The following is a 144,179-nucleotide window of genomic DNA, read 5'->3' as shown; positions in this document are numbered from 1 at the left end:
AAAAAGAAGAAAAATAAAAGAATTAAATTTTGATTTTATTTTAATCTTAGTCAGAAATTAATTATGTGGAAAAAAAATAATCCACATAAGCTCCAACTCATCACTCCGGTGGCCGAAAAAAATTGAGGGGACGAAATTGCAAAAATTGAAAAGATTATGATTTAATTCGCCACACTTCAAAAATCGCGTTAAAATTGCAAATTCAAAATTATTCGTGATTTTATTTGCAAAAACCTCAAATTTTAAATTAGAAGCTTAAAACATCTCATATATTATATTTTAATATAGTGGGAGTAGATATTATATGTGTGTGCGCGCGCACTTATTTATTATTGCTGACTAATGACTAACTATGTTTTAATGCATCGACACATCAAATTCTATGGAGATCCTTCTCCAACTACACTATACTCTACATTTTGCAGTAAATGAACAAACAGTACCCCGGTGTGAAGGGTACTGTTCATCCCGTTAATCTATTTATTTATTTATTTTGCTCCTTTTTTTTGGTTTTATTTCTTTTTCTTTCATTTGTTATTACTTATCATTGTTTTAATTGTATAATTTATTTTTCCACTTTAAAATATTTTTATGATATTAATTTGTTTAAATCATTATTTATATTGAGTTTCAATTATTGATATAATTTAAATAGATTCTAAATAAATGTTTAGTTTCATTGTATTATCATTTATCCTTGGTAATAACATAAATGACAAAATTATAAAAGACATCAAGTAAAATAATAAAGGGGTATTGACCTGTAAATACTCGAACATTTTTCATTTTCTGGTTTTGCACCCCAACTTTAAAATCTGCCTATAAATACCTGAACTTTGTATTCTTTCTTATTTTGCACTCGACGAATTTTTACCCTTAAATCGCTGCCGACATGACAGTCGGATTGACATCCCAAATCATACAATTACATGTACATTATGCACTTCAAACTTTCCTCTCAATTCGGTTGTCATGTTAGCAATGATTTGAGGTTAAAAATTCGTCGCGTGCAAAATAAAAAAGAATATATAGTTCAAGTATTTATAGGCCAATACCCCAATAATAAATTGCAACAACATAAAATAACAACAATGTTCGTGATGCATTGGTTGATTATTTGTGAGAGGAATATTCAAATTTTAAAAACTAGTTCTTGTTGTTATGTACTCCCTCCGTCCCTCAAGTAACTTCCTATATTTTCTTTTCGGACGTCCTCGAAATAACTTTCTATCCATTTTGGGAAATTACTCCACCACAAATAATACTTTATTTATTCTTAGTTTTTAACCTTTCACCATTCTCAATACTAATTATAACATATTTTCACTACTTTCAATACTAAGTACATTTTTTTCTCCACTACCAATATACTTAGCATTTTTTTCTAAAAAATCGTATCGTCTCATACTAGGAAGTTATTTGGGGGACGGTGGAAGTAATTTATATTTTAGAAAGTACTATTGTGTAATGCTGATTTTTATGATTTTGAAATAAATTGATGTGCAATAATTTAAATATAGTTTTTGACAAAATAAATTATTTTAAAAATATTTATTGTATATTATATTTTAATAAAATAAGATTTAGCATAAATATAAATAAATATATATATATATATAATATAGATAAAAATATTAATTTAATGATAATAATAATTATAAATAAAAATAAAATGTTTTTTTATAAAATTAATTATTAGAAAACAATATAAAAAAAATTCACTATATTTCACTATACAGTAGAGTGAAGTTCAGTCTAATATAGATTGAACCATCATCGGGGTTTGGGGTTGCTCTAAGTGCTTGTAGGTAGGGGAAATGGCTTCAATAAATAAACTATACTCCTATGTAAGTTTAATTAACTGTTTGTGTATATTTCTAAATATATAAATTAATAAAGTAGCCCACTCTCGAACTAGCTGCTGATGTAGCATATAATTGCTTGGATTTTGTTATGTAAGTTTAATTAACTGTTTGTGTATATTTCTAAATATAGAAATTAAAAAAGTAGCCCACTCTCGAACTAGCTGCTGATGTAGCATATATAATTGCTTGGATTTTGTTCCGTGTGTTTGATTTAAGTGATAAAGCATAATTAATAAAATAATTTAATTAAAATAATTTAACTTCTCAATCTTATCTATTTTTTCTTTCGAATCAAATTACCCCTAAATTCATATTATTTCAATAAAAATTAATTTGAAGGATATAATTAAAAATTAGAAAAACAAATGTAGAATTACAAATTAAATTGTTGGAAAGTAGAAAACGTAGTGGCAGTTGGAAGTTGCTATTTTTTGTGGAAAATTGTTTTAAATTTCTTCTATCACAAAAAAAAAGATATTAGCGCATCACATTTTATTCTTTTTAAATAAAATATGTAATATATATCTTAAATGAAGATTGTGAAAATCCTTATTTTAATACTATAGTATATGTAAAAACTAAATTTTATATAAAAAATTATGAGTATTTAAAGTTTCAGCAAATCAAATAATTTAGATTTTTAGTTAACTAGTATGCCCATCCGTGCGATGCACGGCGAACATCGAAATTTATCGATATATATATATATATATATATATATATATATATATATATATATATAAACAATTACTAAATATATTTCAAAAATAAAATAAAATAAAATAATCAACATCAATTAATCCAATAAATCAAATTTGAAAACATTAAATTTTCAACTTTATATAAAGTGTAATGATAATTATAGTTATTAAACAATTGAAAATTATTTGATAAAATTATCATTAATTATTATTATTATTATTATTATTATTATTATTATTATTATTAAAACTATTTTACGGTTATTATACATCAAATTAAAGCTAATTTTATGGTCTTTAATTTGATATGCATATTAAATATTTTATTATTACTCATATTAGTAATTTTCAGAAAGAAAGAAAGGAAAATGTATAAGATAAAAGAAAAGAATAACAAAAGTTTGAATTGGAAACTAACAAACTGCCATTATGTAGTCAAAGTAAGTGGATATATATTTTAATAATTGAAATTTAAAAAATAACTATAATTTTAAAATATGGCGGGAAAAAATAGCCGTTAAACTGCTCTTTTATATAATATATAGATTCATTCTCCAACTCAAAAGAATAAAATAAGAATAGGAATGTATAATTTTAACATTGATATTTTTCAAATTATGCATTTCTACTACTATTAAATTAAATTAATAGGAAAATATATCATTGTTATAAAATGATACTACCTTTGTCTCACAAAAACATGAATATTTATGAGTGACACAAGTTTTAAGAAATGTATATAAAAATGTATTGTGGGTGAAAACGGGTTCCCGTTTTATAAAAGTAGAGATAAAAAGTAAATGGATTATGGTGGGGTAAAGTACAAAAATAGAAATGTTCATGTATTTGTGAGATGATTTAAAATGACAAAAAATTTATGTTTTTGTGAGACTGAGAAAGTATTTTATACTCCCTCTCTGTCCCATTAGACTTGTCTCATTTCTTTCGGGCACAGTTATTAAAGAAAGTATAATTAGTGTAGTAAAGGTGTGTAAAGGTGTGAAGTCATATTGTTTGTAGTGTAAAATAATTATCAACTATAGAAACAAGACAAGATCAATGAAACAACCCAAAAAAGAAAATATGACAAGATCAATTAAATGGAATATTTTATTACTTATTTAAGAAGAAATATATAAACCTATCACATTGTAAATCAATGTTTGCGAAAAGAAATTCAAGATAATAATAATGAATTTGTTTTTGTTGAATTAAGTTAAACATTTATTTAACCAATTAACTTTTCAAAATATGTTGGTTTGTAATTATTTGCCAAACAATTAACTTTTCAAAATATTGGAAGTTGGTGAACCCCCAATATTATGTTTTTTTTTTAATTTGAAATACATATTGGAACATAAAATAAGAAAATTCCAATATAATATTTCCTCTCCTAAATGAGTAGTCGTATTTTATTTTCGGTGTGTTCTCCAAATGAGTGCAGTGTTGTTTCTAGAAGTTGAATGGCAGGACGTAGGGCTGTCGATCGATTCGGGTTCGGTTACCCGTACCTGAAATTTCGGTTACCTAAACCCAAAATTACCATATTTCACTAACCGTTATCGAATCGTTTTAGGAGTTCGGTTACCCAATAACCGTTTCGTTTACCCGATTCGATTATTTGGGTATCCAAAATATCCATTTTAAAAAATAAATTCAAATTTGTAAAAGTCTTTCTCAAAGACTCCTCCGCCAAGAAGCAGCAAACGCTAGTCCTCCAAATACGTTACTTGGTTTACAAGATGGAGGACATCATCAATGCCTATGTAACAAATACTGCAACCAACAAGTCCAAGAGCTTCTTCAGCAGAGTGGTTTTGGCTAAGCCGCCGGTCAACCTCCTCAGCGTTAACCAAAGATTCCAGTCACTCCACAGCCAAATCGAAACTTTCAGGGATGCCTATTCCAGCACCTCTTTTGTTCAACGCCCCAAACAGGTCCTTCATTTTTTCTATTTTGTTCCCTCATTTCTCTTATACTCTGCGGCTCACGGAAGCGGCGGATGGCGTCGGGATTTGGGAACACCGGAAGAGCCGAAGAGGGAATGGGTGAACAGTGAACTGACGGGAAGAGACGAGATAGAGGCTAGGGTTCCTCCTAATTTTTAATTTCTACCAATTAATGAATTAATAAATTAAAATGTATATAATATATATATTAAATAATTTTCAGTTATTTCGGTTAACCCGTTTCGGTTATTGGGTTAACCGATACCCGAAATTTTTCTAAAAATGATACCCGAAACCGAATCGATAACCAAAAAATTTGGTTATTGGATACTCAAACCTAAAAATTTCGGTTCGATTAACAGATTATCCAAAACCCGATAACCAATTAGATAGCCCTAGTAGGACGTAACCAATTAACCGTGTATAAATCCCAGTGCGAAAACTCCCCACCAAAATCTTTACATTCTCAATTTGAGGAAACACAATAGCATTGCAGGAAATTTACCTATTTTTCCAACCTAAGCTGCAAGAAACCTCCTCAACTCTGTTTCCCCATTTTCTCCTGCTACTGCATATTTTATCATCTCCCAATCTTTTCCACACACACTCAAACTAACATCACATAGAATCATTTCTCACACCACACATATACTCATCAATTGCCACATAAATAGAAGAATCAAGAAAAATGAAGAACAAAGATATGTATATTTATTCACGCATCATCTCGTATTGATTCAATAATTAACTGAAATAAAAGAAGCTATCTATGTACTGTGTGTGTGGAGGTGACCGGCTAGCTTGGTGAGGAAGATGAAGGCAGGCGAGGCCCTTTTTAAGCGGGGTCGTTCCCGATGGGAATGAGAGATTTGAGGGAGGCGGGGGAAGAGAGAGGTACGGCCGTCTGCCGGCGGGAAATCGAGAAAATGAGGGGAGATTTTCTGGCTTCTCTTTTGGATTCGGTTTTGGGAGAGAAAGAATAGGTTGTGTTGGGTATCTTCGCCTAGCCGGAGGTTACACCACTTGGTTCTCGGCCGTCCTACCGCCTTCACTCGACACGCAAGTGCTAATGTCCTCTTCTCGACTATCTTCCTTCTTCTTCTCCACATAGTACCTGCAAATCACAAAGAAAAACAGCAAGTAAAAGAGAAACAGATTTGAACTTAAAGAAGAAAGAAAAGAAAGTATTCAGAGGAATCGAGGTGGGAAAAATGTGTCCTCGGAACACTTTAGCTCAGATTTTTCCCACAATAGGCTCGGCTCTTCCGGCAGCTCAATGATCACGGCTCAGGGAACAGGGAGAACTAATCGGCACACAAATCTCGTATGCACAACCACCAAGATCAGGAATCTGATGGTTAGGATTCCGGCGGCTCACACACTCACAGCTTATCACCAAAGCAGGAATCCGATGGTCAGGAATCCGGTGATAACGCTACCAACAGGAGGAAGCCCTTACTCTCAAACACCGAGTCAGTTTCACAAAGAACACAGAAGGGATTACCAGAGCCTTCTTCAAGTATTTGAATGGTAGAACTTCCTACTGAAGATAAGCATTTTGGCCGGATCAAATAGAGGGAAAGGGAAGTTAATATCATCGGGAAGGAGGAGGAAGCTTTAATGGTGGAGAACGAGGAATTAGGGCGGTGGAAGGGCGGTGGAACGGGAAAGGCAAAAGGTTTAGGTTTCAGAGCAGCGCTGGGGAGTGAAGATGAGAGGGCTAAGTGAGTTGGGGGTATATCAGATGGGAAGTGGGCTGGGGTTTGAAAATGGGTCGGGGATCCTGAAGATGGGCCAGACCAGAGGAGAGTTAATGAGAATTGGGCCAACATTCCACAGGTTGTGAAGGGGATAGAGGCGGGGATGACGTTGATGGTGGTGGCGCCTTCGCCGGAGGCCGGTGGCGGCGTCACAGAGGGTGAGAAGGGAGAAGCGAAACAGAGGTATGTGAGAGAGGAGAGAGAGAGAGAGAGAGAGAGAGAGAGAGAGAGAGATGTTTATTTCTAAATTTTCTTTAAGGTTGAAGTTTGACCTTGCAGTTAGGCTTTAATTAAAGATGTTGGGCCCTATCTATTTAGAGGGTGTTTGGCTAAGCTTATTTTAAAGAGCTTATAAGCTCTTGGAGCTTATAAGATGTTTCAAGAGCTTATAAAATTTAATTTTTAAGAGTTTATAAGTTGTCAAAGTATTTGGATAATTGAGCTTATAAGCTAGAGAGAGAATTTTTTGTTAGAGAGAGAAAATCGAAAAAAAATGAACTTGAATGATATATAATAAAAATAATAAATTATACTCCCTCCGTCCGCAATATCGTTTCCACATTTGCCATTTCGGTCCGTCCGCGATATCGTTTCCACTTCCATTTATAGAAGTAGGGTCCACAAACTTCCACTCACAACAATTGTGGGACTCAAACTCCACTCACTACATATCCACTACTATCCATCACTTTTCTTAAAACCCGTGTCGTCCACAATGTGGAAACGATATCGCGGACGGAGGGAGTAGTTGAAAAATATTTGTAAAATGATTGCTGCATATGAGATTATAAAAAAATAAGTTGGGGTAGAGGAACTTATTTTTTAGGGAGCTTATAAGCTCTTGAAACTTATTTTTGGAGCTTATAAGCTGTTTGGGAACTTATTTTGCCAAACACTTTGGAGGAGCTTATAAGCTCCTCAAAACAGCTTATCCAAACACCCTCTTAATTTTTGTTTAGGCCGCTTATATTGTGAAGTGGGCTTCATTTTATTTTTATGGGTAATTTTATTCATAGCCCCATTTTTTCTCTCTATAGCCCTTTAATTTCAAAATTAATAAAAATATTACTTCCTCCGTTTCACCAATCTTGATACATTTTCAAATAAGGTACTCCATCCATCCACGATATCGTTTCCACATTGTGGACGGCGCGGGTTTTAAGAAAAGTGGTGAATAGTAGTGGATATTGTAGTAAGTGGAGTTTGGGTCCCACTATTTTTGTGAGTGGAAGTTTGTGGACCATAGTTCTATAAATGGAAGTGGAAACGATATTGCGGACGAACCGAAATAGTAAATGTGGAAACGATATCGCGGATGGAGAGAGTAGTAATTAGTTCAAAATAAGGGGTCTTAATTACATTCTCTCTCCTACTTTATCACTTTTATATTTTATTACCTACACACTTAAAACACTAATCTACAACTCTTTAATTCTCGTGCCGAAACCACACGTGTCAAGATTCGTGGGACGAATGGAGTATTAGATATACTATACTACCCTTCTTGAACCCTAAATAACAGAGGATTAATTTTCAGTTCAAAGCCCCCATGAATGTACGGGAAAAAACAATCGAAAATACATTACAATGTTCTAAATTCCCAAAAGTTCAACTCAAAATAATCCTCTCATTGCAATTTTTGAGAATTTTGTTTGCATTCAATAAGATTGACAATATTCAATCGAAAGAATTCAAAAAAAAAAATTAGTACTATCTTCAGGGCATAATTTACAGTTGAGGAGTTTTTCATCTTTTATAGTATTCATTAATTTTCTTCTTTCTCATCCTAGAATATAATAGTACTATGAAACTTGATGGATTTATGGAGTATCATACTCCCTCCGTCCACCAAAAATGGGGCACAATTACTATATCGGGCGTCCGCAAAGAGTGTACCACTTTCCTTTTAAGGAAATGGTCTCACCATCCCCTTTAATCTTTAACCTTACAAATACTCTTTATTTACAAAAAAACTCACTCCAAATTCAATCTCAACCACATATCTCATAGAGTGGTGGGACCTTTTCTCCACTACATCAAAATCATCACAAATTTTATTAAATCATGTGCCCAACTAAAGTGCCCCACTTTTGGCGGACGGAGGGAGTATATATATTATGCCACAATTCTTTCCTCATTAAATTTTGCTTTCATTTTTTCCACCCTATTTTTACTTCTCATTCCTCATTTACGTTTTTCTCAATTATTATCAAAATCAGTCAAAAAATCAATTAAATGTGATGGAAAAGGTGGTTGAAGGAGAATTGACAATTAGTCCTAAAATTACTTTTTTTTATCTGATTGGATTGTTTTTTTTTTTTTTTTAAGATAGTAAATGAGAAACAAAATCCACAGAAAATGGATGGATTCGTTTGTTTTGTTTTGTTTTATCTGATCTGCATTCTCATGGCAGTTGAAGCTTTTATCTGATCTGCATTCTTATGCCAGAATTGTATTGTGTGGCTGTTGAAGCTTTTTTTTATCTGCATCCGCATAAAATGGATGGATTGTTTTGTTTTATCTAATCCGCATTCTCATGGCTGTTGAAGCTTTTTTTTTCCCCTAGCTGTTGAAGCTATTATTTGTTAACTTTTCGATTTGAGGCTACAGGGATAAAACAATAATTAACAATAATTTTAATATTTTTTAAATAAAAGGGGGGTTATAATAATATAATGAGTAAAATGGGAGCTATGTATAGAATCATCCTTTTTTTTATTTGTTAACTAAATTAATAATTGGGGTAAAATTTATCTTAGCTATTGATTATATTCTCGATTATGCATTGCATATGTTTAAAACAAGAACAAGAGTTTATAAAATTTTATTACGTGGCAAGAAAAAGATTTTGATAATTTGATTTTCAAATCAAGTATTTTCAAAAGGTAAAAGTTGAGTAGGGTATTGTTGATGACCTAAATATATAATTATCAAGATTTATGTTGAGTTTTGAAAAACTCGATTGTTGCAAATCTAGTTAGAAAATGATAACAAGGCAGAGGGCAGCAAACGCATAGGACGATGGCGAAGTTTTTAACAAGGCATGAACATCTAAATAATAACGTCAAATAAAGAGTTTTTTAGAGACAAATTGCTTGTATCACGCAACTCAAATAATACACGAAGATATGTTCAAGTGATTATATGGCGGACTTATTCATAAAGATATTAACAATATCAAGATATAAAAAGTTAGTACAATATCGGAATGTGTCGACTCTTAGATCAACAATGATTATGTTTAAGGGAAGTAATTGTACTCTTTTTCCTTAGATCAACAATGATTATGTTTAAGGGAAGTAATTGTACTCTTTTTCCATTGATCAAGTTTTTGTCCCATTGGATTTTCTTGACAATGTTTTAACGAGACAACATATTTTTAGCTATGGTCATTCAAGGGAGAGTGTTGTAAATATATATATATATATATATATATATATATATATATATGTGTGTGTGTGTGTATTGATGACCGTGTGAACCCTAAACCTCAGTATTGTATTATTATAAATAAAGATTTTTATCTTCATAATAATATGTTCTCCAGATTTATTTTCTCTACATTATTCTCTCTCCTTCTCCTCTTATTTGAAGTTTATAACACTCCTCAAATTCACATGAAGCAATTCAGCAAGTTGCGTTAAACAAAGTCAGAAAATATTTGTAGATACAATTAATATGAAATTGATAATTTAAGATATGATTAATTAAAAAATTAATTTAAAATATAATTAATAATATAAAAATATCACTACAAGAAAACATGGCTCTAACGACCGAAATTTCAGTCGTTATTTTCCTGAAGATGGTCGTTAATCGTTAACGACCGTTTTCGATGATCGTTGTTTGCATCGTCGTTTCGGGGCCCAACGACCATTTTTTCGATCGTTAACTTTAACGACCGAAATTTTATTTTTACTAACGAGCCCTTAAACGCTCGTTTATGGGCTCGCTTGATAGAAGCCCTTACAGGGCTTTCAAACTCTTGTTTTAAGCTCTTGAAAAGAGCTATACCAGGACTACTCCTAGTCCCCGGACCAGTAACTGATAAAACATAAATTAGCATATAGTAATAAAAACGTGTCCAAATGGAGTTAATATATCATTCATACTAAATGATGATTTGAATACATCTTTATTGGCACAGCAATAAATTAAGGGAGACGGCGGAAAGTAGTGAGCAGCAAACAATGGTTAAGCAAGAAGCATTTGAATGTGGTGATCCTGCTGAAAGTAGGGCATATCCGACTCTTCCAAATACACCCACGCCTCTATCCCATCATTCTCCCTCGTGTTCATCAATATCATCAAATCTTCAAGAGGAACATCCGCCAAGCTCACCCACACCGCCTTCCCAATCCCAAAATCCAACTCATAATCCCCAAATTTCGACCAATCCGTCACGTAAATCACCTTATAATCCCCCCTTAATCCCTTCTCAGCTATCTCCGCATAGCTATCCACCAAAACTCGCCTCCCAAACTCCCTCTCGCTCAAAATCCTCGCGCAATCTTCCACCCCTCGCACCGTCGCCTCCCGCATTTTCCTCACCAGCTTCGGGAAATCGCGCTCCGCAATCCCCCTCTCGCCCGCCGCGATCTCCACGTGCGACATCGAAACCCACGTGCCGCACGCGTGCTTTGCCACGGGTGGGACCGTCCTCTCGCGCACGTTTATCGCGTGCGTGATCAGGGCCGCTCTTGCAGGCCCACCCTCGTGCTCACGCTTGTCAGTGTCAGCACGGAGGAGGGCCTGCGTAAGAGCGGTCGACACCGCCACCACCCTGGACGGCGTTTTACCACCGTCTAGGTCTGCATGGGCCCGCAGCCTGGAGATCGCATTCTTGTCGAATACAATCCTCCGGCCAACGATCCTCCGCTCTCCCACCCCGAATTCAAGAGGGTCGGCGCTCTCCGAAGGGAAGAGCGCCGGCGAGCTGAAGTCGGGGCGCATTGTTAGCTGGCCGCCCGTGGCAGCATTCGCCCAGGCTGCCAGGAATATGTTGAGGGAACAGGCGTCGAAGATCCGGTGCGAGGCGCAGACGGCGAGGGCGACGCCGCCGCAGAGGAAGGTGTTGATTTGAACAGCCAGCATGGGGTCGGCGGGGCCGTCGGCGGCGGCGATGGCGACGGGGAGGAGGGCGTTGAGGCGCGAGGTGGGGAATGCGCGGTCGGAGAGGAGGTGGTGGAGGTGGGAGTGGACAAGGGCGTGGGAGAAATGGGCGCCGGCGTCGTTGCAGTCGACGGCGTGGAGGTGTTTGAGGTAGCGGCCGGCGAGGGGGTAGAATGCGGGGAGGATTTGAGCGAGTGAGGGCTCGAGGTTGAGAGTGGGGGAATGGGGAGGGTAGTAGAGGATGCGGATGACATGGATGGGAGGATTGAGGTCGTCGATCATGGAGATTTTGTAGAGGCGGAGGTGGGAGGGGGTTGCTGTTGCCGGTTTCACTAAATTTCGGCTCTTCACCTCTACTTTCATTCTTGCTTTATTTTTATGATTATGAAACCGTGAAAGACTTCAGATGTGGATATTGAGCTCCACGAGTATGATTGCATATATATACATGTGTGCGTGTATCTTCTCAAACAATTAATGCTTTCATATATAATCAGCTATACTTATTAATCATATTATTTGCATTATCTATTGTATATGTAGGTTTAGGATAATTAGGTGAAAATGATTTTTTTTAAAGTGAGAACTAACAACATATATACATATATATAAAATTCATGAATTTTATATTTTGTTCATGTATTTTATGTATTTGTGCATGTGTTCTTAACTCTCATCAAATGAATGATTCCCACTGAATTATATCCAATCTATTATACGCATATAATTATAAGGTAGATTCATATAAAAGCTATAGTTTCATGAATTAACTTATAAAGTGTGCTTTATTAAGAGGTATATAATGTGCTTATTTGTACAATATACAATGTTCATATTTATACATAGATACATTGTTATATTTTATTTAATTTTTTTAAAGATAAACAAATATTTTAAAAGATTGTGTAATGATTTGCTCAAAAAAAAAAAGATTGTGTAACAGTGAATTCGAACATGAAATCTTTCGTCTCAAGTATTAGTCACTCTACAATTAGGCAAGTGTACGCGCACATAATATTGTTTATTATTTTAGAAAACCGGTTTATATAGTAATATTATTGAATAAAATATTTTTTTGATACAATAAACTATTGAAATGCTATGTATCAACTTAATAATAATTAAAAAATTTATATTATTGAAAAAAAGCTTAAATATATCTTATGATATTATTTGGTATTTTTTCTAAAATTTATACCATAAGATTTCGTGGCTAGCGCGTCCTGATCTAAAAAAGAGAGATTTTGGTAGATGGATATCTGCAGCAAGCTAGATTGCACGGGTGCGAGGGGGCGGGGGCGGGAGCGATACGATTCGGGTACGGGGATACGGATTTTCAAAAATTATAGGGTGCGATTCGTGAAGGATACGTCTGTTATATATATATATATATATATATATATATATATATATATATATAGGGTAGGGATTCATAGAGAATTAGCATATATTATAGAATAGAGAATAAATCTTGATCGTGTGATTAACTGGATCTAGCGGTTCCAATTAATTCACATCACCAATATTTTAATCGAATAACATTACTAAAAAACCATTAAAAAATACTCACCGAAAATCACGCACATCTAACATGACTTTGACCGATCAAAAAAAAAAAAAAAAAAAAAAAAAAAAAAAAAAAAAAAAAAAAAAAAAAAAAAAAAAAAAAAAAAAACACATCACCGAAAACCATTAAAAAATGCTCACCAATATATTAAAAAATGCTCACTAAAAAACCAATATGTAAATCTGGAAAGATCCGAAGGAAACCGAAAATCACGCACCCACGCCTTCAAGCACAGATCTCAGATCTCTGTTCTCTCTCTCTCTCTTCACGCACCCACGCCTTCAAGCAAGTCGTCCAAATGCTCACCGGCTCCACTGACGCCGCCGCCGCCGCCCGCCCCGAACCCTTCAGAAGCCCGATTCCGCCTCCCTCTCTCTCTCCCACGCGTTTTTGACAGCAGACGGCCAAGAAGGGCCGCCGCTGCTACTGCTCTTCGGCCCCGCTCAGCGGCGCCTGGCCTTCGGCCCCGCCGCCCTGCTCAACCGTCTCGGATCATGCCGCCTCGCCTCCTGCCAGCCAACAACTCCCGATTCGCGAAACCGATTCGCGAATCCGATTTTTTTTTTTTTGATTTTTGGGGGGATTCGCCAGGTGGCGAATCCCGTGCGAATCCCACGCGAATCGCGCCCGCACCCGCCCCCCGCGCGAATCGGATACTGCACGGGGTTGATTTCCGGCGAATCCGTGCATTATAGGCAGCAAGACTTGACAAAATAGTGAAAAAAATATAGCAACCCACCAATTAAGGAACGATTGAAATGTAAGTCCGTATTGCAAGTTAGGCTAATTAAGTAAAATATTTTGGCAGTTTGGTTTTAATAAAATTAGCGTGGGATTTAGATAAGGTGCCGTCGGTGAATGGATTAGGACTGAACATAAAAGACAGTGAAGTCGTCAGCTGCAAGAAAAAATGGCTTTTAACGATCAAATTTATTGATCGTTAATTAAGGCCGTTATCTATCATTAGCAATCAAAATAATAATAATAATAATAATAATAATAATAATAATAATAATTATTATTATTATTATTATTAGGGTTAATGCCGTGAAAAACCATGAACTTTGGTGCGATTTTCAAACTTTCCATTAACTAATTTTTTTTATCAAATTTTCAATGAACTTAAATACTCGAACAATTTTTCCACGATTTTTACCTCCGGTGATGCTCCGGGCTGACATGGCAATTACAAGCTGATGTAGCGCTGACATAACGTCAACTATAACTATAAATTGACACATGGAGACGGAGCTCTGCCCACGGAGACGGAAAACCTTCTTTCCGGCGAGCTCGACCACTAACACACACACACACACAGAGATAAAGTTTTGGGCTCAAAACGACGTCGTTTTACCCCACCCAAACGACGTCGTTTTGATTCACCGCCGGTGACGCCATGTCACTTTTCAGGTCTCTTAAAAATGCCATGTCAACACTCAATTTGGGGATTTTTGAAAATCATGGAAAAATTGTTCAACCCTTTAAGTTCATGAAAAATTTGATAAAAAAAATAGTTCATGAAAAGTTTGGAAATCGCACCAAAGTTCATGGTTTTTCACGGCATTAACCCTTATTATTATTAAATTTTCAATTGTTGTTATTATTATTATTTATTTTATTTCATTTTGATTTTTTTAACAGTCAAGAATTCATTCGTTTTTTTTTTTTTTTTTTTTTTGAGGAATTGAAAATTCATTCGTTAATAATATTACTCCTTTTGTTCCATTAATGATGATTCATTAAAGATGACTCATTTCCAAAAACTGCAATATTTAACTCTTGTAAAGTCATGGACAGACCGGAAAGAAGTGAGCCATGCTTAGTCGGACGAAGAGAATATTGTTTTTTTATTTTTCTTATTATTCTCAGTCGTCAATATTAATTTTTTGTTTTAAACAAAATGGTTCTTAATTTTGATAGTTAATACTCACCCCCATGAAGCAAGACCAAGTTTCCTTTTTGGTCAGTCCCACGAAGCAAGATCAGTTTCTAAAAGTAGCAAAAAATTTACTCTTTATTCACTTTTTCACTTTTTCACCTACCATACTTAATAAACAAAATATCAATTTCTTAATTCCCGTGCCGAAAAGAACTTGGTCTTGCTTCATGAGACGGAGGGAGTATTAATTTTTTATAATTTTAAAATTGGTCGTTAATTCAATGGTTAATATATTTTTTTAATTCGATCATTTATTCAGTCGCTAATATTTATTTTTATTTTTTTTTTCAAAATTAGGTCATTAATTCGATCGTTAATATTTATTTTTAACTTTTTTAAAAAATTACCGATTATTTTCTCATTTTTTGAAAAACAAATAACGATAATATTAATTTTCTTTTAAGTTTTTTATTATTTTAAAATATATCGTCGTTATTATCGTTAGTTCCCCATCAGCACCAGCAATCTTTCCGAAAATCATCTAAACAAGTTTTGATATCCTTCGTGAACATGTACATTCAAGAGGTATATATATGACTGCATATTGAAGGGGAGTTTAAATGAATTGATAGGTGTTAGTTATATCAATAACATGCATTTCTTTATTGGTGATTATTAGGTAAGAAACTCCAAAGTTAATTGTGTTTATTGACTTTTAGCGGTTATATGATGGGAAAGACTCATGGGATTGGTGACTCACTAGGGAGTGATATTGAGGACTAATATTTATCACAAATCGCGTTAGAAAGATTCGTGGGACAAGCTGAGCTGGGTTGCTACAAGTGAATTTTTTTTTCTTAACTATCAAAATTTTAAGTTGTTAAAAAGAAAAATTGGTGAAATTATACTATCAAATTTGTATTTATAATGATCGATTTTTCAATCGTTAAAACAATTAATGAACGATCATCCAAATAATGATCCTTCAAATGGATCGCTAATTAATTCAGTTATTAATCATTTTAATGACCAAATTTTCATTTTTAATGTGTTAATGCCGTTTTTTCTAGTAGTTTGTTGATAATGCATGGTAGGAAATGTATACTTTGATATATTCGGCTGCATGATGTAACAATTCAAATTAAAATATAAATGTGATTTATGAATAGGTAATTTACCTTAAAATGTAAAAGTATATATGTATATACCTTAGAACCTGACTAATCAAATTGTGGGGCAAAATAAGTATATTAAATAAAAAATGATGAATTTAGATGACCAAAACTTATAAAATTCGTTGGACTACAAATTAATGTGACCATGGCATATATATTCAAAGATTCAGATAATCATAAACTAAAACTAACACGATAAAACCACATGTATTTTGCCTTTTCATATCATACCTACGGCTGAATAAATCTGGAAATTAAGTATTCAACACAAATGGAAAAGGTGTTGATTGTGGCAGTTTCACGTGTGCCCATTAATACGCAGTTACGAATTAATGTTTGTTCCCTAATTTGGATTACCATGAAATCAAATCATGTTTAGATTTGGTGAAATAAAAATGTAACATGATCAGATCATAATTACCGATGCATGCACATTGATTGCGTTACTGTACCAGCGATAGCTTATGTTAATGCTATGAAACACGAACTAACACATGATTCTGTATACGTGTGTTGGTCGAGCGGTAAGCGATTAATGTCTAAAACCAAAGGTTTTGAATTCGAATCCCCTATGATGCGGTTTTTAAATTTTTTTATTTAATACTGTTAATTTATCGAAAAAAAATTAACACAGTTCATGAAAAGGGACTAATTTGGATTGTATTTCATACATAATTAAGTTGAGCTTAATGCAATCGTCCCATGTGAGAGGATGCACTTTCGTCAACTTCATCTTTCTTATATATACTATGTCGCCCTCCAATTTTATTTCACGACTAAAATAATTGTATCATCTTATATAAATATGATGGATAGAACATAATGAAAAATAATTCAGGATGATTGTCATTTAAAACGTGAAATTTACTCAATCTATTTGATTCGACTTTTAAATACATACTCAATCTCTCAATTTTTGTTGTCATTCAACTTTTTCAACCACCCAGACTTTCAAATTTTCGCCATTTGAGCCGATAGTTTGAAGGTTTTTGGTCATCGAAAAATTTGGGCAAGTTTTAACTGCAATATACATATATATAAATAACAAATTTGAATCAAACTTAATAATGTAACCGGAAAATTTTCGTAAATTTATACTATATTAATTATTAAAAGGTCAAGATTTCAATTTGAAATTAATTTCAAAATTAAATGACAATTTAGTAGTTATAATAAAATTAGAATTTTATTTGTAAACTATTTTTTTCTCTTTTTCTTAATCTTCTTCTTCTTTTTTTCTTTCTAAAATTATGAAATTCGACTAGTTATAAAATATTTAATATGTATATCAAATTAAAAATCATGATAATAGCTCAAATTTGATACTCCCTCCGTCCACGAAAGAACTTCCTATTTTTCTATTTCGGGACGTCCACGAAAGAACTTCCTACTTTTTCCTATTTTGGGACAATACCCCACCACTTAAAAAATACTCCCCTTTTAAGACAATTCCCACCACTCAAATAACATTAATTAAAACAACACAATAAATTATTAATACTTTTTCACAATTCCCAATACACTTTACAACTTTTTCTCCACTCTCAATACACTATACAACATTTTATTAAAACCCGTGTCACTCCCTCCTAGGAAGTTCTTTCATGGACGGAGGGAGTATATTTTATGTAAATATTTGATTTAAAATGTAAAATTATACTCCTTCCGTCCCCCAAATAACTACCTAGTAGGGGACGACACGAGTTTTAAGAAAAAATTGTTAAGTGTTTTGGTAGTGGAGAAAAAGTGTATCTAATATTGAAAATGGTAGCATTGGGAATGATGAAAGATTGAAAAGTAAAAATAAATAAAGTATTATTAGTGGTGGTATCATGTCCATTTTGGGATAGGAAATTATTTGGGAACATCCCAAAAAGAAAATATAGGAAGTTATTTGGGGGACGGAGGGAGTAGTATTTATTTAAGGATTAAAATTTTAAAACAAAATCTCTCTACTCTCTCATCTTTTTTGAATGAATCTATTTTTCATTTTTTTGGGAGGAAAAACGAGACCTTATATTAAATCGCGATGAACAATATCTAAAAGCTAAGTTGGGAAGCCAGATTTCTAGATCATTACATCATCAATACTAGCAGCGAGGTTCACTAAACTATGAGCGACACCATTTGCCTCTCGACGAACACTATTTTTCAATTCTTTTTATTTTTATTTTTATTTTTTAACCTTTTCTTTTTACCTTTTCATAATGTTAATTTTTATTATTGTGAATTCTTCTTTATTTCTTTTATTCTTTTAATATTCAGTTCAAAAATATTTAGTTAAAATTAAATTTTTATTATATTTATAAATATGTTAATTGAGTGGGTATCAATTTTATATAAATATAAAAACATAATAACTTTTCTAGTGCATTGCATCAGGTGTAACAAGAGGCAAAGTTTGGTGCATTCGGATACATGATGCATCTATCAAATTAAATACTACTAAATTGATTAATAAATCTTAATTGAGGATGATTAATTTCTAATTAAAAATTAATGAACCTTAACTGGAATTGATTCATCGTGCATCTAGATGTATACAATTTTTTCTATAATACAATTTACTATAACAAAAGATTTTGTTGATAGAGTCGCAAAGATCGTCGAGGCGAAGTTGAAATCCAAACTCGGAAAAAATTCTAGAAGCCCCAAACTGGCAAACTCTCCTTGGAAGTTATTTTTGTTATAAATTTATTATAAGAAAGTTTTATCACATTTTCGTTAGTTTTATCTGATGTTTTAAAGGAGAAAAACATAGGAAAAGAATATTATTACGTCACTATATATCTCATTAGTCATAATAATATTATAATGAATTTGAGTGAAAAAAAAAAACAGAATAATCATCCGAATTTTTATCTCATTCTGCCTAAGAAATTATCACCATATAAAAAGTAAAAAATAATAAAAATATATATTTTTCACCTTTTTCCATCCCGGCGGATCGGGCCAAGTATTCTTACTTGGACTTCACAATTTAGTTTTAAATTTAGCCTAACCAAATTTAACAGCTCTACTCATATTCGGGTTCTATTTAATTTATTTTTTTAAAAGAGAAAGGAGATCAGCGTCGCACTGCCACTTCCAACTCCACCATAAACAGACGCAAAAAAGTTCAAAAGCTTCAATACCATGCTCCTCCATAAAATAGCGACATATCTATTTAATTTGTTAATACATCTATTTTTACCAATTTTGTTTACGATAAAGCTACTGGTATCCCTCGTCTCCAACTCAAGACCAAAAAACATAGTCCTATATAAATATAGGAAAACATGAAACACCAACTCATAAAACCATATTCTAATACGGAAAATATTTTCGTATAAATATAGGAAAAATTATAAATAATAAATAACTTTACATATTGCCTATTAATATTTCATCTGTGTTGACAAACAAACACCTCATACGAAATGTATCAAAATTATTCCACAAGTATACCATATATGAGGAAGCTTATTGCTGCCAAGACTTGAAACTAATCCATTTTATTATCATCCAACTATTAGAAAATCGAACCTGCATATCTGTATATGTACTGCAACAGCTATGAAAAATTTAACAACGCTGGGAGTGTTTTCAACAGGAGAGATTTGGCACAACAGGATGCAAATGGAGATGCTCTTAAAAGTCCCACCTCTTCTTGACACGGAACATCAGAGCCGTTGATTTGATATTGTCTTGAGGAACTTGGACCATGATCTGCACCTTCATCTTCATGGGGGCCGTCTTGGCTTTGCCGTCTTCATCTCCAACCTAAATCATACGTCATCAAACACGACATTCAGTTTGTCGAGCTCAAACAATTTACAGAGATGTAAGATGAAGAATCCTACAATGAAACTCGCAATGACTTTTTGAAGGTGATCACAAATCACATTTTTACAAGTTTCCAATCCAAAAACTTCATTATTTAGTCTGGTTTATGTTTCTTTTCTTCGAAGCAATATGGATTTCTGTGAGTCGTAAGCATGATAAATACTGGTGAACTCTAAGTGAACATATAAACGAGAAACTTACCCAGAGTGACGCCCAACCATGGCGTACCTCAGCATCATAACCAGCTTTTAATTTGTAGTCGTTCCCGACTTTGTGTTTATACACTGCACTCCAATGGTTTGTGTCGAATTTGTACAAGTAGCTGGCATAAAATCAATAAAAATATGACCACACTAGCAACCCATAATTCAGTGTTTCAAAATATAACAGAGTTTTTAGAGTTTGTGTCACAGGGTGCATATCTTTTGATTAGAAACAAATACTATATAGAATCCAGGCACCACGGAAAACGCTTCGAGTATTATTAGAAATTTGTATGTGTTCAGAAAACAAAGGCAGCGGGAGGAGGTGTCACCTCAACTTGTCTGAAGGACTAAATCTCCGCTTAAATGCACAAGCCAACGCGTTTGAAGGTAGAGATAAGCTTGGAATGAACGTCATTTCCCCATCCTGACCACAGAATGTAAAACAGTTAGCGAGAAAAACTGTTGTTTAACGAGCAGGATATATTATAGTTTTCAGTGAAATTCAAAATGATTAAATTCTCAAAATAAGTGTTGTCATTCAGTTCATATGCTGTAGATTTATTGACAAAGTGGATAAGGAAAATGAGAATAAAACAATTCCAAGAGAAATAACCTTGTATGCATATCGTAAATCCAGATTTTCATCACTGAATCGGGCTGTATAAATTCCACCCAGAATATGACTTTTAATGATACCATTCACTGATATAGCTCTCTTCTGTTCCTCTATCTCCTCATCTTTCTCTTCAAGTGAAATTTCACCAAGAGGAAATTTCAAAGTTGCTCTCGGCTGCTTTTCCAACAATAGAACAAATCAGTATAACAAGTTTTTATGCTAAGTGAGTATAGGATAAAGAAAGGCTAAATCATTGGCAGTCGAGACAGCATAATTCTAAAGACTATAAAATATCTCTACAGCAGGGAGAACTATAATTAACCCACCGAATGTAAAGTACAGCACCAACTTTTAAGCCCTAGGTCTGAAGTTAATAAGAAAAGCCTAAGGTATTATGTACAATTTCATGCATACAATATCTTCAAGTTTCCAGTTGTCCAAAATGAATACTTCAAGAATCGACCTAAAAAGACATATATAAGTAGCAGTGCAAAAACATTCTAACCATGCCTATAGATGGAACGGCAGATGACAATTCAAATTTGTATGCCGGTCCTGCAAGATCTGCAACCATCGCAACTTCTCCTTGCCGGGCCTAAAATTAACACAGAAGCACTATAAGAAACAGAGCACGAGATAACATATAAGATTTATTGCCCATAAACTGAGTAGAAGGCAAATAGATTCTTGTTGATTCCTCAAAATAGTGCCCTTAAACCTAATCACATGGTATTTACATGTCCTTTAGCTATTGTTCTTAAAAAATGACCCGGTTCGACCCATTCCTCAAATGAATTTTAAGAGGGACAGCGACGCCTATATTTGTGGAGCAAACTCCGATGCCCCCATATGTTGCAATTTTTGCTTTAGCCAATCAGAGGAATAACCAGAACAAGGGTATCGAGCTTCTTGATAGCATTATTGATTAGAAATGAATTTTCAAGAATTTGACTCCATACCAAGGGTTCATTTGCACGTTCCAAAGATAACTCAAAAGTGCAATAAAATGCTTGGAAAGTTGGTTTATAACCTTCTTGATATAACCACACCAAAAAAATGCCCAAGAAATCCTAATTAATTCCATGTAAATGAAAGTAAATTAACCTCTTCAAGTGTATGACATACTGAACAAACCATACTATCACATATTCACAGTAACACATATAAACAAATTACACTTTAAATTCTTGTAAGCAGTGATAAGAAAACCATAAACACATAATACCAAACACCCAAGATTAAAATATGTAATAAATGAAATCAAACCTTGAATTCGTGCGCGGCCCTGAATTGCAAGCCTGGTGCGATTTCGAAGTTTGCTTTGAGCAACGCATCGCTCTCTTCGACGTCGTATTGCAGCGACAAGAATTTTGAATTCAAGAATATTTGCGGCTCCAACACCTCCCCGTTGCTGCCATTTTGAAAAGTGAGCTTGAGTTTGGCCAGATTGTCCAATAATTTGCACGAGATTTTGTTGAAGAAAACGGAGCTCTCGCTGTCGAATTCGGATGTTACTCGCAACTTTGGCCGACCCATTTTGAAGAAACCGCCGAAACTGACCACTCCCGGGGCCTCCACGCCGCCGTCTGCAGCTGGCGGCGGCGGTGGCGGTGGAGGTGGAGGAGGTATGGACGGCGGTCCGGGCTTTGGTTCGACCATTGGTGTTGGATATTTTTTGAGCTTTTTCTTTAGTGTTTTTTGTTTTGTTTTTCCTCTCACTGATTTTAAGTGGAATTAATGTGCGGGCTGGTTTCTAAAAATGACTAATATCCATTCCTGAAAATTAAAGTTTATTAAATATAGAATAATTATCCCTATCCTAAAATCAGAGTCAGGGGATTTTTTAGGACATTAACTTAGATTGATTTGAAAATTAGGACAATAACTTTCGGACTTGTAAAAATAGGACACTAATTATTTTTTTAGAGTAAAATAGGACACTAATTAATAAGCGTCGTAAAAATAGGACATTTCTCAGCCGATAATTGGCTAAAAAATGTCATGCGGATGCAACACTTATTAATTAGTGTCCTATTTTACTCTTAAAAAAAATTAGTGTCCTATTTTTACAAGTTCGAAAGTTATTGTCCTAATTTCCAAATCAATCTAAGTTACTGTCCTAAAAAACCCTCGAACTCCCTAAAATCAATTAGTATTAATTACTGTAATTAGTACGCGCAGAAAAAAATAACCGCCGCGGATAAAAAATATGATAGGCTCGATACCATGTTAGATTTAACCCAAAGCTATAATATGGAGAAGAGATGCGAAGGAAAACTGATTTCATTCATTGTGCATCATACAATATATATAAGCGTGAGATACAAAAGTAGTAGATAAACCAACTAACAACTTTTCCTAACCTCACTTTACACGTCAGCTTTCTGTTTTAACTAAGTGCTAACTAATGCTAACTGTTGTTATTTCTAATAGGGAAAATGTGCAGATTGACTCCCGAAGTAGTTTTTTTTTGGGGTTATTGCCATAAAATACACATAGTTTGCTAATTTTCTGATTTATAACATGACTTTAAAATTTGGCCAAAAAATACATCAATTTTAAATTCAATCTTAATTTTAACATAATTTGAATTTATGAAAAATAAAGATCTATGTGGCATATTATTTTTTATTTTAAATCTAGATGGCATATTAATATTTGTTTTAAATCTATGTGGCAAATCCACACACACAAACACACAGTGACACTCACACACCACATACACACAAACACACACTGACTCACACACACCACACACACACAAACACGAACACACACCACATACACACACAAACACGAACCCACATACTCACAGACACGCCACCCGCCCCCTCTCTCTCGGCGCTCCTGCCGCCGCCGGTTCGACGGTGATGCCGTCGCCGGAGCGGCGTCTCATCCCTTCGTTCTATCTCTTCTCCCTCATCTCTCGTTCTCTCTCTCCTCCCTCATTTGGAAATATGTTGAAGCTTAAAAAAATTACATCGACCCTGATTTGGAGAGCTCCTTTATCGCCGAAAAATAGAGCAACAGCGAGGCGGGTTATCGGTGAGAAAGAAGGCTCCGATTTGGGGTGGCCAATTTTGGGATAGAGGTGGTGGTGATTTGGGGATCTAAGGGTTTCAGGCGGTGGCTCTAATTCGATTTGGGGATAGAGCTAATCTTCGCCGGAGTTCGCGGAGAGGGAGCTAACGTTTTCAGGCGGCGGTCGGCGACTACTCTTGTTTGTGGAGGGTGCGGCGCCGCCACTGTTTGTATGTGGATGTTTTGAATTCAAGGGAAACGAATGGAGAGCTGAGAGACGAGAGATGAGGGAGGAGAGAGAGAGAACGAAGGGAGAGACGGAGACGTTGTTCCGGCGACGGCACTGTCGTTGAGCCAGCGGCGGCAGGAGCGCCGAGAGAGAGGGGGTGGGCGACGTGTCTGTGAGTTTGTGTGTTGTGTGTGTTTGGTCACTTGGTGTGTGTTCGTGTTTGCGTGTGTGTGGTGTGTGTTTGTGTTTGTGTGTGTGTGGGTGTGAGGTGTGTGGTGTAGTCATGCCACATAGATTTAAAATAAAAAATAATATGTCACATAGATTTTTATTTTTCATAAATTCAAGTTATGTTAGAATTAAGATTAAATTTAAAATTGATGTATTTTCTAGCTAAATTTTAAAGTCATGTTATAAATCAGAAAATTGACAAACTATGTGTATTTTATGGCAATAACCCCTTTTTTTTTATCAGAAAAGGAAATATAATATAAAACTCCCCATGGGGTACCAGTGGTACCAAAGGGGCAATGAGAACGTGATTACAAATGAAAAGGAAATAAGTCAAACAAAAACAAGGCTTAAAGCACAAGCCATGCAGACACTATCAGACCAGCAAAAGAGAGCTCAAGCCAAGATTTTTGACTCTGTAACCCAAGTTCTAAAGTCGATGAAAAATTCGGCAGATTAAAAGCCAAGATCCACCCCCACACTCGTGATTTAATCTCTGCCGTCAACTTTTCTTTATTCCATGATTAAATTTATTCCATGATTAAATTTGCAGTTATTCCTCCCATTCCAAAGTGACCAAATAGTACACATCCATATTGCGGTTAGAAGAGCAGAGTCAGTTTTTTTACCAAGATTTGAAAAGGCGAGAAAATTCTCTTTGACCTTTGCGGGCAGAGCTGATTCAAAGCCTAGCCACTGCAGAAGGTTCCACCAAATTTCATCATATTTCTGGTACTTGAAAAAGAGATGTTCCATCGTCTCAGACTGTTCCTTGCAAAGCACACAATCAGTTTCCGGAATTGGGACTGATCAGGTTTTCGCATGTAGCAAGCCTTCCTTTCAACACTCTCCAAGCAGTTGTTTTTGCCTTAAAAGGCACCGGAGCTTTCCACATATCGAGAAGGTCTAAGCCATCGGCACCATGAGAAGTGGATGAAGTTGTCTCTCTAATCTTACTGTACGCCGACTTGACCGTGAACACACCATTAGTCGTCGCCATCCACCTCCAGCCATCTATGAAGCATGGGGACGGCAGTTTGCTGGACGTACGCGTCCCGGGGACGATACGCGAAAAATATGCGTAAAATACGTCCCCGGGGACGTATTTTTAAATCCCATTTTTTTAATTAATTTTTAAATAAAAAATATGGCGAAAATACGTTGACCATACGGTCAGATACGTATTTATCTCAAAAAATACGTTTTAGTCATAATTTAAAACTTCTAACTTGTTAAACCCTAATTCACGCCTCCCCCACTCACCATTTACGTTCTCCTCTCTGACCCACCCTGTGCCACCCCGCCGTCGCCGTCGCGCCGCCCTGCGCCCCGCCGCTGTCGCCGTCGCACCGCCCTGTGCGCTTGGAGCAGTTCGGCCACCTTAACAACTAAAGGTATTGCTCTAATCTCTTTTATTTGGCTTGGGCAGTGGGTATGTATGAAGATTGGCTTAAATTGGCTTTGGGTTTTGTTGGATTGAAGTTTAATTTCGAATTGGCAGTGGGTTTATTTGAATTGAAGTTTGGGCAGTTGGTTTATTGAGTTGGGCAGTGGGTTTATTGAATTGGCAGTGGGTATTTCTTAGTATTTTGTTGAATTGGGCAGTGGGTTTATTGAATTGGGCAGTTGATTTATTTGAATTGAAGTTTGATTTATGTTTTTTATTTGAATTGGCAGCCATGAATACTACAAATTCTAGTTCTACATCTTCTTCTACCACATCCCCTGTTATTGGTGATTTTCGAAAATCATTGTGGAGATATGTTAAACGACATGGTAACATAGGAGGTGGTGGCGGTGGAGTTTATTGGGAATGCAATTTTTGTGGAGTAAGGAAGAAGACAACATATACTCGAGTTATGTATCATTTGATGAAGATACGTAATAAAGGGATAGCTATTTGCCCGAAAGTAACTGAAGCAGATTTGATGGAAATGCAGAAGTTAATAGATGAAGAAGTGAGAATGTTGACTACTAGTGCTCCTAAATCAGTTCCGCTGCCGCCTACGCAGCCCCTAGCTCACTCAAATGAGCTCTATACAAGTTACATGACGAAGAAAAGAAAGGGGAGTGAAGGGAGCTCATCGACTCTTGAGAAGGCATTCAATGTCCAAGGTAAGAGGACGTTGGATGCTATGATTGCAAGATTGTTCTATTCTTCGGGTTTGCCATTTCATTTGGCAAGAAACTCTTACTACAGGAGCAGCTACACTTATGCAACAACCAACAATTTGGCTGGTTATGTGCCACCTGGGTACAATACTTTGAGGACGCATTTACTTGAGCAGGAGAGAGCAAATGTTGAGCGTCTGTTGGAGCCGATCAAGACAACATGGGCTGAGAAAGGGATAAGTATTGTGAGTGATGGATGGAGTGATTCACAAAGAAGGCCACTGATCAATTTCATGGCTGTCACTGAGAGTGGGCCTATGTTTTTGAAGGCCGTGGATTTTTCTGGGGAGGTTAAAGATAAATTCTTTATCTTTAACCTCATGAAGGAGGTGATTGAAGATGTTGGACCTCAAAATGTGGTTCAAGAATGCGAAAAATTGTCAAGCAGCTGGGCTCCTTGTTGAAGGAACATATCCTAAGATTGTGTGGACACCATGTGTTGTGCATACGCTCAACTTGGCACTTCAGAACATATGCGCCGCAAAGAACGTTTAAAACAATCAAGAGACATATGGATTGTGTTCTTGGATATCTGATGTTTCTTCAGATGCTAACATGATCAAGAACTTCATCATGAATCATGGAATGCGCTTGGTAATGTTCAACAAATTTGTTCCTTTGAAGTTGCTTTCGATTGCTGCAACTCGATTTGCTTCAGTTATTGTGATGTTGAAGCGTCTCAAGCTTATCAAGAGATGTTTACTTGAGTTGGTAATTAGTGAGCAATGGGAAGCATATCGAGAGGATGATGTTGAGAAGGCGAGCAATGTTAAAATGAAAGTATTAGATGACACTTGGTGGGATAAGGTTGACTATATACTTTCATTTACGGCTCCTTTGTATGAGATGCTTCGTGCTTGTGACACAGACAAGCCATGTCTTCACTTAGTCTATGACATGTGGGATACTATGATTGAGAAGGTAAAGCAGGCGATCTACAAGCATGAAAGACTTCAACCAGAGCAGACAAGCAACTTCTATGATGTTGTTCATACGATCTTAGTTAGTCGTTGGAACAAAAACAACACACCCCTTCATTGTTTGGCTCATTCCCTCAATCCGAGGTAACAATTTACATTAAATATCTAACTTAATTACTATTACTCTATTAGACTATCCATTTATTAATTCTATTCTTTGAATTTTAGATATTATAGCCACGAATGGCTTTCAGAGGACTCCTCCCGAGTTGCACCACATAGGGATCCAGAAGTTGCCAAGGAAAGAATCAACTGTTTGAAGAAATACTTTCCTCTCATGTCTGAGAGAAGAGTTGTAGCACAGGAGTTTGCTAACTTCTCTAGCATGGCTGGTGATTTTTCTGACTCTGATTCGATTGCACAATGTTATGATATGGATCTCAAGAGTTGGTGGGTTACATATGGCACAAGTGCACCTGCACTTCAATGTTTAGCATTGAAGTTACTTGTGCAACCCTCATCCTCATCATGTGCTTAGAGGAATTGGAGCACATACTCGTTCATCCACTCTTTGAGAAAAAAGATTTGGTGTTCGTTCATAGCAACCTTCGTTTGCTATCTAGAAGAACACCTGATTACTTAAGAGGTGAAACAAAGATGTGGGATATAGGAGGAGATAAATTTGGCACATTTGCGGATGTTGGGGAGCTAGAGTTTGCTGAATTATCTCTGGATGAGCCAGAATTGGAGAGAGTTGTCTTCAATGATGATGAAGATTTGAGGGAAGAGGAAGAGGAGGAGGAGGATAAAGACGCTGATGAGTGATCTGGGCTACTAACATTTTTTTGTGTTTCATGAAGTATTATCTGTTAAGAAGACTGTTTTATTTCATTATTTGCTATTTGGAACTTTGTTATGATGAATTAGTAGTGTTTTACTTATATTCTTGGTGAATTATGAATTTATAATATACATAAAATATATTTTAAATAAAAAAACTAAAACGTATTTTTGACGTATCGTATCTTGATTTTTGGAAAAATGACGTATTTACGTCCCCATACCGTATCGTATCCGTATTACGTATCCGTCCCCATGCTTCTTAGCCAGCCATCTTCTTTTCCTGCTATAAGTTCAACGTTGGAAAGAGTAGATAAAAGGTTAAGATAACATTCAAGCTCTCTCCCCCTCAAATCTCTGTTCCAGCGCCGAACTTCCATTCCCAAACGCCATCAACCCAATCACCCATACTCTTGATTGAGCCCCCTTGATTCTTACAAACTCTGAAAAGCCTTGGAAAAAGATCTCTCAGACTTTTCACTCCAACCCAAATCTGGTTCCAGAAAGAAAAAAAAAGCCCCCTCTCCAATCTGCGGTTTCAGATTGTCCCTCAACCACACCCCCTTCTCCCCCCAGCTCAAATTCAAAACATTCTTCCACCACCCCGGTCTCAACACCATGTTCCCGTCTAATCTGAAACCATCATCATCCCAGCCCAGTTCCCCCTTACACGCCCTAACTACCCGCGCCCACAAAGAGTTTCCCTCCGAGAGAAATCGCCAAATCCATTTGGCCATAAGGGCCTTGTTGAAACATTCAAGGTCCTTCAAACCGAGACCCCCGAGTTTAAGATCGGAGCATAATTCCTCCCACTTAACCCAATGAATTTTCCTCTCCCCTTGCCCCCCCTCCCAAAGAAAGTTACACATGATCGCACGAATCTGGGAAATCACAGATTTATTGATAATAGAGAACGACAGTTGGTAAATCGAAATAGAAGTTAAAACTGAGCGAAGTAATGTTTTCCTCCCGGCAAAGGAAATCTTCCTGTTATTCCACTTTCCAATCCTCCTCTTGACTTTCTCCACAAGATATTTTCACTCCACCGCACGAGACAAGCTTTTCCCGATCTTGATGCCAAGGTATTTTATCAGCAACTCCCCTATTTGGCACTTGAGAGTTTTTGCCAAATCTCTACACACCGACTCTGCAATTCCAACACCCACTATGCTACTTTTGTCGAAAATAACGGACAGATCCGAAAGAAGTTCAACCAACTTAAGAATACATTTAATTGCCCAAGCATTTTCTCTCTTCTCGTTGACCACAAACATAGTGTCGTCAGCATATTGCAAATGTGAAATCCTAACCTCATCTCTACCGATAGAGGCTGGCTCAAGGCCTCCTTTATGAATAGCTCTTTCCACAAGAAGATTAAGGCCTTCCGCCACAATGAGGAACAAGAAAGGTGAAAAGTGGATCGCCTTGTCTAAGTCCTCTCTCTAAACTGAACTCGCCCGAGGGGCTTCCGCTGACCAGGACGTTAGCGAAAGCCGAACTAAGACACCCTTAAATCCAACTTCTCCATTTGAAGCTAAAATTCACATGTTCGAGCATGTTATCCAAAAAAAACCCAGTCAACTGTATCATATGCTCTTGCAAAATCGACTTTAAACAGAGCCAAGCCTTTTTTCCTCTTTTTGGTTTCTTCAATGATCTCATTGAGCACGATGACTCCATCAAGAATGTATCTGCCTCCAACAAAAGCGCTCTGGCAATCGGCAATAATGAAGTGCATAACCTGTTTCAATCTCGAGGCAAGAACTTTGGAGATCACCTTATACAGGCAATTAATAAGGGAAATTGGCCGGAAGTCTTTCAAATCAACGGCGCCTTCTTTCTTCGGAATCAGGGCAATAAAGGAAGGGTTACTGCCTTTTGCGAGTTTCCCGTGGGAATGAAAATCTCTCAAAACCTCCAAGAGATCATCTTTAATGATCGCCCAACATTTTTTGAAGAAATTAAAATTGAATCCATCTGGCCCAGGGCTTTTGATAACGCTCATTTTTCCATGGTTTTTAGTGTTCGTATAATGTCATTTTTATAAGGAATTGAGTGTTGGATGATTGTTTTGTGCTTTTATTGCTTTATCTTGTAAACTATGTTACTTGCTCGAACTTTGATGGATTTTACAGGATTTTCGAGATGGAATTTGGAAATATTGTCAGAAATAGAAGTTGTATTTCGTCTCAAGTAGGGGTGAGCAAAAAATCCGAAACCGAATAACCGAACCGATCCAAACCGAAATTTTAAAATATGGTTTGGTTTTTTCGGTTTTTCGGTTCGGTTCGGTTCGGATTTTTTAAAACCGAACAAAACCGAAAAACCGAATTATATTTATAATATATATAAATATATATATATATATATGTATATATATATAATATTTTAATTATAATTTTATAAATTCTAGCTTCTAATATTTTTTTTATTTTATAGTTTTTTTTGGAATTTTCGGTTTTTTTTCGAAAATTTCGGTTTTTTCGGTTTTTTTTCAAAAATTTCGGTTTTCTTCGGATTAATTCGGTTTTTCGGTTCGGTTCGGTTTTAATTATAAAAATTTCGGTTAATTCGGTTCGGTTAATTCGGTTCGGTTCGGTTTTTTTTTTAAAACCGAACTAAAATATGGTTTGGTTTGGTTTTAGCAAAAACCGAACCATATAACCGAATGCTCACCCCTAGTCTCAAGAGGAGTTCGTGAGCGCAAACAGATCGTAAATTGGAGTTTGGAAGAAAAAGTTATGGCCAAAACAAGAAAGTCGCGCACAACAGTGAATAATGTTGACGGAAATTTCCGAATTTTCGGGTTTTTTATATTTTCTCAGTATTTTCGAGTTCTACACTGTATTTATCTCCTGTGCCTATATATAGGTCCTTTCCCTGACCTATTAGACACATCTTTTCACATCTCTTTACCTCTTTTCTCCATCTTTTCAGTTTTAGACTTAGACTTTTATTGTTTTCATAGATTAGCTTTATTTTCCTACAAGATTCAAGCTGTCATTCAACATTCTTCCGGGTTTTATCTATTTTATTTATTTCAATTGCTTTATTTTATTTATGCTTTTGTTTTATTTTGCTATGCCTGGCTAGTTCTTTTATCTGAACCTAGAGTTTGTACAAAGTTGTTTTAATATGTGTGTTTGATTTATTGATATCAATTTGTCTTCCAACTTGTGATTCATGATTCTTGGTGCCTGTTTTCTTGTGAATTACCTGATCAATAATTTACATGTCTAGCTGTTCAGTTTGAGTCTTGAATGCGATAATTGTTCAGCCGATTCAGGAATGCATGATATAGTGTTAGCCTTGAGTCTTGAATGCGATAGGTGAAGCTATAGGAAACTATTCTTTGTGTGCTATTTGGAGTTAATTTATTCCTTGGAGTCTTGAATGTGAAAAGGGGTAAATTAATCTACGTTCATAGGTGTTCGTTAGAGAAGCTTGTGAATAATATAGTGATCTTTCATCAGGGTTGGATTAAATTGGTAATTGAATTAATAGATTGAATGCATGTGTTTGAGTAACGATAGTACATCCCTAGGGTCAGAGTTTGTTTTATTATTTGAGTTGTTATCCTTTTTTTTTTTTTGCTTTGTTTTGATTTTAGTTTTGTTCTTCGTTTTCGTGGGAGTTTGCCTTAATACTACTAGAGTTTACTCGGGATTACTTAGAGTGATTCGTTATAATAGTCCAGGTGGATACGATACTCGACTTGCTATTTCTGTGCTACGATTACACTGTTTAGTTGCAGTTATTGTTGTTAAGAAATTAGCGATCAGCTTTTCCCTCTTTCACAGTTCCACACAGCTGTTCTTATCTCATCTTCAGTGAACGGTGACTCAAGCCAAACTTTCCAGTTCTCCGGTAGTTTTTTATGGACAAAATCTGCTGGGAGAAAAGGCCGCACTCGGTTTCTACCTCGAAATTGGGCTTCAAAGTGGGCTTTCACCACTTTCTTGACTTCTTGTGGATCATCAACCCAGCTATCCCTAACTGTAAGACCTGCCAACTCATTTTTGAGTCTTCTTCCATTAATGACTTTATGGAAGAAGCCGCTATTGACGTCCCCATCCTGAAGCCAGTGGAGTCTTGATTTTTGGGACAGAAGGCTTTCTCTGTTCTTCATGTGGATAAACAGCTTAGCAGAAGCTTCATTCCTCTTGATGATCTCATCTTCCTCCAATCCCAACGTGTCATCCAAAGCATCCCACTTATAAATGTCATCCTTAAGATTTGCAATGTTCTCCTATATTGACCCGAATGATGTTCTGTTCCAGACCTTGAGGTCATTTTTCAATCTTTTCAATTTTTCTTTAAAAACATAGCAACTCCAACCAACAATATCACTTCTTTGCCAAGAATCTTTGACCACCGTCTCGAACTCTGGATGACTAATCCAAGCATTGATGAAGCGAGTAGCCCCTATAGCGTATAACCCCTCTTACTCACTGTGTGTGCAACTAAACCCCTGAACTCCGAGAAAATGATGTAAATTCCCCCCTCTGACCTAACGCCGTTAAGTGTCCGTTAACGTTTGGGTTTAATTGCACCCTCTACTTCAGGGGTGGATCTGCACCTTATTTTTATTTATTTTTTTATAATTTCAGCAACCCATCTCCGGCATCAACTTAACCGCCCGCCGTACTCATCGGCTCCAACTTACACTTTGTCAGCTCGCACGCGCTCAATCTCTTGATCGTCGACTGCTTACCGCCGACATGCAGCAGCATCACCAACTCCAGATGTGGACCTGGATCGAATCTTGCTTGGTCCAAATCCATATCCGTATTTTTTTACTTAGGTCAGGATCCGGTCCAAATCCACTAGGTCCAAAAAAACGAGATTCATGTTCAGATCCATTAGATTCACAGGGTCTCGAGTCCTGACCCAGATCCATTCTTTTTTCTCTTTTAAAATAAATTTACAAATATTAAATTAACCAAAAATAAAATCATATTATCTAGAGTTTTAATAATTATTCAAAAATAAATAAATAAAATTTAAATATATATGATATAGATAAATATATACACAATTAATATCATAAAATAAGCCTAAAAGGTTAAGGTGTTGGAGGAGATGCTGTTGTGCGGGGCGGTGAAGAAGCTGGTGGCGTTGCTGCATGTAAGCGGTGGGCAGTCGACAACCAAGAGATTGGGCGCGTGCGAGCTGACAAGGTGCAAGTCAGAATCGATGAGTACGGGGGCGGTTAAGTTGATGCCGGAGGTGGGTTGCTGAAATTATAAAAATAAAAATAAATAAATAAATAAAATAAAAAAAAATTAAGGTGCAGATCCACCCCTGAAGTAGAGGGTGCAATTAAACCCAAACGTTAACGGACACTTAACGGCGTTAGGTCAGAGGGGGGAATTTGCACCATTTTCTCAGAGTTCAGGGGGTTTAGTTGCACACACAGTGAGTAAGAGGAGTTATACGCTATATGGGCTACTACTTTTGGGGCCAATCTGCACCTTTTCCCTTTCTAATATAACCCCAAAGAACTGCCAAAAGAAAAACTTTAGCCTTTTTCAAATGGTAGTTTATCAAGCAGTAGTTGAAACGTGATATTAAAATTAAATGATATATTTAAATAAATAAATAAAAATATTAAACTTAATCAAAATATAAGCAAATATTAAATATATTTTATAAATAATTCGCATCAATTATTCAAGAAAAACCAAAATATGAAAATATAAATTTTTTTATTTTGTATAAAGTTTAATGATAATTATAGTTATCAAATTATTAAAAATTATTTGATGATAAAAATTAGCATTATATATTATTATTATTATGGAGTATTACCTATCATAGTAAATAAATAAATATTTTCATACACCAACATTAATTAAAAGTCATATTTAAAAATATATTTGGAATATATATATATATATGTGTGTGTGTGTAACTAATTATTCATTTATAAAGTATTATTAAAATTAATACAATAAAAAATATTTTTAAAAATGACTTATAAAAGAATCAATGTATTTTTTTCACCTTTATTACATTCTAAACTATTATAAGTAAAAAACACGTAAAACACAAAACATGATATCTACTTTTTTTTCCCTTTAAAAACACAATATATATATATATATATATATATATATATATATATATATATAGTAGAAAAAACAAGTAAACATGTCATTAAGGAGAAAAAAATATTAAAGAAAGTAGAAAGGAAAGAGAAAAGAAATATTTTAAAACTTTAAATTATCATAACTTATTCGTTCTAAATTTAGTTTTGATTATTTATATACCCAAAATTATTTTTTGTCATAATCTTTAATTTAAGATGTACATTGACTATTTTTTCACAATTTCAATAAGTAAATGGTAAAATTACATTATTTTGGGAGATGGAATAAAATTAATATAAAGAAGAAAACAAGGAAAAAAAAATTTGGTATGTTCAACATTAATAGGAGGATATAAAATAAAGGGTTTTAGAATTTTAATAAAGAGAAATAAATAAAATATATTAATTTTTTTATATAAATTATTCATTTTTGATGATTTGTATATCATGTTAAAGATCTTATTAAAATTTAACTTTAAGTTGTATATTAAATATTTTTTTATGAATCAAATTTAACGATATTTGAAAAAATAATCAATATAAAAAAAAGAAGAAAAGAATTGAGAGAAAATTGGTAGAGAGGGAGGGAGAGGGAGGAGAGGGAGGGGAGAAATAATAAAAAGAATTGGTGATAAAAGAGAGATTAGAAAAAAAAAAAAAATTGGAGGGGGAAAATATTATATAGATTTGAATATAACGGATCCTAAGAAATTTCATGTCTTAGCAGAAATAAATTCATCTTGTCAGTGTTCTTAAAAAGTTTTACAATTTTCCATTCAAATAAATGGAGGTAATTTTTCTTGAATATTACTCCATGCAAAGATGACTCAAGATGAAAAAGTGAAAATCAATTCTTCGTTGGCCTATCAGCAAGTGATTAATGAATAATATTTGAGGTCTTGAGTTCTAGTTATTTATTTATTTGTATAATTTATTTAAAAAAAATGTGTAATAAAGATTTTATTTTTAGATGTAATATTATAATTAACAAAAAATTACCGAGCAAAAAATAGTTTAGAATGTTTAAAAAAAAAATAGAATTTACATATTTGATCGTGGTATGCTTGGGCCCTATTACAGGGGCAGCCTTTTAGTTGGGCCACATCTCACTCCTCTCGCGCCCAAAGTTTACAAGCCCAAGTCATAAGCCCTATATCCTTTTTTGGTGATTCTATTAATCGCTCATGGTTTATTTACTCGTTATAACCACATATTTAAAATAATTACAAATTTAATGTTTTATCTGATAACCCATAACCCCAAATAAAATGTGTAAATAAATTGTTCATTCTATATGTTCTAATTGTTCGTTCATAATCCCCTACTTTGAATCCCAAACCAAGTTTGATAAAAAAATAAGCGGGTCTAAAAATTAATGGCCCAACTCGACATCATATCGGACTTGTTCGAATTGCCAGTGTATTGGTTTGGGATTCTATTGGATTTTTTTGAAAAAGTCAATGGATTTAATAAATTCATAGACTCTATGTAGAGTTTGACTGACTTTTTTTTATTGATTTTCATGGATTTTCAATGACTTGGTAGAGACTCTATTGAAAGCTAGAAAAGTAAAAATAAAAAATAAAAATTGTGAGTTAGAACAAATTTAGAAAAAATAACTTTTATAAAATTTAGAGCTAATAATGATCATTCAGTAAATTAATTAGATTATTGAATATACATCGCTTGGAAAAGAAATTGAAGAAGTCAGCCGATTTTTTTTAAAATATAATTTAACTAGGGGAGGGGGGGCAATTGCCCCACCATTCTATAGTGTAGCTCCGTCTGCGTGAAAAAATCCACAGAAATCTTGTGTGATGAGGTGAGATTTTTCTCTTTGTATTTTTTAAGGAGAATTCATCAAAATTCATAGAGTTTTAAAATCCACAAACTTTTGAATACTTAAGGATTTTTTAAGACTTTAAAATCCATGTTGAATGCCTCTAGATTTTTATACCCCAAAATTTTTAAAGTCCAAAAAAATCTTACAGACTCTACAACCAATACACCCTGGTTTAGCAACACATTTTTCATATTCAGATTTATAGGAGTATTGAGTAGGATTTGAACATGTGATATGTGATGTCAGAAAATCCAGTCTAATACTACACAATAATGTCAACTTTTGTTTTAATTTCAGAGTTTTAAAAACGTCAACTGTTCGTGGATGCATCATAAATTGGGGCACGTCTATGCCATTAATTCCAGTTTGGCTGGGTCAATTATGACATATTTTCTTGAAATCAAATTATGAATTGTGAACATAATAAATAGTTTTCATACTTAATTTACTGCTTTCATCGTGAATTTTTTTTTTCTATCTAAATCAAACTTTTTCCCAACTCTAGAAAACTAGCTTAAGTCAATAGAGTTTAGTTTGGTATTCCGTGTATCAACCTTGATTAATAAAATGGAAAACTTAGGTGACGTTGCGGAAAGCAAGGAGCGACTATTGTTTATTCTGTGATAAAATTGGTTCATGTTGGGGTATAAGTCCAATTTGGATTTCGGAATTAGTTTGAAGCTCACCGAAATTCTTTGCTCGTGGCCGTGGATGACGCGGAAAATATGTTTATTCTACAGAATTCAAATATGTTACTCCATATATGACAGCGTTGAGTTGGGGATGTAGAATTCCTTCTCGATCATCAAGTAGGCCAAGAAATATTGAATGATAATTTGGGCCCACGTGTTTTTTTTAAGGGAAAGCGGTAAAGTTTAAACCATAAACATTATTGTTCACATACAGACATTTACACCCCTTGAATATCCCATTGAAAACCTGTACGGAAGTTTTTGAAAAAATCAAATAACCTCTCATGTTTAAAGCAAAAGAGGAAAATATCGTTAAACTACAAAGTTTGCGATAGTCTTAAATATTAGGGCACTATCATCAATTGCACAAGTGATTTTGATACTTAATATATATTCAATTTCATAATATATATATATATATATATATATATATATATATATATATATATATCGAGAGAGAGAAATCAAGTGATAACTATATAATTATTAAATTAATAAAATTTACGAATAAATCAATGTAACATATAAATAGTCATTCTTGTTAATTTGTTATAGTTGATGTATTTGTGGATTTTATTAATTTATCCATTATTCTCATTTATTACGAAAGATTGCATGTTTATTGTATCGTAACTCTATATATATGAATGAAAATATCTCCTAAAAAACACTCTAGCTCATGAAATAATATGGAAACTCGCATTTGCTAATAATAGTTCGTAAAGTTGTAAGCCATCTATGAATAGTAAATCACATTAGAAAAGACAAATTTATTAGACGGCTCAATTTGTAAGTCATTAAGATGATTCATACATGATATATTTTGACCATATAAGTACCTCACATCCGACTAATAGATAGGTCATCCTCAAGGACAATATGCTTTTTTGTTCATTATTAAAATTTGACAAATCACTTCATTTTGACCAAAATTCACATCATATGTTACACAATCATGTTACTTTCTAATAATTTATAAGAATTGGTCAAAATCGCAAATCCCGCATAAGATTTGAATGTAATAGCAAATTAGAGAATTCAAAATGTGTGGGATTGGAGTAGAATGGAAGCTAGGCACCGATCCAAAATGTCAGTCATAGAATGCTTTATATATACATATGGCTGAGCGTTTAAATGAGATTTCGATCTTAAATTGATTTGTGGGTGTTGACTTCATGTATTTTATGTTTGATATTTATTTAGATGACAAATTTTTTTACCAGGATTCGAATCCTGGATGAAGCGAAAATTTTAACATTTTTATAATATAGTTATTCAACAGTATATATATACTGTCTTATTCAACACTATATATATATATATATATATATATAGGGAGAGGTTCAAATAAGAACCACTAATAAAATAAGAACGGAGAACCATTTTAAGCCATTCGATCATCAAGATCTACGGTGAATGCATCATCTTGGTGGATGGATGCAGGTGCTGGGTTCGAATCCTGAAGGGAACAAAAAAATTATTTTTTTCGGATGCATTAAATTTAATAGCGGATGCATTAATTTGTATAGCAGATGCAGTAATTTTATTGGTTCTTATGCTCTCATGATAATTGTGGTTCTCACTATAACCGCACCCTATATATATATATATATATATATATAAATCGGAATATATTTTTCGTATATTAAAAAAATATATTTTTTAAAATATTTTTTAGATTTTTCGGAAAAACATGTATTTCATGCATAAAGTTTTCACACAAAAATGAATAACATAACACACACAAATGTATTAAATTGTACAAAAAAATGCATGTCATTTTTTAAAAATCTGGTATTTTCATCATCTCACCCCCACCCCCCATAAACAGGCATGTTTCACATACATATAATGTCAAACAAAAATGCATAAAATTTCAAATAAAAATACATTAAATTGTACAAAAAATACATTTCACCCCTAAACCCCTCGAGAATGCCAGAATTTGTATAAAATGAAATGCATTTTTGTGTGAAACATTATATATTTTTGTGTGAAAAGTTATGCATTTTTGTAAAAAAAAATAAAAAAAAATAATTTTTTGTCTTGGGATGGGGGGGGGAGGGGGGAAATACCAAATTTGTAAAACTGAAATGCATTTTTCTGTTTTAAGTTATGCATTTTTGTGTAAAATTATATGCATGTAAAACATGTCTGCTTTTGGAGGGTGGGGGTGGTGTGGGTGGGGATTGGAGGGGGGGTGTGGGGTAGGGTGGGTCAGTGGTGAAAATTTCAGATTTTTGGAAAAGTGCAATACATTTTTTGTACTCCCTCCGTCCTCTAATTCAAGGATTACTTGTCTTTTTGGTTCGTCCACCAATTCAAAACCTATCTATTTTTAGTAAGTATTTATTCATATTTTAATCAAAAAAAGTACAATTTCTACACTCTTGTGGGTCCCTTTCTCCACTCAACTAATAAAAATACATTTTTTCTTAAAATTCGTGTTTCCTCTCCTAGGCCTTTGATTTTTTTTAATATCCGAAAATAATTTTTTGATTTTACCCCTGTGCAGATTTTGCTTGGAAAGTTTTCAAAGCTCCTTGGCACGTGTTACAATCTTGATGTGCCATGTATCCAGAATACGTGGTGAAGATTGAATATTGCGTACTACTATCTAAGGATATGGAACCCAACCTTTATATATATATATATATGGGATATTTGCCGTAAAATATACGAACTTTCAGCAAATTCTGATTTTTTCCATAACCTTTAAAATTTGAAAAAAAATACAACATCTTTCGATTTTTTCTGATTTTTCCCATGAGTATGAAATACCCCAAATAAAAGTTAATTTAGGACTTTTGACTTAGATTTTTTGATACCTAAGCATGACGGATAATAAATGTGGCATAATAAAGTCGATGCATCAGCTTAGGTATCAACAAATCTAAGCCAAAAGTTCTAAAATCAACTTTTATTTGGGAGTATTTCATACCTATGGGAAAAATCAGAAGAAATCGAAAGGTGGTGTATTTTTTTTCAAATGTTAAAGGTTATGGGAAAAACTAAAATTTGCTGAAAGTTCATGTATTTTACGGCAAATATTCCTATATATATATTTGTAATCTTGAATTTCTGATTATCATGTTAAAAAAGAATTGCGACTTCAAACTGAACTTCGTCGGCTGTGGCTGCTAACGCCATTTAACGCCATTTTCAAACGGAAATTAAATCAGAAAGCGAAAAAGTTGCCTTTTTTGTCCTGATTAGGAAAACTTCATGATGAATCGAGCGAAAATTTAAATCAAGAAAATTCTACTATTTCTCATTTTTGTTTCCACAAATGAAAAATTTAATGGGAACACCTCCATCATATTCGACAAGGGAAAATTAAGCAATTAATTAATGATGCGTGGAACATTCAACCTAGCCACCACCCAATAATGACAATCTATACTATATTAAAAGTAACAGGAGTCCCTAAGAGGACATCAAGCGGTGCGATCTCTTGTGTGTGAACAATGAGGTCTCGGATTCAAACCCCACTGCTCCCCCTCCCCAACTCCCCCAAGTAAAAAAAAAAAGTAACAGGGAGTTCTCAATTTTAAATTGATTTCAAATCAATTTCAAAATTAAATGACAAATTTGTAATTATAATAAAATTAAAGATTTATTTATAAGTTATATATCTTTTTTTTCCTTTAACTTTTCATTTTTCTATTTTATTTCTTTTCTAAAATTGTGAAATTCGACTAATTATAAAATATTTGATATGCATATCAAATTAAAGATCATGACAAGAGCTTTAATTTGATATATGTTATGTAAATATTAGATTTAAAAGATAAAAATTATAGTATTTATTTAAAGATTAAAACTTAAGAAAATTCTCTCTCCTCTCTCTTCTTTTTTTTGAATAAATCTATTTTTTTCAGTTATCTTTTAATTTATATTGTTTTCTTTTTTCAAAATATCAATTTTTATTAATGTGAATTATTCTTTATTTTTTTTATTAAAATAAAATATTTATCTTAAATTAAAGTATTTTTTAATTATATTTATAATTTTTTATGTAATAATCAAATTAATATCAATTTTATATATAATAAAATATAAAAATATTTTTCGTGCGTTGCACGAGTGCAAATGCTAGTATTATAGTAATAAATATAATAATTCTTATTATTATTTTGAGGGTCTAGGTTTCTTTATGAAGTAAATATTTTTTTGGCAAAAAATCGTACAAAAATTAAATTGCTCTGCTATTATTGACGTTTGTTTCACTCACATGGCAACCAGCCAATCCCGTGAACATTGTTTGTTGTTAATTGATTTTAAAGAAAATCCATGTTAATGTATTGGCAATCCAACGAATATATATATTAGAAATAATACCAATTATTTGTTTAGTTCCAATAATTAATTAGATGTATAGCAAGAAAGAATCTTAGTCATTGTCATCTGACATTTTTTTTTCTTATTGTGAGCCTATCTATGTTTGTTAGGAGCTGTAAATAAAATAGGAAAAACCCATATTTTAATCCTTAAGTTGGGAAGAGTTGTTAGCATTTGTTCCATTGAACCTTTCCAAACTATTTTTTGCTTCTTAAAGATCTCTTAACAAACTCCTAGCTAGTGTGTAAAAGTCACTCTCCATTAGATTACCCCCAAATTAAAGCTGACTTGACAACTAAAAAAGTTAATGTGTCACTATCCACCGATGTATTGAACGACAATATTTTCTTTAAAATAAAACACTATCGTTTTATCTTAATTTAAAGTGTTTAATTAGTTCTAATTAGGGTTCTTATACCCTTAGTTGTAATTAGGGCAACCACCATGTCGCCGCCCAACAGTCGGAGCTCTGCCGAGATATCGCTGCCCAGCGGCCTGACTTCCAAGCCGCTGTTGCACACGGCAGGCGCCGCCCATCTCCTAGATTGCACTGAAGCTTGGGGCGGAGATATAATCACATACCTAGAAACGTCAAGGGCAAAGCCCTTGTCCCTTTTCTGGAATAGGCCCTCGACCGTCAAATTGTGGAGTAAAATCGATAGATTCTCGATCCAATTAGTCGAATCTGCGTCATACAGCAGTGGCGGCACATGGAAGGTCGCAAGGATAATCGAGCTAATAGAGGGCAACGAGAGGAGAACCACCTCAAGGAACAGAGATCTTGATACGACGCCGCTCTTAGCGTTGCGGAAAATGGCATTGGAATTGAGCCCTAATTTGAACTCAGTTAGCTTGTCATTATCAACATATTGTCGTCGCTCTTATCGTTGTGGGCACAACCCAATTTGTCCGTCTTTTTCAATAGTAGTTGTCTCAATTTTGCAAATCATTAAGGAAATTTATATAGAGAAAAAAAGGATGTGAAGGATTGGGAGTTTTAGCGATTGCGGAATCTAGCGGCAGTGTGCTTTCCACCCACGAGAGCTACACGACTGCTTCGGCTTCTACAGCGGAGGAGCATCAATTGCCAAAAACTCAAACAATAATCACACACACACACACACACACAGATGAAGAAGAAAGAGTTGTACGAGGACACATGGGAGGAACTAGATGAGAAATGAGGGAGAAACGGCGTCGTTTAATTAGGTCGAAGCAAAACGACTTCGTTTGGGTACATGTCATTTAAAAATAATTTCTGTTTATTCATATTTCTACGTTGTTTTTAAGTTTTAGGGCACATTAGAAATTAAATTGACATGTGGATATATTAGTTCACTTGAATTATTCGTCGAATGCAAAAATAGCTTTTAATAACATAGTTGAGGTATATTGAGACATAAAATTTAAAATAAATACAAAATACGAAAATGGTCTTAGTTGGTTTATTTAATGACATTTAAGCCATTATATATAGAGGCGCGCTCCAGTGAGACTCCCTATTTTTCGTGTAACATAAGGACAATGAATAAGACATATAATACTAATGAACAAGACGTACATCTAACGAACAAGATGTATATACTGATGAAAAACAAAATTTAAAAAATTGGTAATGAATAAGACATATATACTTATGAACAAGGCAGTATATACTGATGAACAAAGCAGTATATACTGATGAATAACAAAATTTAAAATATTCTGATTCCTCAAGGATTCGAACCATGCGAAAAAAAAAAATCACCCTCCAGATACAATATCAACCATATGATTGATGAAATAAATGCACCAGATCGTGCCCTAGATCTCATTAAAATTAGGGGGTCTTATTGGAGCGCCCCCCCTATATATATATAGGAGGAAGTTATACTAAGAATGCTATCTTTCGTGAGAAATGAGAATGATTGAATAAGCTACCATATAGTGTTACATAAGCTGCTTGTAATGACTGAATAACGAAATTCAATTAATTAGATAGAATTTTCGTTCCCTCTAGGATTCGAACCCAGGTAAAACTGTTATTCAGTCATTACAAACAACTTATGCAACACTTTATATTGACTTATTCAATCATCTTCGTTTCTCACGAAAGATAGCATTCTTAGTATAACTCATCCCTATATATATATTGGAAAAAGAAAAACAAGTATATAAGGGTGAGACTATATGACTTACCAGTGGCATTCAATGATGGTAATTAGATTAGTAGAAAGTCAAAGATGATAGCTTTGGTTTAGAGTGTCAAAGACGATAGCTTAGTGTAAATGTTTCTACCTCTATGGATCTTCGAAATCTTTGATCATAGTAACAATTATTTTTTAGAGGCTATTAACATTTAAAAATTATTTTAATATATAACTAACTATATCTTGACTTTAAACTGAGCTTTCTCAACAGTTGATGGCTAACAATTTTATTTGATAATATCGACATGCCAGTGGGATGATTTCGACTTCAATATTATAAAAATGTATTCGAATGCTTTTTTAAGAGCCGTTTACTTTAAAGAGTTAATTTAAATAAATAAAAATAGTATAATTAATTTATTATTATTAAAATAAACTAAAATTTTGAGATGTTTTACTGCTTTTGATAATTTTTACTACTCCCTCCGTCCCGCGAATCTTGAGTCAATTATTTTCAGCACGGGAATTAAGAAAATAATATTTAGTGTGTTAAGTGCAGTAGATGAAAAAGTGAAAAAGTGAATAAAGGAGAATTTTTTTGCTATATAAGGAATGACTCAAGAGTCAAGATTCGTGGGACGACCAAAAAAGGAAAATGACTCAAGATTTGTGGGATGGAGGGAGTATTTGAGTTCATTTTACTTTATTTGTACCTCATTGAAAGAATAAAATTAAAATATTCTATTAATAAAACTAAAAATACTTATCTTAATTATCAGTCGTATAAAATAAACCACCTCTTTAATCTTAGCACGCACCTCCGTGAACTCTTATTACATCAAGTCAACGCAATTTGTGACGATGGCCTATGCCTTTAAATGCGAAATCGTCTACATGATAATTAAAGTCAATAAATTTTCAGATTAAAATAAAAATTATAAGTAAAATCGGTCTGTAAATATATTCTCTATTTATTTATCTTCAAAACTATATTTCGAACAACCTTTTATCTATATAAAATATGTTCTTTGGATTCAATATGTTCTCGATTGATTGATTCTATAACGATACTATTTCCCAACGATTTAGAGGCTTTTATAGCTGACTATTTAAAAATTGTAACCTCAAACGAAATCTATATATCTATATAAAAGATGAGTTTAACGTAAATTTTTTCCCATCAAAATTTCTCTCTTCTCACTTTTTTATTTATTTATTTTGATTCTCTTTTAAAAATCATCAATTTTGATTCATAAAAAAATATTTAATATGAATATTAAATTAAAGATGATGACAAAATCTTTAATTTGATGAATAAATTATAAAAAGTAAATTCAAAATAAATAAGTTATTATCTTTTAAAGTCACATTTTTTTTCTCACCCCTCTCTCATCTCTCCTATCTTCTTTCTTTAAATGCCACAGTTCTTCATTTTTTTTCTATTTAATATTTAATTCATTTCTATTTTTATTTTATTTTATTTTTTGTTAGAAATTATTTTTAATATTTTCTATTTATATTTTTCTATTATTACAGTTTAATGTAACTAAAAAGATTAAACTTATATTTGTTTATTTTTATCAATTATAAATAATTAATTGATAGTTCAAAAATTGAAAATTCAAATGTTTTCTGTTTCATGTGTTTATTGAGATTATGTCGTTCATAACTTCGATTTTTTATTGAGATTTATATTTACATTTACTTATATTAAATATATATTTTCTTTATTTAAAATATCATTCAATTTCAACATTGGTCGTGCATCGCACAAGTGAACATACTAGTTCACATGTAAATTGGAATTATGTATCCCGCAGAGAACACATTTGAATCTCGCCAAAATGCCTTTACTATTTGAAAGAATTTTGCTTTAAAAGTTTGATATTTATAGTATCTACATCAATTATTATTAAACTGCGATTTTATTAAAAAAAGGAAAAGAAAAAACCTAGAAAACCCTTGAAAGCACAAGAAAAGCAGACTAAGGGCCGAGCCTCATTAAAACCTTTTTGCAGAAAACCCAATGGAAAAAACCGTAAAAAGGAAAAAGAGTACCCGTCTAAAAGACAAAAGTAGAAAAGGGGGAAAGCGGAAGGGAAAGTTTCCAGAACTCCGGCCTAACCATCGTCCCCAAACAAACCCGGCTCTCCACCCACGAGAACAAAGCAAAGGCCAAAGGCCGGTTAGACGTCGTCGCCTAAAAGCCAACAAAAAACAGACACAAAACAAGAAGACCAAGAAACACGGCCGGTTAGACGCCGTTGCCGTGAAACCAACCAAAAAACCCACACAACAAAGCGGAGCTACACGGCCGGTTAGATGCCGTCGCCGTGAGCTCACAAGAAGGCAGCGCCTTACCGAAAAGATAGACCAAAACGACCGGTTATATGCCGTCGCCGTGATCTCACAAGGAAGAAGAATCGCACCAAACCTAAAAGAGCAACACGGCCGGTTATATGCCGTCGCCGTGAACTCACGAGAAGGCAGCGCGTTACCCAACAAGGAATAGCCATACGGCCGGTTATATGCCGTCGCCGCTGGCTTACAAGAAGGTAACGCACCACCATCCCAAAGGACTCCAGTTCTGCGAAGAAGGGAGACATAATCTCCATTGCAGCACTGAACGAGAGCAACAGCGCAGCAGTCCAGCAGACCGCAAAATAAAAATACCTACATCAATAGTATATAGGGGTGGACTAAAATAAAAATATCTTTTAAAATATAAAATATAAATAATTTTTAGCCATTAGATCATCGAGATCTACGGTTGATTCATCACCTTGTTTAATGAATTATGGTCCCGAATTCGAATCTCATAGATACCAAAAAATTTATTTTTTGCAATTCATACGTGTTCTACATAGAAACATACCCCATTTTAGGTAATTCGTATTTGATAAGGTAAAAAATGTTTATACCGACCTTTCCTATATTATGTTATACATATATATATATATATATATATAGAGAGAGAGAGAGAGAAGGGTTCAACGGAGAAATTAAATATTGTGGAGAATAGAGAATTCGTAAAATAAAAACGAACAGATTTATAATTTTAATGAACAGATCAATGTACCCCATGAACAACAATTTGCCAAGGGTTCGAATCCTGCTAGTGGCGAGTTTTTCTTTATTTTTACTAAATACGACTGTTCATTCCTTATGTTGATCTGTTCGTAAAATGAATAGATTTGTTCATAATGAATAAAAAGATAATTCTCTATTCAATTCAATCATATATATATATATATATAGGAATTGGTTCAATTGAGATTTCTAAATATTTTGAGATAAATGAACATATAAGTACATTTTGATGAACTTGTCAATTAATTTTTATGAACGCACATTGGTCTGGGGTTCAATCCCTGCAAGTGGCGTGTTTTTTTTAATAAATAAAATAGATTCATATGTTCATTAGTTATATTGGATACGTTCAAAGAATTTATTGATATGTTCATTTATCTCAAAATATTTAAAATCTCAATAGAAGCTAATCCTATATATATATGGTCAAGTTCAATAGATAATTATTATATATTTCTTTCTGAACAAATCTATACATTTTACGAACAGAAGTATTTAGTAAAAATAGTGAAAATCTCGCCCCCATCAGGGATTCGAACCCAGGTCAAAATGCTTGTTCATACGGTACATTGTTTTGTTCGTGAAAATTGTAGATCTATTCATTTTTATTTTCACGAATTCTCAATTCCCTAAGTATTTAGCATTCTCTGTTGAACCCTTCTATATATATGTGTATTAATTAACTTATTAAAATAAAATAGAAATGATATACATGAAAGTAGAAAGACTAATTAATGCGTTTCCGTTGCAATAAAAAATTATAGTGGTGGAAATTAAATGTTAAATATTGGAAATATAGTCGATGGTCTTTGTCTTCGTGATCCACACGGCTGAAAATCCTATATAGTACTATTAATTATTGAGTATTTCCTTTATAAGCGACAGGAACTGTATATTATAGTAGAATATTTATATACATTATTACGGAGTAATACAGAAATATTGTGATAGATACTTCATGTGAACACCTTTCATGATAAATATTGTTTCATATACTATTTATTTTGATTTTAATTTCTCATAAATTTGTACTGAGATAATTAAGTCTATAAATTAAATAAAAACCAAGGCTCAATTTGTTTATTTTCCCTTCAACTTTATAATTATTAATAAAAAATAACAAATTAAATTTTATTTTAATGTAATTTATAAAATATGCATTCATATAATAATTTATGAGGTATTTAGAATCAAAATAATAAAACAAGAAAGACAACAGTAATATGGGCTAAATGAATTACTACATAAAATCAATAATTTTAATAACAATTTATGAGGTATTAAAATTAAAATAAATATATAAAATAAAAAAATAACAATAACATGAGTTAAATATGAGTGGTACTCACATAAAGCATGTAGCATAAATTTCCTCATATTATAATTATATATAATTATATTATTATTATCATTATAACAATTCTATGTCTTCATTATATATATTGGAACATAGGACGATAGAGGAAGACCACACACACACACACGCATAGAGAGAGAGAGAGAGAGAGAGAGAGAGAGAGAGAGAGAGAGAGAGAGAGATGAGTGGGGAAAGAAATGGCCACGTGGAGGAATCGACGATCATGATTCCTAAAGTGAAGTTCACAAAGCTCTTCATCAATGGAGAGTTCGTTGATTCAGTATCAGGTATTCTTAGTTTCCCCCCCCCCCCCCCCCCCTTCCATATCGCATTCTGTGTTAGAAATTAATATCACATCAAAATCCATCATTATTCAACAAAAAATAAAAAATAGGATTATCAATTTCCTTTCGAGACCCAAAATATATTGGACAGATGATTCTGTGTTGTAGACGGATACTGCTATTGTTTTTGTTAATCACACATAATTAAATTATACGGTGTTGGAGAATTATATATGGGTGTAAAATTGAAATGAGTTGAGTTAGTTTCGAACTTTTCGCAATTTCTATGTTAAAATATCAAGAGCTTGAGTTTATGGATCTCAATTCAAACTCCAGATTATAATTTATAATTTTTGTTTGGCTCAATTCAAGTACATATCCTTAGCTGTTTGGATTCTTCCCTTCTATATGCATGAAATAAAAGCATAATGTTAGGCTGAAAAATATAATACTTTCATCACTCATTTTTTTTTCTTTTGAACGGAATCATCACTCATTTTTAGTATGTAAATTTTGACTGTGATTAATTTCATAACTCGGAAAGGTGAAATATTTTTGCCTATTAACACTTTAGAGGCATTTGCAGTGAAAAAGGGCATTTTTACAAGTGTTTATAAGAAAAGGGCATTTTTGCAAATGCCTCAAATATAAATGCATGCTGCGAGTGTCGTAAAATATCAGTCTTACTCGAAACTAGATTTATATCTAAAACATTTGAGTTATTATATTTATTATTTATAAAACATTTGAGTTTCAGTATTTTCATTTTTTTGAATCGAGTCATGAGTATTGTACCTTTAAGTTGTAAAAAAAAAAAAAAAGCCTTAAAATCACAAGGATTTAGAGATGGATATTTTCTTAAATAAACCCCACCATCCAAAAGGTAACATAAAAACTAAAGTGACATTATATTTTATGGGCGAAGACCACTAGATGACTATGAACGAGACAAAAACATAATTGTCATGAAAAATATAACCAAAAAAGGGTATTAATTGTATGCTCGACAAAAATACAATTTTTTTTTTTTTTTCAGAACAGAGAGAAATACAAAATTAGTTTAAATAAAAGAGGTCAAACAACTATAGACTTTACCGGGCAGCTAGAGGCAGCCGGCCTCCCTTGTAAGGCATCTCATATATTACCAATAAATTAAAAGAAAGAAAAGTCAATGGGTATATCTACAAATATTTATTTCAATTTCGATTGCGAAGACGTGGACGTATGTAGGTCTTTCCCCAACAAGATAAAATTATGACGAACAACTTGCGGTGAAGTCGTCGCCATGTATAAAAGTCAAATTAATTTGTGATGGACATCACATCATATTAGATGCTATTCAAAAATTTGGGCCGAGTTGCACATATTACAAAAGCATGATCTTTGATATATTGCAAAAATAAATTTCGATTTTTGTATGCGAGTTGTAAATACGGTACAAGCCTGTATTTTTACGTTGGAAATTTTGACGTGGAAAACATGAATTAAAATGGATAGTTTAATTTATTTTATAAATTACGTAGACGACGTATTTTTTACTTGAACATCAAAACAATGTTTTGATTCGTGGAGATATATTTTCCGAAAATTGGCACCAAAAAATGGAATATATATTTACGGGCATAAAAAAGACTTCATTTTGATGCTCATATATACTAGTACTTAATTTATAAAATAAATTAGAATACCCACTTCGGGTTCAAGTCTTCCACGTCAAAATTTTCAATTTGAAAATGTAGGTTCGGCCATATTTGGAACTTAATTTAAATGACAGGTCATACAATATAATTAGGTAATTGTTATAGTTATATTAATATGACGCAAGAATTATATATATTATTTGGTGGAAACGAAAATAGGGAAAACTTTTGAGACAATTGATCCAAGAAGCGAAGAAGTGATTGGTAAGGTTGCGGAAGGCGATAAGGAAGATGTGGACTTGGCGGTCAAGGCTGCCCGTGAGGCGTTCGATCACGGCCCATGGCCCAGACTGCCCGGATCTGTAAGCACTATTCTTTTCTATCTATTTATTTAAATAAATTATTTTATGGTAAATGAATAAATCCAAGTCAAACCACGCGACTTAAGTTTCTTTTGTCATTCATTAGAGTAAAAATTATTAATATGGCCCTGCTGTAATCAATGTTTTTATATGTTTCCGTTGTTTTTTTTTTTTTTTTTGATTTGGGGGAGTTGGGGAGGGAGAGCAGTGGGGTTTGAACCCGGGACCTCACTGTTCACACACAGGAGGTCGCACCGCTTGATGTCCCCTTGGGGACATATGTTTCCGTTGTTCTTAATCATTTAAAGGCATGTATAGATATTATGACATTTAATATGGTAGTTATAATAATGTTTAGGATACCTATATATGTGAATATAGTTTTTTTTTTTTTTAAGGGGTATGTGAATATAGTTATTTATACGAGTAGTGCTATTTGGATAAAATTTGGCCGGACAAAAAAAAATATTAAATACTTCAAAAATCGATTTATTTAAAAAAATTGGTTCAAATTTAAAAAGAATTTAGCTACATATATTGTTTTCTCCATATTGTAAAATTTTTGTAATTTTTTAACAATTTTTTTAATTATTATTACTTTTTGTACTTTAAAAATTAAAAAAATTAAAAAGGTTATTAAAAATTATTAAAAAAATACAACGTGGAGAAAACAATAATACTAATTAAATTCTTGTTTATCTGGAACCAAAAATTTTAACTAAATTTATTTTTTAAAATATTTAACCATATTTTATCCAAATAGTATTATTGTATTTATACATGGATCTTTAGTTACGGATACAGGATTTTGAATGATGAGGCCCAACATTTGTTGTCTAATTATAACTACTGTGATTTTGAAATTATAAGATATTATAAAAATATATGCACATAAAAATTCAGAATAATATCAAAATATAAATATTTGGTAGCAAATGTAGCTAGTAGTACTTTTTTTGAGTCAGGGGGTTTTTTAGGACAGTAACTTAGGTCAATTTCAAAATTAGGACAATAAATTTCGGGCTTGTAAAAGTAGGACACTAATTATTAAGTATTGCACCCGCAGGACAATTCTGGGCCCATTATTAAATTTCGGGCTTAATCTAATGATGTGTTAATTTTCAAATTCCATGTCATTAAAAATAAGAGTGAATTTGCCACATAATCAACCCACCCCCCAACTTACGTGAAATTCTTTCCCCATTCTATAATTTACGTGAACTTGCCACACAAAGGAGCCGGTTCTTCCCAGGAGCCAGCCATCATGCGCACCATTTCAATTAGTGTAGACTTTGCACATACACTTCAAATTAATTAATATAAATAATTTCAGCAATAACTTTTTTTAGATGTTTACTTCAAGAGACTTAATTAGAAAATAGTACATCCATTTATTATAACAAATTAATTTCTGACATTATTTTGACTTTATTTTTTTTCTGTCTCAGAAATATAATAATTTATTCATTTGATGAAAAAAAACCTATTATTTATTTATTTATTTATTGTATGGTTTTGTGTTTGGTTTGCAATATATATATATATATATATATGCCAGCATGTGTTTTGTTCTATGGTACTTTTTATGGATGTATTGGTATTTTGTGGTGAAACAGACGTATGCTTGAAGCTGAAACAAATGCCTCAGAATGTGTTGTTATTTAATAATATCTGCTAATAACATCATTTCTTCTAAATTCAGACGCATGGTACTTCATAAGGATCAGTTCTTCTAACTTCAAGCTGAAGAAGAGAAAAAGTCTTCTTCTTCTACAGCTAATAACATGATCAGTTCTTCTCATCTGACCACCACCCCCACTTCTGCACCATAATTCACCTGTTGCAGTAATTCATATAAAACAAAATCATCCAAATTTTCCTCCTAAATTCTACAACACCACAGAAAGACTACAAAAACAGAATTGCAAACTCACATAATTCCAAATTATCCAAAAAAACTGCAATCCACAAAATGAATTGACTTGTTTATCTTACTATGCTCTTTCACAATCAAGAAGGCATACTATTAAAAAAATATTCTTGTCACTAGCCACCACCCATTAACAAAGGATGTCCAGGAACTATATGTCATCAGCCATCATCCATCAACAAAAACAAAAACAAGTCATCACCCATCAACAAAAAAAATGTCAGTAAATTTTAGAAACAACAGCCCAACAACTACTCATCAGCAACCAATGCATCTTTTATTTCTTCTTTGTTTGCAACTCAGCCAAACTCCCAAATTTCTTCCCACTTTGCAAAATTAGTTGACCTTGATTCTGAAATTTGCCTTGGTAGAGCTGCTGCAATTTGGTCTCATATATGAAATAAGTAAAATCCAATACAGAAATTTAAGGTTTGAAATACTTACTGTACATGGGAGGAGGTTGATGCAAATATCTCTTCTCTCTTACTTTCACCATTGTCGCACCAATGAGAAATTTGGGGGGTTCAAGCTTTAGTTGCAGAGAATGTCTTCAAACCCTTCACTATCTTGGAGAAACAATTTCACGTAAGTTATGGAATGGGGAAGTTGATGAATCATGGGTGGGTTGATTATGTGGCAAATTCACTATTATTTTTAATGACATGGAATTTGAGAATTAACACATCATTAGATTAAGCCCGAAATTTGATATGGGCCCAGAATTGTCCTGCGGGTGCAATACTTAATAATTAGTGTCCTACTTTTACAAGCCCGAAATTTATTGTCCTAATTTTGAAATTGACCTAAGTTACTGTCCTAAAAAACCCTCTGACTCACTTTTTTTAAAGGAGCTAGTAATACGTATAGTCAACTAGCTAAGACATAATATAGTTAAAGTGATGTGTTAATGAAGTAAAGTCAGAACAGTTTAGGTTATGTAACACGCTCAATTCGTGAGCTAATGTTTAAAAAAAGACCCATTTTTACAAAGATATTTAAAAACTAGTTTGAATATATAAATTGTCCATAATAAAAATTTACTAAAAACTACTTACTTCTCCCTCACTGCTGCCATTCTCATCACGAGAATACATACGATTGCATGATCGTTCATGCATTTGTGTCTTGGTGTAGTGAAGAATAAGACTGACTATATTTTATATGCTTTTATAAGAGTGGGTATGATAGTAACAAATTAGGTATATCCTCTTTTAATCGTGATAAATTAATTCTTATGTCTAATAATGATGAATCATTTGTCTTCCTCTAAAGAAAACATTAATTGAATATTGATGTTATTCGCAGGAAAGGCGGAAAATAATGCTGAAATTCGCAGACCTAATCGAGCAAAATCTAGAAGAACTAGCTGCCTTAGACGCAATGGATGCAGCAAACTTGTACCTTTTGGGAAAGATCGTGATGATCAACAACGGAATCGAACTGTTCCGCTACTACGCCGGCGCAGCCGACAAAATTCACGGCGAAACCTTAAAAATGTCGAAGCAGCTGCACGGCTACACGCTGCTCGAGCCGATCGGCGTGGTCGGTCACATAATACCGTGGAATTTCCCGACTCAGATGTTCTCCATGAAAGTCGCGCCGGCGCTCGCCGCCGGCTGCACAATGGTTGTCAAGCCGGCTGAACAAACTCCCCTTTCCGCTCTCTTTTATGCTCATTTGGCCAAACTGGTAATCAACTAAGCCTCTGAACCTTCAAGTCTTTGAACACAAATTGCACCCCAACCCACGTTGCCAAAAATATTTGTGATAAACAAATGAATAAAATAAAATTATGCATGTCTAAAATATTTTGTTTGTTTTTCATTGCTACATACCACGGGTATAAAATAACATCTAATATTTTGTTTTAAACAGGCCGGTGTACCCGATGGAGTCCTCAATGTAGTGACGGGGTATGGATCTACGGTTGGTGCTGCAATCAGCTCCCATATGGACATTGACATGGTAAATATCAGTTTTGTCCCAATTTTTGAGTTTTTTTTTTTTTTTTTCAACAATTAATTTAGGCATTAAAACAATATTGTATTACTGAAAAAAGAAACAGTGGGACATAAAGTGATGTATACATATGTTGGCGGTGCAGGTGAGTTTCACGGGGTCGACGGTGACGGGTCACCGGATAATGCAGGCGGCAGCGACAAGCAACTTGAAGCAAGTTTGCCTAGAATTGGGAGGCAAGTCTCCGTTCATCGTCTTCGACGATGTCGACGTTGATAAGACTGCTCCACTTGCTCTCAATGCTTGTCTCTACAACCAGGCAATACTTTTTATTTTTTTCATCCATTTTTCTTTCTAGCTAGCAATATATACTTTTCCATTATTCAATTTGTGCTCCCAAAAACAATTGCAGGGCCAAATATGTGTGGCTGGGACTCGTGTGTTCGTTCAAGAAGGGATCTATGATAAATTCGTAGGTAGATTGTTGGAGCAGCTCAAAACATGGGTTGTTGGTGACCCTTTTGATCCCAATGTTAATCAGGGCCCACAAGTATGGTTTGCAACTTCCCATAAATTTATATTAACGTAACTCTCAAAATTGATCGAGCAACTAATATTCGATGTGTTTATAATTATAGGTTGATAAAAAACAGTACGAAAAAGTTCTATCATACATTGAGGTTGGCAAGAAGGAAGGGGCCACCTTGTTGACCGGCGGAAAGCCTCTCGATCGGAAGGGATACTTCATCGAGCCCACTATATTCACTGATGTCACGGTAAACATTTAAAACGTGTCACAAACAATTTAATTAGTTTATTCTAATCACTCAAACAAAACACAATATTATGTGCTTTTGGTTTGTTTGGCAGGATGATATGACCATTGCCAAGGACGAAATTTTTGGACCAGTTATGTCAATCATGAAATTCAAGTAAGTGCAGTTTCAGCATATAATTAATTAGAAAACTAGTATTTTATGTAAAAATTTGTGCATAAGTATATAGTATGATAAAACAAACACGTGCAGGAGTATGGAAGAGGTTATAAAGAGGGCGAACAACACAAAGTATGGATTGGCAGCAGGGATCATGACCAACAACCTTAACACTGCAAACACGGTTTCGAGATCGATCAGAGCTGGTACAATTTGGATAAATTGTTATTTTGCTTTTGACAATGATGCACCAGTGGGAGGTTATAAAATGAGTGGATTTGGCAAGGATATGGGAATCAACGCCCTTCACAAGTATCTTCATGTCAAGTCGATTGCCACTCCCATATATAATTCTCCATGGCTCTGAATATTTCATTGCATTTCATCTTTTTTGGGGATTTGGTTTTGGGACATTTATAACACTCATCTCCTATGTTGATTGTTACATTTGTTTCTGTCATCTTGGTGATACCTATATGTATTATATGGTGCTGTGATTGTATGGGGAATAAAATTGCATGTTTAAAGTTTTTTGTTTTTCACATGGCAATTATTTTGCGACTTTCTTGAATGGGACTGTGGAGGGAGTGATGATGGCCTAAATAAAAACTCATTTTAAAATATAAATTATGAATTTATTTTAGTCCTTAGATTATGAAGATATATGATAGATTCATCACTTTGTTAAATGAATTTGTGGTTTTGGATTAGAATTTCATGAGGAGAGATGTTTTTTCTTTCAAATTCATCAACATTTTTCACATCAAATTTATCATGCATGTTACACATAGAATTCTTCACGGTTTCCTGGATTTGAACCTGAGTCTCATGTTATATACATCTATGGATTTCATTAGTTTAATTGTTGAATTTCATGTATTTGTTCATGTCTAATTTTCACTAGATCCCCATCCACCCGCTAAGACTTTTGGTATAAAACTTTAATCATTTTATCACTAAATATCAATACAACACATAGAAAAAAAAAAAAAGGAAAAAAGAATTAACTTTATATGTGAGTACCAATATGTCATATATATATATTGCATCTTTATGATAACAAATAAAGGCACAATTTTATCATTTCATCCTCTGCCTTTTCTCTTAGTGGGGAATAAACAAAGAAAACTATACAGGTAAGAGAGTGCTTCTCTAGCTACCATGTGGCGGCGCTCATAGGGTAGCAACCAAGAACTCGAACATAAATCGCCAGTTTCTGTGAATGTAATTAAAGCGTCAATCTCAAAATACAAGGTCATTAGTAGATATGGCACTCTAATAAATGTATATACATATGGATTAATCAACTCTAATTATAAATTATGAATAAAAACAATTGGAGTAATCCTAACTAATAGTTCAGAGTTAAACTCAAACGCAAAAAATCAAAATCACAATTTTTTTCATAAATTATAAAAATAATTGATAGTGTCAGACGGATCGAGTGGAACACCAAAATAAAATAGATGCTCCCAAGTGCGGAAACTTACTCCTGGACAAGAACTTTTTAACCTATGCAATTAAGTTAATCAAAATATATCATATACTCCCTCCGTCCACGAAAGAACTTCCTAGGAGGGAGTGGCACGCGTTTTAAGAGAAATATTATTGAGTGCATTAAAAGTGGAGAAAAAGTTGTAGAGTGTATTGGGAGTGGTGAAAAAGTATTATAATTAATATTGGGAGTTGTGAAAAAGTGAAAGTATGAGTTATTATAAGTGGTGGGGTATAGTCCAAAAATAGGTAGGAAGTTCTTTTGTGGACAACCCAAAAAGGAAAGATAGGAAGTTCTTTCGTGGACGGAGGGAGTATATTCTCATAATCCATGAATTCTCATGTATTGTTGTTTCTTTCGACAGCATCCATATAGTGAATCTTTTTTAGAGTTCAATTTTCATTGTTCCACATTCCCCAACTAAAAGAGAACAAGTGTTGATTTCAAAAAAATACTACTCCCTCAGCTGTCCCTTAAAAGTTTGCCCCAAAGGGAATGACACAGGTTTTAATAAAAACTGATAAAAGGTTGTTTGATGGTAGGGTCATGTGCAAAACTAGTGTTTCAAGTGTTACAATTGTAAAGTTGATGATAAGGTCATGTACAAAAATAGAAAATAAGAAGGTTGATGCAAACTTTTTAGGGACACCCTAAAAAGAAAATTGGATCAAACTTTTTGGGGACGGAGTGAGTAGTATGTACTTTTCCTAGAATGACTATTTAAATTACCACAGACCTGGAGACGCTCTAGAGCATATTGAGCTCTGGGCTCGATGACAGAGGCTTCAAAGTCGATGAAATACACATACTTAAAATTCCTGCATTTGACAATTAAATAGTATAAGGAAGCTAAAATAAAACTCCAAAGAATTTGAACTAAAAATTATATGAATGTATATAGAATTTAATTGAAAATGTAAACGATAGATAAAATGAACTCACATGTTGCTTCCATGTTTAAATCCATTCACAGCGTTAGGTGGAAGCTTTTGCAGTGGTCTGCTCTCAATCTATAATAAATTTAAATCAAAATGGGAAAATAAATTATAGGAGATCGACTTACAAACTTACAACCCGAAAGTACCCTAAAATCGCATTGCGGTGTATATTTATAACTCAATACGCTTTCATTTTTTTTGGGTGTAATTTAAAAGAAAAAAGAAAAAAAAAATGCTTTGACATAATTACAATTTTAAATTTCAAATTTTGGACACTATGGCAAATAATTAGACAACTTAAACATTTCGCTAATGCCACAACCTTTCGATTTTGTAATAAATTTGCCACTTCTAATTTCTTCCACGAGTTTGAGGCTGAGTTTCAACTTTCAAGGGGGGAAAAATAATACTTAATCATGTATCTTAATCTTATCATGAAAAGTAAAAGACCTCTAAGAATATAATAAAAATGTAAAATACACTCATTAAAATTTGTGGGTAAGTGTTGTAGTTTTCAAGTAAAGAATGTAAAATTGGAAATGGATTAATACGCTATAAAGGGAAATTACAATCAATTTAACTTAACCAAAAATAGATCTTACCTTGGAGATATGAATCCCAGTCTGAGCAAACACAGATAAGGCCTTGTGTAGTTCATCTGGAATGAAGGAAATGCTTGTCTAAAATAAAAGTGCAACAATAGAAAGTTATTCATATAATCATAAATAGTACGTATGGTACTGAAAAATATATTTTTAATTAGGAATAATGTGAGAATATATATTCTTGACATTTTAGTTCATCTTTTGAAGTTACGACTTTAATTACTATATGATTTAGTTCAGTTATCCTTTCATTATCTTGTAATTGAGTAATGAACTTTTATTTCAACTAATTGGATCATTGACCTTTTTATGTTGTGATTAGAATTCTTGATACAATTGGGTAATATATAGAATTGATAACTTTTATCATATTCTAATTTGGTCTCTTTGTGGATAGTAGGGGTGAGCAAAATATCCGAAATTCGAATATCCGATCCGAACCAAACCGAAATTTAAAATTTGGTTCGGATTTTTCGGATTTTCGGATCGGATCGGATTGAATTTTAAGCAAATTTCGGATTTTCGGATCGGATCGGATTGACACCTTAAAAATCCGAAAAAATCCGAAATCCGAATTATATTTATAATATAATTAATATTATAATATTATAAATAAATATATATAATTATTAGTTTTTAAATAGTTAAATATTTCTAAATTCTAACCTTATACTCTCATTTTGGTTGATTATAATTAATGGCTTGTTAATTATGACCTTAATTTGATTGTAATTATCTAATATGTTAGGTTGACATCTATTTCGGATTTTTTCGGTTTTCGGATTTTTTTTTTGACATTTCGAAATTTTTTTTCACATTTCGGGTTTTTCGGTTCGGATCGGATTTTATCCGAAATTTTTCGGATTTTTGGATTCGGATTTTCGGATAATACGGTTCGGATCGGATTGAATTTTAGAAAATTTTCGGATTTTCGGATCGGATCGGATCAGGCAAAAATCCGATCCGAAATCCGAATGCTCACCCCTAGTGGATAGTCATTTGTGTAAATAATAATATCAATAAAATTTTAATGATATACGTGCATGGTGCAATTGAACCAAATGTACTGATCATATTGACAAGCCCAAGTTTTGTGTTCTTTTTCTTTGTTGTGTCTAGGTCTAAATCGAGAGTCTTTGTGTGTGCTTTTTGCTTGTTTTTGTGTCTGAGAGGACACTTATTTGGCAGGGACTCGTGGATGCTATAATGGGCAATATGGAGCAAATCTGATGAGAAAAATGGAAGGCACCTCAATGATCAAGTCTAACGAAGCCTACAGGTTGGATGCAACCCACAGATCGAGAGTCACTTTTGTTGACCTGTTGGGCATGATGTTGATCGAGCAGGTAGTACCGCTCGAAGGAGGAATTCTATTGCGTCCTGAGCAGTTGGAGCTATTTCTGGAAGAGAGTGTTGCAGCTAAGGCTATTTGCCGCTAACCAAGAGGTTGGCCTGACTTACGCTCAGAAATTAGCATCCACCACGAGAGGCATCAAGGGTATGTGGAAGGGCAGAACGACGACAAAAATGAAGAACAGGGGAGCAATACATCATGACCAAGCATCCAGGGCTAGATGCTGACACGACAGATCCGATGCATAAAGAAGATGCGTGGGAATATTCCTTTCCCATGCGCTGAGAAGATATGAACAAAAGCTTGAAGATATGCACGGATCGGAGGGTGGAGTTTTATCAAAGGTAGAGTCCTTGCGCTTGTGGACTCTATCTCGGGCAGAAGAAGAACACTCCAGCCAGAGCTGCACTCTCCAAAACCCTAGCTGCGTGTAGGCCTTTGGCCCACGCCTGGATCTCTATATATACCTGTTCCATTTCGTTTTGAAGGTGTGCAGCGCACGAACTAAGGAGTAGGGGGCTAGTACCAAAAACAATCTTTATATTTTCTACATTTAGAATCTGTTTATGTTTAAGTCCCGATTTGGGCAAGACGTTTAGTTTATGCTTTATGCTGGCAGAGTAGCATCCTGCCTATTTTTCCATTATTAAGTAAGTTTACTTTATTTTATTTTCATGTCTTATTTATCCTTTGTTTTCGCAATTTACTTTATGTCTAGCTAAATTTATAAATCTGGGCAAGGCATTGATGATGTGGATATGAACTTATAAACTCGTGAGGTCTAATTGTGTGCTTAACTAATTGCATGTTGTGTTCCCGAAGTGCTGGGCATTATATCCAAGTGTCTAATTCGACTTGATTAGTTAACATGCCATTAATTAATTGAGTAGACTTAGATCACCAATAAATTAAGATTATAGGGTACGTACGATCACTGTGCGTCTTGAGAGTATTTGCGAGCCCGGGAGGTTGAAGTAGACTAAGGTCCGCCTAAGTTCAATATCGGGTCTATCTAGTTCTAAATGCTTCTCGATTTAATTGCATGCTCTGAGGTGTCCTATTGCATGGTTAAGTCGAGATGGTTTAATGGTATAGGGTGTCCCTTATCTTAAACACACTTAGGGGCCGTGTGATTTGCAGTTTAGGATTGATTAGGATTAAAATTATCTTGAGAAATTAGTGTGGATTAGTGTGGATTTATATTATTTCATGGGTGTTTGATATCATGGCTACTTAATCTTATATTATGTTTGATATCCATAGGATTATGTTGGATTATATTATCTAATACCAAAACTATCCTCAAATAATTTTAAAAATATCATGTGTGTCCACCATTACTTGGGCATTTGCATCGATATGCGTGAGGAAGGGTAGCAGAATTTTTATCCAACTTCTCAGTATTAAATTTATTCGAGGGGGGGTGGGCGGATTATTAGTATGGGTTAATCCCACAAAATAGCATGGAGAAGTAGGATTAAGTAGGAGTTGACCATATTAAATGCACATGATATCAAACATCACACTAATCTGTATTAATTTAATTTATCCTACCTGTAAACCCATATCAAACAGGTCCTTAAGGATATATTTTCTTAGATAATGGAAGTGCACGTGACAAGTGAGAATGAGGGCACATGTCATTGGTAAGTTATAACTGATAGACACAATATAGTAATGAATATCTTGACCAAGTAGCGAGTGTAAGAGATTATCCACAGATTCGACGTCTTGACCATATTGCTTTTTATTATTGATATTTATGTTCAGTGTTTTCAGTTTATTTAATTATTTTAAGCCAAGTTGAGTTTAGTCCCGAGAGGTGTCTCATGACCAAGACGATAGTCCATCCCAATCCTTTTTTTATTTTTGTTCGTGACAAGAGACAAGCTGCACCAACTCCATGTGGGATCGACCCTGCTTACCATTAGGCACTACGCCTGTTATTGGCAAGGTTATAAATTTATTTGTATGTTGACCAATACGACAGCTTCGATTAAAACCCGAAGTACGGTCGCGTCACATATCATAGATTCAAATTAAATAAATTTAAAGCTTAAAAACTCGATTAAACTAAACATATGTTCGAAAATCGAATTTCAAGAAAAGAAAAGCTCAATCGTACGTTTATTTAATTATTAGGATGTGTTTACTTTGATTGTAAAATTTTCATTGAAAAATGATGTATAAGGAAAGATGAGAAAGTATTATCTTTTCCTCCATTTTTATCATATCATGTTTACTAGAAATGAATTTTTTTTATCATATACTACATTTATCTTATACACTTGTTTACTTTGTTGGAAATGGGTGCATAAATTATTAAATTTACCATATTGCCCTTATTATATAAATTGTTGAAACCATATATATCTTAGCCTCTCAGGGGTAAATGTGAAAAATTAAAAAATTAAAATGTTGAAAAATATTTTCACACCACTACTCAAAGATAATATATACTTCTATCCAATATTGGAGAGAAAATTAGTGAAAATGAGCTGTCTGGTAAAATATTAAATGTTCGGATAAAATTTTCTATCATACTCCCTCCGTCCCGGCTTTTGGTATCTAGTTGAGAACGACAAGGGTTTTAATAAAGTGGTTGATGTGTTGTGAGTGGAATAAGAGTCCCGCATTTTATGTGAGAGTTAAAATAATTAAAGTAGAGTAAGGGCCCCACCCACTTTTACCAAAAATAGAAATAGATACTAAAAAGTGGGACGGCCAAAAAAGGAAAGTTGGATACTAAAAGCTGGGACGGAGGGAATAATAAATATTTAAAAATGATGAAAAAAATAGTGAAAAAATATATGTATTCTCTTATTTTCCATCAAAGTAAACGTAACCTCGTAAATGCAAGTCTACCTTATTATCATAGAAGAATGAGAATTAAAGTACTCCCTCCGTCCCTAAAATAAGTTCCTCTTTTTTCTTTTTGGGACGTCCCCCAAATAAGTTCCTCTTTTTTTCTTTCCATTTTTGGACAACTACCTCATCACTAATAATACTTTATTTATTCTTACTTTTCACTTTTTCACCACTCTCAATACTAATTATAATACTTTTTCACCTTTTCACCACTCTCAATAGTAATTACAACATATTTTTTTCCACTATCAATACATTTTACCATTTTTTCTTAAAATTCGTGCCGTCCCCAAAGATGAACTTATTTTGGGGACGGAGGGAGTACTATATTTTGAAAAAAGAAAAGATTTTGCATACTAGTACTTTATTGCGTCGGCAGGTTTGATGGATTCTTGACTTTGAAGGTCTCACTAAAAATAGGCGGTCTCATTTGAGCTTTCTTTTTTGTGCATTGCTTATGTGTTTTGGTATTTTGGGTTTTGGAGTGGCCTTGAGACGTCCGGAGCAGAAGTAAGGAGTGATTGCCGTCGGTGCACAAGGCACGGACAAGGAGCAGCTTCTATAAGTGCTTCGAAGCGGAGGAGTACATGAACGAATCGATCGAAACACACCAGAAAAAGAGAGATTCCGAGAATATGCAGGTATGATGAGACTGCATATTTGAGGAAAGCTTAAATGATTTGATAGGTGCTACTCATATCAAAAATATCTTTTTTCTTGTGATCACATGGAAGATACTTCAAGGTTAAGTGTGCTTGACTTGAAGCAATTGTTAGTCTATGGGGACAACCGTCTAAGTCTGGAGTCGAACTGTTACAGGCATGCTCAAGAGTTTTTTAAGATTTCTGATGCGCTAGAGTCTGATTTCAATCAGGTCAGGTTCTTTTGATGGTTGTTATCATTTTTGGATTTTGCTACTTTGTCTGTATATCCCTTTGTCAATTTTGTCCTTATGTTCCATGTATCTTTGTTTTTTATCTTGTCTGTTTTCCTGTAATAGACGATTAGACGGATACTCCTTTTCTTTTAAGGGAAAAGTATCAAATAAGCCCCCGTCGTGGTGGCCATTTTCACGTCTGGCCCCCTATAGTCGAAGGGGTATCAACTAAACCCCTAAACTAATTAAAATCAAATAATTTCCTCTCTCTGACCTAACGCCGTTAAGTGTCCGTTAACGTTTGGGTTTAATTGCACCCACTACTTCAGGGGTGGATCTGTACCTTATTTTATTTTTTTATTTTTTTTATAATTTCAGCAACCCACCCCCGGCATCAACTTAATCGCCCCCCGTACTCATCGGCTCTAACTTACACTTTGTCAGCTCGCACGCGCTCAATCTCTTGATCGTCGAGTGCTTACCGCCGACATGCAGCAGCATCACCAACTCCAGATGTGGACCTGGATCGAATCCTGCTTGGTCCAAATCCATATCCGTATTTTTTTACTTAGGTCAGGATCCGGTCCAAATCCATTAGGTCCAAAAAAATGAGATTCATGTCTAGATCCATTAGATTCACAGGTTCTCAAGTCCTGACCCGAAAAAGATAAAAAAGAATGGATTCGGGTCAGGACTCGAGAACCTGTGAATCTAATGGATCTGGACATGAATCTCATTTTTTTGGACCTAATGGATTTGGACCGGATCCTGACCTAAGTAAAAAAATACGGATATGGATTTGGATCAAGCAGGATTCGATCCAGGTCCACATCTGGAGTTGGTGATGCTGCTGCATGTCGGCGGTAAGCAGTCGACGATCAAGCGATTGAGCGCGTGCGAGCTGACAAAGTGTAAGTTGGAGCCGATGAGTACGGGGGGCGGTTAAGTTGATGTCGGAGGTGGGTTGCTGAAATTAAAAAAAAAAAAGTGCAGATCCACCCCTGAAGTAGAGGGTACAATTAAACCCAAACGTTAACGGACACTTAACGGCGTTAGGTCAGAGGGGGGAAATTATTCGATTTTAATTAGTTCAGGGGTTTAGTTGATACCCCTTCGACTATAGGGGGCCAGACGTGAAAAGGGCTACCACGACATGGGCTTATTTGATACTTTTCCCTTCTTTTAATGGTGTTTTTTCTACAGGGTTTTTACCATAAAGATTTTGATGAGGTTCGGGCCTTAGCTAGCGTCTCTATGCTATCATTAATTGAGTTTTTAGATTTTCTTTTTCTTTCAATAAATTTTTAATTCAACACACTAGTAAAATCACAAAATTTAAACGTACCTTAGAACGTGTATTTGTTGCTGGGAGAAGAGGTTCTCTTGCAAGTTTCAGAAAACGGGTAATGTTATTAGATCGGTCCTGCTTACAAATAAAACAATTTAGAAACAAAATCTCGACTCAAATGGTACAACTTAATATTATTATTATTATTATTATTGAATTTTTTTTATTAAATGACAATTTTATATAAAAAAGAAAAGAAAAAACCTAAAAAAAACCCTTGAAAGCACAGAAAGAGCAGACTAAGGGCCGAGTCTCATTAAAACCTTTTCACGGAAAACCCAGTGGTAAAAACCGTGAATAGGAAAAAGAGTACTCGTCTAGACACAAGACGAAAGTAGGGAATAGCTAAAGGAGATACAACTCCGAGATTCAGAATAACAACGAAAAAACAACCACCCATCAGTCCCAACTACCGTTTCTTACGCAGATGGCAATGCGAAGCCATGTCAAGGCGAACCGCAGCCCTAATCTCCTCAATCTCGTGCGGCCACCACCCTTCTGAACGTTGTTGGTTAGCCATAATATCTGCCGCCTTGTTTCCTTCTCTAAAGATGTGAGAAACCTGCAGCGAGAAAGCATCTAACATCTTTAAAATCCTATTCCACGCCGCCTTAAAACGCCAAGGCACATTCAAAGAACGAGTATTAAGAATTGATATCACGTAGGTGGAATCGGCTTCAATCCAAAGCTTGTGCCAACCACGATTGTGAGCAATTTGAATCGCCGAGATAACAGCCAGGAGTTCCGCTTCAAAGGCAAAACCCGAACCACCTTTGAAGTGAAAACAACCACGCACTACATTCCAGTTATCTCTAAACACCCCACCTGCAGCAATAGTTCCCGGAGCTCCCGTCGCTGAGCCATCAGTATTTACTTTGATCCACGGCGCCACCGATGGCCACCAATGCACCTCAACAAACTCCGGAGGAGGAGCACTCCTGGTAGTAACACCCACTGCCCGGAGAATCAGATAATCTGACCAAGAATTCGACATGTAACCTAATTTAGGAAAGTTATCATCAATCTCTTTGAAAGCAACTTTCACAGTGTGGATGACACGACTTGCTTCGAACTTTTGATTATCAAAGATACAATTGTTTCTCTGCATCCAGATGGCCCAGATGACCGTGATGATACCAGCTTTCCAGAAATTACCGGTGAGGGGACTAAGTTTATACTGCCAAGCTGCCACCAAAAAACTATGAATATCATTCTCTTGCAACCCTTGCGTGAAATTGAACCACCCAAGAAACGTAGCCCAAATATTCTGCACACGCTCACAATTCCAGAAAAGGTGATCCTGAGACTCACTTCCTTTTAAGCAAAGCAAACAGACGTTTGGCGTGATCATACCGTAGCGGATAAGGCGATCATAAGTCGGTACTCTATTATGAAGAAGACGCCAACAGATCAAAGAACGTCGAATCGGAATAAAAGATTCCCAAAGCCAAGAGCCCCAAGACGCCTTCGGAAAATGATGACAATGCTTGTTGAATGCGAGCGCAGTAGTGACATTCCCGTGCAACGAGGGTTTCCAGAAACGCACATCTCCCTCAGTACCAAGAGGAGTGAGTAAAATATCACACACTATCTCAGAAAAAGCATTAACAAAGGATTGCGTGAAATGCCAGAGCCCATCGTAGAAATAATCAGCCACCGATTGAGTAAGAAACGGAAGCATGAAATGCGGAATACCGCATTTATTCATAAGATTATACCCAAGCCAGTCGTCATACCAGAATGAAGTAGAAGCGCCGTCATAAATATACGAGTACGAATCCGCCACCAAACCATCAATTTCCTCACGTAAGCTCATCCAGACAGAAGAAGCAGCCACCAGAGATTTACAACGCCCAAAGCGATCGAGATATCTATCTCTAATCAAATCATATCCGAACTCACGCCCACCAACCACCTTCCACGCCATTTTCATTAGATAGCTCTTATTCATGAGCTCGAACGACCTAACCCCGAGACCTCCCTCCTCCTTAATCGAGCAGACCCTCTTCCAACTCACGGAACAAGATGGCGTCTGCTTGATGTTGCCAGTCCAAAGGAAATTACGGCAGCACGCATCGAGCTCCTTAATAAGAGCAGTCGGCCATCTATAAACCATCATGGAGTGCGTCAGGGAGCTTTGGATAACCGACCTGATCAGGCAAATCCTCCCAGCCATCGACAAGTGTAATCCCTTCCATCTCGCGAACTTGTTGATCACACGATCATGTATCGGTCGAAGATAGGAGGCATGCACACGACCCTTAAAGATAGGAACCCCAAGGTAAGTAATCGGAAAGTTGCCCTGAGAAAATCTCAATATTCTCCGAATAGCCCTGCAGGTCTGAGAAGGAACTTTGCTAGTAAAAAAAAATTGCGACTTATCCGGGCTCACAATTTGATCAGAGATTTGACCATAATATTCCATAATTTTCTGAATGGTATTAGCGTTCGTGACCGTGGCATGACAGAAAACCAGAATATCATCCGCATATAAAAGATGAGTTGGAAAATTAATTCCCTGTCTCATTTGCATCGGTGTAAGTGTGTCCGCGCTAACACAATTTGCAAAGAGCCTACCAAGAACATCCTCGGCGATTCCAAAAAGAATCGGAGAAAGAGGATCGCCCTGACGAACACCCCTTGAACACGCAAAATAACCTTTAAGCTGACCATTGTACAGAATAGAAATCCTAGCCGAGTGAAGCAGAATCTCAATCCAACTAATGAACTTTGAATCATAGCCAGCAACACGAAGAACGTTAAGCAGGAAATCCCAGCTAAGAGTATCAAAAGCTTTTTTGATGTCAATCTTGCAAGCCATGTTTTGACCACGACTCGTACGATGCATACAGTTCACGCCTTCGGACCCAATCAGAATACAATCGTGAATGGAACGACCGCTAATAAAACCAAACTGATGACGAGAAACATAAACAGCAGCAACCTGGCTCAGTCTAGACGCCAACACCTTAGTAATAATCTTGTAAAGAAAGTTGGACAAAACAATCGGTCTCAGATCCGAGACCGAATTGACGACATCTTTCTTAGGTATCAACACCAAGGTATTAGAATTGCAGCCTTGAGGAAGATAAGAATTCCGGAAAAAAGCTTGAACAGCACACCAAATATCCACTTTAATAATCGACCAACAATGCTGATAGAACTTACCCGAGAAACCATCAGGCCCAGGCGAGCTGTTCGGCTCCATCTGGAAAACCGCAGCAGAAATTTCCTCTTCATCCGGCAAACGAATGAGCAACTTATTATAACGATCTTCGACCATCTCCTCAATAACCGCCTCAACCGCCGTAATATCAGTATTAGTATGACTGCTAGTCGAAAACAAAGAAGAGAAGAAATCCACGATATGATCCCCAATAACCTTCTGGTCGTAATTCATATCTCCATTGATCTCCATGTGAGAAACGATGTTAGGTTTACGACGAAACCTAAGCATCGCATGAAAGAACTTCGTGTTCATGTCTCCATCTTGAAGCCAAGACACCCGGCTTTTTTGCTGTAAAAGCGAGCTCTGCCTGGAAAGCGCAACGTTGATCTTTGCTTGGGCTTCCACTTCTTTATCAAAGAGATCCTCCGTGTAACCATCCCTGGCAATCTGATCTTGAATCTCCAAAAGCTCTTGTTGAGTATTCATGATACAAGAATCAACATTTCCAAAAACATTCCGATTCCACGCGCGAAGAACCTGCCGAAGACGCTTTAATTTATGCATAACTTTAAAAATCGGGCAGCCAATCTCGGTATCCATCTGCCAGGACCCTTCCACCGTATGGAGAAAATCCGGATGTAAGATCCACATGTTAAGGAACTTAAAGAAATGATGGCGAGGAGGAGCATCCACCATGCAATGAAGAACAAGCGGGGAATGATCCGAGGTAATACGTGGAAGAGCTTGGACAAAAACCGAACTCCAGAGATTTGCAAAAGAGTCAGCAAAAATCGCTCTATCCAGACGAGACTCCACATGGGTAGGCATAAATCTACGACCAGACCACGTGTAATGCAGACCAACCGTAGGCGCCTCAATGAAACCGGTGGCTTCAATGAATTCACAGAACTCCGCACAAGCAGTAGAGTTAGGCATACAGTCACTACTTCTTTCATGGGCGCCTTTCACCGCATTAAAATCGCCAATAAAGACAACATTACCATCAATATGATCCAGAAGATCCAACCACAAACGCCGTCTGCCAGCATACGTGTTAACGCCATGCACCACCGCGATTTTGAAATTCCACGTCGACCATCTGCAGTTCATGATAACCACCTGCTCCGAGGAGAAAATCACATCATGAGTAACAGAAGGATGAGAAAAAACCCAAATATTCGAACTCATGTTGTCTCTTGAATTTTGAAAACAAGGAATAAGATTCAGAGAACGCCAAAATCTAGAAAAAGTCTTCTTGAGATTCGTCTTAGGCTCAATAATCCCAACAATAACAGGGGAGAAGGAGTCGCAATGCTCCTTTAAAACTCGTTTGGACTCGTCCGTAAGGCCCCGGACATTCCATACGAGGACATTCATCAAAAAGACTGAGAATTCGTGTTCGGGTTTTCACCCGATTCCACTTCAGCTGCCCAACTCTTGGCCGCCACATTATTCAGGGCTCTATCATTCTTCGAGCTCCCAGATGTAATAATGAAATCTCTAGGTTTATCTCCTGCTTCCCAAGCTTTGTAAAGTTTATTTTTGATGAAATCTTCAGCCTGTTGATTGGGTTGTTGGTTAGGTTGCTGCTCCACTGACTTCCGTAGACGACTCTTGATACTATCTTCCTCAAGAATCCTCGGTTTCCTTATTGCCAAATCTTTCGGCGGTCTCCCCCTTTTTTTCACCTGCGCCTCCGCCTCACAATTCCTGAAAGTTTCCACTATCCGCTGAGCTTTGATAGCGCTGTCCATCATCTTTTCTTGTTTCTCACAATTTTTATCCCGATTGACCGAACTTTCAAAAATGACAATCTGTTGTGAATCTTCTTCAGCCACTGTCTTGCCACCATCCGACTGCCCATCAGATTCATCTCCTGAATCTATCTCTTCCGTAGCCGGCACAGTGATCGCCTGTAAGATATCCGGACCTGACATCAATCTATCTCCATTGGCATCCTCAAAATCAACATTCCGATCAGTTAAAGCCAACGACTGATTGTGGTTCTTTGTTCCCCGCGGTGTCAGAATCTGCTCTTCTTCAACAACAACCTGTTCCAAAACCCCCAACTGATTTAGAATCTGCTCTTCTTCGACAGCCACCTGTTGAAAAACCCCAAATTGATTTTCAGTGATAATCTGCGGTCTGTGAGCTTGGTCAGTCCTATTCTGGTCCCAAGATTTTGGTTTCCAGTTAGGTGCCCTAACCTCCTTGGCAGCTCCCTTATTAATTATTTCCTTGTCTTTCACCAGCGACATATCTTTGGCCTTCTCATTCCTGCTGTCCTCCTTGGATTTTTTCTTCATTTTATTGCAGTTATCAATAGAATGTCCAGTGATCTTACACTTAGAGCAGAAGGCCGGTAGTTGTTCGAATTCAAATTCGACGTGAAAGGAACGTTCTTCCCCGTCAACCAGCAAAGCCTCCGGAAGAGGACGCGAGAGATCAATTTCCAACAAAATTCGAGCATAATGTCCAGCAGCACCACGTGCAGAAGCCCCATCAACTTTAATAGGCGATCCCATCGCCCTTCCAATACCCGTAATGACATCCAGAGTCCAAAATTCTAAGGGCAAATAATAAATGCGCATCCAAACTTCACAAAGTGATGAAATTTCTTTATAGGGGTCGAAGAATCTCACCCATTCGCGTAACCGCATGGTTCCGAAAGGTAACTCCCAAGAAGTGCTTTTCTGAACTAGCGTCTTGTCTTCAGCGGTATTAAATTTAATAGTGTAGAAGCTCTTTCCCATGGGGATGATTTGCCAATCATTGTCAATATTCCAAGCCACCTGAAGATCACGTTTAAGATCCGTGAGAAGACGCGGCTTCTCTCCTTTCCTAAGAAGAAGACGACCAATTAAAGCATGCTCAAATTGATTTATTTTGGGCAGCAGATGCTCTTTTGGCACCCTAAGCGTGGGTATTTCACCAGAGAAGTCCGGTTGCAGCGAAGTGAATCGATGAACAAGCACATCCGGCGTACGTTCAATTTGTCGGGGTCTCCTCAGAAGCGAAGCAAAAGAAGTGGTGCTCGGCCGGTGAAGCTCTGTCGCCGAGGCCTTCTTAGAATTGTCTCCCTTGATCAAATCCTGAACCTTAGTATTGGATGTAGTGAATTTATGAACCTGTGAATGTCCAGAAGGTCTATCAGCAAAGGACGTTGTCGTAGATTCCTCAGCCAAACCCTTTGAATATTCAACAGCAGATTTCTCTTTGTCGTGACATTCTCCATGGCCATGACGTTGAGTAGAGAAATTATTGGAAACTTGTGGCAGATTCAGCCCTGCCTTATCAACCATAATCAGCAACTGTTGTTGGTTGATTTGCATCGTAGGCGTAGGTGGCTTGCTCGGCGACATTGGCGGCATCGGTTGTGGCGTGCCGGCGATCTCAGCAAAGGACTGCATGGGCGGCGACTTGGCCGGTGAGCAGATCTCTTCTTCAGCGGCAGAGAGGTTCGGCAGCAGCTGCGGAGCTTCATCAGCGGCTGCGGCGGGAGCGGACCTTCGCCAGTTGCTGCGTGGAGACGTCGGAGGCGGAAGGGCGGAACGCTGGGTGGCTATGGGAACAGCCCGGTCGCCGGTGATTGGGAGATCCATTTCTCTCTCAGATCGCCTTAGGAACAGCGGTGCAGACTGTAGCGGAGACGGGAAAGGATTCGGTGGGGAATCGCGTTCTGCCGGAGCTGTTGACTGCGATTGCTGCAGACGAGCGACGTTCGTCTTCGTGAGACTGGAGCAGCGACTGGAGAGCGATCGAAGCTTGCCGTTGCGAACTCGGTCAGCTGGAGCGAGCTGCGCTTGCTGCGGAGGCGCGAGCGGCGGTGGTGGCCAGTGTCCGGCCAGCCAGCAGCGGCGAGCGGAGCCAGGGTCCGGCCAGCCAGCGACGGCGAGCGGCCCGGCAGCGTCGAACGGTCTGGCGTGCTCAGTCAAACACGCGTGCTCTCAACTTTTCGTCACTTTTTTCACGCGTGCCTTCTTTTTCTTATTATTATTATTGAATTGAACACACAACTCATGAAAAGAAAAGGTAAGAGTACCAAAAAAAAAGAATTGCTCATGTAATAAAAATTATTATTATTATTGTTTTAAACAAATATTAATATAATTTTTAGAGTTCTGAATCACACTTTATTATTATTATTATTATTATTATTATTATTATTATTATTATTATTATTATTATTATTATTATTTAATATAGAAAATCTGAATTAATTTAATTTTAGAATTAAGAATCATATAATTAACAGTAATTATGTACATTGTTGTTACTAAAAAATGATTTGAGAAATTTATGCATGTTAATTACAATTTAATTCTTACATATATTGATTAATTATATTTAATTAATGACACAAATTCATAATCCTAATAGCTGTTTTTGGTTGATTCAAACGCATGGCAAGGAATCTATTACTATGATTCATTTTCCGCGACATCATCTTCTCATGAATAATATTCCTAGTTAACATTGCTTCCCTGCCAAATAAACGAGTCTTAGTGTTTCTCAAGAATATCTTACTCTACAAAATCTCATTTGTTTACTTATTGGAATATCTCAAGACCCTCAAGACCCTTGATTATTTTTATTATTTAAATTAATTTGAATTGATTTATATTTCATTGAAATAATGAGATTAGAGAAAATAATAATCTAAAAAATAAAAATACTCAATCATACCTTTTATTAATCATTCAAAATAAACCTCCCTATATAGGCAGACTGCTCACTTCTCGGATGGGCAGCAGCCGAGTGTGAAGCAGTTGGTGGGTGTGCAGCAGAGGACGCCGGTTAATGAGCATCAGTCGGAGCAGACTGCTCACTTCTCGGATGGACAGCAGCCGAGTGTGGAGCGGCAGAGAGCGCCGGAGATGTTAAAGCAACCTTCTCCTGTGGTTTTGCAGCAGGAGAGGACTGACCAGCAGCACTTAACTCATTTATCATCGGAAGTGCATCAGCAGCAGCTGGGGGTAGAACATGAGGAGGAGTTGGATGATGGGAAAAAGAAAAGTCTCGATAACCAAATAAAAGTGCAGCGTTTGACTTCTTCGATTTTGCAGGTACCGGAGCAGACTAAGAGGCCAAGAGGGCGACCTCCTAAAACTGAGCAGATTCGAAAGCCTCCTATGGATGATAGTATTAAAGGGCGTCTTAGGAAGCCTCCTGAGGCATCAAATCCCAATTCGGAACGGATTCTTCAAAATAAACTAAATACCTCTTACGATGCAGGTCAGAATCCAAGAGATTACGTGGTGGATAGAGGTGGATCTTCCAGTGCTCGGTCCATGAGCAATATTGCTTCGCAAAGTTGGGCGGACGAAGTGGAAGCGGGTAATGCCGTTTCCAGTCATATTTCTTAGTTTTGATGAATATGCTTTCTTGGAATGTCCGTGGTCTTACGGATGAATCTAAGAATCTCCTTTGGGAGCATTGTCGTACTTTTTCTCCGATTTTTGTTGGTATTATTGAGCCGAAATCGGATTTTAAAAAGACTAATTTCAGTTTTTGGTCTTCGATTAATTTGGTACCTGGTCATCAAAATATGCGGCAGGACAGGTGCTCAAATATTTGGGTTTTCCACCATCCTACTGTGATTTTCAGTTTGGTTTTCTCGTCGGAACAGACGATCATTGCAGATTGTTTTTGGAATTCTATGAATTTTCGGGTGGCTGTGGTTCATGGTGCGTCTAATCATGTTGAGAGGAGATCTCTTTGGTCGGATCTCATCAGATTCTCTAATGGAAATATGGTGATTTTGGGGGATTTTAATGCCGTTAAAGGAGCACATGAGAGGATTAGCAGTCGTATGCCTGATCGGACTTCCTGTCGTGAGTTCTGTGATTTCATTGATGATATTGGCTTTATTGAGTCTTATACCGTTGGTCTCCGGTATACTTGGTCTGGTCGTCGTTTTATGCCGAGACATGTGGAATCTTTTCTTGATCGGGCCCTTTACTCGGAGTCGTTCGCTAATCTGTGGCACTCCATTCATACTCAAAATTTGGCGCGGATTACTTCAGATCATTCTCCGATTGTGGTTCAGTGCTGTTTACCGCCCCAAACGAGACATAGATTTTTTAGATTTTTGAATATGTGGGCTATGCATCCTGATTTTCTGGGCATTGTGGAGGGATCCTGGAGCCAGGATACCAGGATTTTGTGTCCGATTTATAAGGTGATGGTTAAGCTAAAACGGCTTAAACGTGAGCTGCAGTCTTGGAATAAAAGCTCGTTTGGACATGTTGATACATTGGTGGCTGAGACTCAGAAGGAGTTAATGAATATTCAGATGGATATCTCTTTGCACGGTTATACGGAGGAGTTATTTGACAAGGAGGTGCAGGCTCAGGCCAAAATCAATGTTGCTCTGTCTCGAAAAAATTGTTTGCTGCAGCAAAAAAGCCGCGTTACGTGGTTGACTGATGGTGATAGAAATACTGAATTTTTCCATGCTATGCTTCGTTATAAGCATAAACCTCGTGTTACCTCACATCTTATGATTGACGGGAACAGAGAGTCGAACCAGGATAAAATTGGTGATCACATTGTTGACTATTTCACGACTCTTTTTACTGAGGATAGCGGTTCTGATGCGGGTATTGAGGCTGTTGAGGCTGTTATTGATCCAGTTATTTCTGATGGCCATAATGATGTTCTCTCAGCTATTCCTTCCGATGAAGAGATTACTGCTGCTGTCTTCAGTATGGATTCGGATAGTTCCCCTGGCCCTGATGGTTTTTCTGGAAAGTTTTATCGGGTTTGTTGGGATATTATCAAGCAGGACATTTGGGTTGCGGTTCGTACGTTCTTTATTGGTTCGTATCTCCCATCGGGGTGTAATTCGAGTACGCTGGTTCTCATTCCTAAGAAGGAGAATGTCGTTTCGGTTTCTGATCTTAGGCCTATTGTTCTTTCTAATTTCTTGTTCAAGATCATCTCGAAAGTGCTGGCTTCTAGACTCAGTGTGATTGCGGCCATCTACGTCTCTCAGAATCAGTTTGGTTTTATCAGTGGTCGTTCTATTCATGACTGTATTTTGATGGGATCGGAAGGTTATAATTGTATGAAGCGTACGAGTAGAGGTCAGAATATGGCTTGTAAAATTGATATCCGCAAAGCTTTTGATACTCTTCGTTGGGATTTTCTGTTGAATGTTCTTAGAGCCAGTGGTTTTGATGGGCGTTTTATTAGCTGGATTAAGATCATCCTGGATTCGGCTCGGCTTTCTATTCTTTATAATGGTAAGCTTCGTGGTTATTTTGGCTGCTCACGTGGAGTAAGACAGGGTGATCCTCTTTCTCCCATTCTTTTTGGGATTGCTGAGGATGTTTTGGGTGCTCTTTTTCATAATTGTGTTACTTCTGGTCATCTCATCCCCATGACTATGACTCGCTCTCAGTCTTTTCCAACACATCTTCTTTATGCGGATGATATTTTGGTGTTCTGTAAAGCTTCTGTCAGGAATGCGAAGACGATTAAGAAAATTCTTGATTACTACAGTTGGGTGTCTGGGCAGGTCTGCAGTGCGGAAAAGTCTCATATTTATTTCTCGGCTAAAGTTCACACCGTCACTAAACGTTCCATTTTGAGGGAGTTGAGCTTTGTTAATGGTGCGGCTCCGTTTACTTACTTGGGGGTCCCGATCTTTGAGGGACGTGTCAAGGCTTCTTACTTCAGGCCGATTTATGATCGGATTGTTGCGAAGTTCTCTAGATGGCGTGGAAGGCTTCTCTCTATGGCGGGTCGTCTTTGTCTGGTCAAGTCGGTCATTCAGAGTTCTATTACACATTCTATGATGGTGTATAAATGGCCTAGATCTTTGCTTAAAGAGTTAGATGAGAAATGCCGTAATTTTATTTGGACTGGTGATATTAGAACGACGCCATATTGTTCAGTGAGCTGGAGCCGCGTTTGTGCCATTAAGGAAGAGGGGGGTCTTGGAGTTAGATCTTTTTCTTTAATGAACAAATGCTTTTTAATGAAGATAGCTTGGAAGCTTATATGTGGTAAGGGCTTCGGTTTTCTGATGTTGCATGGCCGTTATTTGGACGATTTTAGCCAGGTGAGATGTAAATCCATTTCTTCTTCTGTTTGGCTCGGTCTGAAGGAGGAGGTGAGTGATCTTGTTGATAACTCTTATTGCTACATTGGGGATGGAACGACCACGAACTTTTGGTGTGATGACTGGTTGGGGTACAAGATTAGTGATAAATGTAAAATTCCTCATTATGTTGCGGATCTTCTTGCTCACTCTGTGGCTGATTATTTTTATGATGGTATCTGGCATTTCACTCAGGAGTTTATTAATAATTTTCCTGAGATTGTTGGGGACATTTTGATTCTTCCTATTGGTGAGGATTCTGATACTCGGTATTGGAAGCCTTCTCTGCATGGTACGGTCACTGCTGCGCTTGCGTTTACTAACAATTGTCATAGGTTTCCTCGTGTCAGCTGGGGTTCTTGGATTTGGAAACCGTATATCCCTGTGAGACGGTCTTTGATATGTTGGCGGATTCTGCATGATAGACTTCCTACCTATGATCGTTTGATTAGACATGGTATGATTATGCCCAATCACTGTGTTTTCTGTTTTGCTTCTGGCGAAACTATGGATCACATTCTATGGTCTTGCAGCCGTGTTCAGCCTATTTGGATGGAGTTCTTGAGCTGGTTCCAGCTAACTGGGGCTGTTGTTGCCATTGACATTCACAGCTTTTTAGTCGGGGCTTGGGCCTATAAGTTTAGTTCTCAGCTGGATAGTTATTGGAGAGCTGGCATCATTGCTATTTTATGGGCTATCTGGATTCAAAGGAATTCCTGCATTTATGACAATAAAAGTTTTGATCATAGGCGGATCATCCATATCGTCAAGGTTTCTTTTAAGGAGATGGCGAATAACTTTAAGCTTGGTCATATGGATAATTCTTGGAAAGATTATACTATTCTCAGAGCCATTGGTGTTGCTACTCGTGCGGCTCCTCCGCCGGAGTTTATCAATGTTCATTGGTGGCCTCCGGTGCCTCCTTGGATTAAAGTTAACACGGATGGTTCTGCGATGGGAGCTCCGGGTAATATTGGTGCTGGTGGGGTCTTTCGTGATAACTTTAGTTGGGTTCGTGGTTGCTTTCATTATAAAGGGGGAGTGGGCTTTGCCTTTGAAGCGGAGCTCCTTGCGGTCATCAAAGCCATTTTTATTGCTCATGATAAGGGATGGAATTATTTATGGATTGAGTCGGATTCGATGTATATCGTTCACTTGCTTAAGGAGCGATCCACTGCTGTGCCTTGGCGTTTTGTTGCTTTATGGAATAAGGTTCTTCGTCTTCTTACTGCTTTTTGTCTTCAGGTTTCTCACATTTTTCGTGAGGGTAACAAAGTGGCAGATATTATGGCAAATTATAGCAGAGAGGAGGGTTGGTGGCCTTATGCTATTGAGGATATTAAAATAGCTGTAAGTCTTGATATGGCTACTCATAGTCACATTCGTTTGAGATGATGGGTTTGTTTTGGTGGTCGTGGTGTAGGAACGTCTTTTATGGCTTTTTACAGTTTTCTGGTACGCTAGATTCTGGGTCATATAAGGTCGGGTTCCGTTGGTTGCGTCGTGGCGTTTATTTTGCTGGCGACAGGAGTTCTTTGGCGAGGCGTTTGGTTTTGCATTTATTTCCGTCGTTTCCTTCGTTGATGATGGCGGGGACGCCTTCTTTCTCGAACTTTCTCGGTTGTTGCATAGGCCTTCTGGCTGTTTGGTTTCTTTTTCCTATTTTTTGCATCTCGGGGCTGGTTTTTCCTCTTGCCTTTTTACTTTGTTTCGGTTCTTTTTGGGGATTTGGGCCAGGTCTACTTCAGGGCGATGGTTAGGCCGGAGTTCTGGAAGTAGTCCTTTCCGCCCTTTTCTCTTTTGTGTGTTTTCGTCTCTTGACGAGTACTCTTTTTCCTCTTCAAGGTTTTTCCCAATGGGTTTTCTTTGAAGAGGTTTTAACGACGCTCGACCCTTAGTCTGCTTCTCTGTGCTTTCAAGGGTTTTTCGAATTTTTCTTTTTCTTTTTCTTAATAAATCCGCATTTTAATAATAGGGAGTAATAAAAGTGTTACCTTTCATAAAAATAAATAAATAAAAATAATAAAAAAATTGCAACCTGAAATTTGTGATCAAGTATGTTTAGGCCATAGAGTTGTGCGGCACGAGCACTAGCAATAGCCCCGTTCTCTTGAACGCCGCGGGAGGCTACTATCTTCACTTGAAAATTGCATTTTAATATTCAGTTAGATTAGATGATGCTAGCTTCACCTAAACTAATTAATGTTCATAAATTAACTCCATATACTTGAGAAGCAAATTTTAATATCCCCTGCATTGATATTTCAACCAAATTCAAACTAATGCGGCATCCACGTTGGCGAGTTTTTGTCTTCAACTTTGATTAATTAAATCTCAAAAAAAAAAATCTCTCCCGTATTAATTAAATTAAGTTATCCATTCACGCTTGAGATAAAGATTTTTTTTTCTAGATATAATATTTTCGCAAAAAAATTAATTCTCAATAAAACTAAAATATTCGAATCACCTCAATTACACCGAACATCCTTCTTGCACTGAGAGAAATTCAAAATCATGAAGAGGAATTGGAAAATTTATAAAGTTCACGAGTATATTAACTCTAAAAGATAATTATTTTCTTTAAACAGAGAGTGAGTTTTTTTAATATAGTAAAGAGATGTAGTTTTGAAAGTTTTTTTTTTTGAACAAGTAGTTTTGAAAGGTTAATTAATAGCTTGATACTAAAATATAATTTTCCCATAAAAATCTAATGAGAGAAAAAAAAAGAGAGAGAGAGAGAGAGAGAGTATTGCCTGCGCCGCGACACCAGTATTATGAGTAGGAATTGCAGCTACCCCCAACATGTTTAGCGACATTTGACACTGAAGGAGTGCCTGCAAAGTATAAGCAATTATGATATATTCCTCTATTAGAGAGAGATAGAGAGAGAGACCTGTGGATGGCTGAAGACGGAGGTGAGGTGGTGTTTTGCAGCAGCTGGCAGTGCTAGAAGGCAGTGGTCGACAAAGAGATGAGTTTCGCCGACGACGTGAAGTGTGTGGCGGAGCAGCAAGTCGTAGTTAGTGTGTACACTGCCGACGATTGAGTTCTCTATTGGGATCACTGCCTCCTCCGCCCAACCCCTTTCCACCGCCTGCACCTCTCAATCAAATACATAAATTATTTTTCTACCAATTGAATTAATTTATCATTTAAGATTCCAATATTCTAGGTGGCGATTTTTTTTAATCTATAATTTTTCACGGCGAATTCATAGTGTCATAATAAACTCATCTTATACTATAATTGCAGTTTGTATCATAACTACTCTGAATCATCATCATCATTATATATAATGAGAATAATTTCATTCAACTATATAAATGTCATTTACTTGTATGGCATCCTGAAAGTGCTGGCACTGGAGTGTCTCGCAATTCGGGTATGCTTTAAGCGCCGCAGCCTCCCCATATGCTCCTGGAACACCCTGCACCACGATCTACGTCAAACCCAGAGAGAGAGAGAGAGAGAGACAGACAGACAGACAGACCTGGTAGGCGATACGAAGCTTTGAAATGATATGATGGTTTTGGAGATCATGATGACGAGGCATTATTGTAGCCGAAATGAAATTGGTAAGTTTTGGGGAATAAATTTGGCTTAGTACCGGAATTTTAGTTGAAGCGCTTTGAGAGAGCATCATGATTGGTGAGAATGCAATGCAATTTGACGGATAATTTTGCTTTTCGGAAATTTTGATTGTAAACCCTCCTGTTTATATCGTGTAAGCAAAAAAAAAGAAAAAAAAAAGAAAAAAAAAAGAAAAAAAGAAAAAAAAGGCGTAACTAAAGATCTACTTATTGTAGTTCTTTAGACAAGCAATTGACCAGGGTCCAGGGATGATATTTTAGCCCGCAATCTAATGTTGTAGTTGTTTGGTAGTATGAATTCATTCAATGGTTATTTATATAAGTCCAATTACTAATAAATGATATTCTTTTCATTTTTGTTATTTTAATCCGTTCATAATATTATTTTCACTTCCATTTGTAACTGCACGATCCACAAAAACTCCAATCACAACAATAGTGGAACACACACTTCACTCACAATAATACCCAATATTATAAAATATTATCCATCACTTTTTTAAAACTCGTGTTGTCTGAAAAGTGAAAACGATATTGTGAATGGTAGAAATTATTTAGTTCGTAGAACAATTTTCCTTTTACTCATTTCCCTCATTTTTTGTTTTAGTTTTCTTGAAGTTTTAACGTTTGTAGTTGTCAATCAACCCCTTTGAAAATGATCGAGTCTAGATCGATTTTAGGATTAACAGATAAGTAGCCTGTTCAAATTCGATAGAGATATATTATTATATAAATTTGTGAAATTATTTAATGTAATTTTTGATTTATTAATTTCATTTTATTAAAATAGAGTATTAAATGAAATATTTTTAAAATAAAAAATTATAACATTAATTTGAAATTTATCTAAATTAGATGTCTTACTAGATTATAACCCGTCGAAATTCGACGGGAAATTATTTTAAATTATCATTTAAATTTATGATATTCCCTCCATCCTTCAAAATTATGCATATCTTTTCTTTTTTGTACGGCCACCAAAATTATGCATACCTTATTGTTAGACATTACCCCTCATATAATTTTTACAATTTTACCCTTTTAACTTACACTATTTACTCATAATCTATTTAACAATACCCTCACTGTGGGACCATTTCTCCACTATCATTACTACAAACTTTCATGCATAATTTTGGGGGATGGGGGAGTATTATTTTTCTATAAATAATTATTTATATATAAATTATTTTTAAATTTATTTAATTTAAGGTAATATAGTTGAAATTATATTAATTTGAATCCTATTCCTCAATTAAATGTTAACCTTTTGTTAGAATAATAAATATTCTTTTTATATAAATTTTTATTTAATAATATTTTGGAAAAAAGTCAATATTGAAGATTTTATTTCATCTGAGCATCATCTCGTCTGAACCATCCTGTAGGATCATATCATCATCTAAAGCCCGGAAGACGACATCTAATGTTTAAACACCAGACTTCTGAGCATCATCTCGTCTAGACCTTAAAATACAAAAAATGAAATTTTATGCGTCAATTTTTTTAACATCACTAACTGGAGGTTTAAAAATCTAATTTGACTTGTGAGATTGTATGATTTGGAGCTTCTAATATCATAACTAACTTGTAAACATCATTTTGTATGAAACTTGAAAAATTCTTGACATACTTTTATGCATTATTAGCTTCAAATATTATAATTGGATTCCAAGAATCATCTCATTTGGAGTTTGAAAGAACAAATTTAACTTGTGAGTATAAACATTTAATTGGGTTCCGAGAATCATCTCGCTTGGAGCAATTCAATTTGTATTAGTCTCAATCATTCCGCCAATTAAATATATATTTTTAATTTGGAGAGCAAGAGCTTCTTCTTGTATAAGTTTTATTTTAGTGAAACCTTATAAAAAAATATCAATGTGAAATGAGGTGATTTATATGAATTCTTCACTCGATTGAGATTATTATAAATTTAATACATAATTAAAGATTTCTAATGTATTTTAACATCATATCCTATATTGTTCTTTATCTAAATTCTTCATTTATGCATTACTAATTTCACAATTTATCTATTATTATTATTATTATTATTATTATTATTATTATTATTATTATTATTATTATTATTATTATTATTATTATTATTATTATTATTATTATTATTATTATTATTATTATTATTGATGAAACTGAAACAAATAAAGTTTTTAGATATGAAAAATATATTTTTCTTCCCTATACAAATAAAATGTACGGATATATTTTATAAAAAATAAAAATAAAATTTTAATTATTTTGATAGACATAAAATAAGATTTTGTTTTAAAGTAATCGAGTTATAGAATTTGTGCCTTATTATTCAAACATGTAAATCAATGACCGAACCCGTTTATAATTTATATACACGTGCATGTTTCAATTCAAATCACAATTTAAAATTTATTTTATTGAAAATTAAGAAGATAAATATTATATATATATATATATATATAAATTCATACAGTATAATATATTGCAACATATACATATAATATATACGCTTTTGAGAAATATAAAATTAATAACAAAATACACTTAATCACTAACGTTCAATTAAAATAATTTATTGTATATAAGTAATTTTTTCTTGTTAGACATGTAAATCTAAATTTTATCGAGATAAAATAAATAATAAAATTTATTAATTTAGATCATATGTAAGTTATTATTATTATTATTATTATTATTATTATTATTATTATTATTATTATTATTATTATTATTATTATTATTATTATTATTATTATTGTTAAGATTAATTTTTATCGAAATAAAATAAATAATAAAATTTATTAATTTAGATTATATGTAAGTTAATATTATTATATATATACACATTTATTATTAATTATATTTATTAAGATTAATGAATCTTTATATGGAATGTAATAGTTAATTAATTAATAAATGATGAAGATTATATATGGTAAATTTTGAAATGGTGAGATTTTAGATATGCCACATAGGTTAAGGCTTAATCCTATTATATAATAGATGAAATGTATATCTAAACGGCATATTGACTCACAAAATTTTAAAATAGAAACTACAATATTTATTGAAAGTTACCTAAATTTAGATGTTTGTAGCTGTAACCAATCATTGAAAAAAAAATAAAAAATAATATCAAATGACTTCACCTTACAACACTTGAATAAACTATTAAATTTGAAATCATTTCAATCTATCGAAAATTTCATCATGTACCATATTAGTTATTGTGTCGTGACTCTCCTCACATACTAAAATTTTTAAACCTCTTTTTCAAGTGACTTTTGAGATTACTGCATACAATTGTCCATGATTAATATTAAACAGAGTTTTCGATAAGTATAATCCTACATTCGAAAAAGACTGTATCTAACTCTTAGAGCATCCGCAATGGGGTTCATTGATAGCCTACTTGATAGTGGTTGTGTTATTGAGTAGGTAGTGCTGCATTAGGGTTCCTTGATAGTCTACTTGATTTTTTTAGTTTTTAAAGAGGAGAGAGAAATTTTTAAAGAGGAGAAGAGAATTAAAAAAAAAAAAAGAAATTACTCGTGCATACTCGATAACTCGAGTAGCACTCGAGTAACACTCACTTGCAACGCCTACTCGAGTGCAATACTCGAGTTCGAGTAAGGCATCGAGTAATGCGTTACTCATGCTCTTATTTATTGTCATAGCAAAACAAATTCTCACAGGGAATTGCCTTATCTCGAAACGATTAGGAAATTTAGTGAAATTTGAGGGACTCATATTCATTATAGCAATAGGAAACTTCTTGCTCGCTTTATTTTCTGAAATAAGTTTGCGTTTAACTACACATTCCCCAAGTTAAATTACTATCAGCCTAGTGCCATTATAAAGCTCATTATATGGATCAATATTTTTGAGAAACATGATTATGCATCCCTCTTTCAATTTAATTTCATGACTCCACAATCTTGGAAACTTGATTGTGTTGAGATATTCAATCGGGAGTACTTCTTCATCGATATCAACTTGTCCATCTTCTTTGCAAATATTGTTTGAACTTAGGTAAATCATTTATTCGATAGACATTAATTAGAGACATAAAGTAATCATTAATCGTATCAACCATCTCATTGGTGGGAGCCAAGACAACTTTGTCCTTAAAATTTTCTGGAAATCTGAGTTTGTTCGATTGATTTTAGAGAGTTGAATCGCTTCAATTTTGTCAAGACGCCATTTTTTATTATTATTAATGTTATATGATGTCAAGTATTTTTTTTTGTGTTGTCTTGTGTTATTAATACAATAATGTTATTATTTTAATAAGAAGCTGTAATAAAAGAAAATAGAGGATTATGTTTAGAATCACTCTAAAGAGTACTCTACTCCAATAACTAGGCCTTAAAACTCCTTTTGAAATCCATCAAAACCCACTATTGATTTGTTAGCCTTTTGCAGCCCAATTCGAACCCACTCTCTAAAGTAATACAACTTCTTTCTGACATTTTGAAATCCACAACTAGGCCTTATAACAATTTGCCCAAACCCATATTGATTTGTTAGCCTTTTGCAGCCCAATTCTAAGGGTAAATATAATCATGTATGCCATAATACCAATTACTTTTAGGGTGCATTGTATTTGATGGATAAATTTCTTATGAAAAAAATAAGGAATGATAAAAATTTATATCTTTAAATATCTTTTTCTTTCTACTCATTTTTTATAAAAGAGAAATTTACTATTTTTTATTTATTCTTTTCACTTCAAATAAAATAATATTATTACATCAAAAGCATAAATTTTTGTTATCTCTCATTTTCTCATGATAAATTTATCCATCAAACACAACACTCTTAGCCTTTAGTTTAGGTCAATTTACAAATAAGTGAAAAGAACAGATGCAAATAGTTCTCCAAAAATAAAAATTTTAAAATAAAAATAATGTGCCCATGTGATATGTGACTACCTATGTTGCATAGGTACGGAGGTGCGGATGCGGGGGCGATACGATACGAGTACGGGGATACGGGTTTTTAAAAATTACAGCGTGCGATTCAGCAAGGATACATCTAATTATTAAAATTTTATGATACATAATGTTTATAAAATATATACAAATTAAATTTTCTTAAATTAATTATATGTAATTTACATTTTATTTTACCCAAAAGTTAAGCATTTTCAATTATATAAGTTAATTGAGCAACAATATAACGATTCAAATATTATTAGTCCAATATATAAGTCATAACTGTAAATAAAATTATCAAAATAACCTTGTGTAGGCCTTTCGTGCACGAGATATGTGAATTTCGCCTATGGAATTTGCGAATCCGATTTATTTTTAAAATTGTTTTAAAAGATACGCCACGTGGCGAATCGGGTGCGAATCCGACGAGAATCCGAGAAAATCGCACCCTAAAATAATCCGATTCGCCGTACATGCTAATTTTTGAAGAATCCGTGCATCATAGGTGACTACGTGAGCAACACACATGATATTTTGTGTCAAATAAATGTTATCATAATTTTTTTCTGAGGTAAGCGTAATTTTATTCTATATACTCCCTCCGTCCACGAAATGAGTACCCATTTGTGGACGGCACGGGTTTTAAGAAATGTATGGAGTGTAGTGTGAATAGTTTAAGGGTCCCACTTTTTTAGTGTATTAATTAAAGAGATGTGTGTGGTACACTTGCCAAAAAGGGAAATGGGTACTCATTTCGTGGACGGACGGAAAAGAAAATATGGGTACTCATTTCGTGGACGGAGGGAGTAATATATATGGTAAATTCACGTTAGTGATCAGTGAAATTGTAAAAAAAATTATAAAGGTATTAGTGAAATTTGTAAACTCATATTCACCTCTAATATAAACGTTAGTGGATTCAAACTTAAAGTCAAAACCACACTTAATCATATAAAAACGCGAGACTTTTGATTTTAAAAATATTTATTTTATCATTAAATCGTCTCAAATGAACAAACCTTTTATCGACATGGTATAACTCTAATATGGGACAAATAAAAAGTGAATTGACCATAAACTTAGTTCTACTAGATAATAAACTTACATAGAATTCATCCCAAAAGTTAATTTACAGATAAAAGTACCTATTTATCACATATATAAGATATATATCATTTAAATACAAATTTGATAGTGGGATAATATTAATAGCGTGAATAGGTCGACCATTTAGATAACATTGACCTTGCGTCAATATCCTTCAATTTTAGTGATGTATAACTTTGAAATAAGATATTTAAATTCTATACACACATAGTGACATAGTGAAACAATTATATGTCTCTCAGATAAAACGTAACGTACCTCTCCACATATATAAGTATATATATTTGGCCTCCATTCCCAAAACCCGAAAACTTGTGTGATTTGTCTCTCTCCACTCCAGTCTACTCCTCTTCTCGCTCTTCCCTGTCGAAAGATTTTCACTTCTCTCTCTCTACAGAGTAAGAGAGAGAATATCCAATTCAATTTAGTTGATCTGCAGATCATCCGACCATTCCGAGGACTCGATACTCCTACTCCGCATTGATGGATCAGGAGCAGGCTTCTGAAGCCCTAAATTCACCATCCGCTGCCGTCGGCAAAAAGCTCAACGCCAAGGCTCCTGAATTCGTCCCCCGCGCCTCCGCCTCCTCCTCCGCCGCCGCCGCACCACCTCCGCCGTCGCCGCTGCTTCAACCTATGTACGCGAGGCCGCCGTCTTTTGTGCCGCCTCTGCCGCCGCCTTACTTTGGATACGAGGCCTATTACCAGCAAGATGCGGCGCCGTTCTATGCGTATAATGTGAATCCAGGTGGTCGGGGGGAGCATTCGGCTGATGGAAACATTGGTAGCTCTGCTGCTTCTTCTGCGAAGAATGGATTGTCCGATGCACACCAGAAAGTAGTCAACCAGGTTAGGTTTTATATGTGGTTATCGACTTGCGATGATTGTTTAGCTGGTGTGTTGTCTGACTTAGTTTTTCTTGTAGTTGCAATTTAAAGTTGATTATTCACTGGTTCGCGATTTAAGCTTCTCTCTAGTGTCTATATTAAAATGATCTGGCACGGATGCTATGTTTAGCATTCATTACACAGTAAAATGAAATGCCACGATACAGGAGATAGAAACTTGGTTGCATATCAATTTCATCAAATATAATTGCTCACAATCTTAGGCATGAATTGCTGGTTCTGTAGTGGTATTACTATTATCTTTTTCTGTTGGCTTGATGTCTCCCCCTTTCGGTTGAAATGATGGTGCTGTATAGTGCCAAGATCTGGGAACAGGAATGCTTCAAGTCCTGCATCATCTGAGGATGAGGCACCTCTAGTTTACTTATTTCTAAACTTTCCCCTTCATGTGTTTAGAAGGTGAGATTTTAGTGAACTGACTGTGTAGCAGTGCCTCAGAATGAGCCTTTGTATGAGCTTGCAGAGAAGGCTTTTGCAAGTGATATATATTTCCTGGACAATTAAGTCAGCTACATCTACTGCATCAGCTTCCCCTCACAAGTCTCTGGTGGCATTTAGTAATCGATATTGGTCATTGAGCCATTTGGGCGGGGGGGTCTTGCTTGAAATAAAATAAATAGGTGAATCGATTACGTTTCCTCATACTGGTTGGTCGTTAAAGGCAGGGGTGTACTGCATGGAGAGAAACTTCCTTTCACATATTGATGTCATTGTTTGGGCGCATAATACATTGGAACCAACATTGTGAGGGAAGAAGGATTTGTCAGTGATCATCATATAAAGGCATGTTATTGAGTAGCAAAGATCTCTGAAACGGAATCTTTGACTCCAAGTTATGGAAAGATAATGGCCTACCTAACCAGCTGATTTTGAATTTTCTTTGGTCAATGGACAGAGATTCGATTCCATTTTTTTTTTAAAAGCCATCAGGCATTAGTTTTTCTCCCTCCACTTTATTACTAGTTATATTTTGGATCAAAATCTTCTATGTTTTTGGAAAAAATTATTGGGTAATCGCCCAGGTCAAGAACATGCACTTCAGTTGTGCATGTGTGAAATAGAGAAAGACAGGAAATGTTGGGTGCCTGCTGTCTGGTGTTCCTGCCTAGTTAAGGCCCCTGCAGTGCAGTGCTGGAAAGTTTTGACAAAACATGGCTTAATGTGTATATAGTGTACTTCTATTTTTTATCTACTTAGTTTCTTTTGCACCACAACACCAATAGCCTTTTTGTATTGTGTAATAGAATACATTAGTATAGATCCTTGTATAACAGTCCCTTAGTATTTACATAAAACAAATCATCAGTTGTCAAATGTTTGTATTTTGTAGATAAATTTTAACATCTCCAATTATTTGTGTGCTGCAGGTCGAGTTCTATTTCAGTGATATCAATTTAGCAACAACTGATCAGTTATTTAGATTTATGAGCAAAGATCCTGAAGGATATGGTGAGGTCTTCTTACTATTGTTTATTCTGTTGGATATGTTAAGTTTTTATCTTAAATGCGGTGTCTTGCAATAGCAAGATATTCTGCTTCCTTAATTGAAATCTGAAACTATTTGTGTTTTGGAAATATGACGTCTCATGGTGATTCATTAATTTCGCTTTTGGTTTGGAATTCCTGTAAAGCCTATATAATGGAAGGATAGAAGCAGGTAATGTAGGAGTAAAAACATTCTTATATCCATCTATTGAGATCTTGTACAGTTGTACTTAAACAGAGACACTGGTACAGCTAATCATTGCTACCCAATTAGTGCTCCCTCTTTTTTGTTTCTAAACTAAAAAGAGAAGTAGAAGTTTTGGTGAGATTGTTCTTAAACTTACCCCCTAACCTATTTTATTAATTTATGGAGCATAACTGTGAGATGGAATTTTTGGATGGTGCTTGATTTGAAAGAAAAATCAGATGGTTGTAGGATTGTTCTTATTGTAGTAACTGCAGGTTCCAAAATTTTATTTCGTTATAGTGCTGAGATCCTGAGTCACTTGACCTTTTGAAAAAATTGTCGCCTTATTACTGGTTATGACTTATAAAGAGTCATGTAGGAGGTTTAGCAGAGCTGAATTAGCTTTCTATGTAATTAAACACTTAAGAATTAAAGAAATAAAAAAGTAGACACTGTTGTGACCTTTACTAATAAATTTATGCTATATCATTTCATTAGACTTTTAAACCACACCTTTACTCTCTCAGAAACTAAGGCGGAGTATAGTTATGTTATTACTACTACTACTACCATTTACTGACCGTTAACTGTTTGTCCAATATCCTGTCATCATGCAGTGCCACTTTCTGTTGTTGCATCATTCAAGAAGGTAAAAAGTGCCATTACCGACAATACACAGCTTGCTAGTATCCTGCGGAGCTCAAATAAACTGGTAATTTTGCAATCACCGAGTCCCCAACCCCCCACTATTCTGTAGTATTCACTATTTCTTGAAATTTTTTGACTACATTACTGAGTAATTTTTTTTTTGTGGTTACCTTTTTGGCCTCCAGTTAGTAAGTGAAGATGGCAACAATGTTAAACGCCAGCATCCATTAACTGAATCAGATATGGAAGAGCTGCAAGTAGGTGTTATAGTTTTATTTTTGTCCTTTGTTTTACATTGGCAGTATTACCCTAGTTTAGAAACTGCATCACTCTGACGTCTTTTGGTTTTTAAATTTTTTCCCTTAATGAGTTATATATATTTTCCTTGTTCTGGTCTCATCCTCAATCATATTGCTTTTTGTGTATAGTCTCGTATAGTCATTGCTGAAAACTTACCTGAGGATCATTCCCACCAGAAGCTCATGAAAATTTTCTCATCTGTAGGAAGGTACATGGTTCCCTTTTTTTCCACAACTTACAAAAAAAGATACTGTATTTGATTATAATGAGTTGTACTCCTGTATCTTATATACACTTTTTGATGATATTACCAGCGTTAAGTCCATTCGTACCTGTGCACCTCAGAATTTAAATGGCAAAACGGGAAAAGGTGACAGATCACACTTTGCCGGAAAGGTATTCATTTAGTAACAATTTTATTTCACGCCTCATGGGGCTACTTAGATCTTTGAAGATGCTTATCACCTAAAGCAAGTATTTTCTTGTTTCTTGGTTTTTCAAGCTAACATATTCAGTGGTTTTACTATATTCTCTAGGCAAGTTGAGATTGTCTTACTACCCTAATTAAGATGGATTTTGTCATGGGAATTTTAGTTTTATTTGTTCACTCTGTATGTAGCACGTCACTTACTAGGTAATCTACACCAGCTGCCCATTGTTTCAAAGAAAAGTCAACAAAATATCAGTTCGCACTTTGCAGTGATATAACTAAATGTTGAATGTCAGCACATAAATAGTATGTATGAAAACCCTTATTTGACGTATGATGTTCCGGAGGGAATTTCTGGCTTTTAATAGCTTACAGCATTTTGGTTCTTGAGATAATGTTCCGCTCACCAGAGCTAATGTCAAAGGACATTATTTAAGATATTCCTACTGAACATGTGAAGAATAGACACTTTTATAATAGTAATAGATAAATATAGTATATCATATATCATATTGTTGCCTTTAAATTAAATATATAATAGGGATGTAATAGGCAAACCAAATTTTGTAAAACAAGGCTCTTCTATTTTTTTTATTTTTTTTGGTGCCAAAACAAGGTTCTTCTAATAGGTGAGGATGAGGTAATGTCAAAGGACATTATTTAAGATATTCCTAATGAACATGTGAAGAATAGACACTTTTATAATAGTAATAGATAAATATAGTATATCATACTATATCACATTGTTGCCTTTAAATTAAATATATAGGCAAACCAAATTTTGTAAAACAAGGCTCTTCTATTTATTTTTTTGGTGCCAAAACAAGGCTCTTCTATAATAGGTGAGGATGAGGTAAAATTTTGGAACGAATTATTGTGAAACTCCTAAACAATCTGTTTATAAGAAGCAAAATTTTTGCCACGAGAACTGCTAGAGTGGGGAAACAATTAGAAGCCTCAAATTTTGCAAAGTGGGTTTTAGAGAAGTCATTTATTCTAAAAGTCCATTTGCATTTGTTGATTATCTTCAAATGGACTTCTATATTTGGAAGACCAACATAAATATATTGGAAATCCATTTGAAATGGGTTTCCAAACAAGCTCAGAATCTCAAATAAGCTACTACAATATCAAATTACGTGGCTTGTTATTGCTATAACTTTTTCCCTTACTTGAGCATCCAATTTTTCCTAACCTCTAGATTTGATACTGCAATGTAGTTTCACGCTTTTGTGGAGTATGAATCTGTTGAATTTGCTGAGAAAGCGGTATGACATTCCGAATCCCATAAAATATCTGAAATCATGTCTGGCTTGGGACCTTGGGTTCTTAACAACTGGAAATTTTGCTGTCTCTATGTGCAGGTTGCTGAACTGCAAGATGAGAGCAACTGGAGGAATGGCCTGAAAGTTCGTTTGCTGCTTAATAATCCTGTAGGTATCACAGTTTTGGTTATCTATACAAGCAATATTTTCCCGAAAAGTGAAAAGAACTAATCTCGTCAAATATAAATTCCGCTCAAATGTCATATATTTATTTCTAGTTTTTCAGGGATGCATTTGTAAGTATATGTATCGACGACAGAGTCTACATTTGTTGTAGAATTTGGTTATGGTAGATTCCGACCCCGTGTTTGTTCTGTCTTCTTTCTGTGATATGATTTGATATTCCTGGTTTTCTTTTCAAAGCAATAGCTAAGCCGACCAACAATGTATCAAATTTTGGCTTGTAAAGTTGTTGGTTGTATAATGGCACAAGTTATAGTTTTGCAAACTTATTTTTAAGATTTGCAGGTAAAATCTACTCAAGCACGGACAAAGAAATCTGGTCAAGAGGGTCAGCCCTCTGGAAAGAAAGACGAGGCAACTGCGAGGGAGATGCAGGGTTTCAAGGAGAATCACTTGGAAGATTCATTGCGGAACTGTGATGCACAAAATCATGAGCTTCAGGTAAGGCACCTGATATAAACGAACACCAAAATTTCATACTTGAAGCAAAATTAGGAATTGATTATTTCTAGAAATGTTGAATTTTCAATTCCAGTTGAGAAATTCGATACTTCTCAAATTCTATAAATTTACCCTCGCCTTAAGTGGCCAAATTGGTGATGATGTGCTTGTTACGCTTTAAAAGGCACACTCCCAAGGCATCCGGATGCACGGTGCATTTGCCCTAATTGGGAATTAATAAACTCTAATGAATATTGATGCATCCTAATTTGACTTAATTAGGATGGATGCACCGTACTTCGGGTTTTGCCTTACAAATAATAGTAATATCTTCTGTGTGTACAGTTGGAGGATTACACAAAAGGCAATGGGCAGAAGAAGGGTCGCAATTCTGGAAATGGTGGTGGAAACGGTGGTGGCAGGGGCAGAGGAAAAGGGAAGGGACAGGGACAGGGACAGGGACGTGGACGCCCTCAGCACGCAGCTAATGGAGGAGCCGCATCGTTAGATGTTCCAGCGTTGAACTCATCCAAGACGTCTCCTGTTCCTCGCATGCCAGATGGCACCAAGGGATTCTCTATGGGTCGAGGGAGGCCGTTAGCCATAAAAACTGTTTAATGGGAGCGAGAGCATGCAGGTATGGGAGTAACCATCCTCGGCTGTTAGGGTAGTCTGTTGATTTGGATCAGGCTATGCCTTGTAAGAGAGTAATATGATTGTTGAACTTGGGAGAGAGCTATATAGTAGCATTGGTGTTTCCCTAATCAGGTTTAGAGGCCCCCTCGCTGTAGATATTCAAACATTCCCGCTTCATCCAGATATTATTATATACGCATATCATATATAATATGAATGAGAGCAAGAAAGAAAAGCCAAGAATTACTTATTGCGTCTCTCTCTCACATGCACTCATGTTTCGAGCGAGTAAGAATCACTGTTGAATATGTTTTCTGTTTTGTTTTGGATCGTAATAGTTTGCGCTAGGGCATTATCCGGAGTCCTAGCGTTGTGATTATATATTTTGGGAGATGATTGAATGATTCATTTCAGAATAATGAGTAAAATTTATAATATGGATATTGAATATATTTGGGACTAATAAATCAATATTTGTTTTAATTTTTAAAAAAAAGCTATACACGTTAAATTATTTGTGGAATTTTTGTTTTGAGAGAATGATGCGTAATATTGTAAAACAAAACAAAAAACTAAAAATGGGTGAATAGAATTGCAATCGAGAGGATGACGAAGCACATGTGAGTTTTTTATTTAATCAGTAAGTTGAGGATTCGAGTCACCTAATATGCGTTAGTATATGGATTTGTAACTCTAAAACAATCACAATCGAGAGTAACATGCTAAATTATACTCCTCCGGATCTAATATTCATGGTTATTTTTTTTGAGCACATGTATTTAGAATAACAAAATTGTAGTGCAAAAATATGTAAAAATGTGTTAGCTTATTATTTATGTGTTAAAATGTGCGAGTCCAAGATACTTAAGACAGACAAAAAGAAAACGAAGGCCATGGGTGTAAATATAAGTCTAAAATGCTATTGTCTCAGTAGCGTTGTCCCTAGACAGTATGGCTTGAAAGTGAAACAAAGTAATGCATTTTCGAATAATAAATGAGGAGCCAATAGTCCACACTAATAAATTACCTAGAGAACTTTTTTGCCATTTTTTTTTGAGTGAGAGCCATTTAGTTATCACAAATACTCCTGTGCAAGTGCAATTAGTTTCCAGAATGACACTACTTCATTCGGGAAATAACACTTGAACATTTCTGAATGACACTACTTCAACATACTTCAAGTGTCATTTATATATTGAAGTAATGTCATTCAGAAACCAATTGCACGGTGCAACTGGTTGCACGGGAGAGTGCCTCGTTAGTTATTCGACCATGGCATTTCAAGTCTAACTAGTAGCATTTCACAAATGACATTCCATTAGCAATATATCTCAAGGCTGTAAGCACAGATTTCTAAATTCAGAAACGCTCAAATGTTTAGAAACACGATGAGATGAGAAGAAGATTTTCGAGTTTTATCCAAGTAAATCTATGAATTCATGAGCCTTTCCATCACCAATTTAACCACCGCAGGAGCATTGACAGTGACCGCAACTTTGACTGAGGGCTTATCGGACCATTCTGTAACTTCCTCAAACCTTGTTACCATGAAATGTTAAAATTCGCCATCAGAAAGGATATCACATAACATGCGATAAAAAAGATGCAAGGGAGATGTCTCAGATTCATTCATGCAACTTTTGTGAAATCTTCAAACAAATTATCAAGAAGAGTCAACTTTTGAAGGAAGAGGTTCTACCTTTTCTGCTTGTTATAGAATAATGTTAGACCCCTTGTGATGCCCACTGTTTGGACACGGACAGCGCCTTCCACATAAGTTATCAGTGAAGGATCAACAGCAGCAAGAACAGTTGTTGGGTCGTGAAGATAGACACCTGCATTTTGTGAAGTTGATGTCAATGAACACTAATAATCTTGCCATCCATCTAAACAGTTCATCGAGAAAACCTTTTGTGCTGTACGCATCGTGATGATATCCAAAGTACACATCCAAAATCTTGCACATGTACTGGGCAAACTTTCCACTTGATTCTGCTAGCTTATCTCGATCAGCATCTGGAAAAGGAAAGTGAAGACAAAAGTTTCCTGATCAGAAGATCCACAGTAAACAGTAGATGTTCTAATGCCTACGAATCTGTGAGACAAATTTGCTCTTGAAAAGGTACTTTTATCTAACAACTTAATACATAAGAGCATATTTATAACCAAATTAAGCTCCAGCTCATAATTTAAAATTTGAACGAGCTTCAGGAGGATTTTGAATGTGCAACTCTTCAGTTATCATTTCAGAAAAGACCAAAGGTATTCATCAATTTAGGTGTCAGTAAACATATATAAATAATAGCCTGTCTACAGACATGGTTGGAAAAAAAAATGAAGTGCCGAACATATTGAAGTTTATTATCACAGCAGTCCACCAGAAAATAAAAGAACGATTATGAGCTTTGACATGGAGCAAGTACCCTTAATCTTTTTTCATTATTCAATAGTGACCATTACTCCTCGCCTCTGCTAGTTAGATAAGAAAACTTTTGATGATAACAGGGTTCAGATATTGACTTGATAATGAAAGGTTTACCAAGTAGGATTAGTTACCAGTTAAAACAACTTGATGAGTGACATTTATCCCTATAGCGAGAATATCAGCTCCACTGGTGAATACAATATCCGCAGCATCAGGATCTCCAAAAATCTTGTCAAGCATATAACAAAAGTGAATGTAAGAAAGTTGAGGAAGAAAAGAAGTCTTATGGACAAACACATTGAAATCATTCAGCCATTTACATTTGCCTCGGCTGCTGGATTCACATTTCCATTTACTGAAAATGCACCACCAAGAAGGATAATTTGCCCAACATTTTTAACAAATTCAGGATCTGATTCTATAGCCTGCATGAATCAATAGATCTCAGAGAAAAGAAAAGAATAAACGACCCAAGAAGCAACGCCAGATTCTAACCAGTGCAATATTTGTCAAAGGACCCAGTGCCACCACTGTGACCTTTCCTGGGTAAAGATTAACTTGCTGGGTGAGAAATTCTACAGCAGACTGCTCAATTTGTGCCCCTTCTGGTGGAGGAAAGTTTTGATTTCCCAATCCATCCGTACCATGGACAAAATCAGCAATTCGAAGTTTTGTACCTTTCTTTACATGACACAAATTTTACAAATCATACCAAAAATACAAACTCAATGCTTCACATTGCATTTCACTACAAAAGCATACCGAAATAAGGAAAGGAAGGTGACTTGTTAGGATTTGGCACAAACCAACGACAATGGTCAGATAAATGCACCGAGTTCATTACTTCCGAAGAAAAGGAGCAGAGGGATTAGATAAATAAAGCTTACATAGACTACTTCATTAACCATCATTGCCTGATCATTAACAGATTTGGTTCCTTTATTTATTTGTTCACTTGGAAAAGCAGAAACGGGGACAGCACATAGGTTCATGCATCAGAAAAATGTCATGTAACACTACAATCATGTGGCTATTAGTATTTTCTTCTCAATAACCTCTTATAGAAATCAAATTCATGAGATCAATTGTTTATAACATTGCCCTTATCTTGTACCTAAGAATCAATACTAAAAAGTACACCAGAAAATTGGTTGGAGGAGACCTTTTAACTCTATTGCCTTTCCTCCATTAAATCAGCAAATGAGTTCAATTTATTGAACATAAGACTTAGGGCGTTTACTTTGACTGATATGATAGATTGATAAAACATAGGATTGAGTATTTGAAGGATAAGATGATCAAACAAGTTCAAAATTAATCAATCCATCAAAGTAAATGGTAGATTAGCTTGGATTATTTTTATCAATCAATCCTATCACTTAAAGCAAATGCCGGCTAACAGTACCCGTCATAACTAAAGAATCAAGTAAGAATTTCTGCAAATAACAATCACATTCAGAAGCATACTTGTATATATTTAAGCAAAAACGACAGATATGGGATTGGTAGTCAGATGGTTATACAAGAGCACATGACCTCTGATTGATTAAAAACAGAATTAATTAGTGGCAAAGATATCATAATACATACAGTGATGGTCACATGAGATCCTTCAGCCACAGGAATATCGGTCCTCCCGGCAATCTCCAACTGTATTATAGAGACTAACTTAGAAAAGTAACTTACAATATTCATCAAAATACTCAATAATCTGCAAATCTTGGCTAATGAACAGCACTAAATATGATAAGATCTAGGCATTGCATTAGTCACTACCAAAAAGAATCAACAAACTTTTGCAGATTTAAAATTGCAACTTACTCAAAGAAAATATCCAGATTGTAAACTCTTAACTGACTCTCAAATTGAACAACTCATGCAATTAGGAATCGATCAGTTGCAGCAATTACGACAGATAACTGATGTATCACCGATTCCAACAGTGTCATCCAGCAACATATGAAGCATTTCCTATACTATTTCTCAAAAAGTTGAAACTAAAAAATTCATAGAGAGAGAAAGAGGAGGGGGGGCAACAAGTCACCAAGTGTAAAGCATTTCTGGTGGCGAGAGTGGTGTAGACATTGCCATAAATAGTAGTGAGTCCAATGACTTCAACTTCCGGTGATTGCAGCGCCACAAATATTGCCATCGCATCATCTGCAATTCAAACCCCAAAATCACGGCAACTTTTCACAATTCAATACAAACAAAGACAACATTCGATCAAATTAATGCATACCAATGCCCGGGTCTGTGTCGATTATGATCTTCTTCCGCTCCTCCATTGACTGAATCTGATAATTTCACAGCTGGGATCCAATCAAATATAATTATGTTTGAATATTGTATTAAGATTTTGCTTGGGTTTGGAAATTGAATTTCGCTTGTCCCATTTTACAACCCACTTACTCTTATCTTTATTTCCTTTTAGTTCTGTCTCAACTTTTTTTTATTTTTTTGTCACAGACTCACAATTAGACGATTGTTATTTTTGGTGTTTCTTTTCGTCTCTTTTTATATCAAAGGAACCAATTAATTAGAAGTAGAATTGCATGGACCCACTAAGCTATGAATACAATATGATTGTACTTTTACATGCCAATCAAGCTCCAATGATTTGTCATTTTGCATGAATTGCTTATTGAAATGAAGCTCCACAACCCATCCATGGGAACTCAAACTTTGCGAGTAAAATCAAAATTTTCTAGCTTTAAGAATTTATTGGGTAAAAATTTGTGCACGTTGGAATCTAAAATGCATTCATTCTTATCTTAAAATTTTAATTAGAATGCCTCAAAATTTAATATGAGTCAGTGGAATAGAATAGCATGATAGAAGCTACTTGAAAAGTGAAAACGGATATGTATTTTTCTTGTTTACGAAAATCATAATGTGCAACTTTTAATAAATAATTAAAACATACGTTTAAAGAAAAGAAATAGATCTATTAAAATTGAATGGAGAAATAGATAGATCAAAATTGACCTGTTAAATGATTGAATATTTTATTTTTTAATTAAGACAAAAAAATAAGAAGTTGAAGTTGTATCGCCTCGAAAATTTGTAAAATTTTTGTTTTCCCATAAAAAGAAAAGAAATATAAAGAGGCCAAACGGCTCCCACTGTTCGAAAACCAGCGTTTCACTTCACTCCACGACCACATGTACAATTCATTTCAATTTGCAGCAGCAAGAAATCCCAACAATGGAGAGAGATTGCAAAAGGAAGAAGACGAAGAAGAAGAGAGAAAGTTTCGAGGAGAGAAGCCCACTGCAACATCTCAATGGGCTTCCAATTCACAGACGCAATACGAAAAGGAGCTCCCACATTTCTTCTTCTTCTTCTGCGCCTGCTGCTTCAAGATCATTACTCTCTGATAATAATACCTCTTCTTCGAGAACCCATATTCACAAAAATAGACCGAATCGTTTTCCAAAAATAGCAAAACACGAGTCCAATGTTCATACATCAAATGAGACACCAAGAAAACCCTTTCTTCAGACAAAACCCACTTGCAAGAATCGCCAAAGATCAAAACTTTCATTTGTTGAGGACAAATCCGAGAAAGGGTCTGGAGAATTCCAGAAAAATATGAATAATTCAGATGGTAACCTTTCAGGTAAGTGCACATTTAATGGTAGTAGTTCAAATTGTGCTGAGATTTGTACTCCATATTCTATCAATTTCTGTGATCATGAATCTGCCATAGATGAATCAGTATGTGCTGCAAATGATGTGAAAACACCACCTGTTGAGGCATCATTATCTCCTGAAATTCAACCCCAATCCCAATCTAGAATGCTGGTTTTGGAGAGTGTAGGGACCCCTGTTTGCTACGGTGCTGGTCACCTCGTCTCGGGTGTCTCCGATAGGCGAAAATCGAAGCGTAGAGGCAGCCTTAAAGGAATCCCCTTTTCTGATGCAAAGAGAGATGATAATGATAATGTGAGCGTTGATTTGCAGGAATCTTGGATTCCTTTGCTTGCTGAGGCTTCTGTTAGGTGGCATTTATCTCCCTGTGATCTTGGGAATAGGTTGGACCAAGACAGAATGGTATTTGATGATGGTGATGATTCAGTCATGGTGGACTCTTTATCTTTACCTTCTATGTTGTGTGGAAATACATTGGATTTCTTGTGTGGTGAGAGTAGCTATAGTGGCAGTGGTAGAGTAGGGAATGTGGCTATTGATAGGAGAAACACCGATGCTATATTTTTGCCTAGCATTTTGGAACCTTTGAGGTATAACATGGATGAATATCTTGGTTCTTTGAGTAGTGGGAATATCATTCACACACCAGATTCAGATTCGTGTTTTCGAAGGTCTATTTGGCCTGGACTTGATTCAATAACCAAAGCGCTTGAGGGAGTGAAACTATCACCTACAAGTGAGGTTTCAATGTGGGATGCACCTGGTTTAGGCTCCCATTCTGTAGATATCGGTCCACCTCCCGTTTCTCTTGATCCAGAAAATGTATACAGTGTTTCTTCTTGGATGTCTGATGCTACTAATGATAATAATCTCACCCTCTCTCGGATGAGAATATCATGGTGTGAGGGGTTGGCTGGCGAAATTGTTGGAACCGATGAGTTTGATTGCTGCTGCTGCTTATCAGATGAAGAGATTGAATTTGGTGGTGAACAGCTGACCAAAGCTGCTGAGGAGATTGAATTTGGATGTCGTATGGTTGCTGCATCGGTTGAACATAAAGACGATGGAAACGAGCTTTCCCCGGTGATTCTTGACTATGAACCTTACCTTACTGCTGAAGGGAAGGGCAAGTCTTTCTTGCTTGGAACTGATGCATGTGCAGAGTCCATTTGCACTGATGGAGGTGGCTTGCTTGCTTCTGATGATTCAGATTCGAGTTTTATCCAAAAAAATCGTTTGTTTCATGTCACATAGAGCAGTTTATACTAAGTTTTTTTCATCTTGAAAACTGTTGCATACTGCTTTATCTTTAGCTTCACTTTCATCTTATAATATTGAAATAAAAGACAACTATGTCGAAACAGAGGATTTGATTCATTTGAACTATGAGCCTCGTTCTAGTTTGGATGAAATTTATAATAAATAACTGCAAGTAAATTCAAATATAGGAATTTACTAGTTACATTTCACTTACAAACTCGTGTTACATTTGCCCTTTGCCATTTCACTTAAACCTTTTGACCAAATGAAAGATAAGAAGGTATCAATGTGTATTTTCAAACAAAAGCTAAGATAAATCTGAATCCTGCAACCTAATCATACATTCATATTATAAGAATTTATTAAAAATAAGCTGCTTATGTAGATGTGAGTGGTTTTTTTTTCTTTTTGCTGCAACCTAATCACTCGTCAGTTTCATGTATGTGTTCTTAATCAAATGTGTTTGATTTTTTATTTTATTTTTTAATATGTAGAAGAAAGTAAAGAAAAACTAATTTGCTGATTCCTCGTAAAAAATCACAGCGAAAAAAAAAAAGTAAAGCACGCCCGGTGGGACTCGAACCCACAATCGCTTGATTAGAAGTCAAGCGCCTTATCCATTAGGCCACGGGCGCTGGTTGTTAATACAACGTTTATTATATAATTTAATGAAACATTATAAGTCTAACAAAATTCCCGTTTTCATTTCCTTAGAGGGTCATCTACTTTGAAAGATTAGCATTGATAAATAAAAATAGTAAGGTTAATTCCCTTATTTTTATTTTGATGGATTGAAACTTTAAGATATCCCAAAGTCCTTTATTATTTCTATCATTTAAACTAATTTTACTTGATTCCTATTCCACATTGAAATTGTGAGATTAGAGAAATTCTACTCTTGAGGATAAAAATACTCTATCATATATCTTATCAATCATACAAATTAGTCGCCTCCTTAGAATGTAAGTGCACTCATATTTTATAACGTTATAGTAACACTTTCACTTCAATGTATGAAAATGCAAATAATTTTCTTAAGGTTTCTGTTCTTAATAACTTTATCACGTGAAAATGAAGTCTTGCAACGCTTGTCATTAAGTTTTTTATTTGCTGGAATGCACGGTGGAAATATTAGTTGTAAACTATAATGAATGAAATACAACAAAATTAAAAATGGGAAATTGATTGTGTATGCATCAAATGAAGTAGGTCGCAATTTTAAAAGTCTAGTTCGGTAATTCAAGTCAAAGTAGACACAACCTATTCCAATCTTCCAACTCTTTTCACCATCTACTCTCAATCTACCTACGTCTTCAATTTCTCTGAAAAAAAATTATTTCCACCACAAAAACATAATTGAAGTCTTTCCAAAAGAGAAATTAAAAATCATCACTTTCCCACCAAACCCACATCACACCAAAGTCTTCAAATAACTCACTTGCCACAAACAATTCCCAAGAAAAATCAGACAAAAAAAGAGAGAAAAAAGAAAAAAAAAAAAAAAAAAAAAGAGATGGAAGGACTGATTCCGGTTGTGTACAGATCACTCAAGAGGAGCAGAATCCGACGGCGTTACGAATGCCTGTCGTCGGGCGCAACTGAAGCCTACAACATCAAAGATTTCGACGATCATTTAAACGGTGGGGCCCGCCTCCGCCGTTGCAGCTCCGTTAAGGTCGACGGCACGAGGAGCTTTGCCACCGTGGATGATGATGATGCATACGAGCCTAAGCGGCTCGTGAGGTTCCGAAGCTACAGAGTGGTCTCGTGTTTATGTGCTGCTGCATAAATGTTGTCTGTTTTTTAATTATTTTCTTTTCTTATTAGTGATTGTTATATGGAGTATGAATTAATCGTTACAGTACTCGTTTTTCAATTGATTCAGATGGGGAGTGATATAAGCTGAATAGCTCTCGAGTTCAAGAGTATTGTTTTCTCAAATATTACTGTCAAAAGAAATCTAATTTAAAATTATAGGCAAAAAATTGTTTATATCCAGATATATTGCGCATCCACCAATCCTCAAGTAGAATTTGTTAACTTCTATTTAGGATTTATTAATCAAAATTATAATTTAATTAAGGTGAATGTAATGTAATTCTGCATCCAGATACACCAGAGTGTATCTCAACTAATTAATTCTTTGTAGAAAGAACATTTGTAAAATATAGTTAATCACTGCGATAATCTTTCTGAGTTTTCTCGATTAATTGAAGTTCGGAATTAAATGGTGATACAATATTCAGCATAATTAATTTAGTCAATTTCACAGCTCATCAAATTGCAAACAAAATTATTCTAAAAAATTAAGCAAATCAGAAAATCGTGGATGTTCATAGATGCTCTCCAACATACATGTCAGAAAATCACAAAGGATTCACATTTACTCATAATTAGCTGCAAAATTTATAATAATGTCGATCTTTTCAATAATTTGTTAAATGATAATTAAACAGAATATACCGACTCCGCAGAAGGAAATACTTAATTGTATTTTAATTGATAACTAAGATATTTATAAAACACCTCGCTCAAAAATAAATAAATAAAGAGATGAAGCGTAAGACCAAAAATGCCACTTATTATTTATAAATAATATATCACAGTGATTTTGTATTCCTACATTAATTATACTTTTTTTTTTTTTTTTTTTTTTTTTTTTTTTTTTTTGATCGGTCAAAGTCATGTTACATTAATTATACTTCTATTACCTCAGAAGACATCATATAATACAGACATTATATACAAATAAATTAAAAAACGAAATGTAACATGAGAATATAAAAATTAATCTAGTTAGACTCCAGCCAGCCTCGTGGCGTTGACAACATGCTTTCTCAAACCGGGAATGTGAATATCGACAAAATACTTCTTCCAGTCTATCTTTGTGGCATCCACTTCGAACACAGCTCGCTCCTCTTCCGACATCTCCTCCAACAGCGCACGAGTGTTACCAGTGTGGAATCTAACACAAAACATTCAATACAAATTCAATAATTTGATCAAATTAATTCTCTCAAATTTATGATGTTATATATTAATCCAATACCTGGCTTTGAAGAATCCTATGAACTCGTACATCTTGCAAAGTTGCTCGGCATAAGCAACCCTCGCTTTGTTATGTTTTCGAGTCTTTGATTCCACACCAACTACTGTATTTCGCTCGGATACGTGATCTCTTATGTATGTGGACAAGTTACTAAATTGGTCGAACAACCTCATTTTCACCATATTTTCCGATTCGACTAAAGGATTTGCACGAAAATGCTCATAAATATATTCGAACATTTCATTAAATCTTAGAGGGTTCACGAAGTCAGTTGCCACATGGTACACGTTCACTCCTGCCTTTCTCACAATTCCGTGCTTAGCAATAGCTGCAATCGTCGTATTCGCCACCATATCTACTGGAACCTAATAAATTAACATATATATAAGATTAATTTGTCTTTTACTTGAATAATACTATGTTTAAATTTACATGTAGATTGTGAGATTACTTACAATGTCGGTATGCAGGTTAGGATCAGCCAGATAAGCAGGAAGTTGTCCTTTCCCATAAGAAATTATCACCGGATCATACATTCTGACATCCATAATCATATGTAAAGATTAATCATGCTACAACTTTTTTGCATTTTCTAAAGAACAAGAAATACTGAAATAGTATGTAATTACCTATTTCCTTGTATCCATCCGGGAACAGGTTCTTTGTAGCAGCTCTCGACGACGGATGGCCTCAGAATAAGCAGTGGGACGTCTTGCCTCGTCTCGTTGAGGACCATTTCTCCCATTGCCTTAGTCATATGATACGCGTTGTACCATCCATAGTATGCAGCCCTGCAGGCAGTGGCCGGTGGGAAAATTTTATTCGAAGGCGCTATTATTTAAAATTAAGGTTTTTTTTTTCTTTCTAAAAATGATATGGAGGAGGGGTGGGGGGCTTCAGCCCACCCCAGCCCCCGGGCCATCACTTCACTAATACTCGTCATATATAAGTACCTTTCTAGGCCGAGCCTCTTGAGATCTTTGGTGGTGTCGCGATCGCCCGAGGCTATGCAGGCTTTCATGGCCAAGTTCATCTCATCCGTCAAATCTAGGGGAAACAAGGATGAAGATAGCTCATCGTTGTCATCATGCTTTCTCCCATTTTCTCCCATCATCAACGGCTTCTCGTAGATTATGCCTTCTCTTATTCCATTAACATATGCTGCAATAATTCATCAAATTAGTAACTAATTATTTAATTAATTAACCACAACAATGTATAATTAATTAATATTCTGAATAAATTAAATTTGAGCACCTGTGGAAATATGCACAAAAAGCTTCAGATTCTTGCACTTCTTGGCGAACCTCATAAGCCGTAGAGGCGCATTCACGTTTATATCAAGTAGGAAATCGTACCTATATATAATTAAGAAATTAATGAGATAGATTAGTATTACTACTAAAGAATTATAGTTTCGAAATAGGAAATCAATTAATGCAGCTGATGTATGTAATGTATAGTTAACCTGTCATTCAACGTTGTGCTAGCTGCAGATTCAACTATGACATCCACTTCCTCCATAATCTTGTTTGCGGAGTTTATATCCATTCCAATATTTGGTTCACAAATATTTCCAACAATTGGAATCAACTTAGATCTCACATATTCTTCATATGTTTCACCATGTTTTTCTCGTAAACAGACGAACAACTCCGAGTTCATAATCTGTAACCAAAAAAAAAAGATAAATAAAATTTTCTAGAAAATTAGTATACTTATCATAGTAAGACAAAAAATAAAAAGACTTACTTCTTTTGTGAGTCTATCAAGCGCAGCCTCTTTATCACTGGCCTTAACTAGCACGTATATTTTACCCACACTTGTTGATCTCAGCAACTTTTCGATCAGAGCTGCAACAGTTTCATATAATTAGTGACTACGATCGAGTTTCTATTAACAATAATTAATTAATAAAAAGAAAGCTTCAATTTTTTTTAAAAAAAAGAAAGAAAGATTAAGATATATCATACTTTTTCCAAGAAGACCAGTTCCACCGGTAATAAAAATGTTCTTCCCTTCGAAGAAGCTGTCGATCCCTATCCCGCTGTCCAACTCCGCCTGCAACTCCGGCATTGCGCCGCACTCCGCCAGCCGCGGCGGCAGTTCGGATTCGAGAGGGTGGCGGGGAGCGGTGAAGTAGGGATATCCGTTATAGCTGACGCCCAATTTCCCACTGCTTCTTAATTTTGACTTGCTCTTTTCATTACCAAAAAACAAATTAGGAAGTTTGCTTTTGTTGCTGAATTTTGTTGAAGAAAATTCCACCGAAGGGCTGAAAAATACACTTCGAGTGAGCGACATGATTTTTCTTTTCTTTTTGTTTCTTTTCTTTTTGCGTTTAAGTTTAATAAGCTTTTGCTTTCTTGCAGATTCATGCAAATGGAGATGACCCTTTTATAGTTGATTATAGTCATGTGATGAACTAAGAAACAATATATTTTTTTTTTTTTAGTTGACTAAGAAACAGACCACTTCGGGGAGCATTCCTCATGCAGTGTGGACCCAAATTTAAAATTCAGGTGGTGAATTATTACTCAATTATAAATATATATATACATATTGTTGAATGTGAATATATAGCATGGAATTTTCAATTAAATCAATTTAGTAATGCAATTAAACAAAGACAATGTGAAGTGTGAAGAACCGCGCGTCAATTGCAAAAGGATTGTTAGAGCATCAGCATTGGTGCGTCTCATCGTCTGGCTCGAGCCAGCCTTGATAATGAGCCAACTGATGCGTCATAGGGGGACTCAAGGCGCGGCTCATCTCAACGAGTCAGATTCAAATTGATTTTATGTGTGGCACATGTCTTATATGCGCCTACATATATTAAAAATAATAATAATTAACATTTGAAAAAAGAGGACCTCTACCTAAGTCCTCAGGAGAATATTTCGAAACGAAGATTATGTGTTATTAATCTGACTAGAATTTGCCTATGGCGTTTCAGACTATTTAAAAAATGAATTAAGGTGATCTTCGAATATATGTTTGTCTATTTTTCATTACTAGCAGGATGATTTACAATGCACGTATCAAATAATTAAACTAAAATACTAAGTAAGTAAATATGTTAAAGATAAATTAATCTTATCACATGTTTGAAAATTTTCAGATACTAAAAGTATTCTTATTTTAAATATATACAACATAAACATACAGAATTATCTTTAAATAAAATATTTAAGAGAGATATAATAGAATAATTATATATTATAAATTAAAGCTCTTTTATAATAGGTATAATAAATTGAGGTTGTTTGTAATTAGGTATAATAGTATGATTAATCCCGTAATTAGGACAAGGGCATTGAAATCCATTTGCAAATTGCAATTCCTCCATATATATATCGAGGACATTAATTTAAATTGATTAGTTACGTTGTTTTGACCAAAGTTAAAACATCGAAATTACGATGGAATGAAATAATGGATGACTAATATTTTCTATCTCGAAACAAAGTCAGTCTCGTCAAAAAATATGGAACACGAGCTCCAAAATAATTGAAGTTGAATAATTATGTTTTGCAAGACCGTAAGACAGCGACGTCCAACTTGCAAACATACATGATGTAATGTAACGAGCTATATATATATTTTTAAAATGGAACAATTATTGAGTTGCTCAAATTCTGTATCTATGTATGGATAAGCTTGCTTGTTAAACGCGGCCACATTTTGTCACACGTTTACATTGTTTTTTTTTTTTTTTTTGAGAGATCCAAAGGGAACATTGAGAGTTGAATATATAGATACAAGGTGTAGCGTTCGACTTAAAAAATAAATTAGGAAAATTTTGAGTTTTGGCAAGCTAGTCTTAATTTAGTAGTGGGCCTACTAACCTATACTCCCTCCGTCCCATTATAATTGGTACACTTGCCTTTTTTCTTTGTTCCATTATAATTGACATTTTCCTAAAATGGTATGTGGTCCCTATATTCTATACACACATAAAATAAGTGGATCATATCTATTTTATACTCTTAACCCTTCCGTGCCCAACTCAAAAGTGTCAATTCTAGTGAGACGGATGAAGTATAATATAAGGATAAGATCAATATTCAGTTCTCGATTTATAACAATTAATTAGCACCACGAATTGAGCATTGGCATTTGTTTCACTATAATGATGATTTTATAAGAAGCTATAGTGAACTGTTTAATTAGAGGAGAGTTTATTTGGTTTCTTTGGCATTTCTTCGAGCACATGGGGAGCTCCTTTTGGTTGGCATAGGCACGTAGATTGGTGGCCCTTATGTGAGTTTTTTGAGGGTGGTGCTTCTGCTTTACTGTTTATGGGAGTGACTAGAATGTTGGGTTTAGAATGTTTAGTCTTTTCTTGCCTTATTTTGCTGGGTTTAGAATGTTTAGTCTCTAAGCTTCCTGATTTGCTTGCTAGCTAATTTTTTGTTTCTTTTCTTTCGTTGTAACTCACAGAGTTTTTTCCACTAAATTTTTTCAGTAGAAGTTTTAACGAGGTTCAACTTGTGTTAGCGTCTTCTTGCTTTTATGGGTTTACAGGTATAATAGAAAAATTATATAGGTATATATTAAATAGGGTTAATTGCCAGTAGATATACATTTTGATTTTTAATATGTGTTTTGTTCAACTAATGCATGAACTTTCAATATTTAGGAATTTGGTTCGAATGAAAATTCCCTCAACAATTAATCATTTGTGGATGCTAAAATTTGCTTACATAGCATTTCAGCCGATAATTAAAATACCGGTAAATAAATATGGTAGGATCCATACTTTTTTTAAGGGTTGATTTTTTGTCATTTGTGATTGAGTCACTTTTAATAACAATTCAAAATAAAATAAAGGCCATTTTTATTGGGGCGGAGGGAGTATATATGTGAACAAAATTCGAACAAAGCACCAATAAATTAAATTTATCTTTTTATGTTGTATATAGCTTGAAACTTGATTAGGGAGATAATTATGTAGTATGATTAATCCCTCAATTAGGACAAGGACATTCAAATCCATTTGCGAATTGCAATTCCTCCTCCATACATATCGAGGACATTTTAGTAGAAATGAAATGATGGGTGGACCAATATTTTCCATGTGATACTCGAAAAAAATTAATTAAGTCTGTCTCGTCATAAAATACTAAACGACGAGCTCCAAAATAATAGAAGTTGAATAATTATGTTTTGCAAGACCATAAGACAGTGATGTCCAATTTACATGATGTAACGAGCCATGTAATGTTAGATGTATGGTATATATTTTTAAAAAGGAACAGTTAAGGAGTTGGTCAAATTATGCATCTATGTATGGATAAGCTTGTTAAACCCGACTATATTTTGTCACACTTTCACATTGAATTTTTTTTTTTTTTTATGAATCCAAAGGGAACCTTGAGAGTTGAATATATAGATGCAAGGGCATGTTTCAAGGGCATGTTTTGACAAGCCTTAATTTAAAGGGCATGTTTCGTTAAATTTATTTAAAAAAGCTTATAAGATGTTTCAAGAGTTTATAAGATGTAATTTCTAAAGAACTTATAAGCTATAAAAGTGTTTGAATATTTGAGCTTATAAGTTAAAAATATTTGTTAGAGAGAGAAAATCGAAAAGATGTAAACTAGAAATGATATATAATGAAAATAATAAATTATAGTTGAATAATATTTGTATAATTAATGATTGTTGCATATATATATATATATATATATATATATATATATATATATAGATACATATATATATGACTATGAAAAAATAAGTTTTGGTAGAAGAACTTATTTTTGGGGAGCTTATAAGCTCTTGAAATTTAATTTTAATGCTTATAAATTGTTTAAAAATTTATTTTGCCAAATATATTAAAATGATTTATAAGCTCAGCCAAACACCTCCTGGCCAATGATATTACTAACCTATATAAGGATACACAAAATCTTGGGTTCGCCTGGGTCAACTGTACAATCGAGTTGATCCGTATTCAAAATAATATTATTTATATAGGTTGAGTCAGGATATGGATTCAAATCAGGGTGTGAGTTAAAGTTTAAGTGAATGTATAATTCAATTATACTACAATCGGGTGTACCCAAGACTACCTCATAAGGATATAGTATAAGAGGTTAATATTCATTTCTTGATACCCCACCAAAAAAGTTAGTTGAACGAAAGGTGCTTATAATAAATAGATATCCAACAACTGAAAAAAAAATACTATTTGGATTTCCACATTTAAAACACATTCAGACATATTTTAATATTAATTTAGATCATTTATATGAGGTGTAATATCATTAATTTTATTACATAATTCAAAGACGAATTGCATACTTGTAATAATATTATTGATTAATTAAAAACTTTCTCACTGTTGGAACGTGAATTTCCAGAAAATACCTTTTCCAATTGATATAATTTTTTTATTCTTTTTTTTTTAACCAATTGAAATTTCTTATGTACTTCAAAATCAAATTGCGCTTCAATCAACATTTGACTATTTTACTTGTATGGAATCAGTTCAATAAAATTAATCAGAGAAGATTCATTTAAAACAAAATTTTGGCAAAGAGCTAACGATGCAACATGTATACCTTGGTTTAAAGAGTTGTTTAGAATTTTCAGTTTTTTGGCATTGCACTGTCGATTGCCTCATCTTTCTATCTCCATTTGCACCATAATATCGCATAAACTTTCCTCTCTTAAACATTTGGAGAAATCCTCAAAATCGTCCAAAATTTTGATTTTTGATATATGCACCTTCAATTAAAGGTGTCTTTTTAAAGTAATAATAATAATAATAATAATAATAATAATAATAAGTTGATATAATTATTAATTCCAAAAAATATATAATTATTTTATTATTAGTATTATTATTGTTGTTGTTGTTGTTGTTGTTGTTGTTGTTGCTGCTGCTGCTGTTGTTTTTATTATTATTATTATATGAGATTAAGTTTGCCAAAATAAAAAATAAATAATAATAATTTTATTAAGAAAAGAATTAAGATTTTTTTTTTAATTTGGGGGAGTTGGGGAGGGGGAACAGTGGAGTTTGAACTCGGGATCTCACTGTTCACACACAGAAGATCGCACAGCTTAGTGTCCCCATGGGGACAAAAGAATTAAGATTTAAATATGGCTAATCGCATGCATATTCATGTGAATGGGTAATATTAGGGATGAGAGAAATGACAAATTTTATGTTCATTAAAAATGAACATTCTTTCAAGAATGGTGACTTGCTAGAAAATTATACTAATCATCAAAATAAAAATGAACAGAAGAATTATCATTCTATTTTCATTTTATTTCTGCATATCAAATTTGTTAAAATTAAACGAAAAAGCACCACCAAGTCAGGTAATTAGTGGTGGACTAGTAGTATCCCTAAACCTATAAGGGTGCGTTCTCTTTGGTTGTAAATTTATCATGGAAAAATGAAGGATAAACAAAATTTCATCATTTAAATCTTTCCTTTTTTTTCCCACATATCCTACTTGACTCTTACTCATTCCTCATTTACACTACAAAGAAGGGATAATATTATCCCTCCAAAAAAAGTGTGATAATATTATCCCTCCTTTGTAGTGTAAATGAGGAATTAGTAAGGACCAAGTAGGAAATGTGGAAAAAGAAATGAACAATTTATAGGGTGAAATTTTATTTATCCTTTCTTTTCCCATGATAAATTTACAACCAAAGAGAACGTATCCTAATGATAAGACAAGTAGGAAATATCCCTGCATAAGGATAAGTGATCGATATTCAATTCTCATTCCCCACTCAAAAATAATTAGTTGAATGAAGGTTCTTGGAAATTATAATAAGTAGAAGACATCAATCATCAACTCAATCAAAACACATTTATTTGGCTTTCCACGTTTAAAACACAATCATGAAAACGCATTTCTATATATATAGTATTATATTTGAATCATTTATGTGAGGTGTAATATTATTTTATCACATAATAATGCAAAGAAGAATTACATACTCACGTGAATAAGTGAACAAATTCCTTAAATGTGCTTTTTGTGCTATAGATTAATTAGTTACATACTTTCTCAGTCTTGGAACATGAATTTCTTGAAGATATCCAATTGATATTTCTTATATCCATTTGAAAATTAAGTTGCCCCTCTTTTGACATTTCTTCAATTAATTGTTTAGTATTATTTCATTTATTTGTATGGTACTTGTACAATAAAATTAATTATCACATTTATATAACTTTGTGTTCCTTGAAACAACAATATACTTGACAATTGTCCACATGTCAATTTAAAAGGTTAGGAATCTTCGAATTCACGGAACTAATTAAGGATATCAACACATGCTACCCGCCTAATATGGGAAGACATATGTACTTCATCCATCCCACTTCAAATGACTTAATTTTTATTTTGGATTGTCCAATTTCAAATGATTCAATCCAAATTTAAAAATAAAATAAGGCATTTAACACTACTTTTTAGGTTGTCTCACCACCACTTTATACCTTTATCATACATTTCTAAATCTCCATGCATAATTTTTTTGGGTCATTTGAAGCGGGACAGAGAGAGTAATAATTAGTACTCCCTCTGTCCCATGAAGCAATACCAAATTTTCTTTTTGATCTGTCCCACGAAACAAGGCAAGTTTCTAAAAATAGCAAAAAATTTACTCTTTATTCACCTACCACACTTAACACACAAAATACAAATTTCTTAATTCTCGTGCCGAAAAGAACTTGGTCTTGCTTTATGGATGGAGGGAGTATATATTTTGGCAGTTTTTGGTATATAAGGCAGGATAGTTACATAATCTCGTCTTATATGACATTTGGTACTCCATATTATATAAGAAGACGGTTTGTGATAATTAAGAGGTCTGACCTTATTTTACTGTTCTATATATTTTGATAACTAATATCGCGTCACCCTTCGGATTATTTATCTGGGGCGAGATTACTAACTTTTTCTCTCTAACATTTTTTTCTTTCCATAGTTACATAATCTCGTCTTGTATGACATTTGGTACTCCATATTATATAAGAAGACGGTTTGTGATAATTAAGAGGTCTGACCTTATTTTACTGTTCTATATATTTTGATAACTAATATCGCGTCACCCTTCGGATTATTTATCTGGGGCGAGATTACTAACTTTTTCTCTCTAACATTTTTTTCTTTCTATTTTTCTTTTTAATTTGATTTGCTTATTTAAATTTATATAAAGTTAAAATTGTAATTTTCTAAATTAAGCTAAAATAGTATCTTTTCTACCAAACAAGATATTTAAATATCTTAGGATTAAATCTTACATACTAAACACGTATAAAGAATAACAATCTCACTAGCTAATCCATATTATTTATCTAGGTTTTATTTATCTCAACTAGATACCAAACACGCCATTAACATACAAATTATAAACCGCTAGTTTAATATATAAAGTAATTGTACTTAACTTATAAAGTCTCTACACTTTCTTGATTCTGTATCATAAAGATACAGTTACAAAATCACGAAAATACAATTGTTTCATACGTTAAGTGCAATTATTCTATAAGTTAAATACAATAATATAGGCAATTATAGTCAAGTAATATGTTTTGCTTCATAAATAAAAGAAAATCAACATATTTGAAAACACAATATTGGTAAAGCTAAAGATGCAATTTACATGTACCGTAGCGTTGGCATTGCACGGTCGCACCATCTTTCTATCTCCATTTGCACCATAATGTCGCATAAGTTCCCCTCTTAAATATTTGGAGAATTCCTCAAAATCGTCGAAAATTTTGACTCTTGAATCTTGATATATTTGCACCTTCAATTAAAGGTGCCTCTTTAAAGTATTCATATAAATATTCGAAAACGTCGAACCATGTTATGGGGTTTTGAAGACTAGACACAGAATGGTAGATAGTGGGTTGTGCCACTGCCACGTGTAAATTCTCATGCTTTGCAATAGCTGCAATCGTTATATTTGCTATCAAATCTACTGAATACCAAATACCAATTCTAATACAACAAAAATAAAATCCCCTAAAAAAATATAACAAAAATGAAAAGAAATTTTCATTTAAAATATGTGAATTAATTTGTGGCCAAATATCATACTTCCACCGTCTATGAAAATTGTTGTTTGGTTTACGAAGCACAAGTTTTATAAACGATTAAGAGATGCGTATGACGTAGAGAAAAAAAGTTCACAAAAATTAATATGTTAAATGATTTGATTTTTTGTAAATATTAAATATGAATGGAGATAAAAGACTGTAATTTTTGTGAACTAATGAAAAATAAGACTACAGTTTTTATGGACGGATGGATTAGTTACTAACCTTCTAGCCTATAGGATTAATTTAGTCAATTAGTAGTCGCGAATAATAACAAATTCAGAAATGGTAGTATTCTCTTCTTACAATATCAAAAGGTACATGAGGATTTGCGTAAAGAGCTGGGATCATTGCTTTTCCATAAGAAACGACCATTAGGTCCATCATCATAAAATCAAACATTAAGTTTATCATCTTCTCCTCTCATCATCAATGGCTTTTCCAATATTACACCTTCTTTTCTCTCAGTAACATATAAAATAAACCCACTATATATATCTAAAATCTACGATCGAGATGAATAGATTGTTGTAATGCATTTTCATTTATCACGAAATATCAATTTTATAGATATGAATGTAATTGTGCATCCAGATCACAACTCAACTAATTATTTCTTTAAGAACTTGTAAAATATATATATAGTTAGTCACCCTTTCTGAATTTTCTCGATTAATACAATATTTAGCATTATTAATTTAGCCAATTTCACATCTCATCAAGTCATAAGTGGCAAACAAAATTATTCTAAAAAATTAAGCAAATCAGAAAATCGTCGTGTTCATATATCATAGATGTTCTCCAACATACGTACGTCAGAAAATCGCAAAGGACGATTCACATTTACTCATAATTAGCTGTAAAATTTGTACAATAATGTCGATCTTTTCCACAATTTGTTAATGATAATTAAACAGTAGACGTCATATATTACACACGGACAACATATACCAATAAATTAAAATACAAAATGTAAGTTGAAAATATAAAGATTAATCTAATTAGACTGAAGCTAGCCTCGTGGCGTTGACAACATGCTTTCTCAAACCAGGAATGTGAATATCGACAAAATACTTCTTCCAGTCTATCTTTGTGGCATCCACTTCGAACACAGCTCGCTCCTCTTCCGACATCTCCTCCAACAGCGCACGAGTGTTACCAGTGTGGAACCTAACACAAAACATTCAATACAAATTCAATAATTTGATCAAATTAATTCTCCAAATTTATGATGTTATTAAAAAAACTATATATTAATCTCATTACCTGGCTTTGAAGAATCCTATGAACTCGTACATCTTGCACAGTTGCTCGGCATAAGCAACCCTCGCTTTGTTATGTTTTCGAGTCTTTGATTCCACACCAACTACTGTATTTTGCTCGGATACATGATCTCTTATGTACGTGGATAAGTTACTAAATTGATCGAACAACCTCATTTTCACCATATTTTCCGATTCAACTAAAGGATATGCACAAAAATGCTCATAAATATATTCGAACATTTCATTGAATCTTAAAGGGTTCACAAAGTCCGTTGCCACATGGTACACGTTCACTCCTGCCTTTCCCATAATTCCATGCTTAGCAATAGCTGCAATCGTCGTATTCGCCACCATATCTACTGGAACCTGAATTTACATGTGTATAAAAAGATTAATTACTTTAACTTGAATAATACTATATTTTAATGTACATGTATATTGTGAGATTAGTACTTACAATGTCGGTATGTAGGTTAGGATCTGCCAAATAAGCAGGAAGTTGTCCTTTTCCATAAGAAATTATCACTGGATCATACATTCTGACATTCATAAATCATATATGTGAGATTTAATCAAGTCACAAATTTTTTGCATTTTTTGAAGGGCAAGAAATAGTGTAATTACCTATTTCCTTGTATCCATCCGGGAACAGGTTCTTTGTAGCAGCTCTCGACGACGGATGGCCTCAAAATAAGCAGTGGGATGTCTTGCCTTGTTTCGTTGAGGACCATTTCTCCCATTGCCTTAGTCATATGATACGCGTTGTACCATCCATAGTATGCAGCTCTGCAGGCAGTGGCCGGTGGGAAAATTTTATTCGAAGGTGCTATTATTTAAAATTAAGGTTTTTTTTTTTTAAATGATATGGAGGAGGGGTGGGGGGCTTCAGCCCACCCCAGCCCCCGGGCCATCACTTCACTAATACTCGTCATATATAAGTACCTTTCTAGGCCGAGCCTCTTGAGATCTTTGGTGGTGTCGTGATCGCCTGAGGCTATGCAGGCTTTCATAGCCAAGTTCATCTCATCCGTCAAATCTAGGGGAAACAAGGATGAAGATAGCTCATCATTGTCATCATGCTTTCTCCCATTTTCTCCCATCATCAACGGCTTCTCGTAGATTATGCCTTCTCTTATTCCATTAACATATGCTGCAATAATTCATGAAATTAGTAACTAATTATTTAATTAATTAACCACAACAATGTATAATTAATTAATATTCTGAATAAATTAAATTTGAGCACCTGTGGAAATATGCACAAAAAGCTTCAGATTCTTGCACTTCTTGGCGAACCTCATAAGCCGTAGAGGCGCATTCACGTTTATATCAAGTAGGAAATCGTACCTATATATAATTAAGAAATTAATGAGATAGATTAGTATTACTACTAAAGAATTATAGTTTCGAAATAGGGAATCAATTAATGCAGCTGATGTATGTAATGTATAGTTAACCTGTCATTCAACGTTGTGCTAGCTGCAGATTCAACTATGACATCCACTTCCTCCATAATCTTGTTTGCGGAGTTTATATCCATTCCAATATTTGGTTCACAAATATTTCCAACAATTGGAATCAACTTAGTGATGGAATTACAGCTTGCGGGCGTAGTACAATGACACAGAAATGTAGGAGTTGAGAATACAAGGGAAAAACTGTATTGAAAATTACAATCTAATAACCAGTAAAGGCAGCCGAGTCGAGGAAGGTCCTCTGTCCGCAAGACGAGATACGCCCCGGTAGTGCTCTCGGTTTGGCGTGTCGTCCCCAAAGATGAAACGGCTTCGTCTCGTAGGTAGCAGCACCGCACACCAACGAGCTCCGGCGAACTGGAACGAGGCGAGAACAGAACTCAACAGTGCAGTATGCAGAATGTCAGAGTGATGTTGCTTGTATTCAGGTGGTGAATGATGCATGGAGGCTGTCCTATATATAGGCACAGTCCACATCAATGGGGGAGCCTGCGGAGTTAATACCAATGATGGTATTCAAATGGTGTCGGGAGTTACAGGCAGTAACAGTCCTGCTGTTTGAATCTGCCATGACTCCTCCGACAGCAGTTACAGATGTAACAGCTCTGCCATGACTCCTCCGACAGCAGCAGTTACGTGGGAAGCTTCCTGGGAGACCAAGGGTCCTCCCGGGCCAAGCCCTAGTGGGCTTCGTGTGCATGCGCTGGCCCAACCGAGTTGGGCCTCGTCCTATTCGAACCAACTTTTCATTGGTCCAAAAAGATAATAGTCGATGTGGGCCTAGGGTAGGCCCAAAGGCCAGCCCAAAGACCACCCAAAGACCAATTGCCAAGATCCAAGTCCAAGTCCACGGCCGCGCGTCGGGTGACGGGGACGGGACGGGACCGGGACCGGGGCCGGGGCCGGGGCCGGGCGCCGGGCGTCGGGCGACGGGCGCCGGGCGTCGGGCGACGGGGCCGGGGCCGGGGCCGGGCGCCGGGCGTCGGGCGACGGGGCCGGGGCCGGGGCCGGGCGGGCGGCGGCGGCGCGCGCGTGTGGGCTGTGCAACCCGTCACGTGTGCACACAGTTTTATTACATCCTATGATGTAATAGCTTTTATACTGTAATAAATGTTATCCACATTCCGATGTGGGATAAGCATTAAATCTTATTTAATGCTTATCTTTTCCCACAGCTCAATGTTTCAAGTACCCAACTTTAAACAATTATTTCTCACTCACCGGAAATCGGTTTTGAGTAAATAAATATACTACGATCATCTACTCGGAACGTAGATCGATCCTGTCCCATTTAATTATGCTAAATTAAATGTTTTCGGTACTCGAAAAATTCTCAAAGATTGGTTACTCACAACCAATTTCCAACAATCCCCCACATGAGTGGAAATAGCCAAATGCAAATGCAGACACAAGCTCTGTTCTCAAGAGACCTTAGTGCATTAGAATAGGTGGTTTGCGGCCTTGAACCATCCTTAGTTAATACTATCGGATATACTGGTGAATTGGTAGAACTTGATGTCTTTGAACCATTTCTCCTTCGTGTATACCGAGACAACAGTATTAACACACTAACGCCTCAACCTCATTTCGTTCTCACGTTTTTGTCCTTTGCGGGCCTTGGACAGCTCTTTGGATTCATAAGTGTTAGGTCGATGCGGCCCCCACATCTCACTTATATAGGTGATTCTTTCCCGAGTATCCTGCTATACTCAACCTCCCCGAGGTGTTTAGGAATCATTAAAAGTCAAAGACTTAACCTTACCACTAAGCAGGCTTCAACACTCAGTTGCTCTCTAGGGAATGCAAGTAGATGAGTGTTCTACTTGGAATCTTATAGCTTAGTTTTCCCATTGAACCACGTTCTTGGGATCTCCAGTCATCATGGTTGGGTTACCACTATAATCATCCTTATTTTGTGGATTTTACACCCATTCCCTCTAGCAATTTATACATTTGATCTCGATTCAAAGCTTTAGTGAGCGGATCGGCCAGATTATCTATTGACTTTATATAGTCAATTGAGATAACTCCACTTTCGATCAAATGTCTTACGGTATTATGTCGTCGACGTATGTGTCGAGACTTACCGTTGTACAACCCACTTTTCGCCCTCCCAATAGCTGCTTGGTTGTCGCAGTTTATCATGACAGGCGGCACGGGTTTTGACCAACATGGAATATCTTCCAAAAAGTTTCGTAGCCATTCGGCTTCTTCACCTGCTTTGTCTAAAGCGATGAACTCTGATTCCATAGTTGATCTAGCAATACATGTCTGTTTTGTAGACCTCCACGAGATTGCTCCTCCCCCTATAGTGAACACGTAACCACTCGTTGATAACGAGTCTTTCGCGTCGGATATCCAGTTAGCATCACAGTACCCTTCAAGTACCGGGGGGTATCTCGTGTAGTGTATTCCAAAATTTAGAGTATACTTTAAGTATCTCAAAACTCTCTCAAGTGCTTTCCAATGTTCTTTACTTGGATTGCTTGTATAGCGACTCAATTTGTTCACTGGGCATGCAAGATCAGGTCGAGTGCAATTTGTAATATACATAAGGCACCCAATGATTCTTGCATATTCTTCCTGTGCGACAGGTTCACCCATGTTTTTCTTCATGTGAACGTTGAGTTCTAATGGGGTTTTTACAGGCGATTTGTCAAACGCATTAAACCTTTTGAGCACTTTCTCAATGTAATGAGATTGTGTCAAAGTTATTCCATCAGTGGTCCTGAGAATTTTCATTCCAAGGATCACGTCAGCTAACCCCATGTCTTTCATGTCAAAATTCCTTTTTAACATGTTCTTCGTATCAACAATGATACGATTGTTGCTTCCCATAATCAACATGTCGTCTACATAGAGACACACCATAACGTACCCATTATTAGTGCTCTTGATGTAGACACATTTGTCACATTCGTTGATTTTGAAGCCATTTGACAACATGACATTGTCAAATTTCAAGTGCCATTGCAGCGGCGCTTGTTTCAGTCCATAGAGAGACTTTACTAGCTTGCATACCTTTTTCTCTTGTCCAGGTACTACAAACCCTTCAGGTTGTTCCATATAGACTTCTTCTTCTAGATCACCGTTTAAGAACGCAGTTTTAACATCCATTTGATGAATCTCAAGATTGTGCAGAGCAGCAATCGCGAGAAGCACTCGAATGGATGTAATCCTCGTCACTGGTGAATAGGTATCGAAAAAATCGTACCCCTCACGCTGCTTAAATCCTTTAACGACTAAGCGCGCTTTATACTTGTCTATTGATCCATCAGCTTTATATTTCCTTTTTAGGATCCATTTACATCCTAAGGGTTTACAACCTTCGGGTAAATCAACCAACACCCAAGTGTGGTTTTGCATGATTGAATCAATTTCACTCTGGACTGCTTCCCTCCAGAGTAGTCCGTCTGGTCTAGAGAACGCCACTTTGATAGATGACGGTTCTTCATCTAGCATGAAGGCGATATATTCTGGACCAAAGTCCTTGGCAATCCTGCCTCGTTTACTACGTCTTGGTTCTGACACTTCAAGGTCAGGGCCTGGTCGCTTTCGCGATTCGGGCACTGTCTCAACAGGTTCAGAACTAGTAGCTTCTTGTCTAGTATCGTTGCTTGTACTAGCTTCTTCTTTTCCCTTGTCTTTACAAGGAAAGATATTCTCAAAGTAAACAGCGTTATTTGATTCCATCGTCATTCCTACAGTCATTGTTGGAATGTCTGATTTGTGAACCAAAAAGCGATGTGCATTGCTATTTAGTGCATACCCAATAAAGATACAATCAATTGTTTTAGGACCGATTGTAACTTGTTTGGGTGGAGGCACTTGTACCTTGGCTAAACACCCCCACACTTTAAGGTATTTGTATGAGGGCTTTCTGCCTTTCCACAACTCATAGGGAGTGACGTCCCTTCCCTTGAGTGGTATTTTGTTGAGGATATAGTTGGCTGATAGAACAGCCTCCCCCCACATGTTCTGGGGTAACCCAGAACTAATCAACATGGCATTCATCATCTCCTTAAGAGTTCGATTCTTGCGTTCAGCAACACCATTAGATTGAGGTGAATATGGAGCAGTTGTTTGATGTATTATACCACTAGCGTTGCATAATTCCTCAAACGGAGCAACATATTCTCCTCCTCTATCACTTCGAACCATCTTAATTCGACTACCAAGTTGATTCTCGGCTTCTGTTTTGAAGTTCTTGAAAGCTTCAATAGCCTCATCTTTACTTCTTAGAAGATAAAGATAGCAATACCTTGTGCAATCATCGATAAAAGTGATAAAGTACTTCTTACCACCTCGAGTTTGCACAAACTTTAGATCACACACGTCGGTGTGGATTAGTTCTAAAGGTTTAGTGCTCCTTTCCACCGAGTGAAATGGAGACTTCGTCATTTTTGCTTCAACACAAATTTGACATTTGTTTTGAGTGTTAAACTCGTTTATTTTTAGTAAATCCATGTTTACTAATCTTTTTATCGCATTTAGATTAACATGTCCTAATCTACAATGCCATAAATCACAACACTCAACCAAGTAAGAGGAAGTAGTAGCATTTTCATTGATAGTTTTGCCAATTACACGCTTGACAGGCTGAACATTAAGCTTGAAAAGCCCATTGGTGAGAAAACCCCTACCAAGGTACTTTCCAAACTTGGTTACAACAACTTTCTCGGACTCAAATACTAGTCTAAAGCCCTTATTAACTAGTATGGACCCCGAGATGAGATTCTTGCGGATGTCCGGGACATGCAGCACATCCTTCAAGGTTATCTCCGTGCCGGATGAAAGCTTGAGCACCACATCACCCATTCCGGCAACTTCCGACGATGCTTGGTTACCCATGCTTAGCTTCCTCCCTTCAACAGCCTTGTAGGTAGAGAAGCGCCTCTTGTCGGAGCACACGTGCACAGTTGCGCCCGTGTCAATGAACCAAGCACCTTGGTTCTCAACAAGGTTGACCTCCTCGGTGATCACCGCCGCTAAGTCATCCTCGTTCCACTCGTCGAAGTCCTTCTCGACAACGTTGGCATCTTGCTTCGCCTTCTTCTTCTTGGGCTTGCGACAGTCTTTCGCCAAGTGGCCCGGTTTGCCACAGTTGTAGCAATCACCTTCGAACTTGCGGGCATGAACTTTGGCTTTGCCCTTGCCTTTGTCCTTGGGATTAGGGCGCCCACGTTTGTTGGAGTTGGATGGGCCACCACGCTCCAACAAGTTAGCTTTGGCTTCAACTTGGCCCTTCCCCTTGCCATCGATCCTCCTTTCCTCGCATTCGATGCGAAGCCTCACGATCAAGTCCTCAAACGTCATCCCCTTTCGTTTGTGTTTGAGGTAGGTCTTGAAGTCCTTCCAACTTGGGGGCAATTTGTCAATCACCGCCACCACGGTGAATGAGTCGGAGACCACATGTCCCTCGGCGAGTACGTCGTGCAAGATAAGTTGGAATTCTTGCACTTGGTCGATGACGGGCCTCGAGTCCACCATCTTGTACTCCATGTACCTAGTTACACATGTATTCTTAGTGCTAGCATCATTTAGCTTATACTTTTTGTCTAGTGCCTCCCACAACACTTTGGAGGTCTTTACATCAACATATACTTTGTACAAACTATCCCCTAGACCACCTAGAAGGAAATTTTTACAAAGAAAATCGCCATTATGCCACGCATCATAGGCTGCACGAACGGTGAAGCTCGTCTCGTTCTCCGCCGGTGTGGGCGGCTCGTTGTCCGTCAAGTATCCCGCATACCCCAACGTCGTGAGGTAAAAGAACATCTTTTGACGCCAACTCTTGTAGTCGGAGCCACAAAACTTTGGTGGCTTATCGGCGGTTGCGTTCGCCCTTGGGGGTTGGGTTGGAACCGACCCCACCACATGGCCATAGCCCATCATGTTGGTCCCGAAGGCCCCAACGTTCTGTCCAAACATGGACCCCACGGAACCACTCGAAGTGGAACCAAATGTTGACCCAAACGGAGTTTGGCCAACCGTTCCTTGCACGGAACTATCTCCTCCAAGTGTGGTTTGGTTAGCACCAAACATGAAAGGAAGTGGTGTCGTTCCTTGCGTGGAACTATCTCCTCCAAAGGTTGTTTGGTTAGCACCAAACATGAACGGAAGTGGTGTTGAACCACCAAAAGGGCCACCACTAAAAGTGGGGGCAGCAGCGGTAGAGGTGGCGGGTGCCACGGTTGATGCGGCCGCGGTGGAGGCGGCGGCAGAGGCAGCGGCAGCGGCAGCGGCAGCGGCAACGGCATTGGCAGCCTCGGTGGAGTTCGCAGGACCGGTCGACATCTCCAGCAAAGGTGTTTAAGTTACGAAAGTTTTAAGTTCAGTTTACAAGTTCAAACTCCCACGTTGCAAGCTTATCTCGTCTTGCGATTGATGGAATTACAGCTTGCGGGCGTAGTACAATGACACAGAAATGTAGGAGTTGAGAATACAAGGGAAAAACTGTATTGAAAATTACAATCTAATAACCAGTAAAGGCAGCCGAGTCGAGGAAGGTCCTCTGTCCGCAAGACGAGATACGCCCCGGTAGTGCTCTCGGTTTGGCGTGTCGTCCCCAAAGATGAAACGGCTTCGTCTCGTAGGTAGCAGCACCGCACACCAACGAGCTCCGGCGAACTGGAACGAGGCGAGAACAGAACTCAACAGTGCAGTATGCAGAATGTCAGAGTGATGTTGCTTGTATTCAGGTGGTGAATGATGCATGGAGGCTGTCCTATATATAGGCACAGTCCACATCAATGGGGGAGCCTGCGGAGTTAATACCAATGATGGTATTCAAATGGTGTCGGGAGTTACAGGCAGTAACAGTCCTGCTGTTTGAATCTGCCATGACTCCTCCGACAGCAGTTACAGATGTAACAGCTCTGCCATGACTCCTCCGACAGCAGCAGTTACGTGGGAAGCTTCCTGGGAGACCAAGGGTCCTCCCGGGCCAAGCCCTAGTGGGCTTCGTGTGCATGCGCTGGCCCAACCGAGTTGGGCCTCGTCCTATTCGAACCAACTTTTCATTGGTCCAAAAAGATAATAGTCGATGTGGGCCTAGGGTAGGCCCAAAGGCCAGCCCAAAGACCACCCAAAGACCAATTGCCAAGATCCAAGTCCAAGTCCACGGCCGCGCGTCGGGTGACGGGGACGGGACGGGACCGGGACCGGGGCCGGGGCCGGGGCCGGGCGCCGGGCGTCGGGCGACGGGCGCCGGGCGTCGGGCGACGGGGCCGGGGCCGGGGCCGGGCGCCGGGCGTCGGGCGACGGGGCCGGGGCCGGGGCCGGGCGGGCGGCGGCGCGCGCGTGTGGGCTGTGCAACCCGTCACGTGTGCACACAGTTTTATTACATCCTATGATGTAATAGCTTTTATACTGTAATAAATGTTATCCACATTCCGATGTGGGATAAGCATTAAATCTTATTTAATGCTTATCTTTTCCCACAGCTCAATGTTTCAAGTACCCAACTTTAAACAATTATTTCTCACTCACCGGAAATCGGTTTTGAGTAAATAAATATACTACGATCATCTACTCGGAACGTAGATCGATCCTGTCCCATTTAATTATGCTAAATTAAATGTTTTCGGTACTCGAAAAATTCTCAAAGATTGGTTACTCACAACCAATTTCCAACACTTAGATCTCACATATTCTTCATATGTTTCACCATGTTTTTCTCGTAAACAGACGAACAACTCCGAGTTCATAATCTGTAACAAAAAAAAAAAAAGATAAATAAAATTTTCTAGAAAATTAGTATACTTATCATAGTAAGACAAAAAAAAAAAAAAAGACTTACTTCTTTTGTGAGTCTATCAAGCGCAGCCTCTTTATCACTGGCCTTAACTAGCACGTATATTTTACCCACGCTTGTTGATCTCAGCAACTTTTCGATCAGAGCTGCAACAGTTTCATATAATTAGTGACTACGATCGAGTTTCTATTAACAATAATTAATTAATAAAAAAGAAAGCTTCAATTTTTTTTAAAAAAAGAAAGAAAGATTAAGATATAGTATATCATACTTTTTCCAAGAAGACCAGTTCCACCGGTAATAAAAATGTTCTTCCCTTCGAAGAAGCTGTCGATCCCTATCCCGCTGTCCAACTCCGCCTGCAACTCCGGCATTGCGCCGCACTCCGCCAGCCGCGACGGCAGTTCGGATTCGAGAGGGTGGCGGGGAGCGGTGAAGTAGGGATATCCGTTATAGCTGACGCCCAATTTCCCACTGCTTCTTAATTTTGACTTGCTCTTTTCATTACCAAAAAACAAATTAGGAAGTTTGCTTTTGTTGCTGAATTTTGTTGAAGAAAATTCCACCGAAGGGCTGAAAAATACACTTCGAGTGAGCGACATGATTTTTCTTTCCTTTTTGTTTCTTTTCTTTTTGCGTTTAAGGTTAATAAGCTTTTGCTTTCTTGCAGATTCATGCAAATGGAGATGACCCTTTTATAGTTGATTATAGTCATGTGATGAACTAAGAAACAATATTTTTTTATTTTTTTTAGTTGACTAAGAAACAGACCACTTCGGGGAGCCTTCCTCATGCAGTGTGGACCCAAATTAAAAACTCGGGTGGTGAATTATTACTCAATTATAAATATATATTGTTGAATGTGAATATATAGCATGGAATTTTCAATTAAATCAATTTAGTAATGCAATTAAACAAAGACAATGTGAAGTGTGAAGAACCGCACGTCAATTGCAAAAGGATTGTTAGAGCATCAACATTGGTGCGGCTCGTCATATGGCTCGAGCCAGGCTTGACAATGTGCCAATTGATGCGTCATAGGGGGGCTCGAGGTGCGGCTCATGATCTCAACAAGTCAGACTCAAGTTGATTTTCAGACATCGTTTTCAGATGAAGAAGGATTTGTTTGAACGCATCATTAGTGAACAATTATAATAGAGTTGTTAGCATCGTAGTAAAAAAGTACTCTTGAACGTAAGCTGATGTATTTTAAACAGAGAGGGAAAAGGAAAGAAGATAATTAATTATAATGATGATTTATACAATTAATTAGCAGCACGCGCGACTTGAACATTTCTATCATTCTTATTATTGGATCAAAATTTAGTGCAGATAGATCAATAGCTACGGTAAGCGTTGCATTATTTGTTGTGCAATATTGTTAATTTATCAAAACTAGTGCATGATTTTTTTTATTTTTTTTAATATTGTTAATTTATCAAAAAATATATATATATAGTGCATGATTTAGTTGACGATTTCCTTGATCAATTATGTAAAATTTTTTCACGATAACTACTAACACCTAGAGGACCCATGAAATGATTCTGTATTATTAATCTGACTAGAATTACCCATGGCGCGGATCTAGGATTTATGTTTAGGGGGGCTGAAATTGTCGAACTATGGCGTCTGAACATATTTACACAGGGGTTTGGGGGGCTCCCGCCCCCGAGCCAAATTTTTTTGGACATTCCGTACAGTTTATTTTCATGTATTTTTTAATAGTCACCTTAATATAATAAATATTTTTTTGCAATTCAACAAAAAGTATATTGAAAGTATATAAAGACCTACTTCTATTAAAAAAATTAAAATTGTTTCATCTTCTAAAAAGAATGAACTAATTTTCATTATTAACCAACAAATTAAATGTAAAATGTTAAGCAATTAACAATGGATATTATAGTTATTAAACCATTGTATTATAATTTTCATTATTACTATATTTATTTGTTTATTTATTTATTTAAAATAAAATTAAAAAAAAATGGATCCGCCAGTGGCGTTTCAGACTATTTAAAAAATAAATTAAGGTGATCTTCGAATATATGTTTGTCTATTTTTCATTACTAGCAGGATGATTTACATATTGAATGCACGTATCAAATAATTAAATTAAAATACTAAGTATGCTAAAGATAAATTAATCTTAACACAAGTTTGAAAATTTTCAGATACTAAGGGCATGTTTGTTTGGCACGGATTCTGGCCTGGGAAAGTAATCTGATTCCAAAATATTAAATTCATGTGTTTGGTTAAATTTTTATGAGTCAAGGAAAGTAATAAGAATCCTGAAAACAAGGAAAGTAGTGCAACTTTCCAGGATTCTTATTCCCTAGCTTTTCTTAGGTATTCTTTTTACTCATTCTCAAGATTCTTATTTATTTGTATTATTTTATAATAAAATGTAAATTATACTAATTTTTATTTAGTTGAATGTTTCTATTATTATTATTATTATTATTATTATTATTATTATTATTATTATTATTATTATTATTATTATTATTATTATTTAATTAGTTCATAATTTATTTTAAGCAAATTATAATGTAATTATCGTAACTATGTATCAACTTTATATTATTATTATTATTATTATTATTATTATTATTATTATTATTATTATTATTATTATTATTATTATTATTATTATTTAATTAGTTCATAATTTATTTTAAGCAAATTATAATGTAATTATCGTAACTATGTATCAACTTTATATTATTATTATTATTATTATTATTATTATTATTATTATTATTATTATTAGTTCATAATTTATTTTAAGCAAATTATAATGTAATTCTCGTAACTATGTATCAACTTTATATTATTATTATTATTATTATTATTATTATTATTATTATTATTATTATTATTATTATTATTATTATTATTATTATTATTATTATTATCATCATTTAATTGATTAATTAGTTCATAATTTATTTTAAGCAAATAATAATTTAATTCTCATAACTATGAATCAAATTAATAATAATAATAATAATAATAATAATAATATTTTAAGCAAATTATAATTTAATTCTTAGAACTATGATCATACTTTATTAAGAAAATCTTAATTTAATTTTTTAAAACTTCAAAAATCATACTTTATGTACATTATTATTATTATTATTATTATTATTATTATTATTATTATTATTATTATTATTATTATTATTATTATTATTATTATAAACAAATCTTGATTAAATTTTAGAGCTATGGATCACACTTTATTATTATTATTATTATTATTATTATTATTATTATTATTATTATTATTATTATTATTATTATTATTATTATTATGTAAGAAAATTTGAATTTAATTTTAGAATTATAAATCATATAATTAACCTTAATAATGTACTTTGTTGTTACTAAAAAAATTATAGAGAAATTTATTATAAAGATTAAATTACAATTTAATTCTTATATATATTGATTAATTATATTTATTTAATGATACAAATCCAGAATACTAATAAATATTTTTGGTATTTCCAAACACCGGAAAATGAATAGATTCATTTTCCAAGGAATCATTTTTCTGGGAATAACAATCCCAATTCACATTACTTTCCTGGCAAACAAACATGCCCTAAAAGTATTCTTATTTTAGTATAAATTAAAGCTCTTTTATACTAATAGGTATATTAAATAGGTTTAGTTACCTGTAAATATACAAAGTATGTATTTTTTTTTTTGGGACAGTTAATACATGAACTTTCAAAATTTTAAATTTGGCCTGAATTAAAATTTCATAAATAATTAATTCTTTGTGGATGCTATAATTTTCTTACGTAATATTTCAGCCGATAACTAAAATATTGGTACTTTGGTAGGATTCGCACTTTTTTTAAGAATTGAATTTTGTCATTTGTGATTCGAGTCCATTTTAATAGGACAATTCAAAATAAAATAAATGTGACTTTTATTGATACACAACACAAGGAATATATATATATGTAAACCAAATTCAAACAAAGCACCCATTAATTCCTCAATTAGGACAAGGGCATTCAAATCCGATCCATTTGCAATTCCTCCACATATATCGAAGACAAGACATTTTAGTAGGACCCAATGGGACTAATATTTTCCATTTGATTCTCGAAACAAAGTCAGTTTCGTCATAAAATATTGAGCTCCAAAATAATTGAAGTTTAATAATTATGTTTTGCAAGACCATAAGACAGTGATGTCCAATTTACATGATGTAACGAGCCATGTAATGTTAGTTAGATGTATGGTATATATTTTTAAAAAGGAACAGTTAAGGAGTTGGTCAAATTATGCATCTATGTATGGTATGGAGAATTAAAATTTCATAAATAATTAATTCTTTGTGGATGCTATAATTTTCTTACGTAATATTTCAGCCGATAACTAAAATATTGGTACTTTGGTAGGATTCGCACTTTTTTTAAGAATTGAATTTTGTCATTTGTGATTCGAGTCAATTTTAATAGGACAATTCAAAATAAAATAAATGTGACTTTTATTGATACACAACACAATGAATATATATATATGTAAACCAAATTCAAACAAAGCACCCATTAATTCCTCAATTAGGACAAGGGCATTCAAATCCGATCCATTTGCAATTCCTCCACATATATCGAAGACAAGACATTTTAGTAGGACCCAATGGGACTAATATTTTCCATTTGATTCTCGAAACAAAGTCAGTTTCGTCATAAAATATTGAGCTCCAAAATAATAGAAGTTGAATAATTATGTTTTGCAAGACCATAAGACAGTGATGTCCAATTTACATGATGTAACGAGCCATGTAATGTTAGATGTATGGTATATATTTTTAAAAAGGAACAGTTAAGGAGTTGGTCAAATTATGCATCTATGTATGGTATGGATAAGCTTGTTAAACGTGCCCATATTTTTTTATCACACTTTCACATTGAGAGGTTTTTTTCTTTTTCTTTTTCGGGTTGCATTCGACTTAAAATAAATTAGGAAAATTTTGAGTTTTTATTTGGACTGGGAATCGGGTCGGGATCGGGTACCTTACTCGAAAAAATCGGGTACCCGATCCCGAATAAAACCAAAACCCTATATCCGACCCCGAACCCGAAAAAAAATCGGGTACCCTAATACCCAAGTCGGGTATTCGGGTACCCTAAATTACCCGGTCAAAATTGCATCTTTCAAGTCAAACTGTGAAAATCGGGTATTTCGGGTATTAGGGTACCCGATTTGGCTTAATCGGGTATTAGAATACCCTAGGGTATCCTAATACCCGAAATACCCTATTTTCTTTTAAAAAAATTCGAAAATGTAACCCCTATTTTCAGCCTTTGCCCTATATAATTGTGTGACGCCCCAATTTTCTTATTAAATAAAAAGAAGTACTTTGATTGAAAATAATAAGATTTCAATATTTAAATAATTAAAATTCAAAACCAACTAAGAAAAGTAAATAAACATCATAAACTGAGTCTTTATTCTAATTGAAAAATAAAACATTATTTCTTCTTTTATCTTGACCATCACTCGCCCTGCCTCTCATCACCCGAGTCATCTCCTGAAAAAGATATTGTTTTGAGGTGAGTACAATAAACTCAGTGGGGTGTATTTATCCATATTATAAGAATCACAACAAAATATAAGTGCAATAAAAACTGTCTGCTCTTTCATATTGCCCGAAAGCAATAACTTTCTGTCTCTTAGCCCGAAGGCAATATAACTTTCTGTCTCATATAGCCCGTAGGCTATAACTTTCTTTCTCATATAACCCGTAGGCTATAACTTTCTGTCTCATATAGCCCATAGGCTATAACTTTCTGTCTCATTTAGCCCGTAGGCTATAACTTTCTGTCTCATTTAGCCCGTAAGCTCTGCCTGCATCTTACAACATATAATTTGAATAAAACGTATAATAAAGATAAATATTAAATGCAACGTTATAACCCCACCTTAACCTTTCTTGTGCAAAACTCGAAATTAAATAATCAAGTCTCACGCGCCGTTCCTAAAATGAATTATAAATCATAATTAAAATATACTTAATCAATGAATGCATATGAAGATGAATTATAAATATATATATACACACACAATTATATATCCTAATGAAATTATACCCCTTCTAAACACGTATATAACATACACATACATAAGCAAAAATATGTTTCTAATATATGTATATAAACAAAACTCTTTTCCATTTATATATACTATATATATATATATATATATATATATATATATATATATATATTGCCTAAATACTAATCATGCCAAATATAGAGTTAAAATTAATAAACATGTGCATAAAGAGAAGAGTGCACATTTTCCTAGCAAAAAGTGTATATACGCATAATCTCATATTACACATATACTATATAAACAAATAAATAATGATTGCAATCTATATATAAAAAGAATATGTATGGCATTTGTATACCTTCAGTTAATAGCTATTGCATAGACTGACAACCTTTTACAAATAGGAAGAAAAGGCATGACCTATAAACAAGAGAGTGTACGTACTGTCTTATACAAGAACGCAAAATACAAACAAAAAGAAATAGGAAGAAAAATACAGAAACTATTTATCTTAACGGAAGCAAAAGAAAAGGAAGAAGAAGTTTACCTCAGCCAGAGGAAACTCGAAAGATTTTTGAGTGTGAGGAAAAATAGGGATAAAAGAGTGGCTATTTATACTAAAGGTTGAGAGTTTATTTTTGGTAGAAGAATCAATCAAGAAGAAATCTTACCAAAATTGAGATTTAATAAGAAAGGAAAAGTCAATTAGGGTAAATCTTACTTATAATAATAATAATAATAATAATAATAATAATAATAATAATAATAATAATAATAATAATAATAATAATAATAATAATAATAAATAAAATAAAATAATGAATGCTTAGAATTTATTATAAATTAAAAATGCTCATGCTCATGCAATATCTAGGTGCGACTTATAAGACTTAAAATTTAATTAGTAAAAATAATTAAGGAAATTAAAAATTTAACAATTTGAAGTTAAAAATTTAGCACCCTAAATACCCGACCCCGACCCCTAATTTTTCGGGTATAGGGTACCTGATACCCGATTTTTTCGGGTCGAATAATCGAGTACCCAATACCCGAACCCTATCTTCCCACCCCTAGTTTTCACGAGCCTTATAATATAGTAGTGGACCAATGATATTACTAACTTATATAAGGATAAGAGATCAATATTGCTCGACATCCCACCCAAAAAATTAGTTGAACGAAAGGTGCTTATAATGAATAGATAAAAAAAAAAAAAAACACATTTGTTTGGATTTCCACATTTAAAACATATTGAGATATATTATAATATTAATTTAGATCATTTATGTGAGGTGCATGTAATATCATTTTATTACATAAGTCAAAGAAGAATTCCTTGTTGGAATAAATAACTTATTTAATGCCATAATTACTTTGTAATTAATCGAATTAAAAAGTATTTTTGGAATCTACATGTTGAGTAGATTAATTTGGTATATTTACTTGTTCAAATCTATAAAGAATTGAATGAGTAATTAATGCCCAAAGATAGCCACTGTTCGGACCACCTGTTTGTCCAATCAATGCACGTGGCGGCAGTTCAGGACCAAAGAGACACGCTAGTTCGGACCACTTGTTTGCCCAAACAGTGCACCCCTTCGGACTGAAGAGACACATCTCTTCGAACCAGAAGGGTGCACCTCTTCGGACTGAAGAGTCACGTCCGTTCAAGGAAACCCCTGGAACACTATAAATAAGGCCCTCCAGAATGAGATTAAAACACACTAACGAATTCAGATAATCAACTTGTCATATTAGTTTAGTTTACATACTCAGTCCCGAGTATCAAGCCGTTCGATCTGATAGCGAACTCCTAGTGCTAAGGACTCGTCTATCATTCCTAAACCGTTGTATCTTGGGGGCAATTACTGTAGATCCGCGAGCACAAAGCGAAAGTAATTTTGCCTTACGAAGAGAGATTTAATTTCGCCTCGGTTCTACATCTTTTTCCATTTATTGTCATTTATTTTCTACACTCCCAAATAACATTCCTCTAGTACGTACAACATATATAACTCTTGTAATACTAATGTTGAGCTTTTCCACTTCATGTGGATGGTCCCCACAAGCCCACAATTGTTGACAAAGATTGTGGAGGAAATGATTGCATTTGTTGCAATTGTTGACTTGAAGGAAATTTGCAGCCTTCAACAATTGCTGCAGCCAAAATTCTTCAAATGCTGCTGCTTAATGTCAACATTTGCAGCTCAACTTCGCCTATAAATTGAGGTGAGTTCTGCAGAATGAAAGTGTGCAGAAGTGCAAGAAGTGTGAGGCAAAACAAGAGAGAGTGTGGTGAGTGCTTTTTGAGAGAAGAAAAGTGTGAGGAAAAATCATAGGATTTTTCATCTCTCTTAAAATAGTAGCTCAGTCCTCTTGTGTTTTTCCAAGTTATTAAACTTGAGATTTGTGTTTCCCCTATTTTGTGTAGGGAGAATTTTTTGTAAGCCTACTATATACATAGTGGAAGTTTTCTAGACTACGGTCTCGTGGTTTTTCCCAATTTGGGTTTTCCACGTAAAAATTCTTGTCTCATATTTTCTTATATTTTGCACCAAATATTTTTCTTGGTTTGGATCCCATTTTGTAATCCAGCAAGAGGGAAAAGAATTATCCTGGTTCCGCTGTGCAAGTGTCATTTATTTTGACACTCTTGAATATTTATTCACCACTTTTCCCAACAAGTGGTATCAGAGCCACTTTGGTTCTGAGGCGGATTAAAAATGGAGGAATCGTCGTCGCTTGGTGGTATGTTCAAATTGAACGGATCAAATTACTCAATTTGGAAGCCAAGCATGTTGGATCTTCTCTATTGTAAGGATCTCTATTTGCCCTTACATGGAGATGATGCCAAACCAAAGGATATGAGTGATGATGAATGGGTCATCATGCACAGAAAAACAGTTGGTTACGTCCGGCGCTTCATTGAACACAGTATTTTTCATCATTTTGCTAATGAGGAAAAAGCTGACGTTTTTTGGAAGAAAATGGAAGCTATGTTTGAAAGGAAAAATGCTTTAAACAAAGCTTCCATCATCAGAAAAATCGTTCGCTTGCGATATGCGGAGGGTGCCAACATGACGGAGCACCTCAATGCATACCAGGGTCTTATCAACCAATCCACCAACATGAAGATTTCTCTTGATGATGAAGTCGTAGCTTTATTGCTACTCAGTTCGTTGCCGGACAGTTGGGACACTCTTGTAGTGTCAATCAGCAACTCGGCTCCAGGTGGAGCACTGACCTTGCAGATGGTCAAAGATTGTCTTCTTAATGAAGAATCCAGAAGAAAAGATCAAGAACGTTCTTCTGAGACAAAGGCGATGATTGCTGAAAACGGAGATCGAGGGAGAAGTAAAAGTAAAGGCTCTCAATACTCGAGAAATAAATCCAGGGGGAAGTCTAAACCCAGAAAAGACTTCAAATGCCATTATTGCGGTGGTCCAAACCACTATGAGAGAGACTGCAGAAAGAAGAAAAGAGATCAAGCGCGTGGAAATAATGAAAATGCTGAGAAAGACACAACAGCAGTTGCAACTGATGGCGATGTTGTCGTAGTTTGCGATGATGCTCTTGTGAGTTCGTCATGCCAACAAACAGACTGGATCGTTGATTCGGGTGCATCATATCACATTTCACCACATCGTGATATGTTTGCATCCTACACCGGTGGCAGCTTTGGCAAAGTCAGAATGGCCAATCATGGTGTGACAGAAGTTTCTGGTATAGGAGACATTGTCCTGCTTACTGACACTGGATGTAAGCTTATCTTAAAAGATGTCCGACATGTTCCTGATATCAGACTCAATATTATTTCCACTGGCAAGCTCGACGATGATGGTTACATCAACCATTTCGGCGGAGGAAAGTGGAAGCTAATCAAAGGCTCTCTAATTGCAGCAAAGGGTAGAAAGCAAAATTCTCTCTACATGATGCATGCAACGTTGTCCAATGGAGAGGTGAATGCAGTCGTCAAAAATTCCTCCATTGAGATATGGCATAAGAGGCTTGGGCATCTGAGCCAGAAAGGTCTGGAGATCTTGGCTAGAAGAAGCCTCATCCCTGAGGTAAAAGGAATGCACTTGGAAACCTGTGTTGATTGTTTGGCCGGAAAACAACACAGAGTTGCATTTAAGAGCTTCTCTCCCTCAAGAAGAGCTCAACCTCTTGATTTGGTGCACACAGATTTGTGCTACATGAAAGATAGAACTCTTGGTGGCGCACTATATTTCGTCACTTTCATTGACGATTTTTCGAGGAAAGTCTGGTGTTTTGCTTTGAAAACCAAAGACCAAACGTTGGAGGTCTTTAAGAATTTTCAAGCAAAAGTCGAGAGACAAACAGGAAGGAAACTGAAGTGTGTTCGTGCAGATAACGGCGGTGAGTACCAAGGCCCGTTTGAGCAACACTGCAGGAACCATGGTATCAAGCTTGAGAAAAGCGTCCCAAAGACCCCTCAACATAATGGCGTGGCAGAAAGGATGAACAGAACAATTTGTGAGAGAATCAAATGCATGCTGTCGCACTCCAAACTGCCAAAATCCTTTTGGGGTGAAGCTATGAGGACCGCAGTTGACTTGATCAACCTTTCTCCATCAACTCCTCTGGGTGGTGACATTCCAGATAGAGTTTGGTCAGGGAAAGACGTGTCTTACAAACACTTGAGAGTGTTTGGCTGCAGGGCTTTTGTTCACATTCCAAAAGATGAGAGATCCAAGCTTGATGATAAAACCAAACCATGTATCTTCTTAGGATACGCTCATGAAGAGTTTGGTTATAGATTATGGGACCCAGTTAACAGGAAAGTCATCAGAAGCAGGGATGTTGTATTCCTTGAAGATCAAGTTCCTGATGATGCGAAGGAAAAGCCTGAATCTAATTCAGAAGTTCCTGTCAACTTAGATCCAGTTCCTTCACCGACACTCCAGAATTACGGGGGAGATACCCAATCGGAGCATGGTGATCCGGTTGATGATGCAGCAGGTGACGATCAGACTCCACCTGTACAAGATGATGTCCCTCTAGTCAGAAGGTCTACCAGAGAAAGACAACCTTCTACCAGATATAGCCCACATGAGTATGTAATGCTCACTGATGGAGGAGAGCCACAGAGTTTTGTAGAAGCCATGGCGCATGACCAAAAGAAGAAGTGGTTAGAAGCCATGAAGGAGGAGATGAACTCCTTAGTTGAAAATCACACCTATGACTTAGTGAAGTTGCCAGCCGGCAAGAGATCGCTGAAAAATAAGTGGGTCTACCGATTAAAGGCTGAGGAGAATAGCTCACAACCAAGGTACAAGGCGAGACTGGTTGTGAAGGGTTTCAGTCAGAAAAAAGGTGTTGATTTTGAAGAGATTTTCTCACCAGTGGTGAAGATGTCTTCAATCAGAGTGGTGCTCGCGATTGCTGCCAGTTTAGACCTGGAGATCGAGCAACTTGATGTGAAGACTGCATTTCTACATGGAGATTTAGACAAAGAAATCTACATGGACCAGCCTGAAGGTTTCAAAGTCAAAGGAAAAGAGAACCTTGTATGCAGGTTGAAGAAGAGCTTGTACGGCCTGAAACAAGCTCCCAGACTATGGTACATGAAGTTTGAGTCCTTCATGTCAACCCATGGCTACAACAAGACCACCTCAGATCACTGTGTTTTCTTCAAGAAGTTCACAGGAGGTGATTTTATCATATTGTCAGTCTACGTTGACGATATGTTAATTGTAGGCCATGATGCCAGCAAGATTGATAAGCTGAAGAAAGAGCTAAGCAAGTCTTTTGCGATGAAAGACTTAGGCGCGGCTAAGCAGATCCTTGGAATGAAAATCTTCAGGGACAGGAAGAGCAAGAAGCTCTGGTTATCTCAAGAACAATATATTGAGAAAGTTCTTGAAAGATTTAGAATGAGCAAGTCGAAGCCAGTCGCCACTCCACTTGCGGGTCATATGAAGCTAAACTCAGCACAATTCCCGACAAGTGAGACAGAAAAGAAAGAACTGCAAAAGATTCCATATGCTTCTGCGGTGGGGAGTCTAATGTATGCTATGATATGCACTAGACCTGACGTCGCTCACGCAGTTGGTGTGGTAAGTCGATTTCTCTCAAACCCAGGAAAAGAGCATTGGACAGCAGTGAAATGGATATTTCGGTACTTGAGAGGTACTTCTAAACTTTGTCTGAAGTTTGGTGATAACCATATTCTACTTGAAGGATATGTGGATGCAGACATGGCTGGTGACATAGATTCCAGGAAATCCACATCTGGATACCTGATGAGACTTGCAGGGGGAGCTATCTCGTGGCAATCGAAACTTCAAAAATGCGTGGCATTATCCACAACGGAAGCTGAGTACATTGCTGTGACGGAAGCTTGCAAAGAGGTGTTGTGGTTGAAGAAGTTTCTACAAGAGTTGGGCTTGAAGCAAGAGAAGTATGTGCTTTACTGCGATAGTCAAAGCGCAATTCACTTGAGTAAGAATTCGAGTTTTCACTCGAGATCGAAACATATTGATGTGAGATATCACTGGATTCGAGATGCACTTGAAAGGAAACTAATGCAGCTCGAGAAAATCCACACCGATGAGAATGGTGCAGATATGTTTACCAAGTCCTTACCCCGAGATAAGTTTGAGATCTGCAAATGTGAAGCAGGTCTAGTTGAATCTCCACATGAGGTGGAGGGGGAGAATTGTTGATCTTTTCCACTTCATGTGGATGGTCCCCACAAGCCCACAATTGTTGACAAAGATTGTGGAGGAAATGATTGCATTTGTTGCAATTGTTGACTTGAAGGAAATTTGCAGCCTTCAACAATTGCTGCAGCCAAAATTCTTCAAATGCTGCTGCTTAATGTCAACATTTGCAGCTCAACTTCGCCTATAAATTGAGGTGAGTTCTGCAAAATGAAAGTGTGCAGAAGTGCGAGAAGTGTGAGGCAAAACAAGAGAGAGTGTGGTGAGTGCTTTTTGAGAGAAGAAAAGTGTGAGGAAAAATCATAGGATTTTTCATCTCTCTTAAAATAGTAGCTCAGTCCTCTTGTGTTTTTCCAAGTTATTAAACTTGAGATTTGTGTTTCCCCTATTTTGTGTAGGGAGAATTTTTTGTAAGCCTACTATATACATAGTGGAAGTTTTCTAGACTACGGTCTCGTGGTTTTTCCCAATTTGGGTTTTCCACGTAAAAATTCTTGTCTCATATTTTTCTTATATTTTGCACCAAATATTTTTCTTGGTTTGGATCCCATTTTGTAATCCAGCAAGAGGGAAAAGAATTATCCTGGTTCCGCTGTGCAAGTGTCATTTATTTTGACACTCTTGAATATTTATTCACCACTTTTCCCAACAACTAATATATATTGATTTGTTAAAAAATTTCTCACTCTTGGAACGTGAATTCCCTGAAAATACTTTTTCCAACTGATATTCTTATATCCACTTCAAAATCAGATTGCTGTTCAACTGATATAACTACTACTTCCGCAGCACTGAAAATCTTTTACTTTTCTTTTATTTTCCCTTCATTTCAATATATGTCATATAATTTGACTTATTTTGCGTATAAGTTAAAGATAGTAAGTAATATGTTTCATAAACAGAGAAGATTCATTCAAAACAAAATTTTGGCAAAAAGATAACAATGCAACATGTATACCTTAAAGAGTTGTTTAGAATATTCAATTTTTTTGGCATCGCATTGTCTATTGCGTCATCTTTCTATCTCCATTTGCACCATAATGTGGCACAAACTTTCTTCTCTTAAACATTTGGAGAATTCCTCGGAATCGTCCAAAAATTTGAGTTTTGATATATGCACCTTCAATTAAAGGTGGTTTTTTAAACTAATAATGGTGATTCTTGCTAGAAAATTACTAACCATAAAATTAAAAATGAACAGAAAAATAATCATTCTGTTTTCATTTTATTTCTGCATATAAACTATGCTAAAATTAAACGAAAAAGCACCACCGGTACCAAGTCATAGTATAACTTAGTAGTGACCTATAAGGATAGGACAAGTAGGAAATATCCCTGCATAAGGATAAGTGATCGATATTCAATTCTCATTCCCCACTCAAAAATAGTTAGTTTGAATGAAGGTTCTTGGAAATTATAATAAGTAGACATCAATCATCAACTCACGTAAAACACATTTATGTGGCTTTCCACGTTTAAACACAATCATAAAAACGCGTTTCTATATATAGCATTATATTTGAATTATTTATAGGGTTAATGGCAAAAAAATACATGAACTATCACCAAATTTGTAATTTACACATTACTTTTAAAAATAACCTCAGAATACACCACCTTTTAATTTTGTTGTAATTTGCACATGCGTTGACCATCCCTTAAATCTTAGATGACGTGTCTCCTGGAATTTGCAGACGTGGACACACCGACGATCATACAAAACGACGTCGTTTTGTGAAGCTTTTTTCAATTAAAAAAATAAAAAAATTAAAAAAAAAGGAAAAAACGATGTTGTCAACCCCCTCCATCCGCCGCTCACCCCTTCTTCTCCAAATCTCGGTTGCCGACTTCCTCCTGGGCCAGCGAACCGTCCATATCCAAATGAGGCGTCGCTTCTCCAAATCTCGGCCGTCGGCTCCCTCTTGGAAATGAGGGGAAACGGTGGTGGTGGAGAGCAGGTGCGCGAGCTTCAGCCTGCGACCGCTGCTCGTCGGCGGATGACATCAAATGGGAGATTAGGGTTTCGAAGGGCGCCGGGTCCAAATCTCATAAATTAGGGCAGGAGAGGGCGGCGGGGCGGTGGAAATCGTGGGGCAACAAAAATCGAAGCACGAGGACAAGTGATTGGTAGTGAGGCTCAGATCTGGAAAAACCAAAAAATAGGCAAGAGGAGTTGCCGCCATGGCTGCAAAACCCGATTGCATTAGATCTAGAGAGATAGAAATGCCCTCTGGGTTTGCTCCGCCAAGATACGGGTCAGATCCGCCTCCGTGCCAGACCCAACTCAGAGAAACTCATCATCACAGCCTCAAATGAACCAAAATCGTAGCGTTACAGACAGACAGAGATCAACAAGGCAACAACAGTATACGCATTAAGTATTAGTTTTGCTTGAATGCTTGCTATACACACAATCTCGCACACACGTACTGGATAAATCCAGCTGGTTGAGTGTGGTAAACATAAAGGGTGATTCTATTCACTTTGATGAAATTGGGGGAAATCATCGGCAAACAGAGAGGGGTAACTACCAGATACCGAGCCTCTCCGCTTCCCTCATTTTCGACTTGGGATTTTAGTGAGATGTTTTGAAATTGTTGCGTATCCACAAACTCTGGAATTGAAGATGCAAACGAGAGAGAAGGAGAATTAGGGCTCAAGAAGGATAAAAAAAGTGGTCTTGGTACAATCGGATGCAAACGAGAGAGAAGGGGGAGCAGAGGTAGGGACGAGGCGAGAATAGAAATGAGAGGGAGATGGGGGTGGCCGGCGGCGGTAACTTCGCCGGAGCAGGTAACAGCATGATAGGGGAAGGGAGGAAGAGAGAGAGACTGATGAGAGGGAGTGTGAGAGAGAGAGATACTTGAGAGAGAAAGACGTCCAAAACGACGTCGTTTTGGACGCGTGTATTAACTGCGGGTAAAAAATGTCACGCAATATGCCATGTAATATCCATGTAATCACCGGTCAAACTTATTCCTCGCCGGAAATTTCGCCGTGTGTAAATTACAACAAAATTAAAATGTGGTATATTCTAAAAATATTTTTAAAAGTCATGTGCAATTTGCAAATTTGGTGATAGTTCGTGTATTTTTTTTACTATTAACCCTCATTTATATGAGGTGTGATATTATTTTATCACATATATAATAATGCAAAGAAGAATTACATATACTCACGTGAACAAGTGTACAAATTCCTTATATGTACATCTTGTGATATAAGACTAATTAGTTACATACTTTCTCAGTCCTGGAACATGAATTTCTTGAAGATACTTTTTCCAATTGATATTTCTTATATCCACTTGAAAATTAAGTTGCTCCTCTTTTGACATTTGTTCAATCAATTTCTGAGTGTTACTTGTATGGTACCTGCATGTACAATATTAAATTTAATCATTACATTTAGTTTTAAAAATAATAATTAATTATTACATTTGTTTAATAACTTTATGTCCCTTGAAAACAAGAACATACTTGATAATCATCCACATGTCAATTTAAAACGTTTGGTACGCAGATAAGACATGATACTTAAATAATCTTTTCTTATCTAACGTTTGGTACCCATATAATTTAATTAGGAAGCCGGCCTAAATAAAGTTAAAATTGTAATTTGCCAATTTAATCGACAATAGTATCTTTTTTACCAAATAAGAATATTAATTATCTTAGAATTAAATCTTACATGCCAAACACATATAAAGAATAATAATCTCCTCTAATCCATATTATTTATCTAGATTTTTTTATCATCCATATAAATTACAAACCGCTAGTTTAATATATAAAGTAATTGTACTTAATTTATAAAATTTCTACACTTTCGTGGTCATGTGCAATTACAAAATCACGAAAATATAATTATTTTATATGTTAAGTGTAATTAATTTATAAGTTAAGTGAAATATTAATGTAGGCGATTGTTGTCAAGTAATATGTTATAATTCATAAATAAATAAATGTATTTGAAAATATAATATTGGTAAAGCTAATGATGCAATTAACATGTACCTTGGTTTGAGGAATCCGGCGAATTCATACATCTTACAGAGTTGTTCAACATATGTAGCTTTGGCATTGCACTGTCGCACCATTTTTCTATCTCCATTTGCACCATAATGTCGCATAATTTCCCCTCTTAAACATTTGGAGAATTCCTCAAAATCGTCGAAAAATTTGACTCTTGATATATTTGCTCCTTCAATTAAAGGTGCCTCTTTAAAGTATTCATATAGATATTCGAAAGCGTCGAAGAATGTTAAGGGGTTTTGAAGACTAGATGCAGCATGGTAGATTGTGGGTTGTGCCATTGTCGCGTGTGTATTTCCATGCTTTGCAATAGCTGCAATCGTCATATTTGCTACCAAATCTACTGGTATCTGTCAATATCATATGTCTATATATAAATACCGATTCTACTACAACCAAAATAAAATCCCCTGAAAAAAATACAGCAAAAATAAAAAGAAATTTTCATTTAAAATGGGTGAATTAATTTGTGGCCAAAAATTGTTGCTTGATTTATGAGGCATGAGTTTTAATAAATGATTGAGAGATCTGTATAAAATACAAGAAAAAAAAAGATTTCACTAAAATTAATGTTAAATGATTTGGTTTTTTGTAAATAGTAGATATGAATGAGGTAATTAAAATATAAGGATTGTGAACAAACGAAAATATATAATAATAATAATAATAATAATAATAAGACTACAGTTTTTGTGGACGGACGGATTAGTTAGTAACCTTCCAGCCTATAGGATTAATTTACTCAATTTGTAGTTGCGAATGATAAGAAATTTAATGGTAGTATTCTCTTCTTACAATATCAAAAGGGACATGAGGATCTGCGTAAAGAGCTGGGATCATTCCTTTTCCATAAGAAACGATCACTGGGTCCATCACCCTAAAATCAAACAATTCAAAATGTAATGTCGATAAAAAAAAATAAAAAATAAATGGATAAATAAATAAATGGAGTATATATAAAATACCTCATTCCTTGTATCCAACCAGGGATGGGTTCACTGTAGCAGCTTGAAATAGAAGCTGGCCTAATTATAAGAAGAGGAACATCTCCTCTAATTTCATTCACACACATTTCACCCATAGCCTTACTTAGTTGATATGTAGTACTCCATCCCAACATTTCACTTCTATTACCATCATCATATCATTTGAAATTATTAATACACAATAATATGCATTTGAAACCTTCAAAAATTGGGATTGAAATTAAATGAAATATATATAACCTGTGTTGGCCAAGCTTTTTGAAAAAATTGGTGGCATCAATGGTGTTTATGGATGATTTGAGAATCAAGCTGATCTCATCAGCTACATCAAGTTTACCATCTTCTCCTCCCATCATCAATGGCTCTTCCAGTATTACACCTTCTCTTCTCTCAGTAACATATGCTACAAAATAAACACAATATATATATATATATACATAGGGACTGGTTCCAATGAGATCATTCATATATGGTGAGATCTTAAATTAATTTGTATATGTTGATTTAATGTATCATATGGTTGATATTTATTTGGAGGGGGGGAAATTTACTTGGGTTCGAATCATGGAGGGAGCGAAAATTTCACTAATTTTTTAAATATCGTTATTCAACACTACATATTGCCTTATTCATCACTTATGCATTAGTCACGCATCTCACGAAAAATAGCAATCTTACTATAACCTAACCCTATATATAGTGTAATCTTCTAATTAACAAATCCATACCCGTGGATATATGTGTGAAGAGTTGGAGTTTGTTGCAAGTCTTGGCAAACCTCATCAATCGTTGAGGCGCAATCACATTAGTATCAACTATCAAGTCATACCTATACATATATATTTTATATGTAGCATAAACGTTTTGTAGTGTAGGATTAACAAATCTATTAAGATTAAAGTAGAAGCTAATTACCTCTCATTAAAGGTTGTGCAAGCAGCAGAGTGGATTATAACATTTACATCTTTTCTAATTGCTTCAATACTTTCATAATCCATTCCCAGCTTTGGTTCACAGATATCTCCCACCACAGCTATTACTTTCGCCTTTACAAAGGCTCCAAATGAATTCCCATATTTTTCTTTCAAACACGCGAACAATTCCGAGTTTAATATCTACACAAAGTATTAATTCATCTGCGGTTAAATAGGAATATATAAGAAAATACAAATTCATATATGAAAGAAGAAACAATATTTGGCCATTTCTCTAGCTTAAAATATTTGTTCAATTGTTTATCTATCAAATATGCAGCATAATTTTGTACCTCGCAGTTTAATCTATCAAATGCAGCTTCTTTGTCTTTTGCCTTTATTAGCAAGTACACTTTTCCCACTGAAGTTGATCTTAATATCTTTTCCACAACAACTGTGCGAACCAAAACACTAATTAAAGATGTACTCCTAATTAAAGAACGAATAAATTAATATAACTCACGAAGCCATATCAGTTAACATGTGAAAATCTCGCCAAGATGAAAATATCTATTCATGCATTATTCGTAAAAAAAAATTACTTATTCGCGTGTTTTCTCACATTTTCAATTTTCAACACATTTAACATTTTCAACAGAATTTTTCTCTTATATATATAATACTCCATATAGATTGAATTATTAATTAATCATGTTTATATACGTAAAATTTTTATGATTCGACTCTTAGTCTGCTTTCTGTGCTTTCATGGACTCCTAAGTTTTTCCTTTTTCTTTTTTCAATAAAATCGTAATTTAATATACGTAAAATTTTTGTAAGGATTAGATGCCTACCTTTTCCAAGGAGGCCGGTTGCACCAGTCACAAAAATGTTTACCCCTGCAAAAAAATCAAGTATCCCTATTCCTCCGTGCACCTCAACCGCCGCGGCTACTTCCGATGGCGGCGGATTGCAGCGGCGAGAGAAGTATGAATTTCTTTTGTCACTTTGGCTACTAAAACCATTAATTTTAGGATGAATGTGCACGTTTGCTTTGGTAAAGGATATTCCCACACAATTAGGTTTGATTGGAGTTGGAGGGTAGAAGAATGAGCAACCAGCTGCTGCTGCTGCTGCACTTACCAACATTTTCTTTTTCTTTGAATTCTCCAAGCCAAGACTGTTAGTGGAGATCATACTCTACTTATATATAGCAACATTTTGATGTAACTTGTACTACCTAATTGTGTACTCTAAATAGATTATGTTGCGTTTCATTTGATGGATGAGATACGATTAAACAATCAATTCAACTACTTTAAAATGTTAAATAATCATTCAATTAATTCAATAAATAGAGTGAAAAGTGAATTATTTATCACGTGATGTATCACACAAATAAAAAATTTAATCAAATTAAATTATTTTATCAATTATATATTACTCAGCATCCATCACACAAATAAAAAATTTAATCAAATTAAATTATTTTATCAATTATATATTACTCAGCATCCTTCGTCCATGAAAGAACTATCTAGGATGGAGTGACACAAATTTTAAGAAAAAGTTGTTGAGCATATTAAAAATAGAGAAAAAATTATTGAGTATTTTGAAAGTGGTGAAAAATTATTATAACTAGTATGAGAATGGTGAAAATGTGAAAAATAAGAAGAAAAAAAAAATATAGTATTATAATTGATGGTGTATAGTCTAACATTAAGTGGATTTTTTTTTAAATGTCTCAAAAAAGAGAACGTAATAAGTTAGGAATAAAAATATTACTTATTTATCGAAGGGAGTATTACTTATTTATGACATGCACGGTTATGGAATTATAGCTTAAATTTGCGAGGCGGCGCCTAAAATACTAATGGGTGGGGGTAATTATAGGCTAAATTTGCACGCAAGTAAATATGAGAGAATTAGTAGTAATAAATCCTTAATCCAAAATTTGCAAGGGCGGCGCCTTTAAATACTAGTAATAGGTGGGGCTGATTGTAGCCCAAATTTGCACGCAAATAAATATGTTAAAACATATCATCATGCGTGGCTATCTCCTCTATTCTTCATTTTAGCTATTTTATATTTCCACATTAAATATTTTTAGCATGTATTATTTGTTGAGTTTGACGAGAAAGAGTAATAAAACTAGGGGTGTAAACGCGAACTATTCGGGACTCGGTTCAAAAAAGATCGTTCGAAATTCGTTCGTTTTCTAAACGAGCCGAACTCGAGCCCGAATCCGAGCTCGATAAAATTATCGAGCCGAACTTGAGCCTGTGCATATTCGACTTATGAGCTCGCGAATATGTTCGGCTCGAACCTATTCGCGAGCCTATCCGCGCACGAATATGTTTGCGAATAGGCTCACGAATAGGTTCACGAATATGTTCGCGAATAGGTTCATTAAATAATAATTATATACTTTATATTTTATTTGTTAAATATTTTTTAAATAATAAAAATAATACTCATTATTAAAAAAAATTACCACTAACTTGATAAATTATCTATTTGTCAAAAATAAATTATAAATTATGATTCATAAATAGTCTAGTAATATATGAACAAATATAATTTTTTTATTTTAATGAAACCTTAATATATAAATAATTCGAACCGAGCTCGAATTCGAGCTTGAATTTGAAATCGAGCTTGAAATTCGAGCTCGAGCTCGAGATAAACGAATAATTAACGAGCCGAATTCGAACCAAACTCGAGCTTGGTATTTTATAAGCGAGTCGAGCTCGAGCTTATTTTTAGGCTCGAATTCGAGCTCGAGTCGAATCAAATCTTCATGAACCGAGCCCGAGCCTGGAGGTATTCGGCTCGGCTCGGTTTA

General features: G+C 35.3%; 11 protein-coding genes, 1 long non-coding RNA gene and 1 other non-coding gene across 15 annotated transcripts; 5 read left to right on the top strand and 8 right to left on the bottom strand.

Annotated features, from left to right (window-relative positions):
• Positions 1-10,348: 10,348 nt before the first annotated feature.
• Positions 10,349-11,813, bottom strand: LOC130996125 (pelargonidin 3-O-(6-caffeoylglucoside) 5-O-(6-O-malonylglucoside) 4'''-malonyltransferase-like). The gene has a single exon (XM_057921634.1). It carries the CDS (start codon positions 11,748-11,750, stop codon positions 10,470-10,472), a length of 1,281 nt encoding a protein of 426 aa, XP_057777617.1. The 5' UTR covers positions 11,751-11,813; the 3' UTR covers positions 10,349-10,469.
• A 7,673-nt stretch (positions 11,814-19,486) lies between these two features.
• LOC130996611 (outer envelope pore protein 37, chloroplastic-like) lies at positions 19,487-22,399 on the bottom strand. The gene is made up of 6 exons (XM_057921910.1): positions 21,922-22,399; positions 21,161-21,250; positions 20,653-20,829; positions 20,369-20,463; positions 20,035-20,155; positions 19,487-19,770 (listed from the first exon to the last, which is right to left on the bottom strand). The coding sequence occupies exons 1-6, from the start codon at positions 22,312-22,314 to the stop codon at positions 19,639-19,641; spliced, it is 1,008 nt and encodes a 335-aa protein (XP_057777893.1). The 5' UTR covers positions 22,315-22,399; the 3' UTR covers positions 19,487-19,638.
• Positions 22,400-25,156: 2,757 nt separating this feature from the next.
• On the top strand, positions 25,157-28,243 carry LOC130997188 (uncharacterized). The gene is made up of 2 exons (XR_009093004.1): positions 25,157-25,530; positions 27,971-28,243. It is a non-coding gene; the product is annotated as an uncharacterized LOC130997188 (long non-coding RNA).
• On the top strand, positions 25,530-27,804 carry LOC130996708 (uncharacterized). Of its 2 annotated transcripts, none has more exons than XR_009092750.1 (2): positions 25,530-27,372; positions 27,457-27,804. XR_009092750.1 is itself a non-coding variant. In XM_057922020.1 (2 exons), exons 1-2 carry the CDS (start codon positions 26,864-26,866, stop codon positions 27,764-27,766), a joined length of 819 nt encoding a protein of 272 aa, XP_057778003.1. In that variant the 5' UTR covers positions 26,731-26,863; the 3' UTR covers positions 27,767-27,804. The 2 variants fall into 2 exon arrangements, 1 of the variants encoding a protein (XP_057778003.1); XM_057922020.1 differs by having other exon boundaries at positions 26,731-27,372.
• Positions 28,244-47,688: 19,445 nt separating the features above from the next.
• Positions 47,689-55,263, top strand: LOC130995871 (aldehyde dehydrogenase family 2 member C4-like). The gene is made up of 9 exons (XM_057921346.1): positions 47,689-47,898; positions 49,755-49,897; positions 53,133-53,516; positions 53,703-53,792; positions 53,932-54,105; positions 54,199-54,336; positions 54,425-54,562; positions 54,657-54,718; positions 54,815-55,263. The coding sequence occupies exons 1-9, from the start codon at positions 47,793-47,795 to the stop codon at positions 55,086-55,088; spliced, it is 1,509 nt and encodes a 502-aa protein (XP_057777329.1). The 5' UTR covers positions 47,689-47,792; the 3' UTR covers positions 55,089-55,263.
• A 440-nt stretch (positions 55,264-55,703) lies between these two features.
• On the bottom strand, positions 55,704-79,220 carry LOC130996700 (arogenate dehydratase/prephenate dehydratase 1, chloroplastic-like). The gene is made up of 10 exons (XM_057922007.1): positions 78,973-79,220; positions 78,817-78,909; positions 78,376-78,576; positions 78,236-78,316; positions 77,521-77,616; positions 64,204-64,281; positions 57,757-57,834; positions 57,159-57,226; positions 56,953-57,034; positions 55,704-55,937 (listed from the first exon to the last, which is right to left on the bottom strand). The coding sequence occupies exons 1-10, from the start codon at positions 79,123-79,125 to the stop codon at positions 55,878-55,880; spliced, it is 990 nt and encodes a 329-aa protein (XP_057777990.1). The 5' UTR covers positions 79,126-79,220; the 3' UTR covers positions 55,704-55,877.
• A 6,118-nt stretch (positions 79,221-85,338) lies between these two features.
• Positions 85,339-91,908, top strand: LOC130996110 (la-related protein 6B). Its single transcript, XM_057921631.1, has 10 exons — positions 85,339-85,962; positions 87,389-87,470; positions 88,311-88,405; positions 88,527-88,598; positions 88,770-88,849; positions 88,956-89,037; positions 90,292-90,339; positions 90,436-90,504; positions 90,865-91,020; positions 91,366-91,908. Exons 1-10 carry the CDS (start codon positions 85,597-85,599, stop codon positions 91,636-91,638), a joined length of 1,323 nt encoding a protein of 440 aa, XP_057777614.1. The 5' UTR covers positions 85,339-85,596; the 3' UTR covers positions 91,639-91,908.
• Positions 91,909-92,955: 1,047 nt separating this feature from the next.
• LOC130996629 (probable uridine nucleosidase 2) lies at positions 92,956-96,602 on the bottom strand. Its single transcript, XM_057921927.1, has 9 exons — positions 96,324-96,602; positions 96,126-96,241; positions 95,672-95,731; positions 94,577-94,762; positions 94,402-94,506; positions 94,213-94,309; positions 93,565-93,672; positions 93,356-93,491; positions 92,956-93,194 (listed from the first exon to the last, which is right to left on the bottom strand). Exons 1-9 carry the CDS (start codon positions 96,367-96,369, stop codon positions 93,086-93,088), a joined length of 963 nt encoding a protein of 320 aa, XP_057777910.1. The 5' UTR covers positions 96,370-96,602; the 3' UTR covers positions 92,956-93,085.
• Positions 96,603-97,288: 686 nt separating this feature from the next.
• On the top strand, positions 97,289-98,989 carry LOC131010346 (uncharacterized). The gene has a single exon (XM_057937838.1). It carries the CDS (start codon positions 97,289-97,291, stop codon positions 98,987-98,989), a length of 1,701 nt encoding a protein of 566 aa, XP_057793821.1.
• Positions 98,990-99,557: 568 nt separating this feature from the next.
• Positions 99,558-99,630, bottom strand: TRNAR-UCU (transfer RNA arginine (anticodon UCU)). Its single transcript has one exon. It is a non-coding gene; the product is annotated as a tRNA-Arg (tRNA).
• Positions 99,631-101,578: 1,948 nt separating this feature from the next.
• Positions 101,579-104,410, bottom strand: LOC130995782 (fatty acyl-CoA reductase 2, chloroplastic-like). 2 transcript variants are annotated; one of them, XR_009092282.1, is made up of 10 exons: positions 104,018-104,410; positions 103,797-103,897; positions 103,513-103,712; positions 103,302-103,402; positions 102,998-103,205; positions 102,674-102,835; positions 102,500-102,581; positions 102,045-102,409; positions 101,700-101,960; positions 101,579-101,631 (listed from the first exon to the last, which is right to left on the bottom strand). XR_009092282.1 is itself a non-coding variant. In XM_057921200.1 (9 exons), exons 1-9 carry the CDS (start codon positions 104,346-104,348, stop codon positions 101,792-101,794), a joined length of 1,719 nt encoding a protein of 572 aa, XP_057777183.1. In that variant the 5' UTR covers positions 104,349-104,407; the 3' UTR covers positions 101,683-101,791. The 2 variants fall into 2 exon arrangements, 1 of the variants encoding a protein (XP_057777183.1); XM_057921200.1 differs by lacking the exon at positions 101,579-101,631 and having other exon boundaries at positions 101,683-101,960; positions 104,018-104,407.
• Positions 104,411-112,943: 8,533 nt separating this feature from the next.
• Positions 112,944-114,974, bottom strand: LOC130996302 (fatty acyl-CoA reductase 2, chloroplastic-like). The gene is made up of 7 exons (XM_057921807.1): positions 114,851-114,974; positions 114,640-114,740; positions 114,336-114,543; positions 114,018-114,179; positions 113,851-113,932; positions 113,395-113,759; positions 112,944-113,298 (listed from the first exon to the last, which is right to left on the bottom strand). Exons 1-7 carry the CDS (start codon positions 114,931-114,933, stop codon positions 113,130-113,132), a joined length of 1,170 nt encoding a protein of 389 aa, XP_057777790.1. The 5' UTR covers positions 114,934-114,974; the 3' UTR covers positions 112,944-113,129.
• A 23,389-nt stretch (positions 114,975-138,363) lies between these two features.
• Positions 138,364-142,509, bottom strand: LOC130995797 (fatty acyl-CoA reductase 2, chloroplastic-like). The gene is made up of 9 exons (XM_057921228.1): positions 142,189-142,509; positions 141,688-141,788; positions 141,336-141,535; positions 141,149-141,249; positions 140,661-140,823; positions 140,400-140,561; positions 140,230-140,311; positions 139,417-139,784; positions 138,364-138,774 (listed from the first exon to the last, which is right to left on the bottom strand). The coding sequence occupies exons 1-9, from the start codon at positions 142,481-142,483 to the stop codon at positions 138,627-138,629; spliced, it is 1,620 nt and encodes a 539-aa protein (XP_057777211.1). The 5' UTR covers positions 142,484-142,509; the 3' UTR covers positions 138,364-138,626.
• Between the last annotated feature and the right edge of the window lie 1,670 nt (positions 142,510-144,179).

Source organism: Salvia miltiorrhiza, chromosome 1, assembly GCF_028751815.1.
Source record: "Salvia miltiorrhiza cultivar Shanhuang (shh) chromosome 1, IMPLAD_Smil_shh, whole genome shotgun sequence".
NCBI classification, from domain to species: Eukaryota; Viridiplantae; Streptophyta; class Magnoliopsida; order Lamiales; family Lamiaceae; genus Salvia; species Salvia miltiorrhiza.
This window is presented reverse-complemented; position numbering and strand designations above follow the sequence as displayed.

Coding starts and splice junctions, on each gene's coding strand:
- LOC130996125 (XM_057921634.1), bottom strand. CDS start 11,750: ATGAAAGTAGAGGTGAAGAGCCGAAATTTAGTGAAACCGGCAACAGCA.
- LOC130996611 (XM_057921910.1), bottom strand. CDS start 22,314: ATGGTCGAACCAAAGCCCGGACCGCCGTCCATACCTCCTCCACCTCCA. Junction 20,830..21,160: donor CCGTTCCATCTATAGGCATG/GTTAGAATGTTT, acceptor TTGGAAAAGCAG/CCGAGAGCAACTTTGAAATT. Junction 19,771..20,034: donor ATGGTTGGGCGTCACTCTGG/GTAAGTTTCTCG, acceptor CGTATGATTTAG/GTTGGAGATGAAGACGGCAA.
- LOC130996708 (XM_057922020.1), top strand. CDS start 26,864: ATGATCAAGAACTTCATCATGAATCATGGAATGCGCTTGGTAATGTTC. Junction 27,373..27,456: donor GCTCATTCCCTCAATCCGAG/GTAACAATTTAC, acceptor TTTGAATTTTAG/ATATTATAGCCACGAATGGC.
- LOC130995871 (XM_057921346.1), top strand. CDS start 47,793: ATGAGTGGGGAAAGAAATGGCCACGTGGAGGAATCGACGATCATGATT. Junction 54,337..54,424: donor ATGTTAATCAGGGCCCACAA/GTATGGTTTGCA, acceptor TTATAATTATAG/GTTGATAAAAAACAGTACGA. Junction 54,563..54,656: donor CTATATTCACTGATGTCACG/GTAAACATTTAA, acceptor TTTGTTTGGCAG/GATGATATGACCATTGCCAA.
- LOC130996700 (XM_057922007.1), bottom strand. CDS start 79,125: ATGATGCTCTCTCAAAGCGCTTCAACTAAAATTCCGGTACTAAGCCAA. Junction 78,577..78,816: donor ACTTTCAGGATGCCATACAA/GTAAATGACATT, acceptor TGAGAGGTGCAG/GCGGTGGAAAGGGGTTGGGC. Junction 78,317..78,375: donor CCGTCTTCAGCCATCCACAG/GTCTCTCTCTCT, acceptor TATACTTTGCAG/GCACTCCTTCAGTGTCAAAT.
- LOC130996110 (XM_057921631.1), top strand. CDS start 85,597: ATGGATCAGGAGCAGGCTTCTGAAGCCCTAAATTCACCATCCGCTGCC. Junction 88,850..88,955: donor ATTTTCTCATCTGTAGGAAG/GTACATGGTTCC, acceptor TGATATTACCAG/CGTTAAGTCCATTCGTACCT. Junction 91,021..91,365: donor CACAAAATCATGAGCTTCAG/GTAAGGCACCTG, acceptor CTGTGTGTACAG/TTGGAGGATTACACAAAAGG.
- LOC130996629 (XM_057921927.1), bottom strand. CDS start 96,369: ATGGAGGAGCGGAAGAAGATCATAATCGACACAGACCCGGGCATTG. Junction 95,732..96,125: donor CCAGAAATGCTTTACACTTG/GTGACTTGTTGC, acceptor TCTATAATACAG/TTGGAGATTGCCGGGAGGAC. Junction 93,195..93,355: donor TTCTATAACAAGCAGAAAAG/GTAGAACCTCTT, acceptor CATGGTAACAAG/GTTTGAGGAAGTTACAGAAT.
- LOC131010346 (XM_057937838.1), top strand. CDS start 97,289: ATGGAGAGAGATTGCAAAAGGAAGAAGACGAAGAAGAAGAGAGAAAGT.
- LOC130995782 (XM_057921200.1), bottom strand. CDS start 104,348: ATGTCGCTCACTCGAAGTGTATTTTTCAGCCCTTCGGTGGAATTTTCT. Junction 103,403..103,512: donor AGCACAACGTTGAATGACAG/GTTAACTATACA, acceptor AATTATATATAG/GTACGATTTCCTACTTGATA. Junction 102,836..102,997: donor AAGAGGCTCGGCCTAGAAAG/GTACTTATATAT, acceptor CACTGCCTGCAG/GGCTGCATACTATGGATGGT.
- LOC130996302 (XM_057921807.1), bottom strand. CDS start 114,933: ATGGATATAAACTCCGCAAACAAGATTATGGAGGAAGTGGATGTCATA. Junction 114,741..114,850: donor AGCACAACGTTGAATGACAG/GTTAACTATACA, acceptor AATTATATATAG/GTACGATTTCCTACTTGATA. Junction 113,299..113,394: donor ATAGGATTCTTCAAAGCCAG/GTAATGAGATTA, acceptor GTTTTGTGTTAG/GTTCCACACTGGTAACACTC.
- LOC130995797 (XM_057921228.1), bottom strand. CDS start 142,483: ATGTTGGTAAGTGCAGCAGCAGCAGCAGCTGGTTGCTCATTCTTCTAC. Junction 141,536..141,687: donor TTGATAGATTAAACTGCGAG/GTACAAAATTAT, acceptor TACTTTGTGTAG/ATATTAAACTCGGAATTGTT. Junction 139,785..140,229: donor CTCATGTCCCTTTTGATATT/GTAAGAAGAGAA, acceptor TGATATTGACAG/ATACCAGTAGATTTGGTAGC.